This window comes from Zea mays, chromosome 8 (assembly GCF_902167145.1).
Source record: "Zea mays cultivar B73 chromosome 8, Zm-B73-REFERENCE-NAM-5.0, whole genome shotgun sequence".
NCBI classification, from domain to species: Eukaryota; Viridiplantae; Streptophyta; class Magnoliopsida; order Poales; family Poaceae; genus Zea; species Zea mays.
Window position 1 is genome coordinate 55,393,428 of NC_050103.1, and position 144,179 is coordinate 55,537,606.

Here is a 144,179-nt window from a genome sequence, read left to right on the forward strand (position 1 = left end):
CCACGTCGCCGGCGCAAATGACCGAGGGACAGCGCGGCCACAGTGTCCCGGACCAATCCGCGGTGTGATCTTTTCACCGGCGAGCTCAATCCACAGACCTAAAGCACGAATCATGGCGAGCAGCACCAATCACGACGAAGGGTCACCGGCGGCGAGATACTCTGAACCTGCTGATATTTGTGTGCACTATACCATCGTGACTGTTCATCAGAACGACTGACAGAGCAGGTTTGGGGTCAATTTGCTCGATATTTTATGTGGTGACCCAACCATCACCATGTACCAAAGTTGAAGCTTAATAAACCAGCTTTAACTTTGTTACATTGTGCACCCACAAAAAGTCACAGGATCTTACTCAAAATCGAGCCCTAAGTTCATCCAATCTCACTGTCACTGAAAGTTCAGACTTAAGGTGACCTCACAGCCCGACTTTGGATCAGCTTTTCTCAAAATCTTTCATGGCACCAAGGCTTAATCCCTATAGCAAAGTTGTTCTCCTATGGTAGCTCTACAACTTTGCTTTATTGACTTTGAGCAAAAACTTTAAGAATCCTGAGATGCAGGACTCCAAAGTCAGCCTTGTTCTACTGTTTTCAGACTTAACCATTGGAGCACTAGGGTGGCCTTTTGCAAATAAGCCCAAAACTCATGGTTTTTTTGCAAATCTTCAAATATGTGAACTATATGACTTAAGGTACCCTAACTCCATGGTTTTTGCACTTAGGTCCAAAAGTGGGCAACATTTGCATATAACACCCTAGGGTTTCAGTCCAGGGTTTTCCAAGGGTCTATTTAGGGTTTCTAGCACCTCTAGGGTTTGGATGCCACTTAAGTCTATTAATGGTGACATTTTATGATCATTACTAACAAGTTTTGAAAATTTAACTAATTTGGGTTTTGTTGACACCCTAAGCTCAGTTTAGGGTTAAGCACCCTACCCTAGGGTTTCACTCATGACATGTCACATCAATACAACTTTGTTTCGAATTTTTGCCTAGTGAATGCACTCTAGGTGTGACAAACACGTGATATGCCAATGCTTATGATGTTATGCTCAAGTTTTAGTGGCAGTAACACCAGGGGTGTTACAATAGTCGTATCCCAGCTCAAAGGTTGCCCAACTTCACTGTTATACAACATTCAGTGTCTGTATTATTTGACAACCAGACTTCAGACCCATTTAACTCCTAATTTTGTACAATACCAAGGCTTAAGCACTTAATCAAATTTGTACTCATATAGTAGCTCTACAAGTTTGATGTGTTGACACGAGGCAAATTCTTTGTATTTTTAGAACTACAGAGCCCCAAAGTGAGCCCTATTCACTGGTTTTCAGACTTAGTCACATGAGAGGTGTAGAGTGGCTTTTTGCAAATAAACCCAAATCTCATGGTTTGATTTGCAAATCCTCAAATATGTAAACCATATGATTTGAGGTACTCTAATACCTTGGTTTTTGCACTTAGATCCAAAAGTGTGCAAAATTTACATATAACCCCCTAGGGTTTCAACTCAGGGTTTTCCGGGGGTCTTTTTAGGATTTTTGACACTTCTAGGGTTTCAGTGCCACTTAAGTCCATTAAATGTGATATCTTATGATTATTTCTCATGAGTTTTGAAGTTTTCTCTCATTTAGGCTTTATTGACTCTCCTAAGCCTAGTTTAGGGTTAAGTACCCTACCCTAGGGTTTCACCCATGACCAGTCACATCAATACAACTTGTTTGAAATTTTTGCCTAGTGAATGCACTCTAAGTGTAACAAACACATGATATGCTAATGTTCATGATGTTATGCTCAAGTTTTAGTGACAGTAACACCAGGGGTGTTACATGTTCCAAGATCATTTGTCTGTTGGTGTGCATCCTTTTGTGCCTGTTCGTCAGCTGTTTCATTTCTAGTGACGTTTCGATTTGCCAACACTTACTAGTATGAGGAGGTGAGTTGATATGCTTTCTGTATTATCAGAGCTTGTGCATGTAATAGCTTCTCCAAGTCAACTATCGAGGGTGATGTTGTGGTTAATGTCATATGGTTATCGGTAGTCTGCTCAGGTGCTATAAATTCTGCTAAATCAACTTGTTGGAGTCTAGCTACCACTTGAGATGTTGCTTGTAGAAACTATGCATGCGCCTTCTTGAACTGTTCCATCCAAGACTTAGCTGGAGGAGTTCCCAACAGAATATATTCTTTGCACATAGTGACATCACTTGTAGTTGACATTCCAAGGTCTGACATCTGTATGGATATAGTAAGGAAAGAAGGGACGAAAAGATTGAGCTAGGACAGACTATAAAGAGTAGAGGAACCCAACTCTCTAAGGTTTAACCTAGTAACTGATGTCAATGTGGACAGAAGTCACAGAATACACCAACAATCATTACAAAGAAGCAAATCAAACACGGTCACAAAGACAGCTAACAGGAACTCAAGCACACTAGCATAACACAACTCAATGCTACTTGATCAACCAAAAAGAGAACATTTCCTAAAGAGAACCGTTTAACATAGTTTTTTTAAAGGAGAGACAAGGTTGGGAATAAGAAAGAGAGATTATAAAATCAAGGAATCAAATCGGAAATAACAAGGAGTTAGACAAGACATATTTGTTCATGGACAAGAGTGAAATAGCATCACCATAAACTAGTGAAGCAAGGATAAATGATACAACCAAATATTATGAATTGAGTTAGGAGGAAAGTTTTATCAAGGAGACAAAATAGAGAGCCATTATCACGGATAGAAGTAGAGGGACAAAGGGTTCAATATATCGAGGCAGATATTGTCCAAGGAATGACAATATAATGGCAAGAAAACAAGGGTAGAAGAAATCAAGGGTTATATAGCAATATTACGGATTATAAAACAACTACAATATAACATCGTCCTTACCGATCTAGTCCAAAACTTAACACTATAGAACTATCATATCAACCTACCCAACAAAACTAGTAATAGATCTTGGGGATCCATAACAAAACTTTTTGCGGGGTAAGGGTAAGATAGAGAACTGGGCATCTTCAAAATAGTTTCAAAGAATTCCTTCTGGCAAGTTTTGCTTTAAGTTTCGCTATCTTAGCTTGATCATCTTGCAGTGTTTCTGAGCAGGACTTTCTGTTAGACCAAAAATCAGACTAGAAGAGCTGAAGATAAAAGAGACAAGTTGTGATATAAAATAGTTTCATGGAGCAAATTAGACCATGTTTTGAAAGACTAACTGGGCTTTCCATTTCTAACTAATATAGCGACCTATGGTCACATTGCTTTGATACCACACTTGTCACACCCGGTTCTAGGGGCAAAACCGAATGCATAGCATATGTGTGCCAGGATCTATTTCCACACATATGTTGACGTCACAAGTGTAATATATCAAAAGAACAATGCATAAAACCGTAAATAAAGATTATATTAACATATTACACTTCGAACAGACATGAAGTCTTAACCTTTATTCATCAAAGTAAAGTGAAACATGGACATCCTTCCACAGGAAGATGACCGGGGGTATCACTAGACTAGCATCCATGGAGTTCAGCATCATATCTTCATCTGCAAACTTCTGATCAAAAATTAAGCAAGGGTGAGCCCACTTATGGTTGGGGCTCAGCAAGTGGGGTGAAAATGCATGGTAACAAGGTAAGGCTAAAGTTTAATGCGGTTAGCATTTTAGTTGGTCAACATTTTATTATCAACACCTGATTACTAAGTATAAGTATATACCAAACCCAATTAAGCATAATTCATAATCAGCATAAGTTCATAACCACTTGAACCATAAAGGACCATGATTTATTTTCATCTTCAAGTTCAATTATCATGTGAGGGTCCAGGCTGCTCAAAACCATGAGCACGGCTGATATATCAGTTTTACACTCTGCAGAGGTGGTACAACTTTACCCACAAGCCGTGTATCCCCTCTAGCCTGGGTCGGCCAAACCCGTAAACACTTCCGAGGTGAATGGCTAGGTATCCACTATGAGGCTTTCATAGAATACACTTAATACAAAGCAACCTGCTAAGGTTTCTAAGTCGGTGTGGAGGCCCTCTAGGTGAGGTACCTTAGCCAAGAATACGTCCCCATGTTAACGTGAGCTGCCACCACTGCCGCTCCCCCTCTTGCCTATATTTCAGGTAAGGTTGCTAGGCACTCAACATACAAAGCTAATTACCAAAGCCAGAGCCATGATAGCACTCGTGGTTGCACTGTTTTCCTGGGAGGTCACTCCATGTTCCAATTATCACAATATGATCTTGCTTAATCATCGGATTAACAACAATAATGTAAACTTACCATTTGGAACATTAATATCATCAGTAGGAGTACCAGCATAAAGTTAAAGTTGTAGCAATAGTATAACTACTTGATTAGATCGAAACCCAGGTTAACAAGGAATAAGGTTGGAAAGGTTAGGTGTATCTGAATAGGTAACCCATCAAATTATGCATATATATCCAAGAATAAACTTTATTAAATGTATTGTTTGGGATCAAACAGAGTATGCAGAGGGAGAAGTCCACTTCCCTTGCTTATAGAAAACTTGAGATTCTTCCTCTGAATAGATCCTGATTCTCAACTACGGGATCAATCACTGAACATCACATAAACAAACAAGAAAAAAACAAACACCACTCAATAACATACAACATTCACCATAGACCAGACTAAAAGAAAGCATAGCAAAAAGAGCATTTGCTTTCCAAAGACATCACAAGCAATGGTTATAACATAAAGGCGCTCTTTTGAAAAAGGTTTGGTTCATATTTTATAAAACAAGACCTAATCTTTAATATATCTTAATTATAAATATACAAATATTAGGTTCACCACTTTAATCTTTTATAAAAGCATATGTGGTATGTCTAAGATTATGAGTTCATAAGATAAAACATGTTATAATGTTATTAAACCTTTTTTTAACCTTTTCGAAAAGATATATGTTGTACATCTAAGTTTAATGAGTTATGAAACAAATTATTAAACATTAATTGATGAGAAGCTAATATATAAATCTAAACATGTTTTATGTGGAAAGATAATGGAACAAATAATTATCTTTATTTTTATTAAAAACACATGACTGTTATTTTTATTAAGAAAGATATATTCCAGGCCACTATGTAAACTAACATTTTAATTATAAAAAATATGAAAATGAATTTATTTATTTGATCCTTTAGGAAAAACTATGTGATTTATATAACATGGACTAAATTCCATGAAATAATTAATCATGCCATATATCTAGTTATTAACAAAATGACTATAGGTTTGATTAATAAATTATAAGAATGGATAATTAATCTATTAATTTTCTTTAGTTTTAAATTAGGAACAAATGATCTAATTTGTTAAAAAGGAAACTATGTTCAACAATATTTAAATTTTCATTTTAGTTATGTGGATGAATTAAGCTATATTAATATTATTAGAAATTATTATCTAACGTACACATATTTAAATATAAAATACTTCAGTATAAAATCTAAATCAACTTTTATGGAAAAAGATTTACAATTATATTTTAATGTTATTGAAAAACATATGGTCTCCATTTTATTTTAAATTTCTACTTAAGAAAGCCATACTTAAACACCTATAATGAACATTGTTAAATTATGAAAACATGATATCTATTGAAAAAGTCGTTTTAATATTTCTTTTGTAACAACCGTAATTCTAGTGAAAATACGTGAACTATTGGAAATACTAATTAAAAATACTTATCACATAAGTGTGAAACTAACAAAACATTTCTATATTATTTGGGTTCCAAAATATACATTTTACAATAAAACTGTAACAGAAACCAAAACATAATTAAAGGTAGACTATGAGGGGTAGCTAGTAAATTTGTATTTTTGTGCACAGATATCATTATAAACAACTATCTATTACAAAAACATGAGGGCTATAATTAATTTGAAAACTATAGATTATAACAAACATAATACAGATTAATTTACAAAAACATGTAAATTGGTGCAACTATAAAATTAAGATGATTAGCGCACTAACATAAAGCTAACAAAATAATTTTTAATTTATTTGGATCTCAAATATACATTTTAAAATAGAAAAATTATCGCAAGGACATATACGCTATTATTTGTAGAAGCTAGGGAGTAGCAAGTAATTTGGCATCATCTTCTACCTTGTTCGCAACAGTGGAGAAGGCAGAGGGCGGCTTCGACGAATGATGATGAACGACAATGGTTTAGTGCACTGCAGCAGGGGATCGTTGGCGAGCTGGGCGAGCTCCAGTGGGGTCGTCGACGGCGAACTCGCTACGCGAGCCTGGTCGCGACGAGGAGGAACGGTGACGGTTGCACGGCGCCACGTGTAAAATACTCCGACGAGGGATTTCGGCACGTCGACTACACGTGGAGCGACGGCACGGGCGAAACACGACGTCAACGGCGAGCTGAGCGACGTCAGTGTGGATACCGAACGCGGGCAGAGGGTGCAAGGACTCCGGTGAGGCTCGACAAAGAAAGGGACTGCTGCCACGAGGAGGAATGGAAGAGCCAGCACCAAAGCAAGTAGCAACACGGAGGAGAGCGAGCAGAGAGCAGTCGGGTGCAGCGCAGCAAAGCAACATCGAGCGACGCGAGCAGTAGCAAGCAGAGAAGGTGTGGCGGCTGAGGAGCGCAGGAGCAAGCAGGAGCGAGCAGCCAAGAGAGGGAAAGGTGGGCTCGCAGCGGTGAAGAGGAGAAGAACGACACTAGCTTTATAGGCGAGGGGGGAGAGTGGTTTGCGGCCAGATTCAATACTCCATTAACGCGGATTGAAGAACAACGTTACCTACTCGAAGAAACAACCGTGGCCACTAATGACAGTCGCTTGATGGGGAGAAACTAATGCGACGCGAACTGTGCGGGCTCGGCTGGCAGCGGCTACTCGAGTTCTGGCGGCTTCTGTGTTTCTACATTCTGTTTCTTGCTGCTGGTTTGAGAAGATAATCCTTACAAATGGGCCCAACATGGAATAGACAGAGGATGAGGGAGAGAGGCTCACTTGATGGACCCACATAGAAGTGAGTGGAAAAAAATGTGGAAATGGGCTAGCCAGCTGGTTTGGCTGGGGCTTGCTGGGATGCTCGGCGCGCACACACATAGACTATTGTCGCACGAACGTTCCATTTTTTTTCTTTAACCAAAAAAAATGCGTGCGTGTAAGGGTTTTGCTTTTATGTTTTTTTGAATTACTTTTTTTTAAATATTCAGAATATACATATAAACAAATATATATATATATATATTCAAAAACATAATAATCTCAAATTGTTATTAACAAATTGATGCATACTAAAAAATATATTACCAATTTTCTATTATTTTATAAAATGATTTTCACACCAACTTAGATCAAAAAATTGGATACATGAAACAAAATTTATGTCTCGGCATGAATGCAACAAACACTTGACAAAATTTTATTTATTCAAGAAATTATTCCATAACTTATTTTTATAACTATTTTCATAAAATATTTTCTTTTCTACTGGAAAGTAATAATATAAACTGAGTTATTTTCAATTGACGGATTAGGGTGTTACAAAATCTACCCTCCTAAAAAGAATCTCAGCCTCGAGATTAGGGAAGGCTAGCAAGAAAGCAAAGGTGATACATGGTTATTCGTAGGTTCTTGGTTCACACCAGACTCTTCCAAACCTACGGAACTTATTGTTTCTTCGCTCCACAATGAATGCTAATCACGCGATCTTCATCATCGTACTTATAAATTGGTTGGTCTTCTGGATTATTGCTTGGGTCATGCTTTGCAACCTTTTTCTTTAGTGGGTCATGCTTGGCGATAATATGTTCTTCATTTTTGCAGTAGTAGCAAGCACCTCTTGCTTTGAGTTCTTTGCTAGTCAACTTTGCTTGACCAACAGGGGATGAGGGATGATTGGGTGTCTGTATCTCATATAGCTGAGTCTGGCTTGATTCTTCTGTTTGGGTATCCATGTGTTTCGGGGCTTTTGCTTGTGGTTGAGGTGGACTACTCATGTATCCAAACATTTTTCTATTCCTTTTGTTGTTCTTCACGATGTTGGTAGTAGTTTCTATGCATTTTTGTTCATATTTCATGTCTGGAGTCTGAGATAGCTTTATCTCGAAGGTGTCCGGTAGTGAACTCTTCTTAGGACAGTTACGAAGGTAATGATCTTCACGTCCACATAGATAGCAAGCTTTTCTCGAAGTTATTTCTTGACTTTTTCCATGTTTCTCTTTTTGTTTCTTGGACCTGATGCGACGACGAGGCTGAAACTATGTGCAGGTGATAGTCCATCCATCAATGTAACACTCATGTGCTTCTTTTTGGAGCTGGGCATCATTGTGATGTTTCCTTTTTGGAATACCTGGCAATTCATCGACTGACAATGCATTAGGTATTCGAGAATCTGCTATTAGTTGTTCTTAGGGAGACCATTGTCTTTTTATGCCAGAAAACAAAATCCGGTTCTTCTGTTTTGTAGTTTCACTTTGGTTTGTACTGATCCGGCGATAAGGAATTCCATAGTACTCACAACAACATGTTCCAAGATCATTTGTCTGTTTGTGTGCATCCTTTTGTGTCTGTTCGTCAGCTGTTTCATTTCTAGTGACGTTTCGACTTGCCAACACTTGCTGGTATGAGGAGGTGAGTTGAGATGCTTTTTGTATTATCAGAGCTTGTGCATGTAATAGCTTCTCTAAGTCAACTATCGATGGTGATGTTGTGGTTAATGTCATATGGTTATCGGTAGTCTGCTCAGGTGTTATAAATTCTGCTAAATCAACTTGTTGGAGTCTAGCTACCACTTGAGATGTTGCTTGCAGAAACTGTGAATGCGCCTTCTTGAACTGTTCCATCCGAGACTTAGCTAGAGGAGTTGCCAACACAATGTATTCTTTGCACTTAGTGACATCACTTGTAGTTGACATTCCAAGGTCTGACATCTGTATGGATATAGTAAGGAAAGAAGGGACGAAAAGATTGAGCTAGGACAAACTATAAAGAGTAGAGAGAACCCAACTATCTAAGGTTTAACCTAGTAACTGATGTCAATGTGGACAGAAGTCACAGAATACACCAACAATCATTACAAAGAAGCAAATCAAACACGGTCACAAAGACAGCTAACATGAACTCAAGCACACTAGCATAACACAACTCGATGCTACTTGATCAACCAAAAAGAGAACATTTCCTAAAGAGAACCGTTTAACATAGTTTTTTTAAATGAGAGTCAAGGTTGGGAATAAGAAAGAGAAATTATAAAATCAAGGAATCAAATCAGGAATAACAAGGAGTTAGACAAGACATATTTGTTCATGGACAAGAGTGAAATAGGATCACCATAAACTAGTGAAGCAAGGATAAATGATACAACCAAATATTATGAATTGAATTAGGAGGAAAGTTTTATCAAGGAGAGAAAATAGAGAGCCATTATCACCGATAGAAGTAGAGGGACAAAGGGTTCAATATACGTAGAACTAACATGTATTACCATCCTAAACCATAATTGAAGATTTTTTATTAGCCATATACGTAGAACTAACATGAGATGATCAAAACAAAATGCATGCCCTAACAACCTTGATGAACCCGCTGTTGATACAATTTTATTTCAGATATTGTGGTTTGTTGGATAAAACTTTTTATGCTTGCATATTGGTATTTCAATGTTACCTTATGTGGAGAACGATAGACAATACATGTTTTAATAAACTTATTGGTACAAGAGCTCTACATTTTTTTGTCTGGAATCAATTATTATGTGGAATTGTAAAAACTTCACACGTGCATGGACGCACGCAAACTACTTGTGATTCTTACGGCTTGAGGTGTCATCATGGTCTAAGGTTGATGAAAACAACTAACGAAAATTGGAGAAATGAGATGGTTAATATGTTCCCAAGTCTTCCTTACACATTTTGAGCCATAGGGTAACATGTCACTACACATTTACGCGAGTACACATGATATGCCCAGCTGGCAGTTGCTCACGGTATTGACGCCACACAGTACCCTGATAAAAACTTGCAGAATGGTTTTCCTGTAATAAGTCTAATAAACATCAAAAACAAAATAAGTACTGGCTACCAACTAAATCACAATACCAAATTTTCACCGGTCAAGATTTGTTGTGTGCATGGATTGATGCCCGTGCAACATGATGAGGTGCTGGAACTCTCTCGTTAACTAGAATTTGTTCTGGAAAGTCCACTCGTATTGATTTGAACTGATAGTGCTGCAGGTGTCAAATGAAGGAATAAGTAAACTAAAAATATAAGTTGTACATTAACAATTAAAGGTCACTTGTCATAGAGGTCATTCAATTATAAACATAACTGACGCATAAAATCAAGGCAACCAGTAAATATCAATCATTTCAAAACCCATGAACTTCTTGATCTGGTTATAACATAATGTTTCATTGTACCACATTAAGGTGTTAATTAATGGAAACAAATCTAAATTACTCTCTGCAATGTCCAAATAACCCCTAAACTATCATATGGATCAATTTACTCCAACCATTTCAGTTCAATAGTTGGTCCAATAACCTCGTAACAAAATTTGTATTTCTCTCTCCAGATACAAATTGAGTCTGAATTTAAAATGCGAGATGATGGCAGGTATCATATGTTATGTTAAAAAATACATTATGACCTACTCATCATTTTCTTTTATATGATTTTGTATCTCTAGTATTTAATTTATTATTAAATATTCCAACGAAATATGGATGAAAATTTTATGATATATTTTTAACATGAACGATGTAACCTCACAAAATCAGCTTTGTAAGCGTAAATTAGACTGACTGAAATAGTTGGGTTAATAAATCGAACCAAATGTTAGTACAATAGGTTATTAGAGATGGCAACGACTGCTATGCAAGCAGTGCTTCTGTGCAAGCGTGCAAGCAAACCATCTGATCCATTAGATCGTGATCCAACCGTAAGTCACGTTTAACACTTAAACACTTCCACCACCAGCTCAATAATCTTTATAAAAAAACCCCTAACAAATCATGGTTGTATCTGTGATTGGATCGTAATCTAATGGATCAGATGGTTTGCTTGCATGCTTGCACAGAAGCACTGCTTGTATAGCAATCGTTGCCATTAGGGATAGGTAAACCAAACGTTAATTCCAAGGATTATGTAGACAATGATTACTTAACAAGATTAGGTTTCACATTTTTATAAGCTTTTTTCAGATGCAATTCTATGCACAGTAAAGAGAAGACCAAATGGACGAGTGCACTTGCTACCTATAATACGTATTTTCGAGGTTCCTATGCTATGGTATCCAGGTTCCCGTCAGGGAAGGGATAGGGTGCCGTGTTTTCCACAGAACAGTCCTTTAATTAATGCTTTTAATGGTGATTGCAGAAACATATACTAACAATTCATCATTGTGTTTGATATGATCTAATGGGACAACTCTTACCATTGCTTTCCTATATTGATCTGTACTAGGTCACGAGATGATTAGAGGTATTAACATACCAACCGTTACCACAAAAGCTTTTGCATTAGAGATTGCAGATGTAAGGGCATTATTTGATAATACAAGTAACATCCATAAATTAAGATTAATGAATTTAGTAATTTATATCCTGTAAACAAGGATGCATGAGTGAGATGGTGCAATGGAAAATGTACGTAAATAATATAATGTGCTATGGCATTAGCGATATGCTACCTGAGGTGATGGTGTGATTGGAGGTAGAATTCATGATACCAAAGGTTTACCTTGTCTTTACATGATGCATCAAGGATTCGGTAGTATGGTTCAAATAATACCACTTGATCACCGTCTTTAATCTGACAGATAAACCTAAATTAGCATGTATTGCATCCAGTACAAAAGATACTAAGATATATTTATCAAAATGTATTTGCTAAGGCATAATCTGCAAACCCACAAAGATTACAACACAACAAATTAGTAGACATATATCTTAGTTATATCTTTAGACCGGATAGAACTTGATCCACATTGCAAATGTTATATTTAACGTTAATAGTGTTTCAGTTATAGATACACCATAGTTTTTAAGGTAGTAAGCTAAGGCAACTGACCCCTTTTTATCTTTTAAGGGGTAAAGCATAAAATGAGGTGGCACCTTAAATATATTTAGAAATAGAAAAAATATTGATATTTGAGAAAGCGTTTAGGCCAAAAACATTATCAAAAACATTAATAAAGAAAAGATAAAGAAAAACAGCCCAGCCAGCCTAAGTCAGCCCAGCTGGCCCATTAGAATTATGTTAAGCCCACTTAGGTGTGTTTGGTTGAGGAGTGGAGAAGAATGGAGTGGCTCCATTCTTTTTTTTTGGATGTTTGGTTTCTAACAAAATCAGTGGAATGGCTCCTATAGTCTCCATATAGAAATTTACTATAGATAGTTGGAATGCTCTCGCTCTACAAAAACGACCAGATGTGAGCGCTCTCTCGGATATGAGCACTCTCCTCCCTCTCCTACCCTCTACAATCATATGACTATCCAACCAAACAGAGAACAGAGCGATTCCGCTCTATTCTACTCTTTAACCAAACAAAAAATTGAGTGGTAGTTCTGTTTGCCAAACGCGGAATAGAATGACTTTATTCTCAAAAACTGGAATGGAGTCATTCCATTCTAGTTGACTCTCCAACCAAACGCACGCTTAATCCCTCTCCCCTAGCCCTCTCCCTCTCTCTCAAGCGCACCAGCGGCTCCCTTTCTCTCTAGCCGCACCAGCCACCTCCCTTTCACTCCCAGCTTCTCCCTCTCTCTCTCTCCATCCGCACCAGCCACCTCCCTTTCTCATCCTGCTTCTCCCTCTCTCTCCAGCCGCTTCTCACTCTCCCTCACCAGCCACCACCACCGCGCCGCCGCAACACCCTTCGCCACGCTGCAGCTCCCACCTGCCTTAGGCTCCAGAGCAAGGCGAGGAGGACGCCTTACGTCCTCGACTCGCCTTACTGCCTAGGCGACGCCTTGAAAACCTTGAGATAGACCAACTCTACTGCTACCATAGACTCAATTTGTGGATGGTAATCATGGTCATAGACCACTCTTGCTCCTCTCCTTCCACCTCATAAAAAATATTTAACATTTAAAAAATGAAACAAATTTAGGAGATGTGAGGACTAGTCTGCTCAGAATGTGGAGGATTTGGTGTCTATAGCTACGTATATTAAGTTTGATTACAAGATGACTGCAGCTGTATTGACCTGAATAGCAAGATGACTACAGATTTATAGATTTTTTTTCTAAAAATGAACTATAGTTAGTCCAATATCTTTATGCTGCTGCTGTCTCAATTTCAGAGATGTGAAGCCAATCTTTATTCCCGCTCTTCAGAAGCCTGCCATTCCTCCTAGAGGTTTTGTCCCAATCATTTAACACTAACAAGTTGCTGATATATTCTTGTCATGTGATGAGAAAAATGCAATAATTCCTCATCTGTTTTTAAACCGTGATAGCAAAAACTGTTGTATGACTAGTGTGTTATAGATGCTTTCTTATGCAAGCATTATCATAGGAAGAAAGGGGGCCACACAGCTAGGAGTTGGGCCCAGGTGCGCAGCTAGAAGATAAGGGTCGGGAGACTTTTTAGCTGTTCAGTTAAAGAGATAGATTAGGTCTCGTCTTAGTAACCAGGTTCCCGGATCGATGGGATCGAGGAACGGGAACGTGGTACACGGTACGCTACTAAAACTAGGTTTTAACACTACGGAGACGAGATTGTTCCCACGTTCTCAGAACGGAACGAAGATAATTGTTATCCTGTTGGGTGGTGCGGCAATCCCAGTCCACAAGGGAATTTGCCTTTAGTTTGTATTAGGTATTGAAGGAATAAAGATCTCCAGGCTAGGAGATTACCTTCGATCGTCCTGGCTGATCATCACAGCTAGGCCGGTGACGATGATTGCCCTTCCCCCTACGCCTTGCGATCTCTCTCCTGTTCCTCTCATCCACTTGTCTCTCCCCTGCGTACTCCTAAGCGAAGAAGTAGACTACATCATAGTGACTATTCAGAGATTGTAACGCCCTAGTCAAAACAGATCAGATCCACTACACATTATGAGTGAACCACAATTCGATCAGCCCACTTAAACTTTCATCCTCTGTTCACGTAAAAAGGTAATTATTACTAAGAGACATGACTCTAGATTCTAGAAGTCTTATATGCTAGTTTAACCCACTCTCTCCAAACATTGTGGGACTAAACCCTGCACAATCTCACATAAACACATCACAAGGTTCATCATAGGCCTAAACCATCTTAATGCCAGTCCAACACATCCGCAACCAGGCAAACTATGAGACGTGACGCCAAGTAGCTAAGGAAACTGCCACCCTCAAATAGTGAATCCTCGATTTGATCGCCTTCTCCCAAGCTGTTGTGCAAGTCGCCACCAAGGCTCGGGCCCACTATATCACTTCTCTTACACATTTGTCCTCACTTCATATAAAAAGTTCAACCTAAAGGTGCTACATTTGGAACAAGGAATATATGCTGACCCTAGACTTACTTACGGGCCCCTTTGGAATACGGGAATTTTTTGTTTCCTATGTTTTTCCTGTGAAAATTAACTGATTCCTGTGAAATTCCTACATTCCAAAGGGGGCCTAAAAGGTGTTACCAAAACCCACCATACATGGACCCCACAAATACAACCATATATAAACTAACTAGACTACTAATGAGCTAGTGTGTTACAACATTTTGTCTTCGTCTCATTTTCATGAAGTCAAAATCATATATGCCTTTCGTTCTAAAAGTTTCACATACACCATTCTCAATAATGGTCAATCAAAAACCAACTAATTCACCAAAAACTCCTGATTTTAGGAACCAAAGTTATATCATTTTTGTCTAACCACTAAACATAATAGCAAAACCAAGACTAAATATAAAATAATGATACTAATAAACAAGGAACATAGTACACATTTTTACTATGTGAACATTCATTGGAGTTTTGAGGCCTTACTGCATCATTATGTAGCCCATACACTGACAGTATAAAATATGACCGTTCCAAGTCACATATTAAATAATACCTGGAAAAGCAACAAAATTTTAATAATGTTACAAAATGGAAGAAACAAAATATATTGATACTTTTGGTAGGCGCGGTGTAAAGGAATAAAATCTACATACATGACACAACCTTACTCATCTACATGATTATATCGTACTTTAGCTTATGAGAACTAGGTCACGAAACAAATAGAAACACGTTTATAGAAAAATATTACACTCTGCATATGTTTTTCCTACTCGACTTTCTAGCCCAATATCGACGCTAAAAGTAAAACCATTCTTAACTACTATTTCACATAGGGGAACATATTAGGTGCACATAGGTCTTTGGTGCACATATTAAATCGTGCACATCGAGCTTAGATCCAACGTCCTCCTCCACAACTACCCATTCATGCATAGAGCAGGATGCAAGTGGAAGGTAATAGTGTAGGGTGGTTTTTACAAAATATACAGAGCACCAAGGAACGTTATATCTAAGATGGATGAGCACGATTTAATATGTGCACCATACGCACCAAAGGCTCATGTGCACCTGATATGTTCCATTCACATAGACTCATTAGTACACTATCTCTACATCTAAAACGCGTGAAATGTCTAGATCTACCAAAGTAGGACCAAAATCCTCGAAAGCAGTTGACGCTAGATTTTGAGCCTCGACGCATTAGTCGGTTGGCAGTGACAGCTTCAGTAAGGAATCTAACAGTGCTCAAGGGAAGAGATCCATCAACACCTGTCCGCTTGAGGCACTAGATCTGATGGAAGCCTAGGAGAGGTACATGCTAAGACCTTACTAGGCAAAAAACACTTGGCCCAAGTGCCATGTGCACAACTGCCAAGTCGTACATGCATTCTAATCCCTTCCAGACTATTTGCCCACCACCTAATCGGATGTTTAGTCATGACAACTAATCAGGCGACTTGATTTCTAGTTCATCTTGCGCAGTGCCTCAAGATCAATTAGCCTGACTAATCGTGATTAGTCTGATGACTTGAAAACATCATGATTAACATAACTCAAAATTAGTTATCATATCTTTGAACTACCTTCATCTTCCTAATAATTAGCACCGGTTTAATGATATTTAATAAAATAAATAAATGCCTAAATGAATAGTAATCAGAATGACCAAAAAAATGCCTAAATGAATTCAGTGGCAGCTTCATTGGGATTTCAATGGCATGCTAAAGAGAGTGTGTCGCCAAACTCAACACCCTTTCTTCATGGAGCTAATGATCATTGGGGCTTGGGCTATCTAGAAGCCACGCACTCATCTTTGAAGCAAAAATGCCCTCACTCTCGTCTTCGAAAAGATCTTTCCTTGCTGAGGCTTTTCTTCAAGCTCATAGAATGAAGTCTTCTAAGAAAGATGCTTTCTGCTCCCTCGTTCAGTCCTTCAGCTAGCCTCTCTTCACTTCTCTCCTGGAATTTTTAAGTTTGTTCTGTGTCTTTTATTATTATTATTATTATTATTATTATTATTATTATTATTATTATTATTATATATATATATATATATATATATATATATATATATATATATATCGACACACACACAAATATATACCACAGCAAGGGTCTTATGAACAGGAGAAAATATATATACACACACAAATATAGACCCTTGCTGTTTTCCCCTCAAAAGATCAGGAGGACCAAAAAAAGCACAGTATGATAAAACAGGCACAGATAGCTCACTAGATAACTTACAGCGGAGCAACATTGTCATGTCTTATGAACAGAATTACTTTTCCCAAAACAGCAACGGCTTTGTTCAAACCCACTGATAGAGTGCTTATGGTGGCTTTCTTGTGCGATGATTTCACTTCAATATAATAAAGGTATGAAGCATGAGAATAGAAAAAAAATGATAAGAAAAATATAGAATTACAGTATATGAAGTGTGTTAGTATGACTATTACATTTGACTCCACTCAAGGATGACACAAATGATGCTAATCTTTTGGATCGTAATTGTCCCTGTGGAAGAATTTTATCATCTGTCAGTGCTTTTCTCATATAAGGAATATAACTTTAAAACCAAAATGTCGTGTTCATTTATTCAATGCATTCTCTCATCAAAATACCTATCCAGCAAATGCAAACTAAAAAGAAAACTGCTTCAGCATGCCTGCCACAAATCACAGGTAAGATGTATCATAGTGACTCAGAAACCGTCCTAGCCAACAGAGAAATGACTATATGATATATACCTGTTACTCACCATTACAAGGTAATGTGGAACTTTTAAGGAAAATACAAAACAAAAAACATTAATGCCATTTTAGCATTTTGCATAAATGTGGTTAGTGTTATGATGTATAGACGTTATGTATTTTCCCTCTACTTGGAGTGCCTCTTTTCACACGTGTAACATTGTATAGGAGCCCCTTTGGGCCTGGGAATACATGGATCGGCCCATCTGCAACATGGTATCAAGCTAGAGGTTCGTACCTCCTACCATCTATCCAAACATGCCGCAGGAGCCCCTTCTGCGTCAGCAACCGGCGCAGCTCCGATTCAGCACACTACGCACCTCCGTTTGCTCACACACCTCCATGTCCGTATTTTTTTTGCTTTTTGACCCTTTTTGCGAAAGATTTTCACAACTACGCCCTTTCTGGTTTGAATTCAAGAAATAGACCCTTACCTCCGTGCCATCATTACTGGCGCCGAGGTTACACCTCGGCGCCAATATAAATGGCGTCGAGATCTAGCTCTGGTATGTCGAACTGGCGCCTACGTGGCAGGAGGCCGGCCCCGTGGTCATTGGCGCCGACCTCCTTTCCCAGAAACGACCGCTCAGCCTCAACATGTCACTACCTGTTGCATGCAGTACACAGTCCTAGTGATCCCTGACTCCAAGCCGGCTGCTGCTGGTGCATGCCGCCGATGGGGCAAACTGGCACGCATGCATCAAAGGTGCTTAGCACATTGGATTATGCAGAGGCGTGCTCTCGGTACCTGGCGACCACCAGAGCTGTGCACCACGGTCCCCGGCTCCATGAAAAATGCAAGTGGGTACTAGGGAGAACTTGTAACCTCGCCGAGAATCCAACAAGCAGAGAGTGACACATCCTACATGCCAATGGGCAATGGCAGGTGACTCAGAGGATCGAGAAAAACTAGGCGGCCATTTCCTTCTCGGTGCATGCTGATGGTGAGAACGCACTGAACCCTGACATGGCTCACCTACCAAGTTGGTACTGCTTAGTCGGCAACCATTTCGTTCCCGGTGCACGCTGTTGCAATACTGCTTGTTTCAGGACAAGAATAGGAGTGCACGGAAAAAATAATAAAAATAATGAAGCAGTGTATGCATGAGGCATGAAACCCCCTGAGCCAGCCAATTTTCGGACGAAATCTCGTGGCGTTGACTGCCCAAATCCCACAAGGAAACACCCACAATAGTAGCTTTTGAGAAGTGTTGTCGTACGTAGTGTGCTTGGACTCTGACTCATGCTCAAATATGAGCGGACACCTTGATCCATGGAGAGGTTGTTTCCGTTTTTTATGAGGACGCGCAAGCAGACTCAATGAGTCTAGCCCCCGAGCCTCCGAAGGAATAGTGAGTTTGTTCGGAGGGTCCCTCATACAGAGCTAGTACTTGGTTTTTGTCTTATTTCATTTTGCAATCTCATTTTTGACCTCGTTTTGTGATGTCGGTCCCAGAGTCTCTTCTTTGTCACGGAGAACCGATCAGGACACTGTTTTGACTTTACATCGTCATCCCTTCCACGTCTCGTTCACTTAGAGACGGAGGGTTTTGGACTGCGCTTCCACTTTGCCTTGACAATACAAAGTGGGAAGTCCGGTGAGTTCAAACGGGTACATTTGAATGGTAGCCCGGTCCCTTTCGGAGGAATCTGATGGATCAACTGGTGATCGACCATCAGAGCTCCCAACTTCCATTCCCATATAGTTCTTGGGGCCATTCAATCGGCCCTGAGGGCACCAGTGTCATTCTATCGAGGAAACAACCATGGGTCGGAAGTCAGGACTCAAAACACAGGTAGGGATGCCCTTTCGCTTTTCTCGAAGTCCGGGTCTAGGCCTCTAGTGCCCATCTGTCCCATCCCTCACTCTAGTGATGCCTCAGGGCGGCTGTCAAAACCCTTATCATTGGGGCCAGTCTTCGAACCATTGGGATGTTATTGGGTCGTAGAGATGTTTATGACCACGAACAGGGGCGGATCCAATAGTGGGGCAAAGTAGGCCATGGCCCCACCTCAATTTCTTATCTCCTTATATATACACGTTGAATATACTGTAAAAACTAGCAAGTATATGAGGCCAAAACTACACTGAACATGCCACTTCCATCGTTCTAGTCTACCGTCCAACTTCACAGTCTGCTAATACAATCTCCAGCAATGTCCTTTATATCCATTCTCTATATTCATCCTTTACGATCCCCTATAAAATATTCCCTCTTGTATAACTAATCTCTCTCCTGCAGCGTCCACTAAATTTCATCCTCTATAAATAAATACCTATATTAGACACATTTTACTTCAATTTTCCATACATATGTATTTGTCATACTCTCAAATGTATCTCAAATGTATTATACATATTTTAGTTTTGCTAAATTTGTTGATTAAAGTGTTAAAATGAATAGAGGAGAGAAACTATATATATGAAGGATCCAACAGTGTGTAAGTAGAGGGACTCTAACTCTCATCAAGAGGATGACACTATGAGTTGGGGCAATTTTCTGTTTATTTCCTCAAACACTACACAATGTCATACCCTTAGAGGGGTTGGGGACACATATTTATAGCCCTAGGGGCTGCACTACCACACCTTCTCACACACACTACACAACAGGATTGTCCTCTAGATGCTAAAGAGACTACAGAGGACAGTCAAAAGCGACTGTTGTCCTCTAGATGCTAAAGCGACTACAGAGGACAGTCAAAAAGCGATTGCTGTCCTCTAGATGCTAAAGAGACTACAGAGGACAGTCAAGCTGTCCTCTAGATGCTAAAGGACTACAGAGGACAGTCAAAAGCAGGCTGTCCTCTAGATGCTCAAGACTCAAGACTTATTCCATCATTCTCCCCCTAAGTCTTGGGCGTCGTCTTGTGAGAAAGTTGGGTCATTCCGGACCTGGAGCAAAGCTCAACAAACTTGATCTTCCCAAGGGGCTTGGTGAGCCGGTCTGCAAGCTGATCCTTGGTGTTGATGTAGCGCGCCTTGATGCTCCCTTCTGCCAAGCAGTCTCGGATGAAGTGGTATCTCAGCCGGATGTGCTTGCTCCGTTCATGAAACACGGGGTTCTTGGCCAATGCCAGAGCGGACTGGCTGTCCACCCTGAGTTCCACCGCTCCAGTGTTTCTCCCGAAGAGATCACCGAGCAGTCGAGCCAGCCAGAGCGCCTGAGTCGAAGCAGTGGACGCCGCTATGTACTCGGCCTCGCAGCTGGACATGGCCACCACCTGCTGCTTGACGGACTGCCAGCTAATGAGGCACTTGCCGAGGAAGAAGAGGATCCCGCTTGTGCTCTTGCTAGTGTCGATGTCGCCGGTGTGGTCGCTGTCGCTGTACCCGACAAGGTGTGCCTTCCCAGGGCACCTCGGGTAGTAGAGACAGTGGTCGAGAGTCCCCGCAACATAGCGGATGATCCTCTTCACAGCCTGCTCATGCTCCGTCGTCGGTCGCTGCAGAAACCGACTAACGTAGCCGACGGAGTATGCCAAGTCAGGTCGTGTGTGGACGAGGTAGCGAAGGCTCCCCACAAGACGCCGGTACTGTGTAGCATCCACCTCCTCCGTCGTGTTGTCGCGACTCAGCTTCAGCCTCTCCTCGTGTTGTCGCGACTCAGCTTCAGCCTCTCCTCCATCGGAGTGAGAGCTGGGTTGCAGTCGGTGAGCCCAGCCAGCTCAACAATGCGCTTGGCGTAGGCGGTCTGGCGAAGTGTGATCCCGGAGTCTCCCTGGTGCACCTCAATCCCCAGGTAGGAGAGATGCCCCAGGTCACTCATTTGGAAGGTGGCCTTCATCTCTTCCTTGAACGCTGCCACCTCTGCATCCTTGGCGCCGGTGATCACCAAGTCGTCGACGTAGACACCCACCAGCAGGGCACTTCCTCCATTGCCCCGCCGATAGATGGTCGCCTCGTGCGGGCTTGGCGTGAAACCCATTCCTTTGAGCGTGGAATCCAGCTTGGCATTCCACGCCCTCGGTGCCTGTCGCAGGCCATAGAGAGCCTTGCGCAGGTGCAACACCTTGCCTTCCTTGCCAGGGATCGCAAAACCTGGCGGCTGGTGTACGTAGACCTCCTCCTTTAAGTCGCCGTTAAGAAACGCCGACTTGACATCCATGTGATGAACATGCCAGCCCTCCAGGGCTGCCAGCGCGAGGAGTCGCACGGATTCCATCCGTGCTACAGGGGCGAAGGCATCGTCGAAGTCGATCCCCTCCTGCTGCAAGAAATCGCGTGCCACCAAGCGAGCCTTATGCTTGACGATGGCGCCGGCTTCATCCCTCTTCAGTTTGAACACCCATTTAAGGGTGATCGCGCGATGACCATGAGGGAGGTCAGCGAGCTCCCAGGTGCGGTTCGTCTCGACCGCGTCCATCTCCGACTGCATCGCGGCACGCCAAGCCGCATGTTTCTCGGCCTCCGCGAAAGACCGAGGCTCACCATCGTCGCATGCAAGATGCAACTCTCCTGCCAGAATGCGAGATGCAGGGCCTGGCACCGACGGGTCGATGAGAAGGCCCTCCACCCTTCGATACCGCAACGGCTCGCCGTCGTAGCACGCGTCGACGCGCTCCTCGTCGCGGGACAGAGGGGTCACGAGCTCCACTGGGTCGTGCTCGACACGAGCTGGTGTCGGAGAGGACGTTCCCGGAGAGGGTACCGTCGGTGCTGGAGTACGTGGTGGCGAAGAGCTCGCTGTAGCCGGAGTCGTGGCTGGAGTGCGTGGTGGTGAAGAGCTCGTTGTAGCAGGAGCTGGAGAGTGTGGCGCTGGAGTCGGTGGAGACTTGGGGGCTGGGGTAGACCTGCTCGGAGAAGAGTTGCCTACTCCCCCAGCTCCCTCAAAGTGGACGTACTCGATGGTGAAGTCGTACGTCGGAGTCGTGTCGTCGTCCACCGCCTTGTCCCACGCCCAACCTCGCCCTTCGTCGAACACTACGTCGCGCGCCGTGCGCACACGCTGTGTTCTTGGGTCAAGGATGCGGTAGGCCTTCGAGCCCTCCGCGTAGCCAATGAACACCCCCGGGGTGCTCCTATCGTCGAGCTTGCCGATGTGGCCAAGCTCCTTGGTGAACGCGAGGCAGCCGAAGACCCGTAGGTGAGAGACCGCCGGCTTGCGCCCATGCCAAGCCTCGTACGGTGTCATCCCGTTGAGAGCCTTGGTGGGCGAGCGGTTGAGGATGTAAACCGCTGTCACCACCGCCTCTCCCCAGAAGACAGCTGGCATTCCTCTCTGCTTGAGGAGAGCCCGAGCCATCCCCACAACCGTCTGGTTGCGCCGCTCGACGACGCCGTTCTTCTGCGGGCTGTACGGCGCGGAGTAGTGGCGCTGAACGCCCTCATCCGCGCAGTACGACGCGAACTCAGCCGCCGTGAATTCGCCGCCGTTGTCGGTGCGCAGCACGCGCAGCTTGCGGTCGCACTCCGCCTCCGCAGCGACCTGCACACGCCTGATGGCGTTCGCAGCCTCTCCCTTGCTGCCAAGGATCATCACCCACATGTAGCGGGAGAGATCGTCGACGAGCAGCAAGAAGTAGCGTTGTCCTCTTGGTGTGGCTGGTGTCACCGGGCCACACAAGTCCCCATGCACGAGCTCGAGCCTCTCCTTGGCTCGGAAGCTCGACTGCTGGGGGAAGGGGAGCCGTCTCTGCTTTGTCAACACACAGACATCGCAGAATTGCTCCACATGGTCAAGACACGGCAGGCCTCGTACCATCTCCTTGGCGCTGAGCCGCTTCAGGGCTTCGAAGTTAAGGTGCCCGAAGCGCTCGTGCCACTGCCATGCCCCGTCGTCTCGACGAGCAGCAAGGCAGCAAGGTTGTGCCACCTTCACATTGAGGATGTAAAGCCGATTTGCACTCCTGCGTACCTTGGCAAGAAGGCGACGAGAGGGATCCCAGATCCTCATGACTCCGTGCTCGACCTCCACGCGCGAACCGTTCTCATCCAACTATCCCAAGCTGATGATAGAGTTTCTCAACGCGGGGATGTAGTAGACTCCGGTGAGCAGCCTGTGCTCACCAGACGTGGCGGTGAAGACGACTGAGCCGGCGCCCTTGATCTCTACACCGGAGGCGTCCCCAAACTTGACGGAGCCTCGGACGCTAGAGTCAAGCTCGGTGAAGAACTCCCGTCGGCCGGTCATGTGATGAGTGGCGCCGGTGTCGAGGCACCATCCTTCGATCATGTCCTTGTTGGAGCCGTCGCCGAGGAAAGCGCGTGCTTTCGACTCATCAAGGTGGAGGAGTGTCGCTGCGGTCGGTGCCGCTGGAGATGCCTCGATGCTTGCATGTGCCAGGAGCAGGGCCTCCTCCTCCGCCTCCGCCTGTGCGACGTTGGCCTGGCCACGTCGTGGCTGTCGACAATCCCTGGCCCAGTGGCCAAGCTTGCCGCAGTTGTGGCAGCCGTCATCTCGTGTCGGCTTCTTGTTGCCGACGGCGCCGCCTTGGGCACCTCCACGTGCACCACCCTCAACATGTCCTCGCGCCCCGGCCTGGGCGCCTCCACGCGCCTTGCGCGGCTTGCCGCGTTTGCGGCCTCGTGTCGAGGAGGACTCCCCCTTCTTCTTATCACCCTGGCAGGCCTCCCACTGCTCCCGAGTGAGATGTAGCTTCCCGCCGATAGTGATAGGCCCAGAGAGAGTCTGTGGTTCGTCGCCGTCAACCACCTTGAGGCGACCAATCGCCTCTTCGATCGTCATCGTGGAGAGGTCTAGCAGAGACTCGATCGAGCGAGCAATCTGTCTGTACTTCTCGGGGATACAACAGAAGAGCTTCTCAACAGCTCTCTCCTCATCGTAGGTGTCGTCGCCGAACTGCACCATCTTCTGCAACAGAGTGTTGAGGCGGAGAGCAAAGTCATCAACATCCTCACCTGGCTTGAAGGCCAGGTTCTCCCACTCCTTGCGAAGTGCCTGCAGTGTGGTCTTGCGGGCACGATCGCTGCCGATGCGGGTCGCAGCGATGGCGTCCCAGGCCTCCTTGGCAGTCCGCTTCTGTGAAAGCGAAAACTGCATCTCGGGCGGGACTGCAGCAATGAGGGCATCCAGCGCCCGCCGATCCTCGTGGTAGTCGACGTCGTCGTAACGAACTGCTTCCCACATGTGGCGAACCTGGAGTCGTACCCTCATCACCGCGGCCCACTCGACGTAGTTGGTCTTGGTGAGGGTAGGCCACCCACCGCCGGGACCGATGTCCCTCACAATGGCCTGGGCCATGCGGCGACCATGGTACCGATCCGGGGAGGGAGAATCGCGCCGCCTTTAGAGGCCGCAATCTCCGTCGACTCGGTCGCCGCCGCCGGGAGCACCGTCGGCGCGTCTACGCCCGTCTGGGCTGCCGCCGCGTGCGCCCCCGCCTGGAGCGCCGTCGGCGCGTCGGCGCCTATCCGGGCTGCCGCCACGCGCGCCCCCATACGGATGCGCGGCTGCCCACTGTGCCGCCTGCTCTCGCGCTGCTTCCCTCGCCAGCCTGAGCTCTTCGTCGGTGTTGTCGTCGACAGAAGCAGAGCTGCCAGCTCTACTGCCGCGCAGAACCTCGAGCTCTGTTGCCGCCGCACGTGCAGCATCCGCCGCCTCCGCTGCTTCTACTTCCGCTCTCGCCGCTGCCAGTTACGCCGCCGCCAACCGTGCTGCCCTCGCCGTTGTCGCTGCAGCCGCTGCTGCTGCTCGCTCGCGTTCTTGTGCCGCGGCGACCTCGGCCTCCTGCTGGCGCCGCGCACTCGAAGTGACCGAGCGTAGGGACATGGTGGGCTAGTGAGGGGTTGCTGCGTGTGGAAGAGGCTGTCTCAGACGAAAGGCTGCTCGTCTGAGCAGGGGAGGAAGGAACAGTTGGAGCTCTTGCTGCCGACTGAGTGTGGGGAGAGACGCGGGAAGGAGATGAGCACGAGATGTTTAGGCTGCAGGATAGTTTGGCTCTGATACCAATTGTAAGTAGAGGGACTCTAACTCTCATCAAGAGGATGACACTGAGTTGGGGCAATTTTCTGTTTATTTCCTCAAACACTACACAATGCCATACCCTTAGAGGGGTTGGGGACACATATTTATAGCCCTAGGGGCTGCACTACCACACCTTCTCACACACACTACACAACAGGATTGTCCTCTAGATGCTAAAGAGACTACAGAGGACAGTCAAAAGCGACTGTTGTCCTCTAGATGCTAAAGCGACTACAGAGGACAGTCAAGCTGTCCTCTAAATGCTAAAGGACTACAGAGGACAGTCAAAAGCAGGTTGTCCTCTAGATGCTCAAGACTCAAGACTTATTCCATCACCGTGTCCCCTAAATTTAGAGGACACTGTTGACGTGTAGAGTACGAGTATCTCTCCTAAAATTTAGGATATAAAACGTCATAGCACATCTGTTGGAGAAAGTCTAAAACAACCTACTCTTAGTGTGTCACCCTACTCAATCGACCATTGTGCAAACAAGAGTTTTAACAATTAAAATATTAGAAGAATACCTAATCTAGATGAAATAGTTTTAAATCTAAAATTAAAAAGACAAATTGATGAGTATGATAAAAATGTTCAAGATGAAGCGAGAAAGGTGTACATTCAAATTCTATCTTTTATCGTACGGTCACTAGTTTCTATATGCAATATTACATGTGCCTTACGGTCTTGTCTAGTTGTTTTGCGATTTTGTTTGGCCCCACGTAAATTTATGTCCTGCGTCCGCCACTGACCACGAATCCCTGCTTGCCTTGTTGGCGTCCGATCTTCTGAGATGATTCTTTATGTGTAGTTTTGCTTCCTGAGAAATAATTGGTTTTGTCGTGGGGCCGGTTTCAAGGCACCTACGATGTTTGTGAAAGGAGGCGTGCGATCCAACCAAAATAGTTTATCAATCCAAAATGTTTTGATGGGGTGCGACTCTTTAGCTTACCAAGGCCACTTGTTTCATCATTACGCGACGCTTTTCCTTTCCATTCCTTCTTTATAACTTGGAATTCCTCCTTTGTTCGCACACTTCCTCCTGTAGTAGCATCCTTCTCGCTTCTCCCTTTCTCTGAGCCCTCGTCTTCCTACAAAAGAGAGTTTCGACCCTTCCATGGAAAACTTCTCGATCAGAAATGGAGTCTTGGTATCGTTTCGATGTTACTGTCGATCGAATCGAGTCTTTGGTGCGGCATGATCATATCCCCGCGAGGACGAAGAAAAGGGAGTGGGTCGCGTCAGGACACGAGGAATCGAGGAGACGTCGCAACCCCCGGTGGGGTATGTCATCTCCATGTCCTTCCATGAGCGTGGTCTGGTCGCAGTTTGCTCCATTACTACGGAGTGGAGCTCCAACATCTAAACCCAAACAGGATCCAGCATATCTCCACCTTCGTTGACCTCCACCACCTGCGCCCGTGGACGCGCCAATTCAGCTCGTCGCCGGCCAAATCACCGACGCCCCCAAATTCGTCGAACCGACCCGAAGCTCCGCAACCTCGTCCCCAAGGCGCTACCGCAGCAGGTAAGCCGCGATTTCTCATCGTCGTTCGCTTACTGTTCCGGCGAGGGAGAGAGGAGCGCGGGTTGAAGACCTCAAAAACCCAAGGGTCTTTCTGCTATGTCAGTAACCCGTAGAAACAGTAGACCAGGGGCTCTTTTGTAAGGCACCAGGGAAAAGAAACCCAGGGACCCGAGCGCAAAGCAGCGTTTCTTTTCAGTTAAATGAAATACCTTTTTAAATCTGCAGTAGGCTTCGAAAATTCATAACTAAATGAATACTGATCCAAAATTCATAAAACTAATTTTGTTAAACTTTGTGTACCGAGATCCTTCAACTAAAAATATGAAAACACCTTTGTACAGCAGCAAATGTTAGGGTTTTGATTTACCCCTTAAACCTTAAAAATAAGAAAACTGGTAGGAAAACATTTAGACCAGGCTTGAGAAAATTCATGAAGGTACCTGACCAGTAGTTACAATGTTTAAAAATGTTAAGCACCCCAGTACCTAAGATTAAGCAAATTTTATGCCCTAGGATTTGTTTTTACCGAAACTTTGAAGAAATAGAAAAGGGCACTAAAAATAGGAACCAGGGAACAATATTATTTTTCCTAGCATGATTAAGTGGTAAAGTTCATGAGAAAAATATATGGAACCCTAGTCCAGTACTAATCTAGAATTTATGATTTTATTTTGGTATTGAGCATTTGAGTAAGATAATGATTAAAAATATTACGACATATGCAATAGAGATAAGGAAAAATTAGTAGACCCTTGACTAGTACAAAAATTAGTAGACCCTTGACCAGTACAAAAATAGTAATCACCCCAGAATATCACAGTAAGTGGGTTAAACAAATAAACCTAGGAAATTGCCAATACTTCAAAAACTTAAAAAGAAAGACTAAAAGTGGGAAACTGTAAGCAACCCTATTTTTCCCTAAGTAATTATGATGTGTACTATAAGGGAAAAATATAACCCCACCCCCTGCCCCATGAGAAAGATTATATATTCTAAGAAATCGTAAAACCCATCCCCTATAAGTAGAAATAACCAACTTAAGGAATGATTGCACTTGCGCAAAGAAGAAACTAGAAAAAATAGGAAATCTGTTGTTTGACATTTTTTCAAATAGAGTGGTAGTAGAAAGCACCCACTAAGCCCCCAAACTTTAGAAAATCATCGTTAATTAACCATTAGGTATCTTTGGCTAAAATCTGGCGTAGGAGTATAATGTTATTACCCATAAACACCAACAAAAATAAGTTATAGGGCAGAAGCCATTTCTACACAAGGGTTGTAGTTTAAAGTGGCCTCTCTGCCCTAGATTTTGTTATTTTTGTACAGAGAAAACCACTCCCATTTTAGGCCTCAATTTTTGAGACAGGCTTGTGTAAGTCAATAAGAACCCACTGTAATTTTTATAGGATTTTTGAAAATTTCTAAAACAGGAGCGTAGTTCAAGCTACCCTATAAAAGACCTTAAAAATTAAAAAGGGGAAGAAATCCTTGAAACCTAGTATGCACTTTAGACATGTAGAAATGAATATAATTATGTTGCATTCATACTCATACATTTGCATTCATTAGATTGCAATCTCGCGGACGGAGTACGTCTTGATCCAAGAGCCAGAGGCACAGCAAGAAGCTCGAGAACCAGCTCCCGAACTCGTCGCCGAAGAATCTCCCGCTGCACCCGCATTTGAAGGCAACCCCGGTTTTATGCATAATCATTATATATATGCTATTTTACTGCACTTAATGTTTGTAGGCTTGTACCGTGCACTTAAGTGTAGGAGTTGCTTGAAACCCTAGCTGCATGAACTCAGAATTCCTTTTTGAGATGGATACTAGTATGATAGGTCAAGTAGCTACTTTGCTAATTAGGGATCTCGGTAGAAGTCGAGTGATTTCTCTAGCACTCGCGCGAGGTCAGGCATAGATTGTATTCATCTTGATAACGGGATCTATGATGGTCCATGGACACGGATCCAGGGGATGCCTTGTCTATGAGACGGTATTGGAATTAAGGATTAATGTGCGGATACCTGAGTCAAGCGTTTGAACGTACTAGACACATGTCGGGAAATATGGTAACCGATAAGCCTAGTACCTGATTGAACCTGCCCGCGGACTTTACTCCTCACTGGACCTGAGACAGAGTCTCCCATGCTAGCTATGATGGGTACAAGTGCCGCCGTTGCACGGTGGCAGCCGGGGACAATTACAGCATTGTACGCCAAGGTCGTGAGCCCTGTTCTATTGCCAGAGAATCGATGGGGACGGTTGATATGTGTGGGGACGGAGTGCCCCTACATGTTGTGTGTTTAGGTTTACCTTGCAAGGTTAAAACTCGATTTGAATCGTCTGCTTCTCGTAGCTAATGAGACTGCTTGACCCCTTGTACTGCATCGAGTAAAAAGTGAAATGAGGATTCTTGAGATAACATGTTGATTGTACAAAATGATTGTTACCATGTATGCTTAGAAAGGAGCAAACCTAGCTTAATTAAATATGCTAGAACTGGAAAAGCTAAAACTGTGTTTAGACTCAGCTTGTGCTTTTGGCAAACCAACCCCCTCAGCCAAACAGCTTCATGGTCTAAAGGTAGAGTAGACTCCTCACACCGGGTAAGTCTAGCTGAGTATTAGTATACTCAGCCTTGCTTGTGGCATTATTTTTACAGGTACACTGCAGGACATGGTTGATGGTGTGACTTGGCCCTCCACCCTGCCACCGGGTTGAACGGTCGAGTGGGATGCCGCCTTGCCCTATTCCTCAGTACCGATGTTATCGATTATCCGTTGCATTATTAAGAACTTGTTATCTTTTATAAAACTCTGATTTATGTAATAACTCAAGTACTTTAAATTTGTGGTTTCATGTTTATTGTATTCTCTCTGAGTCCCACCATCGTGTGAGCTAATGGTACTCAATCCTTAGTAAGTGGCTCTATCGGACAAGATCCGAAGAACTGATGGGTTATTCCGATTTAAGTGTGTTGTTGTCTTTAAGGTGCGACTCGGGCACTTAAGCTGGAATAATCTGGGTGGTTCTGCCACACCCTCGCTGTGCCCCGTGACACCGAGAATCCCTGCGTTGCACCAGTCTCCCTTGCCAGCACTGTCGAAACCACCATCGTCGATGCCTCCTTCGCTCAGTCTGCTCTTCTCGTACTGAGCCAAGGTAGGAGATAATAATACCCCTACGATCTACGTTTAATAGCGTAGTTATCCCTGTGTCGTTTTTTAATTTATAAAATAATTATTTGGAGTGCAAATAATTTTATTATTTTTTTCTTGAACGCGCAGGAGAGCTGCGCATCATTATATTAAGAGAAGAAAAGGGTCCAAAGTGGACCAAAGTACAAAGCCCAAAAGGCAGAACAAACAGACCCACCAACCTCCTGTTGTGCACAGTGCCCCAACCTCCAACAAAAGGAGGCAAACAGCAAACGTGCCAATAGAGTGCAATTCATATGTAGTCGTCAAATTAAGAAATTAAGAAGAATTATAGCATTATGTTTCTATAACAAAGAAAATAAAAGATAATTATTTATAAAGACATATGTATACAAAATTGCAAATTTACTAGCTACCCCTCCTAGTATATCTTTATTTATGTGTAGATCCATGTTATAGTTTATTATAAAATGTACATTTGGAATCCAAATAAATTAGAAATGGTTTTGTTAGTTTCATAATTATGTGATAAGCATTTTAATTAGTGTTTCCAACAGTTCACTTATTTCCATAGTTTAATTTGAATTACGGTTGTTATACAAGAAAATTAAAATGGTCTTTTCAATAGATATCAGGTTTCCATAATATAGCAATGTTCATTATTGATGTAAGTATAGCCTTCTTAAATAGAAATTTAAAAGAATATGTAGACCATATGTTTCTCAATAAAAATAAAAGATAAATATTTGTCTAATTATATTTAGCCTTATATTCAAGTTTTTATGAATGATGATATATTATGTCTCACAATGTTTAAAGGTGCTATAGAGCTTTTTCTAAAATAAGTGTTAAAATGGATAAATTAGTGTTCTTGCTTTTATAAACTAAAACGATAGTTTATATAATGTCGAACATACTTTTCTTATCAATGAAACAGATCATTTGTTCCTAAGTTAAAATGACTTAATTAGTTTTCTAGGCATGATTAATTCGTCCATCAAATTTAGTCCATATTATTTATATATATCACTTAGTTTTTCCTAAGGGATAAAATAAAGTAACTAGTGTTTAAGTTCTTTTTATAACTAAAATGTTACTTCATATATTGACTTTGAATATAGCTTTCTTAATACTAATATAGACCATGTGTTTTCTTAATAAAAAATAAAGATAATTATTTGTTTCATTATCTTTTCACATAAAACATGTTTAGGCTTATATATTAGCTTATCATCAATTAATGTTTAATAATGTGTTTCATAACTCATTAACCATAGATGTATAACACATATCTTTTCTAAAAGGTTAAAAAGGTTTAACAAGGTTATAATGTCTTTTATCTTATGAACTCTTACTCTTAGTCATACCACATATGGCTTTTATAAATTATTAAAAAGGTAAACCTAATATTTGTATATTTATAATTAAGATATTTTCAAGATTAGGTCTTGTTTTATAAACTATTAATCAAAAATGCTCTTGATTTATAATCTTAGTCATACCACATATGGCATGTTATGTTTTTGAAAAGCAAATGCTCTTTTCATTGAGCTTTCTTTTTAACTTGTTTGTTGTCAATTTTTATGTTATTGAGTTGTGTTTGTTTCTTCCTGTTTGTTTGTGTGATGTTTAGAGATTGATCCAGTAGTTGAGAATCAAGATCTATTCCGTGGAACAATCTCAAGTTTTCTTTAAGCAAGGCAAGTGGTCTTCTCCCCCTGCATATTCTGTTTGAACCTATTCAACACATGATAACTAAGTTTACATTCATGATATGCATAATTTGATGGGTTACCTATTCAAATACATCTAACATTTCCAACCTTATTCCTTGATCAAACCTGGGTATTGTACTTTAATAGCTATGGTATTGCTACAACTTTAACTCTATGCGGGTACTCCTGCTGATGATATTAATGTTACAAATGGTAAGTTTACATTATTATTGTTAATTCGATGATTAAACAAAATCATATGATTTAATTGGAACATGAAGTGACCACCCAGAAAAACAGTGCTACCATGAGGGTGGTATGGTACACTCTTGGCTAAATAACTAGAGAAGTCTTATGTTGGGTGCTGGTCTTGGTCGACCGGAATGGGGCATCTGCCATGCTCTTATATTTCCAGCTCAGGTAGATTGGATACGAGCATAGTTCCCATGTTTTACCCTGCAGACTGGAGTATAAGGTTAGGTTACGTCAGATGACTCTATGCAGTGACCATTTCCAACATCTGCATAGTGAGGACTATAGGGAAAAGCCTTGTAGTGAGACCCTAGCCACTCACCTCGGAAGTGAATACGGGACTTACAAACTCGGGCTAGAAGGGAATCTCGGCTCATGGGTAAAGTTGTGCCACCTCTGCAGAGTGTAAAGCTGATATATCAGCCGTGCTCACGGTTACGAGCGGCCTGAACCCTCACATGATAATTGAACTTGAAGATGGAAATAAATCGTGAACGGTTTTGTTTAAGTGGTATACTTAAGTAGTTCGCTCAAGTGGTTGAGCTTCATGATGATGATATTTTGGTTCAAGTGGTTCTAAGCTTTATGTTGATGATATATATGCTGATGAATATTGCATATGCTTAATATAGGCTTGGTATATACTTATACTTAGTAATCAGGTGTTGATAATAAAATGTTGACCAACTAAAATGCTAACCACATTAAAACTTTAGTCTTACCTTGTTAACCTTGCATTTTCACCCCACTTGCTGAGCCCCAACCATAAGTAAGCTCACCCTTGCTTAATTTTGATCAGAAGTTTGCAGATGAAGATTATGATGGTGAACTTGATGGATGCTAGTCTAGTGATTCCTCCGGTCATCTTCCTGTGGAAGGATGCCCATGTTCTGTTGTATTTTGATGAATAAAGGTTAAGACATTAAGTCTGTTCGAAGTGTAATATGTTACTATAATCTTAATTTACGCTTTTATGCATTAGTTTTTGATATATTACACTTGTGACGTCAACATATGTGTGTAAATAGATCCTGGCACACATATGTTATGCATTCGGTTTTGTCTTTAAAACCGGGTGTGACAGCAGGCTATGAAAAGGATCATCTGCTATGTTGCGGGGCCTCGAGATACTACTCGAGGTGTCCTAGGGAGGCATACCTTGTCGAGTACAGCGACAGTGACCATGTCGACGACATCGACACCAGCAAGAGCACGGACGAGATTCTTTTCTTCCTCGGTAAGTGTCTCCTTAGCTAGCAGTCAGTCAAACAGCAAGTGGTGACTATGTCCAGTTGCGAATCCGAGTACAAAGAGACCTCGCCGTTTCGACTCAGGCGCTCTGGCTTGCTTGACTGCTTGGTGATCTCCTCTAAGGAGACACTAGAGCGGTGGAACTCAGGTGGATAGCCAGTCTGCTTTGGCCCTGGCAAAAAATTGTCTTCCATTAACCAAGCAAGCATATCCGGGTAAGGTACCACTTCATCCGAGACTGCTTGGCAGAAGGGAGCATCAAGGCGCTCTACATCAGCACCAAGGATCAGCTTGCGGACATGCTCACCAAGCCCCTTGGGAAGATTAAGTTCATTGAGCTTTGCTCCAGTTCAGGGGTCGTCCTTTTGTGGAGGACATCTTTAGTACAAGCATCTTTAGGACAGCATCTCTAAGACAGCACCTTTAATACAACATGCATCTTAAAGGACAGCACCTTTAGTACAGCATGCATCTTAAAGGACAGCATCTTAGACTAGAGCATCTTAGCATATGCTTGGTTGCCCGGCCAGCTATAAATATGTAAACCCAACCCCTCAAGTTGGCATGACATTGTGTGAGTGTATGAGAAATAAACCAGAAAAATTGTCAGAACTCGTAGTGTCATCATCTCGATGAGAGTAAGAGTTCTGCTACTTACATGACGCTCCACCATGTGCCTTCACGCTCCACCATGTGCCTTCAGTGGTTCTTTTAGCTGATTTCTTTACTAAGGCATAAACCTGGGGCACATCATAGATTCCTACTGTCCAAACTCAATGTTATAGTTATAGATCCACCATGAGTCTGAAGAAGGGTGTTAAGATGTATAGATGTTATATATTTTTCCTCTACTTGGAGGGTTAAAGGGCTGCTTTGCCCATGTGTAACATTGTATATATGACTATGAGCCCTTTGGGCCTAGGAATACATCAGTTGGCCCAATTCTAACAGTTAATTTGACAACCGACAAACCTCATGAACATATTAAGTTTCCATTATCAACAAATATGCACAACCATTCTGTGAATGTGATACAATACAAGACATGTTATGTTCAACTGGGCAGTCTACATAACATAGTTACATACAGGGAGAATTTCTATCTAGTAAAACTTACCTTCATTGCATTATCAAGCTTATCAAGGAGACTGATGATCTTCTGAACTTCTGTATTAGCACCAAGCCCGGGATCTTTTAAAGCTGCAACTTCAAAACCACGAAGGGCCCTTTCATAATTCTCTAAATATTTGTCTGCCTAAGAGGAACATGGTGAAATCACAAGCAAATAATTATTGCACTTAGTAGGTTTGGGTGACTAAGAAAATGTTATTTTTCAAAAAAACTAATAAATAACCGTGTCTATCTTGTTTTCAATTCCAAAATCCTTTTCGCATGTTCAGTGGCAAACAACACTAATTTGACATGCCAACGGGTAGCATGGCCAAAGGTATTTAAAATATCCTAGGTAACAAGGCAACACTAGTTTATTACCCTTTTTAAATAAACTCCATTTTGGTTTGTGATCAATCCTTCCTCTTGATCGCAAAAGCAAGTGATGAACCCATCATGGTGAGGTCAACACCGTGAGCGGATCCTCTGCCGTTACTTGTCGGAACATAGTCGTGGCCGCGTCACTGTGTGCGGGTCCGGCCGGCTCCGGCCCCCCACGGCAGTGGGAGAAAGTTACGGCAAAGGATCTCGTTGCGTCAACCACTCTCCTCACTATCCACTCCGCATGACCACTTGCTCTGTGCTTGCTGTTTGCCCCTTCTCAAGAGAATCTGGCCGGCAGGTAACACTAGTTTATTACACTTTTATTTCAAAATAATATTATGCAATCAAGAGGAGGAATGGATCAATCACTAGCTTCATGCTTGCCCCATCTTATGAAAATTTTGGTTACTGTTGTTGCAAAAGCTCAACCTACAGGTTCTAACACTACAGATTGATGATGATTGTTTCAACGATTGGTGGGAAAGGGTTCTTGATTGACAATCAAACCTAAAGATGACTCAACCCTATTATAATACGTCAGCAGCATTTACGGTGTCAAAAATGGGAACCGAGTTCAAGAAGTGTGCCAAGATCTCGTTGGTGATGCTAGGCATGCTCGTCGTATGAATGGACCAAGGACCGGAAAGCCCAGCATGTGAGAGCCTTTTGGCCATACTAGACCAACTAGCAGAGACATGATCAGTTTTGTTGGAAGCTTTCTTCTACCGGGCAGTACAGCAACAAATCAGCCTATGATTCAATGTTTATTGGTTCTATTAGGTTCTCACCCTGGAAAAGGATTTGGAAATCTTGGGCTCCTCCTAAGTGCAAGTCCTTCAGTTGGTTGGCCATCTATGGTCGTTGCTGGACTGCGGATCGCTTGGCCAAAAGAGGGCTTCCACATCAGGTTGCTTGTCCTCTTTGTGATCAACATATGGAAAATATCAGCCATAAAGTTTCCTGTGTTTTTGCCAGGGAAATCTAGACTCCTGTACTTCATAGACTCATTGCGGTTGTGAGGCCTCCCACTGCTACTATCTTCTTTAATTCCTGGTGGACCCGTGCAGCCAGATCATTGCCCAAAATGGAGAGAAGGTTTTAATTCCCTAGTGATCCTAATGGTTTGAGAGCTTTGGAAGTGTAACTAACCTCAGGATTGACAATTGATGATTAGTCCCTAAGGACTATATAATATATATATATATATATATATATATATATATATATATATATATATATATATATATATATAGGCAGTAGACCTGGGCCTTAACACCCCTCCTCGAACTCAATGTGGAAATGGAGGATCTGAAGCATTGAGTTTGATCAAGTGGAACCGATGTTGTGCTCTTGTTTGCGCCTTGGTGAAGAAATCTGTCAATTGAGATTCTGAGGGCACATATTGAAGATCAATAGTCTTCTGCTGACAATGAGACCGAGTAAATGATGCATCGACACCAATGTGTCTAGTAAGTTCATGCCTCACTGGATCATGAGAAATCTGTATAGCACTCAAGTTATAACATAACAGAGGTGTAGGAGTGTCACAACATACACCAAGATCAGCCAATAGCCAGCGGAGCCAAATAATTTCAGCAGTGGTAGTAGCAAGAGCACGAAGTTCGGCTTCAGCACTAGAACGAGATATGGCCGCGTGCTTCTTGGATTTCCAAGCAATAGGAGAGGATCCAAGAAGAATACAGTAACCTGTAGTAGAACAACGATCAACAGGATCACTTGCCCAAGTGGCATCAGAATACGCATGTAGCCGAAGTGGGCTACCAAAAGCATAGAGTAAACATCTGGATCGTGTCCCACGTAAATATCGAAGCACACGAAGCAAATGACCATAATGAACTGAAGTTGGTGTGGATACAAATTGGCTCAACATATGAACAGCATGAGCAATATCAGGCCTGGTGTCCCATCATATGAACATCATGAGCAACAGATAAACAAGACTACCCACAATATGACGATATCGAGTGGGGTCTGCTAGTGGTGTCCCATCCTTCGAACGAAGTTTTAAATGAATATCCATTGGTGTTGCAGCTGTGCGAGTATCAGTAATTCCAGAGCGATCAAGAAGATCTTGTATATACTTGGACTGAGACAGGTAAAAACCTTTTGGAGTCTGATGAACTTCAATGCCCAAGAAATAGCTAAGTGGACCCAAATCAGACATCTGAAATTCTTTACTAAGATGCTGCTTGACATGAGAAATATGTTCTGAGTTATCACCTGTAATGAGCATATCATCCACATATAATAGAAGTAAAGTGCGGCCTTTTGGAGAGACATGAACAAACAATGCAGGATCATGTTCACTAGAATAAAAACCAGCAACTGTGATGACAAAGATGAATCTCTCAAACCAAGCACGAGGAGCTTGTTTCAGCCCATACAATGTGCGACGGAGACGACAAACGTGCCCTGCTGGAGTATCAACCCCCGGAGGAGGATGCATATAAACTTCTTCATGTAGATCACCATTGAGAAAAGCATTCTTGACATCCATCTGGGAGATAGTCCAAGAAGATGAGGCTACAACTGCAATCAAGGTTCGAACAGTAGTCATATGCGCACCAGGTGCAAAAGTCTCATCATAATCAAGTCCTTGAGTCTGTTGGAAACCACGAGCCACAAGACGAGCTTTATACCTTTCAATGGAACCATCGGATTTTGTCTTAACTTTGAAGACCCATTTACATGTCATAGGAACAACATGTGAGGGTAAAGGAACAATATCCCATGTACCAGTGCGTTCAAGAGCAACCAATTCATCAATCATAGCTAGCTGCCACTCAAGAATCCCAGAAGCTTCCTGATAAGTAGTGGGTTCAACAATTGCCACAGCAGTTCGTGGGAAACCATACCGATCTGGAGGTTCAATAGTACCACGATCACGAAGACGATATCCCTGATTAAAAACATCATTAGACTCAGAGTTGTTAGTACAAGAATCAGGTACAAGATCAGTATCAGGACCAGCCATAGGGATAGAGCGGGAACGACGAATGTAGGTTTGGATGATAGGTGGTTTGGAAGAGTAAGAGATGGATGACATGGAGGTGGAAGGTGGTGTTATGGGAATGAGAACATCAGATGTGGATGTAGAAGATGATGGTTCAGATGCAGGAATGGAAGGAAGACACATGAAAGAAGTAGATTCTGTGGGATAATAGGTGGAGTGAGTAGACTGGTTCTGAAAGAAGGGGAGATTTTCATTGAAACTCACATCTCTAGAAATCCGAATACGACGAGTAGATGGATCATAACAACAATAGCCTTTGTGTTCAGGACTGTATCCAAGGAATACACACTCTATAGATTGAGCAGTCAATTTAGTCCGATCACGTGGTGGTAACAAGACATAGCATATACATCCAAACACACAAAGATGATCATATCGTGGAGAAGTCCCAAAAAGAACTTCACCCGGTGATTTACCAGAAAGTTTAGATGAAGGTTGTCTATTAATGAGATACAGGGCAGTGGAAACAGCTTCACTCCAAAAGTGTGAAGGCATAAAAGAAGATATCAAAAGAGTACGAGCACTGTCAATAATATGACGGTGTTTGCGTTCAGCAACACCATTTTGGGCATGAGCACCAGGACAAGAAAGTTGAGCTAGAGTACCCTCTATGGTCAATATCTGGCGAAAATTATCAGATAGGAATTCACCACCAGAATCTGAACGAAAAATTTTAATAGTAGCAGAAAACTGGATGTGAACCATGCGAGTGAAGGACTTGTAAATAGAAGGCAATTACGAGCGGCGTTTCATGAAGTAAATCCAAGTATAACGAGAATGATCATTAATAAAAATGACATAATATTTATGACCACCTTTAGAAACAAACGGAGTTGGACCCAAACATCAGAGTGAATTAGATCAAAAGGTTTAGCAGAATGAGAATTACTAGTAAAATATGGAAGTTGTATTTGTTTTCCAAGACTACAACCTTTACAATGAAAACTAGACTCAACATGAGTAGAGCCTAAACATCCTGACTTTATTAGAGTAGACAGACGGGATCCACATAAGTGACCCAGACGATGATGCCACTGGGCGAATGACGTCGTGGGGACCCGAAGCAGCGAGCACATGAGGTGTAGTGGTAGGGGATGAAAGAAGACGCAAAGTGTCCAAGATGTAGAGGTGAGGCGAAGATTTACGGCGACGGCTTGTCCCAATCACATCCCCTGTTTTGCGATCATGTACAAAACAAGATGAGTCATCAAATCCAACAAAACAATTGTGATCGGTAATTTGACCAACTAATAGTAGATCCATGGATAACTGAGGTACAAAAAATATATTTGGGACAGTAAAAGTTGAATCAGAAAGAGAACCCTTGTGGGTGACATGACATAATGTACCATCAGCAGTCTGAACAGAAGTACCCTCGGTGACAGGTGTAGTAGACGCCAGCCGTGACTGATCAGATGTCACATGAAAGGAAGCTCCAGAATCAAGAACCCAAGATGATGTCAAAGCACCAGCAGATGAAGTAGCAGCAACCGCAACTGAGCCTCTAGGAGATGGTCCTGTACCACGACCACGAGTAGCACGACGGACACGAAAATCAGCCAGCTTCTCTGGAAACTTAGCAAAGCAGTTCTCAGACCGATGAGTGGTCTTTTGCAGTGTTCACAAGGCTGAAAGGAGGTGTTCCTAGACCTCTGAGCAGCAGCCAACACACTGTGAGAACTCACACCAGTAATAGAGGACATAGACTTCAGACGAGTCTCTTCAGCAAGCAATTCGGACAATGCCTGAGCCATGGTGAGAGTATCCGAACTGTGAAGCAGCCTTGCACGAAGGGAATCAAATTCAGGTTGAACTCCCATAACAAATTTGTAGGTAAAGAACTTCTCAATGAACTTGTGGGCTGGACAAGGCACAGCTGTACAAGCGGGCACCATGGAGGTCAATGCACTCATAAGACGATCAAAGGCGGAATAATATTCATCAATGGAGATATCATGTTGCTCAATCACATGAGTCTGCTGCATAAGGGTATGTAGAAGAGCACCACTATCCTGAACAAATCCATCCTTCAGATGTGACCAGATAGCCTTAGCAATGGTAAATTTGGACAGACTCATAATCATAGTTGGTTTAGTGTTGTTGACCATTGCAGCCATTACCTTGCCATCATTGATCTGCCAAGTCTTGATTGCAGCAGCATTGCTTCTATCAGCTGCTAAAACTGGAGAATCTTCAGTCAAATGAAATAGTAACATGTGACCTCTTAATGCAGTTTGGACACAAAAAGCCCATTCTGGATAATTCTGTCCATCAAGCACAATATTGACAACAATAGCGTTGGCCGACATATTGAAGAGCAATAAAACACTGAAGATTAACAGATCTGAAAAAAGACTGGCTTGATGGTACCGAGAGTCCGAGACCGTGCGAAGTCACCGTACAGCAGCAGATCTGGCCGGGGCTGCAACAGCAGATCTGGCCAGGGTTGTAGAACCTGTGGTACGTGACGCACAGTGCGCAAAGAGGGCACGCAGACCGGGCAGGGGCAGACGACGCTGCAGACGGTGCACAGGCCTGTTGTGCGACGGATGGTGCGCAGGAGTCCGCGACGGATCCGCGCAGGAGCCTGCGGGGACGGCGCGCAGGAGACTGCTGCGACAGCAACGGCGCAGCTGACGATAACGGATGACGGGGCAAAGAACCGCACAGAGTGGCGGGGCGACGGCGCAGGGTGGATCCACGCAGGAGATGGATCCGCGATGGTGCAGGAGCCGGCGACCGGCGCAGATGGATGGCGCGGAGCGGCAGGGCGGAGATCCACGCAGGAGACGACGCAGGGTGGATCCGCGCAGGAGATGGATCCGCGACGGATCCGCGCCGCTGCCTACGGGGACGGCGGCACCGTAGAAGCCTGCGGGAACGGCGGCAGAGGGTGGCCGCGACGGCGCAGATGAATGGCGCAGAGTAGCGGGGCGGAGATCCACGCAGGAGATGGACGTCTGCGGCGGATCCGCGCCGCTACCTGCGGGCGGTAGAGGGTGGCTGCGACGGCAACTGAGGATGGGGGTGGCCGCGACGGCAGCTGAGGATGAGTGAGGCCGCGACGGCGGCAGAGGATGGGGGAGGCCACGACGGCGGCTGAGGATGGGGGAGGCCGCGACGGCGGCTAAAAAAATAGGGAAACCGTAATCGTAACCTGCTTTGTTACCATGTAACTAACCTCAGGATTGACAATTCATGATTAGTCCCTAAGGACTATATAATATATATAGGCAGTAGACCTAGGCCTAATGGGCCTTAACAAGAAGCATAGGAATGGCATTGTTTTTCAGGGTGTTAGTCCAGATGTCCAAAGTGTTGTGTCTGAAGTGATTACTGAAGGGCATTTGTGGTGCCTAGCTAGGGCTTCGGCCCTACAGGACCTGGCCCTTAACGCTGGACCACTTGGGGTCGATCCGGGGCCCAATAGTGTATAAGAGTGTATTGTAATTCCCCCTGAGGGTGGCTAATCCATCAGGGGGGGCTTTTTCTTTCTTAATGAAATGACGTGCAGTTCTCCTGCGTGGTTCGAAAAAAACTAGCACAGACATGATTGCCTTCTCGGCCTATGTGTTGTTAAAGAGAGAGAGCAAGGCTCCTGTATGGACATGTATGAACCCAACAAACTCTTCCTAATAAGCAATGTGTCCACTCTACGCTACCCTGCTCTGTTCTTCTCACCATCACCCTCTATCGTAGCTCACATCTAACAATTGGTATTTGTTGAGTGGTATTGAAACCTAACACTTGAATGGGCTTGGTACTCATATATATATATATATATATCATGTTACATGGGGTGGGCTTGTAGACCCATTATAGGTACATACAGGTACAATCTACCACCCATAGTCGAAAGTCTAGCCATGACAGACATTAAGGCTCGACCGAAACTCCGAAAACAAGGGAAGACCCTTAGTGAAAATATCAGCAAACTGCGAGCTCGTCGGGACGTGATGAACACGGACGTCCCCGACAGCAATGCACTCACGGATGAAGCGAAAGTCGATCTTGACATGCTCCATGCGTTGGTGTTGGACGAAGTTGACAAAGAGGTAGACGGCGTTGACGTTGTCACAGTAGACAAGTGTGCTCCTGATGAGAGTTGTGGAGCTCCTAGAGGAGCTGGTGTTGCCAGCTCGCCACAGCCACGCCATTAGCGATAGCCTGGTACTCCGTCGCAGCACTAGAGTGAGAGACCACGGGCTGACACTTGGAAGACCAAGAGTTGAGGTTGGCTCCAAGAAACACTGCATAATGGGAAGTGGACCGACGGATGTCTGGGCACCGGACCCAATTAGCATCGCTGTAGACGACCAGCTCAAATGTGGAGCGCCGAAGATGGAGCCCGTCGTGAACAGTACCATGGAAGTACCAGAAGGAGCCGCTTGACCGCGCTCAAGTGCGGCTTCCAGGATCATGCATGTAGAGACACACTTGTTGGGGACAACACATGCGATGTCGGGCCGTGGTGAGATACTAAAGAGCGCCAGCAAGACTATGGCAGGCAGTGGGGTCGATGACAAGGAAACGTCGCTAGAGACCTTGGCTTGTGTGTCCACCGATGTTTTGCAAGGCTTGCAATCCAGCATGCCAGTGTGCTCAAGGATATCCAGAGTATACTGACGTTGCTAAAGAAACAAGCCATCTGGGTGACGCTCAACAGTGATCCCTAGAAAATGAAGGGAGCCCAAATCCTTTATGGCAAACTCGTGCTACGAGAAAGACGTAGTGAGCACAATGTCATCAACATGCAGGAGGAGGTACATGGTATCACTGTCACGCTAGTAGATGAACACGGTGGTGTCCGACTTAGCCTCAGTAAAGCCCAGGGAGAGCAGATAGGTGCCAAACTGGCTATACCAAGCACGAAAGGCACGCTTCAAATCATAGAGGGGTTCGTTGAGCTTATAGACATGTCAGGGTGAGTAGAGTCAACAAAACAGGCAAGCTGGCAACAATAGACTATCTCAGTTAGAGTCTTATGGCGGAAGGCATTCTTGGCGTCCAGATGATGGACTGGTCAAGAACAAGAGAGGGTCAGTGTTAGAACAACTCAAATAGTAGCAGGCTTCACCACTAGGCTAAACGTCACATCATAGTCAACCCCAGGGCGTTGAGTGAAACCTCGAAGAACCCACCGAGCCTTGTACCGATCAAGAGAGCCATCAACCTTCTGCTTATGCGTCTAGACCCACTTGCTAGTCACCACATTACTGCCTAGGGGACAGGCACCAAAATCATAGGTGTGATTGGCAAAGAGAGTCTACTACTCTTCCACCATAGTGCAACGCCAGTGAGGATCGGCCATGGCACTATGCACAGAAGACGGCACAGGTGAGACCGGTGTGGAGGAGGTCGGAGTGAGGACAAGACGATCAATCGACCAAAGAACCCCAGTGGCCTCGCAAGTCACCATTGGGAGCATGTGGCAAGGGTCACGAAGAGGGGGGTGATACACCGTCGGCTCAGTCTGGGATCGAGGCAGTGCACCTATCTGTGCACGTCGCTGATAGACATGCACAGGGTTGGTGTAACGAGGAGTCCATGCCGGGGAGGGCACAGGTAGGGCTCCTAGTGGCACAGACAAGGTTGAAGAAGTCGGGGAAGAAAGAGACGTCAATATTGCTGCCAGCAATCTAACAGAGACCGATGGTGGGGCACACGGTCCAACTGGGAGGTAGGGCTGCTCGGAGGGAGCCTAGGGGCGTAGAAGCCACGAAAGGCACTGGTGCCATAGGCCCTATTTGTTTCCACCTTTCCTAGGCATGATTCTTGCGGTCGCTGATTCCTCACGTCGCCAAATTCTTGTCAATTCTCCGATTCTCAATTACTAGTTAAATTTTCGATTCTAGACAATGGTGCAATGGGGAGAAGCGAGTTTATCACAGGGTGTTTGGTGGAATTATATGATTCTCACCACCGTCGAATAAGCGGAAACAAACAAGGCCATAGGCAGGAGTGGTGTGGGTCTGACCAAAGAGTGCCACTAAGTCAGGATTACGAAGAAAATCCAACTTCGAAAAAGAGTCGGTGGTGGAATGGGAGGGAGTCGAGAAGGAGAAATCCGCCTCGGCGAAGATGATATGACAGGAGACCAAGAGACCATGAGTAGTGACCTTTGTGATCAAAATAGTAACCGAGGAAGATACAACGGGCGGAGTGAGGAACAAAGCTTATGGGGAGCAGTGGCAGAAAGGTTGGGGTAGCACGCATACCTAAAAATATGAAGATGGATCGTAGGAAGAAGTGGTGCCAAAGAGAGCAATGTAGAGTGTGGGGGCGCGAGTCGTCGTAGTTGGAAGATAATTAAGGAGGTAGGTGGCGGCGTGGAGGCTCTCAGCCTAGTAGCGAGCAGGAACAGATGTCTAAAATAGTAGCGAGCGCATAACGTTGTTAGTGGTGCCTTAATGATAAAAACTAAGTGGAAACCCAAGCGAAGAAGTGTAGAAGAGTCGCAAAAGTATCAGACTTCGAACGCAAGAGAAATGTCCGCGAATAATGAGAGCAATCATCAAGAATCACCCGATAATATTTATAACCCGAAACACTGGCAACAGGAGGTCCCTAAATCACATTGTGTATTTGTATGAAATCAAAATTGTGCACATCTTGAGAGATGCTAAAGAAAGTAAGTCACACATGATGACCTAGCTAACAGGTACGACATAAATGCTCAAGGGTGCCCCAGTACAAGAAATGATTGGACCATTACACAGCTCGGACAACACGGCAAGGTTGCAATGACCGAGCCAACGATGCTAAGTACTAGATGTAGTGGAAGTAGTTAGTGCTAGCGGCTACAGCAAGGACGAAGTTGATGATGTAGCAGAAGCGGGATGTGGAAAAATGGAAGCAGGTGGCCGTGGGGTGCAAAGGGCCCAGAGCTATCATAGCGGACGAGAAGGCTCGAGTAGCGAGATCCTTCATGGGCAAGTCAAAAGGATCAAACTCAATAGAACAAGAATTATCGGTGATATATCAACAAACAGATAATAGATTTTTGAATGATATGTGGGGCGACGAGAACATTGCGAAGATGAAAGCACCTGGAAAGAACCAGATCACCAACAGAGGTGACCGAGAGAATGTTCCTGTTGCTCACAATGATAGATGGAGTGACCTTGCCACATGGAGTTGCGGCCGATGGAGATGCCACATGGAGATGCGGTCGGTCCACAAGTTGTAGATAGATGGCCAAAGAGCGTCCCCGACCACCCCCACCACCATGGTCACCCTTCTGCTGATGGCGACAACCACCCCATCCTAGTGCGAAGGGATTGTAGTGCTCGTTGAAGCCGCAGAGAAGGTTGAGGGGCGTGCGATCAAAGACGGGCTCCCAGAGGCCATAGAGGCCACCATGCCCTTCATCTGGTGGCAGTACTCGGTGGCGGAGAGGTCCCCTTGACAAATGTTCGAAAGGCAACATCGAGGTGGAGAGCGCGAGCCTCACGGTTGCTGAGGAACCGCTCCTCAATGGCAACCTAGGCTTGACTAGCAGTACCACCACGCTCTCGAATGACATCCTGCAGTTCAACAGTGATGGTCCCGAGGATACACGAAAGGACCACATTATCCATCCGCTACCAAGAGGAAATAATGAGCCTATAGCAGCAGCAATTGTCTATCTAACATGCAGCTCTCATGCGTTTTCATGATAAAATAAACTAACAAATTCTAATTGTTTGTTCCAAAGCCACTGGATTTGTCTAGAACACTCACTGTGGCCCAATTATAGTAGAGGTCTGGATTTAAATTCATAGTTTTATCCTTCTCCTGCACATAAAATAAATATAAGATAAATAGTAGAAATGATGCACAGAAAAATGACAGAAATCTACAAATAAGAGATTATATGCCACACGTGTTGATAAGTTTAACCAGAGACAACCAAAAAGTATGAAATGCCAACTTACAGCATTTTGATATGCTTTCACTGAATGATGAAGCTTAGTGTGATCCCAGGCTCCTCCCACAAAGAAGCTAGTGAGATAAGCATTGCCCATATTATCTGAAGTTAAAAGGGCATAGTAACAGCCTTTGTTAAAGAATATTTTCTTAAGTCGCTCATTAAATCACACTCCCAGTTGTACTGCTGTGAGCCAAATGAATTTTGGCGAAGTTAATAAATGTGAGAAAATATTGCATGTTTGAACTCAAATGGTTGCCTTTGCATGTGCATGGATCCCAATAGGGCATTGGTTTTGGATATGCGTCCATACAACTTGAAAATAGGCCAAAACAAGTAGGAATCCCGTCAAGCAAGAAAATGAACCAATCAACAAGTATTAATCCCATCATGCAAGATTCAAGGTAGATAATACAGCCAAACCATACAATTAATGCATCTATTTTCCAGTGTAATGTTAAAAAGTATGTGGTACAAGAATACTACAGACTGCAAACATAGTTATGGATTTCTATATAAGTATGAACTATGTACAGAACAAAACTTCTACTGCTGCATTTAAGTAAAAGAACTCTTACACCAAGAATTGCCATCTCTAATATCCAGCATAATAGCTTCTTTTGCATGCTTAATGCTCTCTTCTACTAAAAGCGCCTGGTCTACACTACCTGAAAAAGGAGAACACAAAATAGGAAACAACTAACTCAGAAATCTTCAACAACAACAACAGTCTTTTAGTCCCAAGCATGTTGGGGCAGACTAGAATTTGAACCCAACAGATAGATAATTTCCATTCGCACCTATTTATGCCTTCTCTTGCTTCTCTCTGCATTACTATCGTTTCTTAGGATCCTACTAGGCACTGGTGCCTCTAGATGTCTTTGCTGGACATATGCAAACAATCAGTTTAGATAATATTTTATTCAATTGATGGTACTCCTAGCCTATCATGTATATCATTGTTTCGTACTTGATCCCTTCTTTTATGGATAAAAATCCAACGCAACATCCATATTTCCGCAAAACTTATCCGTGGAACAGCGAAAGGGGGAGTCGAACCCAGGACCTAAGGAGTACTAATCAGACCACCTAACCAATTCAGCTAGAGGCAAGGGTTCGGGGGTTTTCTCGATCTGTGTGAGAAGATCTTATTTTTAATACAATACTCGGGGGGTTGTCTTACCCCTTGCAGGTCGAGTTTTTTTATCCGTGGAACATGACATATTTTTCTAGGCCAACATTTTCACCATTCATCATAGCATGTCTAATTGTCGTCTTACCAAACTTGTCTTTTACCTTCTATGGTACTTGGCCTCTTGTCATGTAGAACACCTTTGATTGACGCCATTCCTCCATGCTTTAATTCTATGGCTAACATCTTCATCAATATCTCTATCTCTCAGTAGCATTGATCCTCAATGTTGAAAAGTATCCTTTATGGTTACTACTTGACCTTCCAAAACTAACATCTCCTTCCTCATATGTAGTGTTGAAATCATGTCTCATGTATTCAGTTTTAATTCTACATAGTCACAAAAGGGTTTCTAGCTAAATTGGTTAGGTGGTCTGAGTAGCACTCCTCGTGTCTTGGGTTCGACTCCCCGTGGGAGCGAATTTTCAGGCTGTGGTTAAAATAATCCCCTTGTCTATCCCACGCCAAAACATAGGTCTAAGGCCTGGCCCCAGTCGCGGTCATTCTCACATGGGCTACGGTGTCGCTGTGTATGGGCAGGGAAGGGGTTCGGGGATTTTCTCAACCTATGCAAGAAGGTCTTCTTAATGCAACGCATGGGGACTGTCTTACCCCGTAGGTCGAGTTTTTTTAATTCTACATAGTCCTAAAACCTTTAGACCCTAGAGCCTCCTACAACAACTCTGGTTTTCTAGTTACCCATGTCTGTCTTTCATCAATTAGCACTACACTGTGAACAAAAAAGCATACACTAAGGGAAATCCTTTATGTCCCCTGTGACTATGTCCCCTGTGACCACATCCATCACCAAGGCAAAAAGGTAAGGGTTCAAAGCTGACCTTGATGTAAGTGCAAAATGGTGTGTTTCTAATAAAACCTTAGGTGCAGAATTAACATTAGACATTGGAGAGCTATTATTGATACAGCAGCTCAGCGCTAAAGTATAAATGGGAACTTCTTTCTGCAGCAGTGCCCTCCAAATCGCTGATGGACATATTGGGCAACAGGGAGACAAAATATAAACTGAAACTCATGTGCTACATAAAGATTTTCAATATTGTTCAGGTTAAAACTCTGTCCAAAAGTAAGTCAAACTCAATTCAACCAGAAAAATAAGCTATGGCACTTAGGAAGACATTTTTTATAACTTTGCCAAATCTCCATCAATTCAATTTGGCAGATTTTTATTATGGCAATTGAAGTGCTGAAGCATGTCTGCATTTGCATACTATTATCAAGCTCATTCAACCCCAAGCTCAAAGCATATTGAAGCTTGGCCTGGTCATTAACGCAAGCATACAATTGAAGCTGAGTTAGTGCACAAAAAGTATGCGACCTACACATTTGCATAGGTCACTTAAACGATGTCTCATCTGTTAAGGCCCATTAGGCCTAGGCATATTGCCTATATATATCATATAGTCCTTAGGTACTAATTATCTGTTGTTAATCCCAAGGTTAGTAACATGGTAACAGAGGAGGTTACGATTATGGTTTCTCAAACTTTCTAGCCACCATCGCGGCCTTTCCTGCCGTCGCGACCCTCCCCCGGCCGCCGTCATGGCCTTCCCTCCGGGCCGCCCTCGCGGCCCTCCCCGTTCACTGTCGGTCGCGTCGCGGCCATCTTGGGCTGCCATTTGCGCCGTCCACCGCCGGTCGCGTCACGGCCCTTCTCCGCCGTCGTCCGCTGCCGTTGCGGACCCCCTGCGCCTTCCTCGCCCGAGCCATCCGCTTCGTCCGCCGTCGACCCTTCTCCGCCGCCGTCCGTGGCCACCTCTAGCCGCCTAGATCCGCTACCTTCACCAGGGAGCCTGCCTGATGGAATAAGTCTTGAGCATCTAGAAGACAACAGTCGCTTTTGACTGTCCTCTGTAGTCCTTTAGCATCTAGAGAACAACTTGACTGTCCTCTGTAGTCTCTTTAGCATCTAGAGGACAGCAGTCGCTTTTTGAATGTCCTCTGTAGTCGCTTTAGCATCTAGAGGACAACAGTCGCTTTTGACTGTCCTCTGTAGTCTCTTTAGCATCTAGAGGACAATCCTGTTGTGTAGTGTGTGTGAGAAGGTGTGGTAGTGCAGCCTCTAGGGCTATAAATATGGGTCTCCAACCCTTAGATGGGTATGGCATTGTGTAGTGTTTAAGGAAATAAACAGAAAATTGCCCCAACTCATAGTGTCATCCTCTTGATGAGAGTTAGAGTCCCTCTACTTACAATTGGTATCAAAGCCAAACTATCCTGCAGCCTAAACATCTCGTGCTCATCTCCTTCCCGCGCCTCTCCCCACACTTAGTCGGCAGCAAGAGCTCCAACTGTTCCTTCCTCCCCTGCTCAGACGAGCAGCCTTTCGTCTGAGACAGCCTCTTCCACACGCAGCGACCCCTCACTAGCCCACCATGTCCCTACGCTCGGCCACTTCGAGTGTGCGGCGCCAGCAGGAGGCCGAGGTCGCCGCGGCACAAGAACGCGAGCGAGCAGCAGCAGCGGCTGCAGCGACAACGGCGAGGGCAGCACGGTTGGCGCCGGCGGAACTGGCAGCGGCGAGAGCGGAAGTAGAAGCAGCGGAGGCGGCGGATGCTGCACGTGCGGCGGCAACAGAGCTCGAGGTTCTGCGCGGCAGTAGAGCTGGCAGCTCTGCTTCTGTCGACGACAACACCGACGAAGAGCTCAGGCTGGCGAGGGAAGCAGCGCGAGAGCAGGTGGCACAGTGGGCAGCCGCGCATCCCCATGGGGGCGCGCGTGGCGGCAGCCCGGATAGGCGCCGACGCGCTGACGGCGCTCCAGGCGGGGGCGCACGCGCCGGCAGTCCAGACGGGCATAGACGCGCCGGCGGTGCTCCCGGCGGCGGCGACCGAGTCGACGGAGATTGCGGCCTCTACAGGCGGCGCGGTTCTCCCTCCCCGGATCGGTACCATGGTCGCCGCATGGCCCAGGCCATTGTCAGGGACATCGGTCCCGGCGGTGGGTGGCCTACCCTCACCAAGACCAACTACGTCGAGTGGGCCGCGGTGATGAGGGTACGGCTCCAGGTTCGCCACATGTGGGAAGCAGTTCGTTACGACGACGTCGACTACCACGAGGATCGGCGGGCGCTGGATGCCCTCATTGCTGCAGTCCCGCCCGAGATGCAGTTTTCGCTTTCCCAGAAGCGGACTGCCAAGGAGGCCTGGGACGCCATCGCTGCGACCCGCATCGGCAGCGATCGTGCTCGCAAGACCACATTGCAGGCAATTCGCAAGGAGTGGGAGAACCTGGCCTTCAAGCCAGGTGAGGATGTTGATGACTTTGCTCTCCGCCTCAACACTGTTGCAGAAGATGGTGCAGTTCGGCGACGACACCTACGATGAGGAGAGAGCTGTTGAGAAGCTCTTCCGTTGCATCCCCGAGAAGTACAGGCAGATTGCTCGCTCGATCGAGTCTATGCTAGACCTCTCCACGATGACGATCGAAGAGGCGATTGGTCGCCTCAAGGTGGTCGACGGCGACGAACCACAGGCTCTCTCTGGGCCTATCACTATCGGCGGGAAGCTACATCTCACTCGGGAGCAGTGGGAGGCCTGCCAGGGTGACAAGAAGAAGGGGGAGTCCTCCTCGACACGAGGCCGCAAACGCGGCAAGCCGCGCAAGGCGCGTGGAGGCGCCCAGGCCGGGGCGCGAGGACATGCTGAGGGTAGGGCTGACAATGGGCTATAAATTTTGCACTATAAGATTTAAAGATCGAAGCGGATTAGGATCGGGCTCTATTTTTAGTCATTTTTGAACTATAATTTATTTAGGGCCTTGACATTTTGTGAAGAACTATTTGGATCACAATCCATTACCACCCCTAGCTGAGGGTGGTGCACGTGGAGGTGCCCAAGGCGGCGCCGTCGGCAACAAGAAGCCGGCACGAGACGACGGCTGCCACAACTGCGGCAAGCTTGGCCACTGGGCCAGGGATTGTCGGCAGCCACGACGTGGCCAGGCCAACGTCGCACAGGCGGAGGCGGAGGAGGAAGCCCTGCTCCTGGCACATGCAAGCATCGAGCCATCTCCAGCGGCACTCCACCTTGATGAGTCGAAAGCACGCGCTTTCCTCGGCGACGGCTCCAACAAGGACATGATCGAAGGGTGGTGCCTCGACACCGGCGCCACTCATCACATGACCGGCCGACGGGAGTTCTTCACCGAGCTTGACTCTAGCGCCCGAGGCTCCGTCAAGTTTGGTGACGCCTCCGGCGTAGAGATCAAGGGCACCGGCTCAGTCGTCTTCACCGTCGCGTCTGGTGAGCACAGGCTGCTCACCGGAGTCTACTACATCCCCGCGTTGAGGAACTCTATCATCAGCTTGGGACAGCTGGATGAGAACGGTTCGTGCGTGGAGGTCGAGCACGGAGTCATGAGGATCTGGGATCCCTCTCGTCGCCTTCTTGCCAAGGTACACCGGAGTCCAAATCGGCTATACATCCTCAATGTGAAGGTGGCACAACCTTGCTGCCTTGCTGCTCGTCGAGACGATGGGGCATGGCAGTGGCACGAGCGCTTCGGGCACCTTAACTTCGAGGCCCTGAAGCGGCTTAGTGCCAAGGAGATGGTACGAGGCCTGCCGTGCCTTGACCATGTGGAGCAATTCTACGATGTCTGCGTGTTGATAAAGCAGAGACGGCTCCCCTTTCCCCAGCAGTCGAGCTTCCGAGCCAAGGAGAGGCTCGAGCTCGTGCATGGGGACTTGTGTGGCCCGGTGACACCAGCCACACCAGGAGGACGATGCTACTTCTTGCTGCTCGTCGACGATCTCTCCCGCTACATGTGGGTGATGATCCTTGGCAGCAAGGGAGAGGCTGCGAACGCCATCAGGCGTGTGCAGGTCGCTGCGGAGGTGGAGTGCGGCCGCAAGCTGCGCGTGCTGCGCACCGACAACGGCGGCGAATTCATGGCGGCTGAGTTCGCGTCGTACTGCGCGGATGAGGGCGTTCAGCGCCACTACTCTGCGCCATACAGCCCGCAGCAGAACGGCGTCGTCGAGCGGCGCAACCAGACGGTTGTGGGGATGGCTCGGGCTCTCCTCAAGCAGAGAGGAATGCCAGCTGTCTTCTGGGGAGAGGCGGTGGTGACAGCGGTTTACATCCTCAACCGCTCGCCCACCAAGGCTCTCAACGGGATGACACCGTACGAGGCTTGGCATGGGCGCAAGCCGGCGGTCTCTCACCTACGGGTCTTCGGCTGCCTCGCATTCACCAAGGAGCTTGGCCACATCAGCAAGCTCGACGATAGGAGCACCCCAGGGGTGTTCATTGGCTACGCGGAGGGCTCGAAGGCCTACCGCATCCTTAACCCAAGAACACAGCGTGTGCGCACAGCGCGCGACGTAGTGTTCGATGAAGGGCGAGGATGGGCGTGGGACAAGGCGGTGGACGACGGCACGACTCCGACGTACGACTTCACCATCGAGTACGTCCACTTTGAGGGAGCTGGGGGAGTAGGCAACTCTTCTCCGAGCAGGTCTACCCCAGCCCCCAAGTCTCCACCGACTCTAGCGCCAAACTCTCCAGCTCCTGCTACAACGAGCTCTTCACCACCACGCACTCCAGCCACGACTCTGGCTACAGCGAGCTCTTCGCCACCACGCACTCCAGCACCGACGGTACCCTCTCCGGGAACGTCCTCTCCGACACCAGCTCGTGTTGAGCACGACCCAGTGGAGCTCGTGACCCCTCTGTCCCGCGACGAGGAGCGCGTCGACGCGTGCTACGACGGTGAGCCGTTGCGGTATCGAAGGGTGGAGGGCCTTCTCATCGACCCGTCGGTGTCAGGCCCTGCGTCTCGCATTCTGGCAGGAGAGTTGCATCTTGCATGCGACGATGGTGAGCCTCGGTCTTTCGCGGAGGCCGAGAAACATGCGGCTTGGCGTGCCGCGATGCAGTCGGAGATGGACGCGGTTGAGACGAACCGCACTTGGGAGCTCGCTGATCTCCCTCATGGTCATCGCGCGATCACCCTTAAGTGGGTGTTCAAACTGAAGAGGGATGAAGCAGGCGCCATCGTCAAGCATAAGGCTCGCTTGGTGGCACGCGGTTTCTTGCAGCAGGAGGGGATCGACTTCGACGATGCCTTCGCCCCTGTAGCACGGATGGAATCCGTGCGACTCCTCCTCGCGCTGGCAGCCCTGGAGGGCTGGCATGTTCATCACATGGATGTCAAGTCGGCATTTCTTAACGGCGACTTAAAGGAGGTCTATGTACACCAGCCGCCAGGTTTTGCGATCCCTGGCAAGGAGGGCAAGGTGTTGCGCCTGCGCAAGGCTCTCTACGGCTTGCGACAGGCACCAAGAGCATGGAATGCCAAGCTGGATTCCACGCTCAAGAGGATGGGCTTCATGCCAAGCCCGCACGAGGCGGCCATCTATCGGCGGGGCAATGGAGATAATGCCCTGTTGGTGGGTGTCTACGTCGACGACTTGGTGATCACCGGCGCCAAGGATGCAGAGGTGGCAGCGTTCAAGGAAGAGATGAAGGCCACCTTCCAAATGAGTAACCTGGGGCATCTCTCCTACCTGGGGATTGAGGTGCACCAGGGAGACTCCGGGATCACACTTCGCCAGACCGCCTACGCCAAGCGCATTGTTGAGCTGGCTGGGCTCACCGACTGCAACCCAACTCTCACTCCGATGGAGGAGAGCCTGAAGCTGAGTCGCGACAGCACGACGGAGGAGGTGGATGCTACACAGTACCGGCGTCTTGTGGGGAGCCTTCGCTACCTCGTCCACACACGGCAGACTTGGCATACTCCGTCGGCTACGTTAGTCGGTTCTTGCAGCGACCGACGACGGAGCATGAGCAGGCTGTGAAGAGGATCATCCGCTATGTTGCGGGGACTCTCGACCACGGTCTCTACTACCCGAGGTGCCCTGGGGAGGCACACCTTGTCGGGTACAGCGACAGCGACCATGCCGGTGACATCGACACTAGCAAGAGCACAAGCGGGATCCTCTTCTTCCTCGGCAAGTGCCTCATTAGCTGGCAGTCGATCAAGCAGCAGGTGGTGGCCATGTCCAGCTGCGAGGCCGAGTATATAGCGGCGTCCACTGCTTCGACTCAGGCGCTCTGGCTAGCTCGACTGCTCGGTGATCTCCTCGGGAGAGACACTGGAGCGGTGGAACTCAGGGTGGACAGCCAGTCCGCTCTGGCATTGGCCAAGAACCCCGTGTTCCATGAACGGAGCAAGCACATCCGGCTGAGATACCACTTCATCCGAGACTGCTTGGCAGAAGGGAGCATCAAGGCGCGTTACATCAACAACAAGGATCAGCTTGCAGACCTGCTCACCAAGCCCCTTGGGAAGATCAAGTTTGTTGAGCTTTGCTCCAGGTCCGGGATGGCCCAACTTTCTCACAAGACGACGCCCAAGACTTAGGGGGAGAATGATGGAATAAGTCTTTAGCATCTAGAGGACAACAGTCGCTTTTGATTGTCCTCTGTAGTCCTTTAGCATCTAGAGGACAGCTTGACTGTCCTCTGTAGTCTCTTTAGCATCTAGAGGACAGCAGTCGCTTTTTGACTGTCCTCTGTAGTCGCTTTAGCATATAGAGGACAACAGTCACTTTTGACTGTCCTCTGTAGTCTCTTTAGCATCTAGAGGACAATCCTGTTGTGTAGTGTGTGTGAGAAGGTGTGGTAGTGCAGCCTCTAGGGCTATAAATATGGGTCTCCAACCCTTAGATGGGTATGGCATTGTGTAGTGTTTGAGGAAATAAACAGAAAATTGCCCCAACTCATAGTGTCATCCTCTTGATGAGAGTTAGAGTCCCTCTACTTACACTGTCGACGTCGTCCCCTACGCCCAGATCCCCTGCACCACCTCTACCATGGAGCCTGTCGTCCCCTGCGCCCAGATCCCCTGCACCAACGTGGTCACCTCCGACCGCCCAGATCTGTTTCGCCGACGCGGCCACCTCCGTACGCCCAGATCCCCTGCACCATCTCCACCAGAGAGGGTCGGCCATCACCGTCCGTCAGCATCCTCGCACAGCCCAGAATACGCCTGCCACTTGTGCCGATCTGCTGGGAGTTCACACAGTTTTGTTCAGGATACACGTTTCATCTGCGGCACATGCCAGGAAATTTGTGGTCTGTTTGGTTGGGCTGTGGCTCTGAAAAAAGTTGTTGTGAGTTATGAGCTGTGAAAAAAGCTGCTGTAGGTTGTAAGCTGTTAAAAAGCTAAAAACCGTTTGGTGGAAACCACTAAAAGTCGTTAAAAATTCTTCGATATATGTTTTTATAGTTCTATTCGAAAAACCACTAAAAGCAGGTCCAGAGGTGCTTTTAGATTTGCACTACGAGAAAGTCGGCTTTTAGAAAAAGCTGCTTCCTGGATCCAGCCCTTTGGTTGGCTTTTGGCTTTTAGGGGGCAAAAGCCAAAGCCAAAAGTCAAACCAAACACACCCTTGGTACCATCAAGTCAGTCTTTCTCAGATCTGTTATTCTTCAGTATTCTCTTGCTCTTCAATATGTCGGCCAACGCTATTGTTGTCAATATTGTGCTTGATGGGCAGAATTACCCAGAATGGGCTTTTTGTGTTCAGACCGCATTAAGAGGTCACGGTTTACTGTTTCATTTGACTAAAGATTCACCAGTCTTAGCAGCCGATAGAAGCAATGTTGCTGCAATCAAGACTTGGTAGATCAATGGTGGCAAAGTAATGGCTGCAATGGTCAATAGCATTAAACCAACTATGATTATGAGTCTGTCCAAATTCACCACCGCTAAGGCTATCTGGTCACATCTGAAGGACCGGTTTGTTCAGGACAGCGGTGCTCTTTTACATACCCTTATGCAATAGACTCATGTCATTGAGCAACATGACATGTCCATTGATGAATACTATTTAGCCTTTGATCGTCTTATGAGTGCATTGACCTCCATGGTGCCTGCTTGTACAGTTGTGCCTTGCCCAGCTCACAAGTTCATTGAGAAGTTTTTTACCTACAGATTTGTTATATGAGTTCGATCTGAATTTGATTCTCTTCGTGCAAGGCCGCTTCACAGTTCTGATACTCTCATCATGGCTCAGGCGTTGTCTGAATTACTTGCTGAAGAGACTCGTCTTAAGTTTATGTCTTCTATTACTGATGTGAGTTCTCACAATGTGTTGGCTGCTGCTCAGAAGTCCAGAAACACCTTGTTTCAGTCTTGTGAACATTGCAAAACGACCACTCATCGGTCTGAGAACTACTTTGCTAAATTTCCAGAGAAGCTGGCCGATTTTCGTGTCCGTCGTGCTACTCGTGGTCGTGGTACAGGACCATCTCCTAGAGGCTCAGTTGCGGTTGCTGCTACTTCATCTGCTGGTGATTCGTCATCATCTTGGGTTCTTGATTCTGGAGCTTCATTTCATGTGACATCTGATCAGTCACGGCTGGCGTCTACTACACCTGTCACCGAGGGTACTTATGTTCAGACTGCTGATGGTACATATCATGTCACCCACAAGGGTTCTCTTTCTAATCCAAATTTTTACTGTCCCAAATATATTTTTTGTACCTGAGTTATCCATGGATCTACTATCAGTTGGTCAAATTACCGATCACAATTGTTTTTTGGATATGATGACTCATCTTGTTTTGTACAGGATCGCAAAACAGGGGATGTGATTGGGACTGACCGTCGCCGTAAATCTTCGCCTCGCCACTACATCTTGGACACTTCGCGTCTTCCTTCAAACCATACCACTACACCTCATGTGCTTGCTGCTTCGGGCCCCACGACGTCGTTCGCCCGTGGTATCATCGTCTTGGTCACTTATGTGGATCTCGTCTGTCTACTCTAATAAAGTCAGGATGTTTAGGCCCTACACATGTTGAGTCTAGTTTTCATTGTAAAGGTTGTCATCTTGGAAAACAAATACAACTTCCATATTTTACTAGTAATTCCCATTCTGCTAAACCTTTTGATCTAATTCACTCTGATGTTTGGGGTCCAGCTCCGATTGTTTCTAAAGGTGGTCATAAATATTATGTCATTTTCATTGATGATCATTTCCGTTATACTTGGATTTAATTCATGTAACGCCGCTCGGAATTGCCTTCTATTTACAAGTCCTTCATTCGCATGGTTAACACCCAGTTTTCTGCTACTATTAAAAAATTTCGTTCAAATTCTGGTGGTGAATTTTTATCTGATAATTTCCGCCATATATTGACCAAACAGGGTACTCTAGCTCAACTTTCTTGTCCTGGTGGTCATGCCCAAAATGGTGTTGCTGAACGCAAACTGATATTGTCAGCAGAAGACTATTGATCTTCAATATGTGCCTTCAGAATCTCAATTGGCAGATTTCTTCACCAAAGCGCAAACAAGAGCACAATATCAGTTTCACTTGATCAAACTCAAAGCTTCAGATCCTCCATTTCCACATTGAGTTTGAGGAGGGTTGTTAAGGCCCATTAGGCCCAGGCCTACTGCCTATATATATCATATAGTCCTTAGGGACTAATTATCTGTTGTTAATCCCAAGGTTAGTAACATCATCAATCAATATCAACAATATATAATTCATAAAAGTCATTAAAGGGGTTACTGAAATGTTTGTATTCATAGAAGGGTGCCTTTCTGTGGGAAATCCTAACCCTAACAACGGGTTGGGAGATGTATTAATAGATTGTGTTAGATGGGCCAAGCCCATTACAGGGGTGAGATACAGGGCTGAGATGGTAAATACACGGGGTGTGCATGTGCAGGCACACCTGCTGGGCGGCGTAGGCGATGTCGGGCCTAGAGAAGGTGAGATACTGGAGCGCGTCGGTCAGGCTCCGAAAAGACATTGCATCGGCGATCGAGGGCCCATCGTCCTCAGAGAGCTTCGCTTGAGTGTCGACAGGCGTGGAGCAGGGTTTGCAGTCGGACATGCCCGTGGTGAAGGGGCCCTAGGTCCTTCATCGCGATCTCCCGCTGAAGGACGATGATCGTGCGCTAAAGAAGGTCGACGGTGGATGCCATGCGCACAATATCATCGACGTAGAGCAGGAGGTAGACATTGTCGTCGCCGCACCGGTAGATGAAGAGTGACGTGTCCAACTTGGCTTCAACGAACCGATGGAGGCCAAGTAGGAGGCGAAGCGACTGTACCATGCCCGCGGCGCCTGTTTGAGGTCGTATAGGGAGCGGTTCAGCCGGCAGACCAGATCCGGACGAGCGGCGTCGGCGAAGCCAGTGGGCTGGCTGCAGTAGACAGTCTCCGTCAGAGTGCCGTGAAGGAAGGCATTCTTGACGTCGAGCTGATGGATCACCCAGTCCCGGGAGAGGACGACGCGAACGGTGGCGAACTTGACGATGGGGCTAAAGGTCTCGTCGTAGTCCACTCCGGGGCACTGGGTGAAGCCCTGAAGGACCCAACGGACCTTGTAGCGGTCGAGGGAGCCGTCCGAGGTCAGCTTGTGGCGAAAGAGCCACTTCCCAGTGACCATGTTGGTGCCTGGTGGACACGGCACCAAGTCCCAGGTGTGGCTGGCCAGCAGGGCATCCAGAGGGGTGGTGGTCGTATCAGTGGCAGAATCAACCAGTCGACGGGGCAAAGAACATCGGCGGCACACCGAGTCACCATCGGGTGCACGTGCCCGGGGTCACGATGGATGGCGTCCGGGTGGTACACAGGCGGCTTAGAGCGGGCCGTCGGGACGTCGGGGGCCACGGGCGTGGCCGGCTCGCCGTGGTGATAGACAACAGTGGGTTCGGGAAAGCGAGTCGTGCTCGTCGACGGGCTCGGGACCGTGGGTGCCGAGGGAGTGGCGCGCTCGCGACGATAGTAGACGAGGGTGGGGTCGGCGAAGCGAGCCGCGCTCGTCGACAAGGTCGCGTGTGGCGTGGGAGGAGTCGACAGGGCCGCGCGTGGCGCAGGCGTGGTCAACAAGGCCGCGCAAGGCGCAAGCAGGGACGGCGGGGCCACGCGTAGCGCTAGCATGGTCGGCTGGGCCGCGTGTGGTGCAGGCAGGGTCGACGGGGCCGCGCGAGGCGTAGGGAGAGGCGCGAGCAGAGGCGTCGAGGTCGCACGTGGTGCAGGCAAAGGTGCAAGTCGGGGTGCCTGGGGTGGAGGGATAACCGGATCGGGCTCAAGTAGGTAGTCAAGATCGGTGGGCGAGGAGGAGCCAGCAAGCGGAAACACATCTTCGTCAAAGCCGATGTGACGAGAGATGATGATGCGGTGTGAGGCGAGGTCAAGGCGGTGATACCCCTTATGTTCAGGAGAGTAGCCTAGGAAGAGGCAGTGAGTGGAGCGAGGAGATAGTTTGTGGGGAGCGGTGGCGGAAGTGTTAGGATAGCAGGCACACCCGAACACGCGAAAGTGGTCGTAGGAGGGGGTTGTGCCGCATAGGGCGAAGTGGGGAGTGGGGTGGTTCACCGCCTTCGATGGAAGACGATTGAGGAGGTGTGGCGATGTGTAGGGCCTCTGCCCAGTAGCTGGCAGGGAGAGACGCCTGGAAGAGGAGGCAGCGGATCATATTAGTGGTGGTGTGAATCATGCGTTCGGCCCGGTCATTCTAGGCAGAGGTGTAGGGGCACGATAGACGCAACTGGACGTCGTTGGTGAGAACGAAAGAACGGGAGGCGTGGTTGTCGAACTCGCGGCCATTGTCACACTGCAGGGCACGGATCGGACGACGGAACTGTGTGGAGACCCAGGCGAAGAAGTGTGTGAGGGTGGTGAACGTATCAGACTTCAGCCGAAGAGAAAACGTCCAAAGAAAATGGGGGATATCGAAATTGCTTATGTTAGCACCCAGCCGCACTAAGCACATAGACATCTGGTGTCACTTTTGCGAGATCACCAACAAAAGGGGATATCGAAATTGCTTATGTTAGCACCCACAACCAATTAGTCGATATCTTCACCAAGCCCCTGGATGAAAAGACTTTTAGCAAGCTTAGGAATGAACTAAACATCTTATATTCTCGGAACTTTGATTAAAATCTTGCACACATTGCTCATTTATATACCTTTAATCATGTCTCTTTCATTTGGTACAAATGCATATTTCTTATTCTTCTTGTGCCAAGGCTAAGACTAATGTGCTTCCAAGTGTATTACTATCCTTAGTCTTAAATTGAAAGGGAATTGGAGAAATCGAAAAATGCAAGGCTTCCACTATGACTCTGTCGGTATCATTTCTCCTTTGTCCTACTCATAAACTTTCATTCATATCCTTTTTCCAAATGGGGAGAAATTAAAAGCCTCTAGTTCTCTTCGTTTTTGGCGCTTAATGCCAAAGAAGGAGAGAGTAATAGGCCCAAAACAAAAGGATCGCACCACCACCCTGTTTTCTAAAAACTTTTTTCCAATTTCAAATCATTTGCACAAAAAAACCTTCTTGACATCTAAGGTGAGAATTTCTTCAGGGGGAGCTTTTATTTAGCCAAAGGAAAGCATTTGTAACAGAGGGAGAATTTTCAAAAACTTGAAAATGTTTTTCAAATCATATTCTTATACCATTGGCTAATTGCAAAAGAATTTTAAAGACTTTTTCAAAAGATGTGCAAAAACTAGCTGAGTGGTGCAAATGTGGTCCGAAATGTTAAATATATCAAATCAAACATATATACATAGAAATGCTTTCAAAGTAACTTATGCACATCTGTCAAAATACAAACTAGTTACATTTCTACACTTTGTATTTGCTTTGGTTTGTGTTGGCTTCAATCACCAAAAAGGAGGAGATTGAAAGGGAAATTGCCACAACATTTCCTATAATCGGTTTTGGTGTTTGACGACCATCACAAACCTTATGGACTAACTAATTTGCCAGTTGATCGTTTGTCAGGTGGATAAGTTCATCTACAACTATTCTAAGTCGATTATCCGGAATACCGTAGATTATTCCGGACAGGAGAAGCTTTTTGGAAAAACACCTACGTGTGGACCGTCCAGGCCCTTGCGGCGGACCGTCAACGACACCAGGGTGAGCCTCGGACAGGAACACTGCAAAAACACTAGTTAACACTACGGACCGTCCGAAGGAGAAGCGAGCACCGACCAGGACCAAGCACGGACCGTCCGGCCTCAGGCGCGTACCATCCGACCGTTGAAAAGCCAGAAAACCCGAAGGTAACGGGTTCGGTAAAATGCATTTTTCGCGTCCTCACGGACCGTCCGGGGTGCACGGCCGGACCGTCCGCGACTGCTTTATCTGACATCTGACGACGCATTAAATGCACTATAGTCGTTGATATAGTCGTTACTGCTGACCGTTGCGATTTCAGCTGTTGATGTCCAGGGGCGGAACGTCCGGACCAGGGGCGCTACACTCATTCACATTCAATACAAAAGCTAGCAATCCATTTCAAGACACATTCAAAGCTTCCAATCTCTACAAGTCTCACAATTAAGACAAGTGATCATTAGTGCTTAGTGACTAGAGAGAGTGATCCATGTTTCATTTGTTGCTCTTGTTGCTTGGTTTTCATCATCGTGCTTTCTTCTTCACCTTCTAAACCTTTCAAGTGTTTTGTAAAGCAAGCAAGAGACCTAATCGCGTGGTGATCCTTGCGGGGTCTTAGTGACCCGTGTGATTGAGAAGAAGCACTCGACCGGTCTAAGTGACCGATTGAGAGAGGGAAAGGGTTGAAATAGACCCGACCTTTGTGGCCTCCTCAACGGGGAGTAGGTTCTTTGGAACCGAACCTCGGGAAACAAATAGTCGTGTCCACTTGTGTTGATCTTCACCTTTCGATTTGTTTCTCCTCTCTCCTCTTTCTCCAAAGTTCTCTTGCTCATATTGGTTTGAGTTGGCTCCCAGAGTTATCCGCATTAATTGAGCAACTCATAGCAAGAGGAACTATCTTCTGCACTCCGAATCCACTATTATATATTTCTAACCCTAACACCGGGTGAAGTGCGTATTCAAAGTTTATAATTTTCAGGTTTTGCCTATTCACCCCCCCTCTAGACGACTTTCAAGATGCTCGAGGCAACCTTGGTGGCGGTTGACCTCGGCACACAAGGGCACAACCTCGCTCTATCGGACGGCCATTAGCAACCGCGTCGGCCTGCTGTCTCCAAGTGCGAGCATGGTGTGTGTCCCGCGGGCGACGGACTTCAACTCTACGGCAACGGCGGTAGGGAAGGCGTTCGCCTCGTCATTGGCAAGGGCGCACTGCTTAGCGCCACCACATTCTGCTATTAGCCGCCACGAGGGCGCCTCCGATGGTCATGGTTGCGACCTACTCCAGATGGCCATCCATGTGCTCCCCTTTCGTCCATGGGATCCAGGTGACTGCACACGTGCAAATCCATTGCGGGAGGGTGTCTCCCTTATCTTAAGGGGTCAAAAATAAAGAGTCTCAGTCACATTCAAATTCGGAATAATAAAATAAACTGAGATGTAAAAGGCTTATTTTTAGGTGTTAGGTTTGTGTCTAAAGGAGTTATCATTAGGTTGCAGCTCGAGGACGACTTGCTTGTCTAGGAGGGTGTAGCGTCAGGGCCCAAGAGGGGCCGCTACAGTATAGTAGATGCGAACTGTGATTGAACAGATGTCACACGAAAGAAAGTTCCAAAGTCAAGAACCTAAGACCAGGATGAAGCACCAGCAGATGAAGCAGCAGCAACAACAACTAAGCCCCTAGAAGATTGTCTCATACCACGTCCTCGAGGAGCACGACATGCTCAAAAATCAGCAACTTAGCAAAGCAGTTTTCGAAGTTGTGAGTAGTCTATTTGCAATGCTCACAAGGCTGAAAAGGGGGCATCTTGGTTTCTAAACTGTGAGAACCCACATCGATAGTAGAAGACAGATTTAAAACGGGTTTCTTCAGCAAGTAATTCAGACAACGCCCTAGCCATTGTGGGAGTGTCAGAACTGTGAAGCAACTATGCACGAAGTGAATCAAATTCAAATTGAACTCCCATAACAAATCTATAGGTGAAGAACTTCTCAATGAACTGATGAGCTGGGTATGGAACATCAGTACAAGCAGGCACCATGGAGGTCAATGTACCCACCAGACGATCAAAAGCTAGACGACCAAAAGTTGAGTAATACTCATCAATAGACATATCATATTGCTCAATGGCATGACTTTGCTGCATAAGAGTGTATAAAAAAAGGTCCAGGTCTATTTTGGACCTTTTCTTCTCCTTGATATAATGATGTGCAGCTCTCATGTGCGTTCGAGAGAGTGTATAAAAAAGCACCACTATCTAGAACAAAATGTTCCTTCAAATGAGACTAAATAGCCTTAGCAGTTGTGAATTTTGACGAACTCATTATCATGGATAGTTTGGTGCTACACTGCTATTAACCATTACAACCATAACTTTACCATCATTAATTTGTCAGGTTTTGAGGGCTATAGCATTGTTCTAATCATCAGCAAGAACTAGTGGAGCGTCAGTAAGATGAAAGAGTAAACTATGACCTCTTAGTGCAGTCTGAATACAAAACGCTCATTTGAGATAGTTCTGACCATCAAGCACAATGTTGACAACAATAGCATTGACTGACATATTGAATGCGAGAAAGATCAACAAAATTGGGAGTTACACTGGAGTAACGAAGAATATTGTAGAGAAGTCGTGTACCAACTTGCAATGGAGCAATGGAAGAACAGCAATGCTAAAGACTTCGTCGACCGTGAGAGGGAACTACGAGAAATGGCGTCGCGCACGTTCACAAGTGTGGATGCAATCAAACAAAGGAGGCACGCGGCCAAATGGAGAAGCAACACACCCACATTCAGCAATACATGCAGATGGACGTCTGACTGAGGATCACCGCGCCCACACGCGGTCATACGAGAAGCGTCGCACGATGGGGCAGCGGACTTTTGCGATGAAGAAACCCATGCGGTCAGACGACAGTCGTGCGGTGGGGTAGACTTCCCGTGCTCAGACGACTGTCGTGCGCTCAGAGGAGTGGGCGCTCGCAACGGAGGAGCGCAGTCCTAGACTCCCGCGAAGCAGAGGCGTCGAATCCGCCTACGGTCAAAGCGATGACGGTAGGGGTAGGCAATGAATAACGGTCGCGGCGGCGGCCGTGGAACAGCCGCAACGACGGCAAAAAAATAGGCTGAAATGGCGGGCGGCGAAAAAACAGGCCAAAATTTTTGGATGGAATTAGGGAAAGATCTTGATCATAACCTGCTCTGTTATCATGTTACTAACCTTGGAATTGATGATAATCTATGCATAGGGACTGTAATATCTATAGAGGCCAGCATGCCTTAGCAGTACGATGGGCCTAATGGGCCTTAACACCTCTTAAGCTCAAATGGAACAATTGCATCCTTTGAAATGTATTGTTTCATTGAGAACTAGAAGTTGCTTGAGCTTAGGTAGAAAACAAAACAGAAATACAAGCATGATTAATTCATCACTATGTTTAAGATTTGACATAAAAAATTAGTAATAAGATATAGATACCACGGAGAGAATGACCTGTGCAAAATTTATTAGAAAGGGAACTATATATATAGGGACACACTCACCTTGAGCCATACTTCTTTCAAGCATGGAGATCTGGCACAGTATTTTCTTATCTGAACCCTGCCAGACAAAAATATGCTGGATAATTCAGAAATATTGAAAAAACATACTTAGAAGTTGGAACTACTTATAGGTTAACAGTTACCTTGCTTAGTGCTAATGAAAAACAATTCTTTGCTGCAGATAGATCCCCCTTCTTCCAAATGCAGTTACCCAAACATAACCATGCATCTACAAGAGATGGGTTCAACTTTACCTAATACATATAGTAGCAACAGAAAATGTTTAAATTCTTATCCAAGTAATTCAATACAAAGAGTTGCTTAGTCTTTGATACATACTGCTTTGGATAAATGATCTTCAGCCTCCTTATGATAATCAGGAAAGACATCCAGTATTTTTCCCCTCAAAAATTCATAAACACCACGCAGTTGTCGAGACTTCTTTTGTTCTGAAAGTACAAGAAAAAAGAATGATTTAAGAACATGGTGTTAGACTGTGTGTGTGGGCCGGCACCACAGTTGGGCTGCCGACCCATTAGGGTTAGGGTTCTATGTCTATATATGTAACCACCACCTCTATGCAATATCAATCAAGAATTCCATTCTCCTACATGGTATCAGATTAGGGTTTCCTTCCTCCCACCCCCACAGCCGCCACCCCATCTCTGCCCTAGGTCCGACCACCGGCTTCCGCGCCACCGCCCCGGGAGGCTCATCCTCCCCTCCGGGGGCGGCTCCTCTCCAGCACCTGCTGGTCACACACCTGCAGCACCGCTCGGCAAGCCACCACCGCGCAGGTCGGTCTCGTCGTGGCCGGCCTCGAGCCCTCAAGTGCTGCACTCCCTCCACTCTCCAGTCCTCCCAGGGTGCTGAGCAGCAACAACTACTACGTGCGTCCGACGCACCCGCTCTGCTCCACCGTCGGATCTGCAGCCCCCTCGTCCACGTCGCCGGATCCGTCCGCGCATGGGTCGGCGCACGCCCTCCCAGCCCCAACCACTGGTCTCCTCCAGCCGCGTGTCTCCCCCTTGCCGGTTGCGCCCACCGACGCTCGACCTCCCCGCCGGTGGCCCTCTTCCTCAGGCCAAGCTCGCATCCATGGCCGTGGTGCTCGTCGCGTCCAGGCCGCCACCAGCGCTCGACCTCCCCCATGGGTGGACGCACTGCATAGGGCCAAGCGCCTCCGCATCGAGGCCGGCAAGCCCAACGCCGGCCACCCCTCCCCTTCTCCGCTGGTGGCTACCCTTCCAGCCTGAGCGTGCTCCTCGCACGGCCGCGTGTCTGGGGTTGCGCCTCCCGACCCCGCGCCTCGGTCCGCGCACGCTCGGCCACGTGCGGCACCTCCTGTCCAAACCGTGGGGCCCTGCGCACTTCCTCTCCGCCCTGCGCCCACCGGCGAGCCCGCTGGAGATTCCCCGACTGCCAGGCTGCCAACTCACCCTCCTCCGGACTGTGCGTGAGATCGACGCCCACGCGCCAGCCACCACGCACCTGTGCAGCCAGGCGGGCACAACCGTCAGCCGCGTGCAGGTTGGCAGCCCCCCTACACGCCATCCTCACTAGTGTCGGCCACCTCTTTCACGACGTGGTTGCCCTACGCGCCTCTCCCCTGCACCGGCATCTCCGCCTGTGCAGCCCCTCGTCATCACGCTGGCCACCTCCTAACTGCCTGCGCTGTCACCCAACAGCGCCAACTTTTCGAGCTTAGCCACCGGCGTCAAACCCGGGGCAAGGTATGGCGTAGGCCCCTACCCGGCTGGTTCCGCCCCATTGCCCTCCCCCTTTGTCGTCGCCTTCATTGGATCCATCTCTGTCGTGGCCTTCCCGGTCGGATCCATCGCTTCCGCGACTTTCTCGGTTGGATCCATCGTCTCCTTGGTTGGATTGTCGTATTCCTGGCAAGATCAGCCGCTGTCGTGGCCTTCCCAGTCGGATCCGCCGCTACCCCTTCTTTCCTGCCGCGGGCGCGGCCACCTTGACCGGCGCAGAGGCATGCGCTGCCGCCACACTCCTTGGCGTGGCTCCTCAACGTCCGGACGATCGAAGAAGCAAGAAGGTCGGCCTGCTGGTGCTCTTTTGTTGTGTTGCCCTGTCGACCCCTCCCGAAGAACAGGCTACTGTTGCGTGTCTCCCGACCACGACCACGACCACCTCGACTTCGGCTACCTCGGCATCTAGGGGCTGTCGTCTTCTCGGAGTCCACAACAGTCTCTACTCTAGCCGCAACATTCGCACCCTCACGACGCTGCGACTGCTGGGGGATATCAACCCGTCGGCTCCTACCTTCGGCTTCTACTCCAGTCTCATCGTGTGCGGTGCCCCCGTTGCGACTGCGGCGGGATATTAGACTGTGTGGGTGGGTGGGCCAACACCACTGTTGGGTTGCCGGCCCAATAGGGTTAGGGTTCTGTGTCTATATATGTAACCACCACCTCTATGCAATATCAATCAAGAGTTCCATTCTCCTACACATGGCATGAGATAATTAGACAAAGCACAAACCATCATAGACTCATAAGCCAGCATCAAGAACAATTGTTCAAGCATATAGAAGTTGTTAGGAGTTAGGCACAGCGAAACAGTGGGATGTGGTATTGTTCAAACTAATGCCTTCGTTTTCTCTTCTCACACATACATGCAACTGGAGGCTATTCGAAGCTAGCACAACACTATTGGTAGCTTTCTAACTACCATCAATCTACATACAGTTCAAGGTTATCTGAAGCTAATAGTCAATTTCTATTTTACCACTTCCTTTTTGCTAAACTCTATAGATTTGTCCCTCAATTCACAGCTCATGGTGCATGAACATTTCAGTAGCTTTTAGTAGTATCAAGGAACTCTTAACTAGCAAAACTCAATTTGCTATTGACTTGCATCTTTCCAACTCATACAGTCATACTTGAGTCCAGTTTCACTTCTTCCTTTTTTTGTTCAAATTTCGTTACTTTGGACTTTGCTAGAAGCTTCAAGGATCAACTAGTGTAAGCATTCACTAATCAATTTTTTTTCATTTCAAGAAAATAAAATTAATTCCAACAGGATCAGAAAGAAAAAAAGTAATCCTGAAAAAGTTTGACTTACATCCAACTCAGAAATAGAAATATTTTTTTTCTAAAACGCGCAGGAGAACTGTGCATTTATTATGTATATTAAGAGGATAGAAATAGAGATCTAAAAGCAGACCGAACATCCAGGGAAGACCACCTTACAGTGGCCAAAAACGGAAATACACAAAAAGATCCATCTAGAAAGAAAAACTACTACTACCAGAGGCCAGCAAACAGACTAACTTCAAACTGCGCCTGCAAGACCCCACCAATGAACGTCGTCTTTGATGTTTTGAATAATCTGATTGCCGCCAGGATTACCCCCCTCAAACACGCATTCATTTCGTTGTTTCCATAGCCACCATGCCACCAGCACGACAAGAGAATTGACCCCCTTGTGTTGCACAACCGAGATCTTTCTAGATTAGCCCACCAAACTTGGAAAACCAAATCAGAATTTGAAGGAGAAAACTGTTGCAAATTAACCATGGATAGAATCCTAAACCACACTTCTCTCGAGAAGACACAAGGAATCAGAAGGTGTTGCATTGTTTCATCGTCTTGATCACAAAGGGGGCATTGAACCGGATGATTCAAACCCCTTTTCACTAAGTGATCTGCTGTCCAACACCTATCTTGAGCTGCAAGCCAGAGAAAGAACTTGCATCTTGGTGGAGCCCAGGTCCTCCAAATATGATCAGCCGGCGCGAAACCAGCAGCCCCCACCATAAATCGATCATAGGCCGACTTGGAAGAATAAGAACCCGAAGAGGATGGTGTCCAAATGTGTTGATCTGGAGTATCAGGTAGCAAGTTGATCTCCTGAACAAGATCCCAGATTTGGAAAAATTCCGAGAAGGCACTAGGGGAAAAATTCCCCCTACCCTAATATCAAGAACCCAGCTGCCTCCCATAACAGCTTCATGGACAGTCCGCGTCCTCACTGCTTTTCTATTAACAGCAGCAAACAAACTAGGAGCCAGCTCTGCAATTCTCCTACCATCTAGCCAGCTCTGAAATAGAAATATTAAAGCTAGCATTTGCATGTACGGAAAGATAATAATGCTACCGTTTATTGAAACAGTCAAGGATGACAGCACAATACAACACCATTGCCTATGTTCAGCAAACATAGGAATAACATTAGTTTTGTTCCTCTTCTATGTTGTGAACACTGAACACCCATTTTTTCTGTAACATGCTAGTTCAGCAAACAAAGGAAAAACATTAGTTTTGCTCCTCTTCTATGTTGTGATCACCCATTTTTTCTGTAACATGCCAGGTTCCTGGTTAATCATCAAGTTTTAACATAAAAACAGAGCTTATGTTCAGAAAACAATGGAACAAATTGGCTTTATTTTGCTTACTCACATCATATAAATATGTAGCTTCTCCACCCATGCACAAGATGAAGTCCGCAATAACCACTAGGCAAACGTCCAACACAACTATACAGATGTTCATAGAAACATAGAACAGCCACCAATCTCAAAAGACCCAGGGGGCAAGCCTTGACCATCAAATCCAGCACACACTGCAATGCTAATCCTAATCTAACATTTCCAAATGACGAATTAGCATTTCCAAATTCCATTTTATTGGACTAGCATCATCGAGTTGCGGACAAACCAACAGAGATGGTAACATGTGTGGCTACCACCAAGTGGTGAGTGCTAGTAATCGAATTAGTGGTTGGCAATCCACCCCGGCTTCTGCGTCAGTGTTCTACTAACTAAACCAGTTGCAAGAAGACAATGGATAGTGGCAGTTGGGAAGATAGCAGACGACGCGTACCGGACGGGAAGGCGTCGAGGAGCGCGAGGGCGGCGTCGGCGCGGGCGCGGAGTGCGGCGACTTTCTCGGAAGGGTCCCGGGGGAAAAAGGTGTCACGGAGGCGGTACAGCTCTTCCGCCGCGTTCGCAGCGTCAGCCAAAGGCGTCCTGTCCCCTTCCTCCGCCTCGGACGGGGCCGGGGCGGAGCTCGTGCACGCGCCAGTTAGCAGATTCTGGGTAGACATGGATCTGAGAAAGGACTGGGGCAGTCGAGACGGCCAGACGGGGAAGGGGAGCTTACAAAATGGGACGGCCAACATCGCCGTTTTCACTTTTTCTCTACTCCATGGGCGTAGCTAAGGGCTGGCATACCTAGGGATGGCAGTTGGACCCGTGGGTATGGATACCTGCGGGTTTCGTACCCACCGGATATGGATACGGGTACAAAAACTCACCCGTGGGTCCTATCAGGTCGGATACCCGAAATACATCGGGTCGGGTATGGGTAAAATACTTTACCCACGGGTATCCAGTGGATACCCAAAATATCAATATACCTCTTTAAATATGCTACATCCACTAAAAATATGCTACATTCACTAGAAAAACTCACTCGCATGTGTTGTTGATTAATGAATATTAATTTGTGTTGTGTTAACAGTCAACTGTAATGTAATCGAGACCAATGAGACATTGACAATGTTATAACTGTCAACTGTCATGAACTCATTAAGCTTTTATTCTCTGTACTCAAATTTAAATTTATTGGATGTGATAATTATGAGTTGAAATATTGTATCGACGTGAAGCCAAATATAGTCATTCTCGTGTTGCATTGGTGCTTAGATGTAAACTAAAATATTTTATGCATTTATTATAACACTAACCGAATGTTATTTAGTCTACAATAACATATCCACTGGATACCCGATACCCGGTGGATACCCGATGGGCATGGGTATGGGTACAGTTTCTCGCCCGATTGGCTTGGTGGGTATGGATATTTGTAGAAGTCTCGGGTACAATTTCGGGTCGGGTATTATTATACCCGAACAAAACCCGACCCGCTGCCATCCCTAGGCATACCCCCACAACTCAACGTATACACAATATATATATATACTGATAAATATCTGTGCCCTGTAACCAGAAAAAATAGTGTACCAATAACATATGTAGGGTTAAATGTTGTGTTGTTAATCAAATGTCTTCATAACTTTGTACCGGTCATAGGCATATTTTAAAGATAATATTGGTAGTGAATTACACAACCAATATTAAATTTTATCATTTGTGAAATATGAGTTGACCGAAGTTAGGATAGTGTTGATCATTTGCTTTTGATTGTTGTATAAAACTAAAAACAAGGCAATACAGTGTTAAATATTAGGGATCTTCGTCCTTAAAGTATTATCTCTCCGGGAGAATAGCTTTAGGACGAAGATAGAGATGAACACTTCAGAATCTTTACTACTATTAAGGCTGTAAGGGGTAGGCTGTCTCCTTGCGTTCTGCCTTTTTTTCATTTCCTGTTTTGCCCTCCTGCCCGCACACCTCACCTGCCTGCGTCGCCTCCTCCCCTGTCCTCCGCGCGCGTTGGGCGGGCAGCTAACTCCCCCACCAAACCCTAATCACTCCGCGCGCACGCCATGGTGGAGACTCGCCGGAGCTCCGTCGCCGCCGCCGGGAAGCGCACGTCTCCATCGTCATCCTCTTCGTCCGTACCTTCCCGAAGCGCCCCAAGGTGAGAGCGCACCCCGCGGATCGAAGAATCTCGCGTCGCCGTTTCCTGATTTGACCTGTCGTCTAACCGATCTGAACTGTGGCCCTGACCAGGCGGAGTCCTCGGAGTCACCGACGGCGTCCGTCTTGCCGTGATGCGCGCGGCCAACCTCACAATGCTCCCTCGCCCTCATCCATCTCGTCGTGATGCGCGCAACGCGCCTCGCGACACGCCCCCACGCGTGCTCCGCCTCGCCGCATCCCACTGCTCCACGCTGCCATCGCCACCCACAAGGCGTGTGACCTCGGCCCCGACAACCGCATCGGCAGTGCAAGACCGAGACACCTCTCGTTGGAAGGTTCCATGGTGAGTGCTGATCTGATCTGACGAAGGAGGTGGAGGACACGGAGATGGCGGCGTGGAAGGCGCCTGCAGCGTCATGTTTCCCGACGACGACGCGGTGTTAGATCCCTTGACCTAAAGCAACCCGCCATCGCGCCTCCCCAACACAGCCTGCTCCTCTGGCCTGACCTGACAACTTCGGAGGCAATCTTCCCCCTGCGCCAAACGCATCTGGATCCAGGTATCTGTTGGGGGCCTTCGGCTTCCTAAGGTCCTCAAAAAACATGATTTAACAATGTTTCTGGAGTAAAGTACATTAACAGGTATCTTCGGACTTGGATCAGAGCCACGGTAGGACGAAGCACAAGGAATACGAAGGTTGGCGCAGAGCCGAAGCTGTGTGTAGAAGAGCTTCGGGAGGACGGCGGGAAAGGAAACCGACTTAAAGATGAAAAACCAGATTAGACCTCGAAGAATTATCATAGAGTTATTGATAAATGTAAAGGCATTAATGTAATTTTGCATGGGCTGCGACCCGTGCCTATAAATAGGTGAACAGTATCCCCGTACTGTTCACGCTGATTTGGCATTGACTTTTGCGTCGCACTTGTACTTTTACCTTCTCACGAGCTGAAGGTACATTTGTAATTTGATATCATTTCTATTCCGTCATCATAATAAAATAGAAATGGGTTGTCAATAATACATAACTGTTTATGTTAACTTATATGTTTCGTATGATTCCTTTCTCATTATTATATTTTATGCTGATGAAGGTATGTCCTTCATAACCTTCGTCCGAAAATCATTATATCCTTAGGGAAATAATGCTTCGAAAGACGAAGGATATTAACATTTAACATTTTGTGTTGCCTTGTTCTTAATTCATAGCATTTGAGAACAAGTCCCCAACATTGGCGCCCACCTCCAGTGAACTCACTTCCATTTTTTGAGTCTTGAACACTTTCGGCAAGCATCACCTTCGTCATGCCGCCGAAAAAAGCTTCAGCGACAGGGGCTGGTACTTTACAGCCGCTGGATCCCAATCAGGATGTCCTTTCTCTTAGAGAGGCCCGAAGCCAGAAGAGGAAGGCTGTTAGTCCAACACCTCCGGAGGATGACCTGGATCAGGAGATCCAAAATCTAGAGATCCTTCAGCAACAGGGCAACGCAAGAAGGAGAAGATGGCTCGTCTAGCTGATCTTCAGAGACAGATAGACGAAGCTTTCGAAGAGGTCCGTCATCTTGTTCAAGATGATCAAAGCCGAAGGCCTCCACGCAGAGAGCTTCATCAGGAAGGCTTCCACAATGAGGACGACTGGTATGAAGATTTCCATCATGGAAACTTTGCTTTTGATGATGCTTCTCCTCTCTCAACAGAATTGCAGGCTACACCATGGCCCCAGTCCTACAAGCCACCACAGCTCCCCATGTATGACGGTCATACAGACCCCAAGCAATTCCTGATGAGCTACGAAGCAACGATATCTTCGTATGGTGGCAATACGGCAGTCATGGCAAAATCTTTTGTCATGGCCGTCAGGAGCGTTGCTCAGACTTGGTACTCTTCTCTTCGGCCAGGGACAATCACTTCTTGGCAGAAATTGAAGGATATGCTGATAACTAGCTTTCAAGGGTTTCAGACGAAGCCAGTCACCGCTCAGGCTCTCTTCCAGTGTACCCAGGACCATGAAGAGTACCTTCAGGCGTATGTCCGAAGGTTTCTGCGCCTGAGGGCATAAGCGCCAACAGTGCCCAATGAAATTGTCATTGAGGCCATGATTAAGGGGCTTCGGCCGGGACCATCAACGCAGTACTTTGCTAGGAAGCCACCACAAACGTTGGAGAAGCTGCTCCAGAAGATGGACGAATACATTCGAGCTGACAATGACTTCCGCCAAAGAAGGGAGGAAGCATTCAGGTTCTCTGAAATGACCAGGGGCTTCGGAGGAAGATTTCACCCGAGGCATGTTAGGTCAATCCATAACTCTGCTCAAACTGATGATCGAGGGAGCCAGCAGCAAAGACCACAACACTCTTCACAAGCTTCGGCCCAACAGCAGAGTTCTTTTCGGCCGCCAGCGCCAAGGGGCAGAGGCGCCAGGGGCTTCGGGGGAAGGTTTGGAGACCAGCCAAGAAAAATATATTGCCTATTCTGTGGTGAAGACAAGGGCCATACTACCAGGATGTGCCATGTTACCATCCAGAAGCAGAAGGAAATAGCGGAAGCAGCAGCGCAACAGAGTCAGCCGTAGCAGGTCATGCATACTGCTTCGTATCACTCACCTTATATTCCAGAATATGTAGGCAACCACCCTGCAGCTTCTGTTGCTTCGGCGAGCCAATCCCAAGCATCCTGGCAGCAACCTCCACCGCCACCGCCGATCCAGCAAGGACAACAGCCAGAAGGGAGTCAGCACAATCATCTTCAGAGGGATTTCAGAGAGGAGTCCGAAGCTCGCACAGTCAACAACACTGTGCCAGAGTCGAAGCACATTTATTGACAAATATCCTACTTCAACAGCAGTTCTTTTGCATTTTCTACATTCACTATTTCCCTTTTGTCAATAAGAAACAATTATGAAGAGTTTAAATGTCTTTTGTTGAATTTCAATTCCTTGTAATACTTTCGTCTTTTACCATAATAAAAATATGTTTTTTCCATAGGCTTGAGTTGCCGAAGCATATGAACTTATACTGATTTGGAGGACCTTTGAATTATCAAAAAATTGATCTAACGGACACAGTACAAATTGTTCGAAACAGTAAAAAGTCGTTCCTAAGGGAGCGCAGTGTAAGTTTTCTAAACCTACAGCGAAAAATAAACGCTGATTCCACTGAAAGTAAAAGGCGAAGAAGCTCCTAAGGGAGGCTTACAGCGAAAAATAAACGCTGATTCCGCTGAAAGTAAAAGGCGAAGAAGCTCTTAAGGGAGGCTTACAGCGAAAAATAAACGCTGATTCCGCTGAAAGTAAAAGGCGAAGAAGCTCCTAAGGGAGGCTTACAGCGACAAGTCAGCGCTGATATATAAAGTGTGTGTGCTTTATTACAGGGATATGTATCTGCGGCACAAAAATCATTTTGCATAACATAACATCATCACATCATTTTTGCATAACATAAGCATCATACAGCATACTGCATCTGGAACAAGAAGGGGATACAATGTTAATCTTCGGAACATATTTTGGAAAAGAGAAAATCGTGCTAAGGCACAAGACGAATCCAAATGAAGAGTAGCTTCGGAGAATAGTTCACGAAGCTTGGATGTTTTTATCAGAGAAGTAAACAAATTCTTGTGATATAGAAAAGATTTTCTTCACGAAGCATGAAAAGAAGGGAAGGTGTTTTTTCGCCGAAGGCTCAAAAAATGGTATGTATGCAAAGTTTCATGCATCGTAAAGAATTAAATTATAAATAGACTATATGTTACATTCATAGTTACAATATATTACACATCTTATGTTCCAAATGTTTCTACAATAACGATTTAATTCTCCTTGAGAACTATCTCTGCAGCTTCGTTCAAAAGTTGGTTGACAACTTTATCCATAATGGCTTCAGCCATTTTTCTAATTTCATCGTCCCCCTTCGGGTGGGGGCCCGGAGATGCCTCAGCAGGTTCTGAGGGAAGAAAAGATACGGCTATATTACTATTACAAACCGAGAACAGAGTTTGGAATTAAAAATTACAGCATGATAAAAACCACTAATTAATACCTATGTGCCCTTCGGGCTCTGTACTTTTCTCGGCAGCTTCCGCTACTTTCCTAGCATCATGAATGCCTTTTTCACTCTTTTGAATAATTTCTTGCGCCATTTCTCGGCCGCCGTTGTCCCAGATATCAGTAAAGAATTTTCCGCCAACCATGCTTGCTTCGGCCGAGGGGTCTTTGATGTCTTCGGAGGACAAGGCAGCTTCGGACTGAGCTAAGGATTTTACATGCTCACAACCTATTCTCTCCAAAACAGTAGCAACTCCTCTAGCACCCGAAAAAGCGCAGATGTCCCCGCGGCTATTCAGAATTTCTTCGAAGGCTTCTGCTTCGTGACTGATCCATTCCATTGGACCTTCAGGATTGCCTCTTGAAAAATTCTCTTCACTAGAGAATGCGCCAACGCTGGCGAAGCTAGATTTTATCTTTTTGACGCACTCTATGGATTTAACATAACATTTCCTCTGGGACGCACGAAGCTCTTTAACACTCATCTCCAAATGATTGGCCAGTTGATCACTAAGCTCGCGTTTTGTTTCTTCAAGTATACGCTCTTCTTTAGCTCTAGCTAGCTGTTTCTGAAGATCTTTAATTTCACGTCTTTGGGTTTCGGCCTGGGCCTTTGAAGCAGCTTCGTCCTTTTTACCTTGTCTACCAATGTAAGCAGAATTTTATCTTTTTCAAGAGCTTCATTTCTCAGTCTAATAACTTCTGATCGTAGATTGTTGAACGCAATTTCGTAGCTCTCGTCTTCGGCACTCTTTTGTGCTCTCAATGCGTTGCTTAGAATTAAACCCTATATGAAAAAGAGTTCATATAAGAATAAAAGAATGAGTTACGAATTATAAAATTTTCAAATTCCCATACCTTCAGGCTATTGTACGCAAGACTATCCGCAAGATCTTCTTTCGTCATAGCACATAAGTCAGCTTCGAGCTTCGGAAACCCCATACTTCTAGCCATCTCCCGGCACAGACGGACAATTCTTTGTTGTCTGGGAGGCAGTATAGGAAATCTTCTTCGTTTGTCCCATTGAACACTAGTGCCCCCTTCGGATATTTCAATTCTTTGGCATAGTGGTTAGCTTCAAAAACTTCTTCTTCCGATAACTTCTTCCCCGAAGCATGTCGCACGATATAATCGTATATTTTGGAAGATGCTTCGGGGGCAGCGGTATCAATTTCTTCGACCAAAGTTGGCTCTGACATTTTCACTTCTTCGGTGGCCTTTGCAATTTTTGCTTCTTCTGCTTCCCAAGGTATTACCTTGGTCGGTTCTGAAGGCCCGGTTTCAATTCCAGTCTGTTGCTTCGGAGCTTTAGCAACGGATACTTCAACAAGCGCCTCAGAAGTTTCAGTAGTCTTCTTTGGGGTTGTGCTTGGAAGTTTAATTGTTTCCAAAACATCCAATACGTTAACCATTCTCTTTCTTTTTGGGGTCACTGTTGGCCCCTTTTTAACTTTTGTTACTTCAATTTCTACTGAAGGACTTAAAATTTCTGATATTTTTGTTCCCTCAGTTGATGCTTTTGCTTTTTCCATCTTTTCTGTCGATGGCGCTTCGGCCAACTCTTTGGTTTCTGGTAACAAAGTCTGTGGTTCCTCCAATTCTTTTGTTGTTGGCGCTTCGGCTAGCTCTGTGGCTCCTGGCAGCAGAGTTGATTCCTTAGCTTCGGGAGCCGAAGATGTTGCGCTGCCGAATTCAGGCACTGTGGCTAGTTCAATGTAGCGTGGCCGGTGTGTGAGAACTTTCACCCTTTTTCTCTTCGGTGTTGGCTCGCTAGGAGCAGCTGAAGCGGTTTCTTTTGCAGAAGCTGTACCTTTCCTTTTCTGCCCCCGCACTGGATAATGGTAGTCGGGGTACACGAACCCAATTGCATCAAATACTCGGTTCAGTCTTTTCTTTCTTCGACCTCCGAAGGCTGCTGACAATGCAGTATCTTCAGCCTTCGAATATATCCCAAGCAATTCATCGCTTACAGTCTCAATGCTCTTTAACCAATCATCATCTGGTTCAACGAACTTGTCCCCATACTTGAATGTATACTTCAGCCTGACTAGCCCACCTTCGTCAGTATCTTTAACAGTTTCTTTTGGCATTTCCCAATTATCCGCAAGAGGCCATACTCTGAAGGCAATGTTTTCTTGTATTAAATCTCTGGTTCCAATAAAAGAGCAGACTACGCTGAAGGCCCGTTGGCATTCTTCGGCTGCTTCATCCATTTCTATCTTCGGTTTCCGAAGTCCGAAGCGCTGCCAGATGGGGCACATGATGACATCCTTAATATCCTCTCGAGCCTTCAAATCATTTTTAACATAGAACCACTCTTTCATCCATTCCCGGGCCATCTCTTGCGAAACGTGGGCACGGGGCAGCTTGATCCAGAGCGAGCGCCGAAGTTGTAGCAACCAAAGTTGTTATGGTATTGCTCTTTACCCCAGGGCTTCGTTTCGTATAACAATTCATGTATATTGCAAAAGTTTTTTGCACTTGGCTCTAGACCCTGACTCTTCGCAGCCCGGACGAAGATTCCCATTCTTATTATTGCTTCAGGGGTAAGTTGATGGAGGTAAACCTGATATATTTTCAGAATTTCTACCACGAATCTGCTTAAAGGGAATCGTAGCCCAGCTTTTAAAAAGCTTTGGAAGATAACAACTTCATCATCTTCGGGAGTCGGCACAGTTTTTTCTCCGGCATCTGCTCTCACAATGGACATATCTCGAAAGTATCTCCCCTTCATGTTCTCAAGGTGACTTTGCCCAATAGTTGATTTTCCGAAGACTGAATGGCTTGGTCGCCATGGCCGATCTTCGGAATCTTCACCACCGCTGTCTGCATCGTAACTGTCACTTTCACCAGTATCTTCGGATAAACCTTCTAAAATCTCCCTTGTAATCTTCTCTGTATTCGTCTTCGCCATTGACTCAAGAAAACCCAGATGCATCTCTTCAGAAAGGCTCAGCTTCATTTCGGCAGCAACCTTCTTCTTCTCAAACATTCCTTCGGAATTCTTGCCTCTCGCTTCCGAAGCTTAAAACTAGGGAGGCAACCAAATATTCGTAGGCAGAAAATTATCTGAGCAGATAAAACGGATGGCAAGAGAGCGTGTCAAATAAATTGTGGCGAGCCCCTATTTATAAACCCATTATGTTGGAGACTGGAGGGTCCCAGTTGCCAATGACTGTTGCTATTCTAGCAAGAGGAAGGTGTTTTTTCGGACCTTCGGCTCATAGCCTTCGTCCATTTCGCAATCTAAATCTATTATTCTAACAAATTAATATTGTGAGGGGCTACTGTTGGGGGCCTTCGGCTTCCGAAGGTCCTCAAAAAACATGATTTAACAATGTTTCTGGAGTAAAGTACATTAACATGTATCTTCGGACTTGGATCAGAGCCACGGTAGGACGAAGCACAAGGAATACGAAGGTTGGCGCAGAGCCGAAGCTGTGTGTAGAAGAGCTTCGGGAGGACGGCGGGAAAGGAAACCGACTTAAAGATGAAAAACCAGATTAGACCTCGAAGAATTATCATAGAGTTATTGATAAATGTAAAGGCATTAATGTAATTTTGCATGGGCTGCGACCCGTGCCTATAAATAGGTGAACAGTATCCCCGTACTGTTCACGCTGATTTGGCATTGACTTTTGCGTCGCACTTGTACTTTTACCTTCTCACGAGCTGAAGGTACATTTGTAATTTGATATCATTTCTATTCCGTCATCATAATAAAATAGAAATGGGTTGTCAATAATACATAACTGTTTATGTTAACTTATATGTTTCGTATGATTCCTTTCTCATTATTATATTTTATGCTGATGAAGGTATGTCCTTCATAACCTTCGTCCGAAAATCATTATATCCTTAGGGAAATAATGCTTCGAAGGACGAAGGATATTAACATTTAACATTTTGTGTTGCCTTGTTCTTAATTCATAGCATTTGAGAACAAGTCCCCAACAGTATCCTTCGACCACAGCTCTTCTCCTGTCATCGTCCTCATGCAGGTGTGCCCCCCCCACGAGCATAGGGTGGAGATCTATCTTGGCTCAGGTTGATTCCCTTTTCTCTTGGTTAGATGGATTCTCTTTTTAATAGAAATCCCAATGTGTTTGATTAGATGGATTCTTTTGTTGGTGCAGATTGTGTGGAATGTTTCCTATACTTTGCTTTGCTTCCTGTTTCTTCTGGGATTCAAATAAACCACGGTGCCCCTTGAGTTTGGATTAAATTTGCAGGTAGTGATGGAGAATAAATAGTGCCAACTGCATTATTCCCCGTATAGTGCTGGGAAGTACAATTCTCACACTGTTGTACCCACCTAAATTTACATGGTTCACTACCAGGTCACGTATGTCATGCAAGTTTTTGCTCTCTATTAGTCCAAATTCACTTATCAATCTGTTAGCATGGAATAATTCATGGGATCAATGATCCATATAATTTATGGTATTCCCTCCATTGCTTTGAACTGAAGTATGGGAGGGAGCTGTGCTAGATTGGACAGTTCCCTTATGTTTATGATCTTTGTCTCCCACTTTGGTCCATTTCTGTTTTAAAGGTCTAAATTCATGCTTCTTTATATTATGCAGATTCCTTCCAAGGCTCTGTGCAGCTGTTCATCCATTTCTCCCTTTGATGTCGGTGTTTGTCCCTGCTATGTGTGTTGGATCACCATTGACATATATGTGGAAGTAGGTTCTCTGCTGAAAGAATACATACCTGTAACAAACTGGGGATTAGACCGGCATACAGTGCTGGTACCCCACCTTGGTCGACAATCTTAAGGCATGTTGCAAGCGCATTCATTCTGGTTGCTTTTACTTGCATCTGTAGCTGCCTACGGACCACTTCAAATGGGTATGTAGCAGCTTCAGCACAGCAACCTGCAATGGCCCCATAGAGTAAAGTCCTCACATTACCCAGTTCAAGTTGATCCAATGCATTTGTCTCTTGTTTTTGTTGCTTCATCATCGATACCCTTTTCTTTCCTTCAGGAGAATGCAGATAAGCCATCTTCAGTATGTCATACACTCCATAGAATACATCGCCAGAGAGTGCCATGCTGATAAGAGAAGGCACCAATCCCTTATACAACGAGAAGAATCCTTCAGTTTGGATCATGTGGCGGGCAACACCAATGACCCCACCTAAAGCTTCACCACCAGGAGCAACCATCTTTGTCCTGATCTGAAACCAACAGCTCAAATCAAGTAATAGTCAGTGAAAAGATGACAACAAAGTAAAAGATTAAAGAAATATGTGGTACAAATTCTTTAAAAAAACCTACTGTATCCATAGGTATGCACATGATCGTTGCACAAAGCTATAATTATCTGCTCTGCCAAGAATTATCTGAAGGGTGGGTATATAATTAGCAAACTATAATTACTGCATTGTCTCCTAAATACAGATAGGATATGTAATGCAATGTTACCAATACATATTGTAGTATATTGTTTACTATGCACAAAGCTTGTCTATTTTAGTGCACAATCACCATGCCCAAATCCACAAATTATTTCCATTCGATAGGCTTACTGTGCTGTATTCATGACCTGACTGTTTTATCTAACTGTGGTTTGATTAGCTGCTCCTGCCAAGAAGGGTGATGCCAAGACCAGGCCTTGAAGGTTGTCAAGGCTGTGAAGTCTGGGCCAGGAAAGAAGAAGACCAAGAAGATTCGCACATCCGTGACATTTCACCGCCCCAAGACCCTGAAGAAGGCTAGGGACCCCAAGTACCCAAGAATCAGCACTACCAGAAGGAACAACCTTGATCAGTACCAAATTCTCAAGTATCCCCTCACCACAGAATCAGCGATGAAGAAGATTGAAGATAACAACACTCTGGTCTTCATTGTCGACCTCAAGGCAGACAAGAAGATCAAGGCTGCTGTCAAGAAGATGTATGACATTCAGGCCAAGAAGGTCAACACCCTGATCAGGTTAGCATTTGGTCCAATGTTATTTTCTTGTGTATAATCTATTATGTTGTGCAACTATGAGTTAATTCTTAACTGTGTCTGTCCAGGCCTGATGGAAAGAAGAAGGCTTACGTGAAGCTTCCATGTAAGCACCCTTCGGATTTCCCCTCCCTCCCTTCTATGTCTCTTTCACCAGCTGGATCCAACCGTCCATTCCACACTCCCCTGGCCCCTCACCCTCGCTGGTGTCTAGGCATGGGCGTCGCCTATGAGACGACTAAGAGTGGTGTCGGCGTCGCCTCCATGGGCGTCATGCGCCTCAAGCTTGTCATGAAGTCCATCGTCCTCATCGTCATGGCCAGAGTCCTCGGCATCTATGACCTCATCATCGCCGCCATCATCTCTGCCGGGATCAACCCCAAGGCCAAGCCCAAGCCCTACTTCTTAGACGGCTACGCACACCTCTCCTTCGAACTCGCATGCAGCCTTGCTGGCCTCGTTGCCGGCATGGCCATCAGCATCGTCAGAGACACCAGAGTCAGGTATTGTACTACTCTGATTGCAGTGTGTATGCTTGAACATATATGAATAAGCAAAGCTGCAACATTTTTTCATCAGAAAATAAGCAAGCCAAACTGATCTAGAATACACTGTTTTTGAGAAATTAAGCAGCAACAAAGAAGTCTATGTGCCCCTTCTTCAATAGCAAGGTATTGTTGTGCATTGGGTTAGATGATATGTTTATGTGATCGTTACAGTGTTAGGTCTTGAGGTTATGGCTAAATAGTCAATCATCAAAATGGCAGTTACCTCACAACTTTGTAAGAAAAACAGGTTATGTGATCTTAGGTAACTTCTGAAATTTTGTTGCTTAGTGTAGCAGATTGCGAGGGTTACCTTACCTTTTTCTGTCTATCTCGGTAACAAAAGACTGTCAGTCTACAGACACTGAAAAAAGCACACTCCTTTTAAACCAAAGGACCATGATCACAAGAGGGCATCTTCTGCTTTCTTGCCATACTGCTGCCCGTCTCAGAGATCAATTTAAGCTGAACCTTAGTGTCCGGTTCTGTTTCATGGCAAAGACCAGTTTCCAGCCTTGAAGTCTTTATAGAATGTGGACTTCCTTGAAACAACGAAGAACACTGCACGCAAAGTGATGGTATTATTCTCCATCGGATACTAAAAATGCTGCATGAACTATATACATAGAGTATGTAAGGGTGAAGGGACAGACCAGGAATTACAGGAACAATACAGTCTTTATCCTGCAGCACCTCCTACCTATAAATTTCTTTGTGCTAGATATTTTGCAATTTGGCAACACTAAAGATTTTGTATTTATTCAGTCTAGATTTGTCTTTGTAGCTTTATTGGCAGCACTGTTCATCGATTCAAGTTGTTAATTAAATCAATCAGGGTCCATCTCAAAAGTTTCATGGTGAAAATCATACACTTTGTGACATGTGTTATGTCCCTATCTTGTTTCAGTGACTGCATCTATGTCCTGTGCTGCTCACCTATGTTCTGGCGTCCCTAGGTGGCGAGAAGGTGACGAGGCATGTCCAGCACGGTGAAGCATGTCGTCGATGCACAACAGTCTGGCACGGGCGAGAAAGACGCTCCGTTCGTTGTGGATGGCATCGAGATGGCCAATGTACGCGGGCCTAAATCCAATACTGCTCTTCTTCACCTATGTCCTGTGCTTTGCATTTCATTTCATCTCACAGCTTTTCCTCTTCTTTGTGCTTTGATCTGTTGACATGCACATGTTCTCATCGTTTATTCATCTTGCTTGCAGATCACATCACTTATTTATCTGATGACATTGTATTTTTTTGTTTGTTTCCATCTTGTATTAGATTGAATGGAATGGAGGCTCGGATACTATGGATGAAATTCTTGTTAGGATACAACAACTGGAAGAAGCAGTAGTAAAGCGTGAGCGAGCTATGGCGTACACGTTCAACCATCAGGTTTATACTTACTAATTCGGATGTTGTAACTCATTTCGTTGTAGAAATCCACTAAGATTCAAATTAAAATAAAATTCAAATTTTCATTTAAAATCTGCACGCATGACTTAACTTTAAAACCAATCATAATTTGTTCAAGAGAATAGCAGGATTGTGAGTGCACCTAACAGAACGATGTACTTTACCCTTTGGCAGTGGAGAGCAAGGTCTGCCACAAGTCTAGGAAACTTCAGCTATGAAGTCGGTAAGGGTGGCTGGGGCTGGAGCTGGATGGACCGCTGGATCGTAGCACGCCCATGGGAGTCGCGATCCATGGTCCACCCTGAGAACCCGAAGAAAGCACAGGCGAAGAAAGAGAACACCACAAACCCATTAGCTCTCAAGCTACAAGGCTCCATTACCCTAAGCAACAATATCAATGACCGGAAAACCCTGAAAAAGAAGCCATTGCCTTCAGCTTCTCTTACTGATCAGAAGAAGCCATCACCGTCGCCTTCTTCCGATCAGAAGAAACCAGTACCGAAGGAGCAGAGAGCAAAGGCAGCTGGCACTCCTCCAAAACCAAAGGCCAAATATATGAAGGGGAGTCAAGAGAAAAAGCCACAACCACAACAGAGAGTGTCTCCTCCGCTGAGCCAAGTGAGGTCTACTTTCTTGTGCACTATCATGTCATCAATCTGATCCACTTGTATTTGATATTTGTGTAGTTTCACATATCGAGAACTACACTGAAACATAATTTCTAACTCTTTCATGTTTGTCTTGACACGTGATATAAGCATACGCTCCTTCAAGTTGGTTTTATTTTGCACAAAATCGGACGTCATTCCATTTGGCTTATTGAGAGCCCTGAAGCAAGATTCTGGTATTTCAACTTCTGGACCAATCAGCTCAGTCTCTTGTTTGTGAGCAAAATAACCTTCAGTTGGCACATCTTCCATCATTACAAGATTATCAGAATATGCATACTCATGGAATATACCTTTAGTCCTTTGCCTTTTCCAACAAGTTGGGTTAACACTTGAGATATCATCATTTAATTGGGAAGGGCCATTGTCTAACCACTTATAACTGCTATTTTCAGGATAATGCATTTGCTTATACCCTAACTTGTAATCAATACTGGCAACATTGTCATCCAGGCGACATGAATTAGTGATCCTTCCAAAAAAACAGACTATGCAAAACAAATGTCATATTAATAATCTAGAAACAGCTTTGAGATGGGTTTTATCTATTGATGAGGAACCTGTTAAGAAATGTTTGATTCGCCTGTAGCTGCAAGGAATGCTAACTTTTTTTTTGGTTCGTCTCTGCGGAGGACGCCATTGTCAGTTGTAGCATGAAAATGTTGGTGCATGATAGCAGCAATGTTTTTTTTGTCTTCCTCTCGTTTGATTGTGATGGTGTCTACTGAACCAAAACAAAATACATTAGGTAACATTATCCTATGCTGCAGGAAGCAAAGGCGTACGCTCAAGAGAATGGTCTCTTCTTCATGGAAACTTCTGCCAAAATAGCTACCAATGTGAACGACGTGTTCTATGAGATTGGTGAGTAACTAGCATTTAAACACACAGACAGTGTGCTGCTGCTCAATCAATTACCCACTGTCACTATTACATCCTCATTTCAGCGAAGAAACTGCTTCAAGGGCAGCAGGTTCAGAACCCACAAGGCGGGATGGTTCTCAACCAGAGACCACCTGAGAGGATGTCTGTTAAATAGCAGGTAGGTTACTGACTGCACTTGTTTGTGAATACTTGGAGTGACCACAACTAAGTCACACAATGAAACTTTACTTTCCAGAGTGTAACCTGGTAACTGGTAACCATTCATAATATTTCGTTTTTACATTTTTGATATCAATATCCATTAATATGTTTCCCCGTTTTGTTTGTAAATCAGCCGGACTTCTGATAGAATGAACTGAAAGACTTCTTTAACAAAAGTGGAGCTGAGGGGAGCAAGAGTGCTGAAAGTAGTCCAATGTTTTTAGATGTTCTCGAATGTTATCTGAAATATGAGGTTTATCTCTTGCTTGATCAACAATAGAAGCAAAACATCATCCTATTGTATTTCATTCTGGTTGTGTTTTCTACAGGAGGAATCCAATGGGAAGCGGTGCATATCGACCAAGCGCGGTGGCATGGAGGACAACCCGAGAATGGTGGAAAGAAGCAGGGGAAGGACAACGCAACGAAGCCCCCCTAGATGCCCAAGGACTACATCCATGTCTGGGCAAGGCGTGGCGAGCAAGGCATGGCGCGGCGATGGACTGTCACAACCTCATGGAGAGGGTACATTTCCCTAAGGCTCTGTTGCACTATTATTTCTTTGCATCATCATCCTTGCTGGATACAGAGATTCGTGTGTTGAGTTTTTTCCTTGCTTCTTATGTATAATTCATGTGAGACGGGAGAAGATCAGCTAGCAGATGAAGCCGCTACAGGATCTCGTGCCGAGTTGCAACAAGGTAACCGAGAAGACACTCTCACTCACTCACTCAATTAACATCAGGCACTTGTTGTCACTCGAGTAGTTTGGTGTGCTGCTTAGGTTTGAATTTAGAGTAAAATGTTTCTCATTTTGGGTGGTGGGCAAGGCAGTGATGCTCGATGAAATCATAAACTATATCAACTATGTCAGGTGCAGCTGAAGGCTCACACTTCAGTCGCCTCAATCCTCGGCATGCAGAGTAGATTTATTTTCATGTGAGTGCTACAATTAAAATAGCCGCTCTTGTTCTATGACAAAAATCAAGGGTCTTATTTTCATGAGCTGCAATTGTTAGTGCTCAGTACACTCGAACCATATCAACTATATGGGGGAAAGAATGTTACTAATTTGTGACGAAGTAGCATCTTTGGTGAAGAATTTCATGATGAAACATCGCAGGCAGATAGTAATGGAAGGTTGACATTCATTTGCAGATAAGGACGTGCCAAGAATGGAGGAACAAAACCATGAAGACTACAACTGAGAGCCATAGTTGGCCGAGTCGTTTAAGCAGAACATGCATTTTTAACACAGAAGGTAATATGTCTTAGTGGCATAATACACAAATCTTAAAAGTTCTTTAATGGCATAATCAAGACAATCACAATAAGCTAGATAAGGTTTTAAACCTGAACTGAAGTCATGCAGTTGACGACAGTTCCAAATTTGTTCCCCACAGCCAAACCAAGAACCAAGTCCTCACACAGAGAAGAATCAGGCACGGGCTTCAGGCCAAGCTCCTGCTACACCAGTATCTGCCATCATTACTCTGCATAACAGCACACAGAAATGTGAGTTATATGTATTCTACAAAGCTCTCCAGGAAGAAAGCATTGTATTTTTGCTTGTTTGCATACCCGTTAACGAGGGAGATGCATATTTGTCACAGTTGTACTATGGCGACCTGCTATAGCTGCGTCCACGAGCCGGTGAAGGAGTACAGCGCCTTGGAGAGCGATAACGAGGGCTATAGCTCCTGCAAGCAAAGTAATAATTTAAGTCCGCCTTGGAGATGCATATTTGTCACAGATGGATTACAGACGCCTTCGTTCATAAGGCGGATCTCGCCGCAAACCCACCCTGCCTCCTAGACTTCCCATGTTTTAGTAAGATTTAAGAGTTTTGACTAGATAATTGTTGCCAGCCTAATCATTTTGAGTTACTTATGTGGGGAAAATGCATACAAGTCTCCAGTATTCAGTCAATTCTTTGTTGCTCATGGTTCTCAATTCAATTCCGATGTACTGTGAGTTTCACCAGCCTGCGTCTTGGACACATGAAACTTTATGCATGTTATTCGAGTACCCTTCTGCAGCTCCAGTTTGCTTTAGCCAAACATAATTGATTTGCATAAAATTTGGAATAATTGGATCTATTAAAAAATTATCAAGCAGTTGTTCTGGTTATCCTCATTTGGGTGCTACACCAGTGATCTTGTTTATACCGCTTTCACATGTAATAAACCATAGATCCTGCCTTCCGTAGAGGCTGAGGTTGATGAAATCCTTGTTTTCCAAAAAAAGAAGAGCTTTAGCAAGAGTTAACCTTTACTGACACTTGTTCTTTTATTATTGCAGCTTCAACCCATTGCATTCATTCATTTGGTTTGAGCTCTTTGGTTAACCAACAAATCGAGATGTTGACCTGCTGGACTTGATCACGCCTCGCCCGAGCCTAGCCTCGGACAAGGGCAACCGACCCCGGAGGATCTCCGCCTCGCCCGAGGCCCCCCTCCAGCGGCGAACATATTTCTGGCTCGCCCGAGGCCCTGTCTTCGCCAAGAAGCAACCTTGACCAAATCGTCGCACCGACCGACCAAATCGCAGGAGCATTTAATACAAAGGTGGCCTGACACCTTTATCCTGACGCGCGCCCCTCAGCCGATAGAGACGAAGTGACCGCCGTCACTTTGCCGCTCCACTGACCGGTCTGACAGAAAGACAGCGCCGCCTGCGCCGCTCCAACTGCGGTGCCACTTGACAGAGTGAGGCTGACAGGCAGTCAGGCCCGGCCGCAGGCACCATAGGAAGCTCCGCTCCGCCCGACCCAGGGCTCGGACTCGGGCTAAGCCCCGGAAGACGGCGAACTCCGCTCCGCCCGACCCAGGGCTCGGACTCGGGCTAAGCCCCGGAAGACGGCGAACTCCGCTCCGCCCGACCCAGGGCTCGGACTTGGGCTCAGCCCTAGAAGACGACGAATTCCGCTCTGCCCGACCCAGGGCTCGGACTCGGGCTAAGCCCCGGAAGACGGCGAACTCCGCTCCGCCCGACCTAGGGCTCGGACTCAGGCTAAGCCCCGGAAGACGGCGAACTCCGCTCCGCCCGACCCAGGGCTCGGACTTGGGCTCAGCCCTAGAAGACGACGAATTCCGCTCTGCCCGACCCAGGGCTCGGACTCGGGCTAAGCCCCGGAAGACGGCGAACTCCACTCCGCCCGACCCAGGGCTCGGACTCGGGCTAAGCCCCGGAAGACGGCGAACTCCGCTCCGCCCGACCCAGGGCTCGGACTTGGGCTCAGCCCCAGAAGACGACGAATTCCGCTCCGCCCGACCAACTCTGCCCCGGCCTCAGCCAACGGCCTCCGCCTCGCCCGACCTAGGGGCTCGGACTCGACCTCGGTCGCGGAAGACAGACTCGACCTCGACCTCGGAGAAGCCCCCACATCGCCCAACCTAGGGCGCGGGCCGACCACATCAACGGGAAGCGCCATCATTACCCTACTCCAAGCTGACTCAGGCTACGGGGAACAAGACCGGCGTCCCATCTGGCTCGCTCCGCCAGATAGGCAATGATGGCGCCCCGCACGCTCCCTGATGATGGCGGCTCACGGCCCCCTTACGGAAGCAAGAGGACGTCAGCAAGGACTCGACAGCCCTGACAGCTGTCCCTCCGCCAGGCTCCAGCGCTCCTCCGACGGCCATGACATCACACAAACCAGGCACCAAAATCTCTCCGGCCACCACGATGGCGTGTACTTAGGGCGTTAGCTCTCCTCCGCTAGACACGTAGCACTCTGCTACACCCCCCATTGTACACCTGGATCCTCTCCTTACGCCTATAAAAGGAAGGACCAGGGCCCTCTTAGAGAGGGTTGGCCGCGCGGGGACGAGGACGAGACAGGCGCTCGTTTGAAGCCGCTCGCTCCCTCTCCCGCGTGGGCGCTTGTAACCCCCTACTGCAAGCGCACCCGACCTGGGCGCGGGACGAACACGAAGGCCGCGGGATTCCCACCTCTCTCACGCCTGTCTCCGGCCGCCTCACTTCCCCCCTTCGCGCTCGGCCTCGCGTCGACCCATCTGGGCTGGGGCACGCGGCGACATTCACTCGTCGGCTTAGGGACCCCTCGGTCTCGAAACGCCGACAGTTGGCGCGCCAGGTAGGGGCCTGCTGCGTGTTGACGAACAGCTTCCCGTCAAGCTCCAGATGGGCAGTCTCCAGCAACCTCTCCGGCCCGGGACGGTGCTCCGTTTCGGGAGCCTTGAGTTCATGTCCCTCGACGACAGCTACGACATGATACTCTTTCCACTGCCGGGCAACAGCGACAATGGCGGCTGACAGCCCGCCCGCCGGCGGCGGAATCGACGACGTCTTCCCCACGTGGTGGAAGAACAACCTTCGAGCTCGCCCCGTCCTCTTCCCCGCCGACGGAAGAGGAGGCGGGGCAACCAAGGCCAAGCAGGAGGCAGCGCCTCGTCGACTGTCGAGCGAGTCGACAACGCCAGCACCCCAACGGGGGGCGCGCCGGGCATCGACCTCGCGCTTGAGACGAAGACGAGCGCTGCCTCCCCGCGACACGCCAATCCCGAGCAAACGGACGACGCCAGCACGCTCGCGGAAGGCTTGCTAGGTGTCACCCTCGTACCTGAGACGACGGTGCAGTCAGTCCCCGACGTGACTTCATCACCGCCCGTCGACCAAGAGGTACCGACCGATTCCCATCCCACGCCTTTCGGATTCAGCCTCGATCCGCCTAGCGGCTTCGCTCTGGCGGACGCTCTCGTAGAGGCGAGTCCGAACCCTCTGGGGTTTCGTATGCGGTCACCTTGGGACCGGCTGACGGACGTCTCGACCTACGGGCCCTCTGGGGCCGAGGAAGACGACGGGCCCAGCTTTTGTTGGGATTTCTCCGGACTTGGCAACCCCAGTGCCATGCGGGACTTTATGACCGCATGCGACTACTGCCTTTCCAACTGTTCCGACGGTAGCCGCAGCCTCGGCGACGAGGACTGCGGCCCAAGCCACGAATGTTTCCACGTCGATCTAGGGGGTCCCTCCGAAGGCAACCATCTCGGCATGCCGGAGGACGGTGATCTCCCTAGGCCGGTGCCTCGCGTTGACATCCCACGGGAGCTAGCTGTGGTCCCCGTTCCAGCGGGGGGTCACGACCCACAGCTCGAGCAAATCCACGGGGTGCAAGCCAGGCTCGACGAGGGAGCAGGAGCGCTTGAGCCAATCCGCCGAGACGTCGGGCAGGCATGGGCGGGCCAACCTCCGGCCGGAGAAATGCGTCATCTACCCCAGGGCTTCCAGCACCGCATCGCCGACGATGTCAGGGTCAGGCCGCCGCCTGCATCTAGTGGGGTCGGCCAGAACCTGGCAGCAGCAGCAATGCTCCTCCGCGCGATGCCGGAGCCATCAACCACCGAGGGACGGCGAATCCAGGGAGAGCTCAAGAATCTCCTGGAAGGCGCCGCGGTCCGGCGGGTCGAGAGCTCCGCCTCCCGAAGGCAGGGGTACCCCTCGGAACATCATGCCGCGACTTCCCGATTCATGCGGGAAGCCTCGGTCTACACCGGGCGCACGCGCAACATAGCGCCTGCGGCCCCGGGTCGCCTCGGCAACGAGCACCATCACCGCGATCGTCGGGCCCACCTCGACGAGAGGGTGCGCCGAGGCTACCACCCCAGGCGTGGGGGACGCTACGACAGCGGGGAGGATCGGAGTCCCTCGCCCGAACCACCCGGTCCACAGGCCTTCAGTTGGGCCATACGACGGGCGCCGTTCCCGACCCGGTTCCGACCCCCGACTACTATCACGAAGTACTCGGGGGAGACGAGACCGGAACTGTGGCTCGCGGACTACCGTCTGGCCTGCCAACTGGGTGGAACGGACGATGACAACCTCATCATCCGCAACCTCCCCCTGTTCCTCTCCGACACCGCTCGCGCCTGGTTGGAGCACCTGCCTCCGGGGCAGATCTCCAACTGGGAGGACCTAGTCCAAGCTTTCGCCGGAAATTTCCAGGGCACGTACGTGCGCCCCGGGAATTCCTGGGACCTTCGAAGCTGCCGACAGCAGCCGGGAGAGTCTCTCCGAGACTACATCCGGCGATTCTCAAAGCAGCGCACCGAGCTGCCCAACATCACCGACTCGGATGTCATCGGCGCGTTCCTCGCCGGCACCACCTGCCGCGACCTGGTGAGCAAGCTGGGTCGCAAGACCCCCACTAGGGCGAGCGAGCTGATGGACATGGCCACCAAGTTCGCCTCTGGCCAGGAGGCGGTCGAGGCTATCTTCCGGAAGGACAAGCAGCCCCAGGGCCGCCCTTCGGAAGATGCCCCCGAGGCGTCAACTCAGCGCGGCGCCAAGAAGAAGGGCAAGAAGAAGTCGCAAGCGAAACGCGACGCCGCCAACGCGGACCTTGTCGCCGCCGCCGAGTACAAGAACCCTCGGAAACCCCCGGAGGTGCCAACCTCTTTGACAAGATGCTCAAGGAGCCATGCCCCTACCACTAGGGGCCCGTCAAGCACACCCTTGAGGAGTGCGTCATGCTTCGGCGCCACTTCCACAGGGTCGGGCTACCCGCGGAGGGTGGCAGGGCCCACGACGACGACAAGAAGGAAGATCACCAGGCAGGAGAGTTCCCCGAGGTCCACGACTGCTTCATGATCTACGGTGGGCAAGCGGCGAACGCCTCGGCTCGGCACCGCATGCAAGAGCGCCGGGAGGTCTGTTCGGTGAAGGTGGCGGCGCCAGTCTACCTAGACTGGTCCGACAAGCCCATCACCTTCAACCAAGCCGACCACCCCGACCATGTGCCGAGCCCGGGGAAATACCCGCTCGTCGTCGACCCCATCATCGGCGACGTCAGGCTCACCAAGGTCCTCATGGACGGAGGCAGCAGCCTCAACATCATCTACGCCGAGACCCTCGGGCTTCTGCGTATTGATCTGTCCTCGGTCCGGGCAGGCGCTGCGCCTTTCCATGGGATCATTCCCGGGAAGCGCGTCTAGCCCCTCGGACAACTCGACCTTCCCGTCTGCTTCGGAACACCCTCCAACTTCCGAAGGGAGACCCTGACGTTCGAGGTGGTCGGGTTCCGAGGAACCTACCACGCGGTACTGGGGAGGCCATGCTACGTGAAGTTCATGGCCGTCCCCAACTACACCTACCTGAAGCTCAAGATGCCGGGCCCCAACGGGGTCATCACCGTCGGCCCCACGTACAAACACGCGTTTGAATGCGACGTGGAGTGCGTGGAGTACGCCGAGGCCCTCATCGCCGACCTGGAGAGCCTCTCTAAGGAGGTGCCAGGCGTGAAGCGTCATGCCGGCAACTTCGAGCCAGCGGAGACGGTTAGGTCCGTCCCCCTCGACCCCAGCAGCGACGCCTCCAAGCAAGTCCGGATCGGCTCCAAGCTCGATCCCAAATAGGAAGCAGTGCTCGTCGACTTTCTCCGCGCGAACGCCGACGTCTTTGCGTGGAGTCCCTCGGACATGCCCGGCATACCGAGGGATGTCGCCGAGCACTCACTGGACATCCGAGCCGGAGCCCGACCCGTCAAGCAGCCTCTGCGCCGATTCGACGAAGAAAAGCGCAGAGCCATAGGCGAGGAGATCCACAAGCTAATGGAGGCAGGGTTCATCAAAGAGGTATTCCATCCCGAATGGCTTGCCAACCCTGTGCTTGTGAGAAAGAAAGGAGGGAAATGGTGGATGTGTGTGGACTACACTGGTCTGAACAAAGCATGTCCGAAGGTTCCCTACCCTCTGCCTCGCATCGATCAAATCGTGGATTCCACTGCTGGGTGCAAAACCCTGTCTTTCCTCGATGCCTACTCAGGGTATCACCAAATCAGGATGAAAGAGTCCGACTAGCTCGCGACTTCTTTCATCACACCCTTCGGCATGTACTGCTATGTTACCATGCCGTTCGGCTTGAGGAATGCGTGCGCGACGTACCAGCGGTGCATGAACCATGTGTTCGGCGAACACATTGGCCGCACGGTCGAGGCCTACGTCGATGACATCATAGTCAAGACAAGGAAAGCCTCCGACGTCCTTTCCGACCTTGAAGTGACATTCCGATGTCTCAAGGCGAAAGGCGTCAAGCTCAATCCCGAAAAGTGTGTCTTCGGGGTGCCCCGAGGCATGCTCTTGGGGTTCATCGCCTCCGAGCGGGGCATCGAAGCCAACCCGGAGAAGATCGCAGCCATCACCAGCATGGGGCCCATCAAGGACTTGAAAGGCGTACAGAGAGTCATGGGATGTCTTGCGGCCCTCAGCCTTTTTCATCCCGCACCTCGGCAAAAGGGGGCCTGCCTCTGTACCGCCTCGGGGCGAATAACGTTTCCCCCGGGAGCCTGCTCCCGAGACCTGCATCAACCCTCCGTCAAAGTCGACGACACTCCCGAGCCCGAGGCACCCTCGGCCCAGCCCGAGGTACCTTCGGCTCAGTCCGAGGCATCATCGGCACGGCAAGAGGCACCCTCAGCTCGGCCCGAGGCACCCTCGGCACCCGAGGGCGAGGCACTGCGCGTCGAGGAGGAGCGAAGCGGGGTCACTCCTAATCGAAGCTGACAGACCTCGTACCTACAATATCTCCACCAAGGAGAGCTACCCCTCGACCGAGCCAAAGCTCGGCGTTTGGCGCGGCGCGCCAAGTCGTTCGTCTTGCTGAGGGATGGGGAGGAGCTCCACCACCGCACCCCGAGCCCTTGTTGGAGACACCCGGGGGCTACACGCACCCCTGGGAAGGGCCGCTTGTCATCGCCCAAGTTCTGAAGCCCGGAACAAACGAACTGGCCGACAGTCAAGGCGAGGTCTGCACCAACACTTCGAACATCTAACAGCTACGTCGCCTCTACCCTTAAGATGCTTTCAAGTTGTTCGCTTACCTTGCCCCCACGCAAGTTTTAGTCATCAAGGAAGGGTCAGCCCTGCCTCGGCAGAGCCCGACCCTCCCTCGGGGGCTAAAAAGGGGGGAACCCCTCTGTGTCAAAATTTTCAATCGAAAAGGCTTTTGCGTTCCCCCGGCTATGTCGGAAGCAGGACCCCAAGGAGCGAACGCGGGTGCATGTAAGTGGCAAGGCTGACTGAGCCGAGGGACTCCTACGCCTCTGGGTTACGGACACCTCGCTCGTCACCCGCCACGAAAAGTGACCCCTACTTGGGGAAGCCACCCTGCTACTGACAGGCGGGGCCGGACATGCAAAATGAAAGGGAAAAGAACACGACTTTATGCAACGGTAATAAAGTGTTCAGGCCTCAGTGGCCGCAGAAAGACACACGTGCATCCAACAGAAACTGCTCCGACAGAGTTAGGCGTCGCCACGGGGAGGAGCCGCGCCTTCGGCTTCGTCCCCGCCCTCGGCAAAGTCCATCCCGGTTTCGGACGACGGCGCAGGCGGGAGGATCTCTGCCGCGAAGGTGGTCGCCAGCACTGCGCTCGGACCCGCGGCGGCCGCATCGAGCCTCTGGACTTCTGCCAGGGCGGCTTCATCTTCATCAGGAAGGCAATACCCCTCGCTGACCCGCTCCAGGTCCACGACGTAGTGGGAAGCGAGCACGGCGAAGGCCCGCCTGACGCCGTGGTTTAGCGCCTCGCAGAGTCTGCCGCGCACATGATCGCCCAAGGCCTGCAGGCGACTTTGAGGGGAGCTTCCTGAGGGGACGTCGCCGGAGCCAAGGACCCGGCAGAAGTCCGAGACGGCCTCGGACATGGCCGCGTGGTCGGCCTCCCTCTGCTCGGCCGCCCCGGCGAGCGCCTCGGCGAGCGCCTTGGCGGACTCATCAAGGGCGGACTCGAGCTCTGCGAACAGCCAGAACGAAAGATCTCAAACACAAGCGGAGGAAACAAGCTAAAACGAAAACCGAAATGGGCCAAGGCGTACCTCCGGCTCGGGCACGCTGCTCCGAGGCTGCAACCTGGGCTACGGCTAGGTCGGCTGCAAGGGCTCCAGCCCGGCTCTCGGCCTCGGCAGCCCGGCCCCGAGAGTGGTCCCGCTCATCGACGATCCGGTCGAGCTTCGACTGCTGTCGTTGCACTTCTGCGCGCGCCGCTGCCGCCTCCACGCGAGCCGCTGCCGCCTCGGCTCTCAGATCGGTGCAGAGCAACCGAAGGTCCGCCGCCTCAGCGCCCTGCTGAGAGAGGCGCGCAGTAGCCCCGGCGAGCGAGGTCCTCAGGGATTGCAGCGAGCCCCAGACGTCGACCTCGTGGCGGATGAACGATGACTTGGCGGCGCTCAGATCCGTCAGATCCTGAGGGAAGGAAGCGGGGCGTCACGAAAGACGCCTTGGTCACAAAAAAGAAAAGGTATGCCTGAAACCGTTACCTGGAGGATTTTGGGGACGTCCCTGCAGAAAACCTCCAGTGACGACCGGAGCAACCCCACCGTTGCTTCGGCACACTCGCGGAGCTCGTCCCAGGACTGCTCCTCCCGCTCATCGTCGAGAACGAAGAAGGGATCCGAGGCCCCGCGGGTCCGGAACCGGAGCAACTGGCGCCGACCCTCGGAGCTCCGCCGCGCGGCGACAAGGCTGCCGCTCGGCGAAATGGATCGCGTCTCCATGCCCCCCTCCTCCGAGGCACCAAGCGCCAACGCCTCGGCCGTCTCAGCGTCGGCAGCGACAGATCGCTCCCCGACTGGGATGGCAGCGGCTTCAGTAGCAACAGGTGCCAGCACCGTCAACACGTCCAGTGGGGCCGGGGCCACGTCCGCGTCAGTCGCCTCCCCTAGCACGATGGCCACCTCGGCAGAAGAGCCGGCCTCGGGAACTCGCTCCACGGCGACTGGTGCCGCCTGAGCCCCCTGCTGTGGAGCGCCTTGCGAGAAGGTCAGCTGAACGGCAAGGCTCGGAGCGGCGCCGGCTGCTGAAGCCGACGCCGTCTTAAGGGCCTTTCGGGGAGCCAGATCGGTTAGGCCATGGCTTCGCTTGCTGAGGAGGAAAGAAAAATCACGGTCAGGACATACGAATGAAAAGCTAGGACGAAGACGTTCCGAGATACTTACCCGCTCCGGGCCATGATCAACCGTGCCTAAGGGGAGGTCTCTCGGATCTCGACCCCCGAAGTCGCCGCCGAGGTCCGCTTTGCCGGCAGCTTCGGCACCACCCTTGCTTTGGGCGCTTTGGACGCCCGGGAGGCGGACTGCCCAGGCACCGCCACAGCGACCTGAGGGTCGCTCTCCTGTGCTGCCGGCGTGGGCGACGGCTCTCGGGGAACAGACGCCTCGGCCTGGCTCCCCGGGGTCGCCTCAACTCCCCCAGCCGAGGGGTCAAGTACCCTCTCGATCTGCCCCCGCTCTTCGGGCCGGGACCTCGGCGTCCCGACTCCGGGGACCGACGGCATCAGCCCACTCGGGGGCTGGCTTGACGGCTCCTGGCCTGACCTCAAGCCTGGGCTGAAGCCGAGGCGGGCAGCCAGGTCGTCTTCCTCGTCATCATCTTCATCATCGTCGTCGTCATCAGGCGTTTCCGGCAACGGCTCCCTCGGGAGCCCCTCCCTCTCCTGCCGACGACGGAGCTTTTCCAAGGCGTCTCGAGCCCGCATCCGCTCGCGGGCCCGAGCCTTCTCCGCGTCCTTCTTTTTCTTCTTCTCCTCCGTGGCAACCCGCCGTGCTGCTCGGTCCACCGCATCCTGCGGGACCCGTGGCAGGGAAGGCTTGTGCCACCCTACCTCCTGAAGACGGATGGAAATCCCGACCATAAGAACCTGGGGCAACCCGATGCAAGAGGAAGGAAGGAGCGGACACTCACTAGAGTCACGCACCCTTGGTCAGGGCGCATCAAAGGCTGGGAGAAGGCGCTGGGGTCCAGTTTCCCCAACGCGACGGCCACCCGCCCGTGAAGAACATCGAAGGGAAGAGGATCCGAGGACATTCGCGAGCCCTCCAAGTCAGCCTCCAGTGTCATCTCCCAGAGCGGCAACCGTCGCTCCGCCAAGGGAAGCACCCTTCGGCGGTGGATGGCGGCAATCACTCCCACGGCGGTGAGTCCCCCTTTCCGCAATGCCTCCAAGGCCTTGAGAAGGGGTTTGAGGTTCTTCTGCCTTTCGTGCGGGGTCCCGTGGCGCCAAGCATCGGCGGCGACGGTGACTACTCGCTGGGAAAACGGCGGGAGCAACTCGCCGTCATTCCGGAGGTAGAACCACCGGCGCTGCCACCCTTTGTTCGAGGACGCAAGGATGGCAGGAATATACACCGACGCCCACGACTGCCTCAGCTGAAGGATGCAGCCGCCGGCCCGCACTGCCGCGCGGACCTTTCTCTCCCCCGTCGGCGAAGCGAAAAGCTCCGCAAAAAAGAGATGAGTCCACAAGTCCCAGTGAGGGGCGATCCCCAAGTACCCCTCGCACACCGCTACGAAGATGGCAGCCTGCGAGATGGAGTTGGGGCTGAGGTTGTGCAACTCCACCCTGTAGTGGTGCAGGATCGCCCACATAAAGCGGCTCGCCGGCACACCAAATCCCCGCTCGTGGAAGGAGACGAAGCTCACGATGTACCCCGGCGGTGGGGACGGAGCGGCTCCGCTCACGGGGGGAATCCATTTCGACCGCCTCTCATCAGAGAGAGGGCGAAGTAAACCCTCAGCAACAAGATCCTCCAGGTCACCCGCCGTCACTGTGGAGAAAGGCCATGGGTCGCGCGGCGAGATGATGGCCACCCGGTCGGCCATCACCGAGCAGAAGGGGTGGCGGCGCAAAGGACAGGGTGGGCGGTTTCCTTTTCTCTGGCTAAGTCTCTCAGGTTGCGGAAACCTAAGAGGGAGGCAGGAAGCGGAGCAAAGAACCATCGCCAGACCCTCCCCCGAGTATATAAAGACCAAGGCGAGACCGGTTCAACGTTCCGCACGGACCGGCCGCGGGATTCAAAAACACGAAGCGAAACAGTCGTTCCTCGAACGGCTCGCGCACGCGCAACGGCCGCCCCGCGAACCACTCGCCCCGTCGCATTAACTCCGCGGTGGGACAGGCGGCGCCTCTGGCAGGGGAAGCGAGCGACGCTTCGCCTTCGCCAAAATGACCGCGTCTAAAAAGGTACGCCGCGTCGTTCGACCTCGTATCCTTTTCCTTTTTTCCTCTTTCTCTCTCTTGCAACAGGGACCGGGAAAGGGGGATACCCCGAAAAGGATCCTTCCCCGTGAAGGAACCAGGCTCCGAGCCTCCCTACTGATCAGGGGTTCGAAGGCTGGCCCCTCGGAAGGGTTCAACAGCCGCCTCAGAGCACGTGGGCTCCACACCCACTACTGGTCAGGGGTTCGAAGGCCGGCCCCTCGGAAGGGTTCAACGGCCACCTCAGGCTACTCGAGCTCCGCGCCCACTACTGATCAGGGGTTCGAAGGCTGGCCCCCGAAGGGTTCACATCCGCCTCAGACACAGAGCGAGGGATGACCATGGGTACGTTCGATACATAACCAAGGCTCGGGCTGCGCTCCCGAGGTACCCTAGGACATTTCCGAGACCAGCGGGAACGATCTTGTAACGGAATCCCATCAGAGGGAGGCATCGAGCCCTCGGACCCCGTCGCCAGGGGACCGGGTCCGGCAGATCACCCGCAGGTACTTTTGGGCGCGCCTCTGGGCCTCTAGCCGACCCCTAACGAATGGGGCACGGACGTCCGCTCGGATCACCCGCCTGCAGCTCACCGGAGACACCATGTTCGGCGCCCACCGAGGGCAACATGGCGCTCTTCCCCCCTCCTCCTTGCGGAAAGGCGACGCAGGGGAGTATGTAAAAAAGTCGAGTCTGTCCCTGATCGCCCTCTCGCCCCGTGCAGAGGCTCGGGGGCTGCTCTCGCAAACCCGGCTCCGGCCAAACCGTTGACAGCGTCAACATACCAGCCCGAGAACTTGGGAACCGACCGTACACCCGGGCTACGGCCAGCTCGCATGAGGGAACGACCAGACCAGCCGAAGAATTGCGCGAGGCATTAAGACCTCAGAGGAGTCAAACCACTCCTCCGAGGCCTCGGGGGCTACACCCGGCGGGTGCGCTCGCGCGCACCCACCGGAACAAAACGCAACTGAGAAAGGCTGGTCCTCTTGCAAAAAAGTGCGACGAAAGCCTCGAAGCGAGTGCTAACACTCCCTTCGAGGCTCGGGGGCTACTGTCGGGGACCATAATTAGGGGTACCCTCAAGGCTCCTAATTCTCAGCTGGTAACCCCCATCAGCATAAAGCTGCAAAGGCATGATGGGTGCGATTAAGTCAGGAATCAGTCCATTTGAGGGACTTGATCACGCCTCGCCCGAGTCTAGCCTCGGACAAGGGCAGCCGACCCCGGAGGATCTCTGCCTCGCCCGAGGCCCCCCTCCAGCGGCGAACATATTTCCGGCTCGCCCGAGGCCCTGTCTTCGCCAAGAAGCAACCTTGACCAAATCGCCGCACCGACCGACCAAATCGCAGGAGCATTTAATACAAAGGTGGCCTGACACCTTTATCCTGACGCGTGCCCCTCAGCCGACAGAGCCGAAGTGACCGCCGTCACTTCGCCGCTCCACTGACCGGTCTGACAGAAAGACAGCGCCGCCTGCGCCGCTCCAACTGCGGTGCCACTTGACAGAGTGAGGCTGACAGGCAGTCAGGCCCGGCCGCAGGCACCATAGGAAGCTCCGCTCCGCCCGACCTAGGGCTCGGACTCGGGCTAAGCCCCGGAAGACGGCGAACTCCGCTCCGCCCAACCCAGGGCTCGGACTCGGGCTAAGCCCCGAAAGACGGCGAACTCCGCTCCGCCCGACCCAGGGCTCGGACTTGGGCTCAGCCCCAGAAGACGACGAATTCCGCTTCGCCCGACCCAGGGCTCGGACTCGGGCAAAGCCCCGGAAGACGGCGAACTCCGCTCCGCCCGACCCAGGGCTCGGACTTGGGCTCAGTCCCAGAAGATGACGAATTCCGCTCCGCCCGACCAACTCCGCCCCGGCCTCAGCCAACGGCCTCCGCCTCGCCCGACCTAGGGGCTCGGACTCGACCTCGGCCGCGGAAGACGGACTCGACCTCGACCTCGGAGAAGCCCCCACATCGCCCAACCTAGGGCGCGGGCCAGCCACATCAACGGGAAGCGCCATCATTACCCTACTCCAAGCTGACTCAGGCTACGGGGAACAAGACCAGCATCCCATCTGGCTCGCTCCGCTAGATAGGCAATGATGGCGCCCCACACGCTCCTTGACGATGGCGGCTCACGGCCCCCTTACGGAAGCAAGAGGACGTCAGCAAGGACTCGACAGCCCCGACAGCTGTCCCTCCGCCAGGCTCCAGCGTTCCTCCGACGGCCACGACATCACACAAACCAGGCACCAAAATCTCTCCGCCCGCCACGATGGCGTGTACTTAGGGCGCTAGCTCTCCTCCGCTAGACACGTAGCACTCTGCTACACCCCCATTGTACACCTGTATCCTCTCCTTACGCCTATAAAAGGAAGGACCAGGGCCCTCTTAGAGAGGGTTGGCCGCGCGGGGACAAGGACGAGACAGGTGCTCGCTTGAAGCCGCTCGCTCCCTCTCCCGCGTGGGCGCTTGTAACCCCCTACTGCAAGCGCACCCGACCTAGGCGCGGGACGAACACGAAGGCCACGGGATTCCCACCTCTCTCACGCCTGTCTCCGGCCGCCTCACTTCCCCCCTTCGCGCTCGGCCTCGCGTCGACCCATCTAGGCTGGGGCACGCGGCGACATTCACTCGTCGGCTTAGGGACCCCCCGGTCTCGAAACGCCGACAGCTATCGTAATCTCTTTCTAAAAAATGTAATGTTGTCAAGTCCAATGTCAGCTGGCCAACTCCATGATGGACTATGACCCTTCATATGATTCTGAAATTGGGGCAGGGTTTGGTGAGCGTTGGAATCATTGAACAGTCTGCCCACTTTACAAAAGGATGTGTGTAAATTCTTAATTTACCCTCACTTTTTTTCTCTTTCGGGTGGATCTTGGAACCTCAAATTACCTTGGCTTGGATGTATTACTAAACGGCTTAACACCAAGAGACATCTTTTAGGGATAGTGGTTTATAGGGTCAGTGGCTAAAAATATCTCGAGAACTAAAATAGATGCAGTGACCATCATCGGGTTTATTTTATTGAAATACGATGCTCAAAACTATTATGTTGTCACTAATTGTATGTATGAAATTATTTTGTCATTGCTTTTCTGACAATGTTAGTTGAATGGGCAGAGCATCCATGGCTACAATACTCTAAAAATACGCCAAACATTTTCTCTTGGTGATACTGTCGTGTCATGTGTATAAATTTTATGCTTTGTTTGATTTGCGGTACCACATAGATAACGATTCCATGTGTTTCCTTGTAGCATCGCAGGGGCATAAACCTATTTGTACATAATTATAGTGGTATTATAGGTCTCTGACTTGTTCATGCAATTATTTTCAACTTTTTACGCTCTTGACGTGACATTAGAATTGTTGTTCCTTTTCATTCTGGATGGAAGAGAAGTATGTTCCTTGTTTGACTTCCGTTTTGGTTTTTTTTGTTCTTCAATTTATCTTTGCCTTTTCCCTGTATTGTTGCATCTTACATAAACACCTATGTCTCAAGTTTTTGGAGATGTACAATGACTCACTTGATGCTTTGTTTTTAGGTGCCCCTACATTTAAGGGGCGAAAGCAAATCGAGAACCGCAGAGTAGTTGAGTTGGGTGGAAAGGTAATCTCTCATTTTCTTAACCTCCACCTGTTCTGGCTTGAAACTCTGTCATCTCAGTGTTTATGTCATCTGAAAAACAGTCCGTTAAGAAGCATCGCACACCATTAAGTGTTGCGAAGCCAACTCTGAAGAATCAGAAGAAATGAGAACAGAAGAAAATGGAAGAGGTACGCTACTCTGCCTATCCGGTACACTTTTTGTAACCTGTTTTCAAGGACATAAACAAGGAGTGACACATGAGAACTCTATGCAGGAAAAACTACTTGGGATCTTTAGGAAGAGGGACAAGGACACCAAACCTCACAAGGCAAGGCCAGAGGACCGAGTGCTTAGGGCCACAGAAGGGCGCTTTAGGAACGGTATACTGAACGTCAAGCATCTTCTGGCGCCACCGTAACCATCAGGCAAGGACATGTCGGAACCGAAGATGAGGAAGGACAAGCACAAGGGGAAGGGTAAGCAGAAGGGGGGCAGAAGGAAGAGACGTTGAAGAAAGCACACTTCTGTAACCTAGCTTGCTATTAAGAATTTAAGATAGATGATTGATGAAACGTTTAAATGACACCTTTTTGTGTCCGTCCTGAAATTAAGACGTTTCCTTGCTCTGCTGGAATCTTTGAAGTGATCCTTGAAACGATGTAATTCTCCAGGATGCGGTTCAGGAAGAGAGGCTTATTTGGTTCAGTTTTATATGCCCTTCAATCCCTGGGCATATTTGTATTTGTATTGTCATCTTGGATATGATCAAAGCTATGGGTATTTGTCGACGGATGAAATGTTGCCATCCCTAAAATGTTAGATTGATTTCATTCTGCAAAAGGAATACATTTCCATTGTCCAGCTGCAAGAATTTTACATCGCAATCGATTGTTGCATGTCCAGTGATTGTCAGTACAAGATTACAATGGACTTTCAATTTTACACATAAAATTTAAGAATTGAATTGAATTAGTATCGGAACTTAAATATTTTTAGACCTTTTAGGAATTATCATTGTCTATTACCACCCCTAACACAAGGGACTATTCGTGTAATAAACAAATAAATAAATCGGATTCCCAAATAAAATGGCCTCCATGTATCTAGCATGGACTCGTGGCTCAGTAAAGCTGACATTTTCAATCCGAGGTAACAGTAATAATCGGTGTATTAAACGGTAAATAGGTAAGTGCCTATGCGTTGCAACAGAAATATATAATACTATGATAACTTATGTACAAATGTGCGTTATACTGTTAAGAGGAGCCGTCTGTTAGCCCTATATTTGCAAAAGAACATGGAAAATCATGATATCAATGTGCAACACGCACATTTTCTTTGTACTTGCAATGTTTGGAGCAACCTTTCTGATGTATTCTTCTCGCTTTTTCAAGGGTAAGAGTTTAATGTGTTTGACAAGCTTGCAAGAATCGAGCTTGCATTGGGAGCACTTGGCATGTTCTATTTCAAACAGTGCCTGTAGATAATTACTAAGAAGCTTTATTACATATATGTGAATTAACTTGCAATTTTCTTTGATTTTATATAGCTGAAAATAGTCCTAACTATTCAATGGCACCTAATAAATTGTTCATTTATGTGGATAACAGAAAGAAGACTCAACTGTCACAGGGTCCTACCACTGGTTCTTAATCTGTATTCCTGGAAACAAGCTAGACCACAGAATAAATCTTCAAAATATTTTGGTGACTTTCCAAGCCTTCCAATGAACCAAGTAAAACAATATTATTGTGACCAAATATTATTTGTTTATAATAAAAACAGGATTTACTTCGAAGCACAAGGAGTTGTTACTTGCAAAGTCCTTGACAAAGTTTGCACAGAGATTCGTCGTCAGTGGTCCAGCCCTGAGTGTACTGTCTCTCATGCCATTACACAACACACATCTCCATTCAGAAGTATCAGAATCCACGGATTGTTATTCTATATTTTTATTAGCACTTTGATAAAATATAATGATAAGACATATTGAGATGCAGAAGCACTATGATAAAATATATTGATATAAAAACACTAATTGTTATTCTATATTTTTATTAGCACTTTACATAAATAACAAAAACATAAAGCATGTGCATGTAACGAATCAAATACAACTTTAACTTCTTATCTACATGTTTAGAAATGATGACGTGCTTAAGCTTTGAGTCCTTCCTCTTCAAGGCTTCCTCTCTATTTCTTTTAGCAACTTCATGGTGTTTTAGCATCCATGAGGGAAGTCCTTTTTTCTGTTGGATGTCTGTCCACTGGACCCAGCAACGAACAAAAGCAAGCTTTTCAAATTCAGGGTTCTTCACACTTAAAACATCCATTTTGGATTTCTCAAATTCAGCTTCAACATCATCACCAGCAAAAGCCTGACGTATGAAAAAAAACAGCTTGCGATCCTGTTGCTACTCAAACAACGTGCAAAACAAAATAAGAAAAAAATGAATAGACCTACAAATAGGGACTATAGACCATAGTTAAGGAAAACATCTGGTAATTTAGATTTATTGGTAATGCCATTGGCATTGCTCTGACCATTATTAATTTCATGCCCCGACCACGTACAAGGAAAGCTCTGCAGCTCTCAACATCAAGCAGACCAGGCCAGGCCAGCACCAGCCACAGCAATGGCGTCCATGACGGCAGCTATAGACGTGAAGCCGGCGCCGGCCGCTAGCGGCCCGTAGCTGAAGCTGCTGGTGGACAGGCGTTCGCGGCGCGTGCTGTACGCGGAGGCCCGCAAAGACGCGATGGACTTCCTGATCGGCCTGTTGCGCATGCCCGCGGGCCTCGCGGCGCGCGCACTGGCCAAGCGCGTGCGTGGTGAGCCCGCGCCGGGCTCCCTGGGCTCGCTCCACGAGGGCGCGCTGGCCCTAGACGACGCCTTCTTCGTCTCCAGCTCGCCAAACCGCGACGCACTGCTCAGCCCCTCGACGCTGCCCTCCGCCGCGCTCACGCTGCTGCTCGGCGAGAGCGCGGTCCCGCCGGCGCCGGCGCCTCTCCCGCCTCAGCGGTTCTTCTGGTGCAATGCGTACGCGCCGTCGCCATGCACCGGCTGAGCAGCTCGTCGGCGCGGTTGGTCCCCGCAGCATCCAGCTCCTGCACGGTGCTGATGAGATCGTCGACCGCCTCCAGGAACGCGTCCGCGTCGGCAGAGTCCGCCCAAATCAGCCGGTCCATGGCCACGAACTGCGAGATCTGGCGGTCCAGCGCACGCAAGGTCCGCTCCATCGATGTGAGGAGGTCGGCGGGAGGAGGTCGGAGCAGGACGAGTCGTCGGCGAGCGCGGAGGCGAGGCCGAGGAGGCGACGCGGCGCGGCGCCGCCCCTGGCGATGAGGAAGACGGAGGGGTACATGGACGCGAGCAGCGCCGCCGCCTCGTTGTACGTCTGGCTGGAGAACGCGAGCGGCGGGAGGGGGATCAGTCCGGCAGCCTGCGGATGCGGGGGAGGTGATGTTGGAGGTCGCGGCGGACCTCCGGGCCAGGGACGCCGAGGCCGAGCGCGCCAGGAGCTCCCTGACCACCGAGCTCCGCGCCGAGCGTGCCCTGGAGGCACGGCTCCACCCGGGGCGGACCCTGGCGTCGCTCGACGAGCTCCACCTCTCCGGCCTGAACCCGACGAGCTCCACCTCTCCACCGCCGCGACTTCAACTTCAGCTTCCTGGATGAGCTTCACCTCTCCACCGTCGCGACTTCAACTTCACGGATCTGAAGGCGGAGCCGGCGAGCTCGTTCCTGGACGCGAGGAGCCCACGGTGGGGCGGGCTCGACAAATTCCTGCGCGCCAAGTACCTGTCGATGCGGGGAGAGGGGAACACGAGGCAGGTGCAGGCGGGGGCACAGGCTGTGAACGCTGACGCTATTGTCTTAATAGAGTAGTATAGATATGTTCCCGTTGCAACGCACAGGCACTTACCTAGTATAAAGGCATAAGTTAACAAAATGCATGTTCCTCTTTCATTTCACCTTAACCCGAAGGTTATATGGAAGATGAAAATGACAAACAAAAGATTTGTACATCTTTTTATCATAATAGAAAATGTGAATAATAAAAGATAAATCTGACTTATCTGTGTATCCAAGACTCCAAGTCAAATATCATTTCTTATAATATAATAAATGTTTGCTTGCATACCTTCGGCTTCACACAAATGAAAGTTTGAAGATGTTGGTCACTTGTTCTCAAATGCTATGAATCAAGAACAAGGCAACACAATTGTTAATAATTAAGGACATTCGTCCTCTGGACATTATTTCCTCTCGGATATAATGATTTTCAGACGAAGGTTATGAAGGACACACCTTCATCATTTTATGATATAATGTAAATATAAATATGAATATAAACAAGAAAATGAAGGAATACAGAGGAATCAAGATAATATCCATTATGTATTCATGATTCATTTATCTTCATCAAACATGAATAAATATTAACAATATTCATATTATAATGATACATTCGGCTTGCCAGAAGGTGAGAGAGCGAGAATGGCTCGAGAGCGATTACAATCCAGTTTGAACAGTACGAGGGTAATGTTCATCTATTTATAGGCACGAGACGCAGCCCGGCTAAGATTACATCCATGCCCCCAAACACTCGTTTACAAGTAATTAAAACTAATAAGGTCTATCTAGTCATTTTTCCTTCTTTGCTTGGTCTGAGCCAAAGCTATTGAGCTTCGGCATCTTGCACTGTCGCCAAAGCTATTGAGCTTCGTCTTGAGGAGCTGAGCCGAGGCTTAAGGTAGCTTTGGCAAGCTATTGTATCATTTTGCCAAAGGTGTTTTTGCCTTGAGGACCTTCGGCGGAGAAGAAGACCCCCAATAGTAGCCCCTTCGCGGTGCTAGATCGTTTTTCATAACGAGCTCGATCCGCGAAAAACACGAAGGCTTCGGAATGCTGAAGGTCCGAAAAACACCTTGCCTTAGCTCGTTGCCGAGAAATGATTAAAATATTTTGCGCCTCGGGCGGTCCACCGCTCAGCCAGTGTAAGCGGTTTGGCGGTTCGCCTTCTTCCCCTACAGCACTATATAAACAACCGGGTTGGTGAAGAGTTACCACAACATTCATTATCATCGCACTGTTGTGCTGTTTAAAAATTTTTAACCATAGCCGAAGCTTTCTGCATTGCATTTTCAAACAAGCGCTTCATCACTTGAGATTAGCTTCGTCTTAAAGAGCTTGAACACTAAAATGGCCAGGGTAAGATCTAATGCTAGGGTGTCTCGTGAGGGAGACGAGAGTGAAGCGACCGAAACAACACCAATATCAGAAGTGATGAGACGATCAGGTCTTGTTGCGTCAGAGGAGGCTATTGCCGAAGGTGCCTCCAATGCTGAAGCTGAACAGATTGTGGCTGAAGGCGAAAGTGATAACGAAAGTGAAGAAGACAACAGTATTCTGAGCCCAATGAAACCTAGCCACATTGAATTTGGGAAATCTACTGTGACAGCAGATGCCATGGTTATGATGAAATAGCTGGCCTATTTTGGGGAAGCCGAGAGCAAGCTTGTCCGCTTTGCTGGGGCGAAGGTGGTTCCGCAGCCAAGAGAGGACGAAGTTGTTGTTTTTAAGAGCTTCTTCAAGGCAGGGCTTCGGTTCCCTCTACATGACATGATAGGAGAAGTTTTAAAGAATTTTGAGATATACCTTCATCAGTTAACACCCAATGTAATCGTTAGACTCAGTGTTTACATATGGGCTCTTCGAAGCCAGGGTATGAGTGCTAATGCCGAAGCTTTCTGTCGGGTGCATGAGCTGCACTACCAGACGAAGGACAGAGCGAATGGTCTTCATAAGAACTTTGGCTGCTACAACTTTGCATATCGAAAAGATACGAAGGCCCTGGTAATTGGCTATCGCACTAAGTGGCCGACCGGTTGGACAAGTGAATGGTTCTACATAAAAGCGGACGAGAAGAAAAGGGAGAAATTGATGACTATGGTCATGAGTCCAATGAAATTAAGCTTCGAGATGACAAGGCCCTTGTGCCACATGCAACTTGGCTCCCCATGCCAGCTGCCCGAGGTGGAATTCAGAGTGGTAGCTGCCGAAGTCAGCACTAGAGATCTAGTACAAGAGTACTTGGCAAATAGAACATTTCCGACCTCTAGTGGCTGGGAATACCTAAGAAAAAGGAGGGGGAAAGTACGAACTTGTTTGGCTCCCTTATCTATTCAAATTTGAGAAACAGTTCAAGAAACCATGCAAAGAGTGGCTAGAAATGATCGAAACCATGTGTAACGAAATTCTTGACAACTATACCAAGAAGGAAGACCAATTAATGACTGTTGCCTTTGGCACCCAGCCGAAACGAAGGCTGAACCGGGTGATGGATGCATTAAACTTCGAATACCCGGATTACGAGAAGCTTGACAAAGGGGCCGAAGGGGTGAAAAGAAAAAGGATTATCAGCATCCTAAATAGGCAAGTTGCTCGGTTAATAAAAGAAGATAATTTTTTTTGAAGAAAACAAAAACAGCACCAGAGCCAAAGGCAACAAAAAAGCGAAAGCTTGACACAATGCCCTCTTCTGAGCCGAAGATAAGTGAGACAAGAGAAGAAGCTCATTCGACGCCCTCTGCCGCCGAAGTAGTAGAAATTCTGAAGGTAATGACTGTATCCCCGCCCTTCAAGCTGATAAGTCCTCTGGGATCAGAACTGACAAAATTTTTACAGAGGAAAGAACAACCTTCGGCTATAGAGGAGAAAGTTAAAGAGCAAAAGAAACGGCGAATTGTAAATGTAATGCAAGCAATTGAACAAACACCGCCCTCAGCTTCGGCGGTTAAAACAACGATTCCTGCGGATGCCGAAGCTGAAGCTGAAGATGCTGCCAAAGCCAAAGATGCTGGTGAAGCCGAAGCGACAATGTCAGATATTGATAGGCTTGTGTCATATATGGTTGCAGATGTGACTGCAGAGACAAATGTAGCTATAGAAGAAATCATGGCCACAGTGCCAGATGAAGGAAAAGAAATTGATAATACTCCTTCAGACGAGAGGGATTTTGATCTTCGGCACTTGGGCAGTCAGGAACTGTCCGAGGAAGACAAGTTGGAGTTGAAAGAATTTGCAATATCTTGCGATTACCAGTCAGGGTCTTTGCTCTTCGACGGTGTTGATGAGGAAATTTTAGGATGTATTCGCGATCACGCCAGGGCGAAGATAATCGGCACTCTGTCTAAGAGTGTTGGATTCCTAAAGCTGGAGGCCGACATCTGCAGGTACCGACGGCAACACATTGTCGGTAGCCTGTTTTATTCCAATTTCAAGGTGAGATCTTCGTCTAGATTTTTGTTACCTTCATGATGGATTGAGTGCTTTAACTTTAATTTGTTTTGCAGAGCATGTTGTTAAGCAAGGCGCTGAAAATGAAGCAGGATACTAAGGACAGAATACATGAAGTCATAGTTAAAGGCTTAGAAGATAAAATAAAGGAATTTGATGCTTCTTTAAAAGAAAAGGACATCTTGCTGCAAACAGCCGAAGGTTCCCTTGCAGAAGTACGATCTCAGAATGCCAAATTGAGCGAGGAACTGGACGAAGCTTGAAAATTTTTGGATGAAAGCTCGCGGCACTTTAACCGTGAAACAAAGGAGCTCGAAGCAAAGGTCAAAGTCGAAACCGAAAGAAATTCGAAGCTACATGAAGCTTTTGAGAACCTTCAGAATAAGTGTGTTGGCTTTGCCACCCTGTGTGCTAATCGGTTGAAGGGGATATTCAACTCGGTTGGAGCTGCTTCTGAAGAGATTAACCCTTCGACCGAAGACATCCCCGGGGCCTTTGATCATATTGAAAATGAAGTTGAAGCCCTTGATGAAGTTATCACTGGGCACAAGGATTTCTGTGCCCTGGTAGCGTCTCGCGGCATAGCTGCTGCATTCATGGAGGCTAGATGCACTCACGCTAAGGCGATTAACAAGCCAACTTTCAATCTTTCAGTCAGATATAGTTGATATCCCAGTCGAAGCTCGAAGCATAGGAAACAGAATTATTACCCAAATTTGGGCTAAGGGCGGGCGTGAGCTGGCTGGGGATGAAGCTTGAAAACTGCTCAATTCAGTATGAAACTTTTACCTGTCTTTTTACCTTGGTTTTCGTTTATTAAATTTCCGATTACCTTATACCTTCATCTATCTGAAGGATGGTGGCATCGAAGGTTGTTGAGCCGAAGCTTGTTCCGAAGGGCTGAAGACTCTTAGAACTTCCTTTTGTACCTATTTGTAGAAAACTTAGGATTTCTTGCAAAAGATTGTAAATGAACAAAATATTGTACTTATTTGTGAATACCTTGTAATATAATTTCACCTTTTCGCTCCTGTATAAACTGTTTTGTTATGGATGAAACCATCGCTTGTAATCTTTTTGAGCCGGAGGCAAAAAACACCTTCCCTTCTTTTCGTTTACATCGAAGCATTTTTTCATTAGAGACGAAGTACCTTCCCTTCTTTTCTCTGATACGAAGGATCTTCGTATACAATGAAGCATTTTGTCACTGGGGACAGATATCTTCTGTCTTTCCTGTTAATGTTTGTGCTTTATGTCATCATGATGATCCTACGAATGTCTAATGAATGTTTGTATGAATGCAAAAATGATGTGATGAATTGTGCAAATGTATGCCAGAAACATACCCAGACTCTGCATCCCCTTAAGAACGACTTTGGAGTCTCTTGACCTTTTACTTAGGTGGTATTTCAGCTCTGCATCCCCTTTGGAGCTTCTTCACCTTTTACTGAGGTGGTATCTTGGCTCTGCATTCCCTTAAGAACGACTTTTGAGCTTTGAAACTTACTTTGCGCTCCCTTAGGAATGACTTTGTAGCTTCTTCGCCTCTTAGGTGACATTTTAGCTCTGCATCCCCTTAGGGATGACTTTTGAGCTTCTCCCTGTCCTTTTTGCACTCGATGGTGTGGATCATGATGTTACATTTTACATATGGGGGAATTTGGCCCTTGTATTGCATAGGCCTAAACAAAGAATGAAAATTACAACCTATGGCCCCGTTAAAAACCTTTCTCCCCTCTTGAAAGGAAAAGAGTGCAATAGGAAAAAAGAAAATTACATTATTTACACATAATATCTTCGAAGCTCATCTGCATTCCAAGATCTTGGAATGTCATTGTCGTCCATGTCTTTAAATCTGTAAGAGTCAGGTCTTGACGAAGATACAACCAGAAAGGGACCTTCCCACTTAAGCTAAACCTTCCCCACTGTATTAGGGTTGGACACCCTTCGAAGCACCAAATGACCTTGCTTTATATTTTTCAATCTTACTTTTTTGTCACACCATTTGACTATTTTGGCCTGGTATTTATTAATGTGCTCTATGGCTTGAAGTCTGGTTCCTTCTATGGTATCCTTTGTTACTTGGCAGCCACCTTCGGCCTCTGTCGAAGCTAAAGTTCTTATTGAACCCATTCTTGCTTCTTCCGGTGTAGTTGCTTCGTCACCGAACAGAAGCTTGAACGGAGTAAATCCTGTCGACCTTGATACAACAGTGTTGTGGTTCCAGACCACTTTTATTAATTCATCTGGCCACTTTCCCTTGGGCTGATTGAAGATTGACTTCATTATTTCTTTTATTATAATTCCATTTGCCCTTTCTACTAATCCATTTGACTCCGGATGCCTCACTGGTGCGAAGTGTATTTTTGTACCAATTTGGCTACAAATGGTTTTGAAAGTTTTGGCATCAAACTGAGTTCCATTATCAACGGTGATAGCCTTCGGCACGCCAAAGCGACAAACCATGTTTTGCCAGAAGTATTTCTGTATTGTGGCCGAAGTTATTGTAGCCAAAGGCTTTGCTTCAATCCATTTAGAAAAATATTCCACCGCCACCACAGCATACTTCAAGTTGCCTTGTGCTGGTGGGAGTGGTCCTAACAGATCCAAACCCCATCTTTGCAGTGGCCAAGTTGGTTGTATTAGTTGGGTCAAAGACGAAGGTTGCTTCTGGTCTCTTGTGCATCTTTGGCAATTTTCACATTTTTGAACTAATTCTGCTGCATCCGAAGCTGCCTTTGGCTAATGAAAACCTTGTCTAAAAACCTTCCCCAGCAGGGGCCTAGACCCAATGTGGGCCCCACATAGATCTGCATGTATCTCCTTCATTAATTCTTGCCATTCGGTTCTGGACAAACACTTGAGCAATGGGGAGCAAACTCCATGCTTGTATAACTCCCCTTCTATTATTACATATGGTCTTGTCCTTGCTTCCATTCTTTTATTATAAACTTCGTCATCCGAAAGACAGTTACCCTGGAGGAAAGATACAATCTCAGTCCTCCAATCTTCACTATGTACCGGTGAAATTGTGAGCACCGCTCTTTCCATGAGCTCAACTGAAGGTGTTTTTATTGTTTCAAAAAATACTTCCGAAGGTAGCGGGAGCCCCCATGCCGCCGATTTGGCTAATAAGTCTGCATGCTCATTTTCTCCCCTTGGGATATTCTTTACAGAGAAACCTTCAAAAGAGGCTTCCAACCTTCTGACTGCATCTAGATATTTTTCAAGCTTCGGGTCTCTTGTCTTGCTGCTTTTGTCCACATGACCCGATATAACTTGTGAATCAGTCTTGAGAATCACCCTTCTTATACCCATTGCCTTAAGTTTCCGAAGCCCTAAGAGGAGGGCTTCGTACTCTGCAATATTATTTGTGCAACTGAAGTCCAATCTTACTGCATAACAGGTTCTGACTTTGGATGGTGCAACTAGAATGACAGCTGCCCCTGCACCGAAGGTTCCCCAAGACCCATCACAAAATACCGTCCAAGCTTCGGCATCATTTATTCTTTCTTCATCTTGAGCCCCTGGTGTCCAATCAGCAATGAAGTCTGCTAACGCCTGAGATTGAATCGAAGACCTATGTACATAATCAATGGTGAATTCATTGAGTTCTGCGGCCCATTTTCCGACCCTTCCTGTAGCTTCTCTGTTCCTCATTATGTCCTTCAGGGATTGTGATGAAGGCACTATTATGTGATATGCTTAGAAGTAGTGTCGAAGCTTCCTAGAGGCCATCAATACAACATACAGTACCTTCTCCAATTCTGTGTAATTCTTCTTTGATGGGCTGAGTACTTCGGAGATGAAGTATACCGGTGCTTGCTTTTTTATTTGGCCATCTTGTTTCTCTTGTACAAGTGCCGCACTAAACGCAGCATGGGAAGCAACAACATATAGAAGTAATGGGGTCCTTGATGATGGTGGGGTTAGAGTTGTTAATTCTATCAAGTACTGTTTCAGCTCCTTGAAGACTTTCTACTGGGCTGGACCCCATTGGAAGACTTTGGCTTATTTCAATATTTCAAAGAAAGGTAGGTTCCTCTCTGCTGATGTTGAAATGAATCTGTTCAATGATGCCAGCCTTCCTGCTAACCTTTGAGCCCCCTTTTTTGAATTTGGCGGTTGCATCCGAAGGATAGCTTCGATTTTGCTTGGGTTAGCTTCAATACCCTTTGTCGATATCAGGCAGCCAAGAAACTTGCCCTTCTTCACTCCGAAGACACATTTTTCTAGATTTAACTTAAGACCAGCTTGTTTGAAATTGGCAAATGTCTCTTGCAAATCAGCAACATGGTTCTCTTGTTTTGTGCTCTTTACTATGATATCATCGACATATGTTAGCACATTTCTATCAATTTGGGAGTGAAGAACTTTGGCAGTCATTCTGCTGAAACTTCCTCCAGCATTCTTGAGCCCCTCAGGCATCCGAAGATAACAATTGGTGCCGCTAGGAGTTATGAAGCTTGTCTTTGGCTTGTCATCCTTTTTCATTAAGATTTGATGATAGCCTGAGTAGCAATCCAATAAGCTCATGAGTTCCGAAGTAGCTACTTCATCTACAAGGGAATCTATTCTTGGCAATGGGAATTCATCATTCGGATATGCCTTGTTGAGATCTATAAAGTCAATACACATTTGAAAGGGAAATGTGCCTTTGGGCCATTTCTAAGTATTTTGGTGATTGAGTGCAAACACAAGTGCTTAAATGTGAAAATATGCCCAAGGATGAACAAAGTGCAAATCACAAGATAAGGTATGTTTCTAAGCCTTAGTACATTGGTTTTGTGTACTAATATATTTGTCTAAGTGTTAGAAACAGATAGAAGAAGAGAAGAGAAGACTTGGCTGTGTACAGCCAAGGGGCTGCTTCGGTCTGGGGCACCGGACTGTCCGGTGGTGCACCGGACAGTGTCCGGTGCACCAGGCTGCCTCGGCCGAAGAGGCCGCTCTCGGGTTTTTCTCCGGCGACTTCGGCTAAAATTCACCGGACTGTCCGGTGTGCACCGGACTGTCCGGTGAGCCAACGGTCGGCCGGGCCAACGGTCGGCCGCGCGATCGGCGCGCGACACGTGGCCGAGCCAACGGTCGGAAAGATACACCGGACTGTCCGGTGTGCATCGGACATGTCCGGTGCGCCAACGGTGCGCAGATCTGACTCTGACAGCAACGGTCGGATGCGTTGTTTAAGGAAACAAATCGGGCACCAGACAGTGTCCGGTGTGCACCGGACTGTCCGGTGCGCCCGACGACAGAAGGCAAGGATAGCCTTCCAGATGTGTTCTCAACGGCTCCTAGCTGCCTTGGGGCTATAAAAGGGACCCCTAGGCGCATGGAGGAGCACACCAAGCATTCCTACAACTCTTCTAAGCACCAAGACATCAATCTCACGCATTCGTTTCATTGTGATAGCATATAGAGCTCTTGTGGAGTTGTGAACTCTTTGTGTTGCGTTGCGAGCTCTTGTTGCGACTTGTGTGCGTGGTGTTGCTCTGATTTTCGAGTCTTGTGTGCGTTGCTCATTCCCACCTTACTCCGTATTTCTTTGTGAACTCAATTGTAAGGGTGAGAGACTCCAAGTTGTGGAGATTCCTCGCAAACGGGAAAAGATCAAAGGAAAGAAAAACACCGTGGTATTCAAGTTGATCATTGGATCACTTGAGAGGAGTTGAGTGCAACTCTCGTCCGTTGGGACGCCACAACGTGGAGTAGGCAAGTTTTGTACTTGGCCGAACCACGGGATAACCACCGTGTCAACTCTGTGATTGCTTTCTTGTGGTTATCGTGTTTTGAGTTCTCTCTAGCCACTTGGCCATACTTGTACTAACCATTAACAAGTTTTTGTGGCTTAAGTTTAAGTTTTTACAGGATCACCTATTCACCCCCCCCTCTAGGTGCTCTCAATTGGTATCAGAGCCGTTCTCTTCAAAAAAGGGACTAACCGCCCGAAGAGATGGATCCTAAGGGGAAGGGAATTGTGATCAACGACAAGGAGAAGGAGTCCTTCGTCAACGAGCCAAGGGATGACAAGTCAAATGACTCGGGCTCGGGCCACAAGCGAAGAGATGGGAAGAAGAAGACAAGACGCATCAAGGAGATCGTCTACTACGACAGCGATGAGTCCTCTTCTTCCCAAAAGGACGACGACCACGACAAACAAAGGAAACCGGTTAATTCTAACTTTTCTTTTGACTACTCTCGTATTCCGCAAAGTTCAAACTCACATTTGCTTTCTATTCCACTCGGCAAGCCCCCACACTTTGATGGGGAGGACTACGGATTTTGGAGCCACAAAATGCGTAGTCACCTATTCTCTCTCCATCCTAGCATATGGGAGATTGTAGATAGTGGAATGCACTTTAATAATTCGGATAGTCCTATACTCATTAATGAGCAAATCCATAAGAATGCACAAGCTACTACTGTTCTTCTAGCCTCATTGTGCAGGGATGAATATAATAAAGTGAGTGGCTTGGATAACGCCAAGCAAATCTGGGATACCCTCAAGATCTCTCATGAGGGAAATGACGCTACCTTGCTCACCAAAATGGAGTTGGTGGAGGGCGAGCTTGGACGGTTCGCGATGATAAGGGGCGAGGAGCCAACTCAAACATACAACCGGCTCAAGACCCTTGTCAACAAGATAAGGAGCTATGGAAGCACGCGATGGACGGACCACGACGTCGTCCGCCTAATGCTAAGGTCCTTTACTGTTCTTGATCCTCATTTGGTGAATAATATTCGTGAGAATCCCAGGTACACCAAAATGTCGCCCGAAGAAATTCTTGGAAAATTTGTAAGCGGGCGGATGATGATCAAGGAGGCAAGGTACGTTGATGACGCGTTGAACGGTCCAATCCACGAGCCTCAACCCATTGCTCTCAAGGCATCGAGGAGCAAGGAGGCACTACCAAGCAAGGTGGCGCAAATTGAGGCGGCCGGGCTTAATGATGAAGAAATGGCTCTCATCATTAAGCGCTTCAAGACGGTGCTAAAGGGTCGCAATGGACAGCCGAGCAAGACTAAGACCAAGGGGAAGCGATCATGCTTCAAATGCGGTAAGCTTGGTCATTTTATTGCTAACTGTCCTGATAATGAAAGTGACCAGGAAAAGGGAAACAAGAGGGAAAAGAAGAAGCATTATAAGAAGGCAAAAGGCGAGGCGCATCTAGGCAAGGAGTGGGACTCGGATTGCTCCTCGTCCGACTCCGACAATGAAGGACTCGCCGCCACCGCCTTCAACAAATCAACCCTCTTCCCCAACGAGCGTCACACATGCCTTAAGGCAAGGGAGAAGAAGGTATGTACTCGCAACTCTACCTATGCTTCTTCAAGTGAGGACGAATCTAGTGATGAGGATGAAGTAGATTATTCATGTTTGTTCAAGGGCTTAGATAGATCTAAGATAGACAAAATTAATGAATTAATTGATGCCTTGAATGAAAAGAATATACTTTTAGAAAAGCAAGAGGATTTGTTGTATGAAGAACATGATAAGTTTGTAGAGGCTCAAAAATCTCTTGCATTAGAAATTAAGAGGAATGAAATGCTTGCTTGTGAAGTGTCAACATGCCATGATTCTATTTCTAACTTAAAGAGCATAAACGATGATTTAAATACTAAACTAGTAGAAGCAAATAAATCCAACTCTTGTGTTGAACATGTTGAAATTTGCACTAGGTGTAAGGATGTTGATATTAATGCCTGTAGTGAACACTTAGTTTCCATTTCAAAATTGAGTGATGAAGTGGCTAGTCTTAATGCTCAACTTAAGACTAGCAAAAGTGATTTTGAAAAACTAAAATTTGCTAGGGATGCCTACACGGTTGGTAGACACCCCTCAATTAAGGATGGACTTGGCTTCAAGAGGGAAGCCAAGAACTTAACAAGCCATAAGGCTCCCATTCCCGCCAAGGAGAAAGGGAAGGCCCCTATGGCTACTAGTGCTAAAAGGAACCATGCCTTTTTGTATCATGATAAACGACAAACTAGAAATAGAAGTTATGATGCTTTTGATTCATATGTTTATGATTCTCATGCCATGTTTGCTCCTAGTTCCTCTTATGTGTATGATAGAAATGTTACTAGGAGAAATGTTGTTCCTAAAAGAAATGCTATTCATCATGTGCCTAGAAGGAATGTTATTCATGCTCCTAGGAAAATAGCAAATGAACCTTCTACAATTTATTGTGCTTTGAATGCTTCATTTGCAATTTGTAGAAAGGATAGAAAAGTAATTGCTAGGAAGTTAGGGGCAAAATGCAAAGGTGATAAAACTTGCATTTGGGTCCCTAAGGAAATTGTGACTAACCTTGTAGGACCCAACAAGAGTTGGGTACCTAAGTCCCAAGCCTAAATTTGCCTTGCAGGTTTATGCATCCGGGGGTTCAAGCTGGATTATCGACAGCGGATGCACAAACCATATGACGGGGGAGAAGAAGATGTTCACCTCCTACGTCAAGAATAAAGATTCCCAAGATTCAATTGTATTCGGTGATGGGAATCAAGGCAAGGTAAAAGGTTTAGGTAAAATTGCAATTTCTAATGAGCACTCCATATCTAATGTATTTTTAGTAGAGAGTCTTGGATATAATTTGCTATCTGTTAGTCAATTATGTCATATGGGGTATAACTGTCTATTTACAAATGTAGATGTGTCTGTCTTTAGAAGAAGTGATGGTTCACTAGCTTTTAAGGGTGTATTAGACGGCAAACTTTATTTAGTTGATTTTGCAAAAGAAGAGGCCGGTCTAGATGCATGCTTAATAGCTAAGACTAGCATGGGCTGGCTGTGGCATCGCCGCTTAGCACATGTGGGGATGAAGAACCTCCACAAGCTTCTAAAGGGAGAACATGTGATAGGTCTAACCAATGTTCATTTCGAAAAAGATAGACCTTGTGCAGCTTGTCAAGCAGGGAAACAGGTGGGAGGAGCACATCACAGCAAGAATGTGATGACCACTTCAAGACCCCTGGAGCTGCTGCATATGGACCTCTTCGGACCCGTCGCCTATCTGAGCATAGGAGGAAGTAAGTATGGTTTAGTTATTGTTGATGACTTTTCCCGCTTCACTTGGGTGTTCTTTTTGCAGGATAAGTCTGAAACCCAAGGGACCCTCAAGCGCTTCCTCAGGAGGGCTCAAAATGAGTTTGAGCTCAAGGTGAAGAAGATAAGGAGCGACAACGGGTCCGAGTTCAAGAACCTTCAAGTGGAGGAGTTCCTTGAAGAGGAAGGGATCAAGCACGAGTTCTCCGCTCCCTACACACCACAGCAAAATGGTGTGGTAGAGAGGAAGAACAGGACGCTCATCGACATGGCGAGGACGATGCTAGGAGAGTTCAAGACCCCCGAGTGCTTTTGGACGGAAGCCGTTAACACTGCTTGCCACGCCAACAACAGGGTCTACCTTCATCGCCTTCTCAAGAAGACGTCGTATGAGCTACTAACCGGTAACAAACCCAATGTATCGTACTTTCGTGTATTTGGGAGTAAATGCTACATTCTAGTGAAGAAGGGTAGAAATTCTAAGTTTGCTCCCAAAGCTGTAGAAGGGTTTTTATTAGGTTATGACTCAAATACAAAGGCGTATAGAGTCTTCAACAAATCATCGGGTTTGGTTGAAGTCTCTAGCGACGTTGTATTTGATGAGACTAATGGCTCTCCAAGAGAGCAAGTTGTTGATTGTGATGATGTAGATGAAGAAGATGTTCCGACGGCTGCTATACGAACCATGGCAATTGGAGAAGTGCGGCCACAGGAACAAGATGAACGAGATCAACCTTCTTCCTCAACTATGGTGCATCCCCCAACCGAAGATGACGAACAGGTACCTCAAGTGGAGGCGCTCGATCAAGGGGGAGCACAAGATAATCATGTGATGGAGGAAGGAGTGCAACCGGCACCTCCAACCCAAGTTCGAGCGATGATTCAAAGGAATCATCCCGTCGACCAAATTCTGGGTGACATTAGCAAGGGAGTAACTACTCGATCTCGATTAGTTAATTTTTGTGAGCATTACTCTTTTGTCTCTTCTATTGAGCCTTTCAGGGTAGAGGAGGCCTTGCTAGATCCGGACTGGGTGTTGGCCATGCAAGAGGAGTTAAACAACTTCAAGCGCAATGAAGTTTGGACACTGGTGCCTCGTCCGAAGCAAAATGTTGTGGGAACCAAGTGGGTGTTCCGCAACAAACAGGACGAGCACGGGGTGGTGACGAGGAACAAGGCTCGACTTGTGGCAAAAGGTTATGCCCAAGTCGCAGGTTTGGATTTCGAGGAGACTTTTGCTCCTGTGGCTAGGCTAGAGTCAATTCGAATCTTGCTAGCATATGCCGCTCACCATTCTTTCAGGTTGTACCAAATGGATGTGAAGAGCGCTTTCCTCAACGGGCCAATCAAGGAGGAGGTGTACGTGGAGCAACCCCCTGGCTTTGAGGATGAACGGTACCCCGACCATGTGTGTAAGCTCTCTAAGGCGCTCTATGGACTTAAGCAAGCCCCAAGAGCATGGTATGAATGCCTTAGAGATTTCTTAATTGTTAATGCTTTCAAGGTTGGGAAAGCCGATCCAACTCTTTTTACAAAGACATGCGATGGTGATTTGTTTGTGTGCCAAATTTATGTCGATGACATAATATTTGGTTCTACTAACCAAAAGTCTTGTGAAGAGTTTAGCAGGGTGATGACGCAGAAATTCGAGATGTCGATGATGGGCGAGTTGAACTACTTCCTTGGGTTCCAAGTGAAGCAACTCAAGGACGGCACCTTCATCTCCCAAACGAAGTACACGCAAGATCTGCTAAAGCGGTTTGGGATGAAGGACGCCAAGCCCGCAAAGACTCCGATGGGGACCGACGGACACACCGACCTCAACAAAGGAGTCTCGAAGGAGGATTGAAAGGGAAAAGGTGGACTTGGACCATGAAAGACTTCCACTGCACTCCGATGAGAGGGTAACTAATTCCAAGTTCATCTCATGAAATCTTATTGCCATTTGCTCTTAATTGAAGACTTTGGTGAGGCAATGGGGTTAAGAGGCCAAGATTGATCCCGTTTTGGTGCTTGATGCCAAAGGGGGAGAAAATAAAGGCCAAAGCAAGAAATGGATCAGCTACCACTTGAGAGATTTTGAAAATAGTAGGATAGAGTTTTTGTTTTGTCAAAAGCTTTTATTGTCTCTTATTGTCTCTATTGTCAAAAGTTGGCTTCTTGTGGGGAGAAGTATTGATTATGGGAAATAGGGGGAGTTTTTGAAAATCTTTGATCAATCTCTTTTGGAATGACTCTCTTTATGCTTCAACATGTGTGTTTGACTTAGAGATAGAGATTTGAGTTTGATTTGCAAAAACAAACCAAGTGGTGGCAAAGGATGATCCATATATGCCAAAATTGAATCAAAACCAATTTGAGTTTTTGTTTGAAGTGATTTTGCACTTGTTCTAGTTGCTTTATGTTGTGTTGGCATAAATCACCAAAAAGGGGGAGATTGAAAGGGAAATGTGCCTTTGGGCCATTTCTAAGTATTTTGGTGATTGAGTGCAAACACAAGTGCTTAAATGTGAAAATATGCCCAAGGATGAACAAAGTGCAAATCACAAGATAAGGTATGTTTCTAAGCCTTAGTACATTGGTTTTGTGTACTAATATATTTGTCTAAGTGTTAGAAACAGATAGAAGAAGAGAAGAGAAGACTTGGCTGTGTACAGCCAAGGGGCTGCTTCGGTCTGGGGCACCGGACTGTCCGGTGGTGCACCGGACAGTGTCCGGTGCACCAGGCTGCCTCGGCCGAAGAGGCCGCTCTCGGGTTTTTCTCCGGCGACTTCGGCTAAAATTCACCGGACTGTCCGGTGTGCACCGGACTGTCCGGTGAGCCAACGGTCGGCCGGGCCAACGGTCGGCCGCGCGATCGGCGCGCGACACGTGGCCGAGCCAACGGTCGGAAAGATACACCGGACTGTCCGGTGTGCACCGGACATGTCCGGTGCGCCAACGGTGCGCAGATCTGACTCTGACAGCAACGGTCGGATGCGTTGTTTAAGGAAACAAATCGGGCACCGGACAGTGTCCGGTGTGCACCGGACTGTCCGGTGCGCCCGACGACAGAAGGCAAGGATAGCCTTCCAGATGTGTTCTCAACGGCTCCTAGCTGCCTTGGGGCTATAAAAGGGACCCCTAGGCGCATGGAGGAGCACACCAAGCATTCCTACAACTCTTCTAAGCACCAAGACATCAATCTCACGCATTCGTTTCATTGTGATAGCATATAGAGCTCTTGTGGAGTTGTGAACTCTTTGTGTTGCGTTGCGAGCTCTTGTTGCGACTTGTGTGCGTGGTGTTGCTCTGATTTTCGAGTCTTGTGTGCGTTGCTCATTCCCACCTTACTCCGTATTTCTTTGTGAACTCAATTGTAAGGGTGAGAGACTCCAAGTTGTGGAGATTCCTCGCAAACGGGAAAAGATCAAAGGAAAGAAAAACACCGTGGTATTCAAGTTGATCATTGGATCACTTGAGAGGAGTTGAGTGCAACTCTCGTCCGTTGGGACGCCACAACGTGGAGTAGGCAAGTTTTGTACTTGGCCGAACCACGGGATAACCACCGTGTCAACTCTGTGATTGCTTTCTTGTGGTTATCGTGTTTTGAGTTCTCTCTAGCCACTTGGCCATACTTGTACTAACCATTAACAAGTTTTTGTGGCTTAAGTTTAAGTTTTTACAGGATCACCTATTCACCCCCCCTCTAGGTGCTCTCAACATTCTCCATTTTCTGTTAGCTTTCTTTACCATGACAGTGTTGGCCAGCCACTCTGGGTATGTTACTTCTCTAATAACGTCGGCACTTAGAAGTCTCTTCACTTCATTTCGTGCACCTTCAGCTTTATCATCGGACATTTTCCGAAGCCTCTGCTTTCTTGGTCTGAAGGATGGGTCCACATTGAGTGAGTGTTCAATGATGTCTCTATTGACGCCACAGAGATCATTGGCTGTCCAAGCAAAAACATCTTTGTTGTTAAACAAAAATCTTAGCAAGGTCTTTTCTTGTTCATCAGATAGTTGAGATCCCGACAACACTTTTTGCTCGGCTATGTCTTCACACAAAAGCATAAGCTTTGGTTGATCTGTGGAAGCAACCTTTTCTATTTTATGCTTATACTGCTGATAAACTTCGCCTTCATCTATATTATGAATAGCCTTCGAATCCGTCCAACTTCCTTCGGCTCTCCTGGCAGCTTCTTGACTCCCATGTACAGTAATGGGCCCTTGTTCCGAAGGTATCTTCATGCAAAAGTATGCTGGGTGGAGTATTGCTTCGAAGGCATTGAGTGTCCCTCGACCAATGATTGCAATGTATGGATACTCCATATCAATAATATCAAAGACAATCTGCTCTGTCCTTGTGTTGTTAACGTAGCCGAAGGTTGTGACACCCCAGTGTCACCTAGGGTTCTTCCCTAAGCTAATCCAACCTATTATCACATGTAAATTCAGTAAAAGGGTGAACATCAAAAGAAAATTCAGAATAAAGGTTTATAATGAATCTTCTTAAACTCTCCTTAATCTTGTTATGAACTTTGAGAGAGAAAGAACCTCAAACCCTAATAAACCCTAAGTAAGCCAAGTTAAGCATAAAGGGTAATTGGGAGAAGTCATGAGGGAAAATGCAAAATTTTAGATATGATCAAATTACAAAGTTTTAGTTCACCAAATAACTAACAAATCATAGTAAGAGAGTTTGGCCTTTTGGTCTTTTTAAAATTCCCAAATCAGCCCTTAAACCAGGAACCCTTGGAGAAATTCAGATTTCTGAATTTCTGAAATTCAGACCTCTTTTCAAAGATTGACTGCGTTCTCTGTTTTTCGAAACTCAAAACCAGAAGATCCAAATATCAAAGTTGTGCCAAATTCCTTTGAACACGTCCTGGAAAAGTTTGAACTCAAACCAAATTCATTTGACACGGTTTTGGCGCAGTTTGACCTCGGGACCAGACATTCTGACACTAGCACCTTGGTGACGCTACAACTCCCTGTCCCTAGCCTAAAACCGCGCGACGTCCATACACAAAAGGCAAAGCAAGGTCAGGTGAACAAATCCTTCACAGCGATCTTGCCCAAATTCGCGAAGATTTGCACCCAACCAGCGCTTGAACATGGGCAGAGGCAACGGGCACACGTGTTCGACCGTGGCTGACACCTCCGGTTCACGCCCGTTCGCGCACCGCGCCTCCCAGTTCACGCCCGCGCGCGCTCGCCGGTCCACGGCCGCCCGTGCACCGCGCCGTGCCTATAAAGCCGCCCCAAGCCTCGGCCATTCCTCCCCGCGCGCTCTCAAGACTTGCCCAAGTCAGAGATCACCGGAAATCGCCCCGAGCACGCCGCGCCACCGCCCGCCAAGCTTTCAGAGCCTCGGCCACCGTGGCCAGCCCACTCCAGCCACCCCCAAGTCGCGCCAGTGCTTCGGCTAGCTCCGCCAGTGGCCCGTGAAGCTTTCCAAGCCCTCGGACCCGGCAGAACTTCACCGGAAGCCCGAGATCACCCTCGCCGGACTTCGGTCGCCCGCCTGCACGCGTGGACCAAGCTCTCCGGTGAGCCATTCTTCAATTCCTCACGCACACCCCTTCCTTGATCCCTAGTGAAGCTCTCTGACTAGTTTGATTGGTCAATTGTGCCCTGGATAGGCCAGACTCCTCGCCGCCACCGAGCTCCCCCGCCTGCGCACGCGGACCGGCCAACTCCGACCATCCCCGACGGTGACCCGCACATCGCCGTGACCGTCAGAACCTCCCCTACACCCTCGGCCACCTCACCAGAGCAATCTCGCCGCCGGTAAGCCCCTCCGCCCTTTCTTCCACCGCGGGTACTGTTTAATTTGGGGGAAGGACCTCGGGTTAGGATTAGAAGAACCCAGGGGGTTTTCTGCAATGTCAGTGACTCATTTGAATTGTAGCCCAGAGATTGATCTGTGAGGAAAACTCAAAACAACTGCCAGGGACCCCGTTGCACAGTAGTTTTCCCATTTAATCATTTCTCTTTAACCTTTTTAATAAATAGAGAACTTAGAAAATTCATAACTTGATGAATTCTTAACCAAAAGTTGTCAAACTAATTTTGCTAGATCCTGAATATTATGAACTATCATTTAAAAATAATGAACCCTATGCTTTCTGTTCTAATTTTTAGAGTTTAAAATTAAAAACAGAAACTAACCAAACCCAGTTTAATTAAGGAAAATTAGTTTTGCTTCTATGCTGAACTTGAGAAAATTTGTAGATGTTCAAACCTCATTTAAGCAATGTTTAAAAATAGTAAGAACCCCAATATTGAAAAATTTAGTGTAATTATCCATTTAAAGCCATTTCTGCCCAAAACTTAGGAAAATCAGAAAGGCATTGGAAATTAATAAACAATGAGTGATAACCTAGGAAAAATAAAGGGATCTCTAGTCCAGAACAGTTTTAAAGTAAAATGTTTTATTTAGCATTACTCCAACTAGAAATCAATTAATAGAATTACAAAACTAGACCCAAAGTTGATAATAAAAATCCAGTGGACTTGTAACCACCAGAACCCCACTGCAAAAATAATGAACACCCCAGCCCATCATTTTAAGTAGGGTAAATAAATCTAACATGATAATAAGGCATTTTTCAAATAAATCATGAATAACCCATAATAATGCAATAATGGGCAACCAAAATTTTGCTAAGTCAATGATGAGATAAGCCACCAGAGAAAAATGCAAACCCATTAAAAAGATGCAAAATAATACCTATTGCTAATATTTTATAAGAAAGGTCATTTAATCCAATTAATGCATACCACCCCTTCCCTTAAGCAAAAAGATGCCAAACTTCAGAATGATTGCTCTTGCGCAAAATAGAAGCTAAGAAAAACTAGAAGTTTGTTGTTTGATATTTTTCAAATATAGTGGTAGTAGAAAGGACCCCTTTGGCTAAAAACTTTAGAAAATCCTAGTAAAATAACTAATAAGAATTAATAGCTAGAATTTTGTGCCAAGTCAGGTTATAACATCTAAATGCCAGCAAAAATAAGTCTTAGAGAATTACCTGCTGTTAAATAATAGTTGTAGTTCAAATCACCCCTTCTGCCCTAAAATTTGGTAATTTTGTCCAGAGAAAACTATTCACTTTTTTGAACCCCAAATTTTGAGACAGAGAATTATACACCAGTAATAAGCCACTGTAATTTTTACAGAATTTTTGGAATTTTATTAAGGCAACTTGTAGTTCAAACCCACTCCAAAAACTTAAAGAGAATAAAAGAAAAAGAAGGGAGAAATAAATCTCACTCTAATAAGTCCAACTTGAATTCTTGTCAATTTCTCACTAAGACTTTAAAAGGAATTCAGTGGAACCCCAAAAATAAACCTACCACTTACCTTAGCTAAGTTTGATCCAATTTACCAAGTATACCACCCGAAAGTCTTACATAAGTAAGGTTTAACTTTATCTAACTCAAGTAGATCATACACCGTCAAAAGTTGAAATTTCTAAAGCATTTATCATATCATGCATGTATCTTACGCATTGCATTCATTACATTGTAATCTCGCTGACGGAGAGTACGTGCTCATCCCCGAGCAAGGATCTGTCCAAGAGGAGGACCAGGAGCAAGCTTCCGAGGCTGCTATCGAGGATCTCCCCGCAGCCCCAGCTATTGAAGGCAAGCCCCAGTTTATATGCATAATCGTATTATTATGTGCTACTTTACTATACTTAATGCTTATAGGATTGTAATGTGCACTTAAGTGTAGGAGTTGCTTGAAACCTCTAGTTGCATGAACTTAGGATTCCATTTTGAGATGAATACTAGTATGCTAGGTCGAGTAGCTGCTTGCTAATCAGGATCTCGGTAGAAGTCGAGTGATTTTTCTAGCACTCGCGCGAGGTCAGGAATTGATTGTATTCATCTTGATAACGAGATCTATGTTAGTCTATGGACTTGGATCCAGGGAGGATGCCTTGACCATGAGACGGGAAAAAGGAATTAAGGATTAATGTGTGGATACCTGAGTCAAGCTTTTGAACGTACTAAGCACATGCCGGAAAAATAGTAACCGGTAAACCTAGTACCTGAGTGAAGCCGGGCGCAGACTTTATCCCTCATGCGACCTGAGACTGGGTCTCCCATGCTAGCTATGGTGGGTACAAGTGCGGTCACTGCACGGCGGCAGCCGGGGTCAGTGGAGCATTGTATGCAAAGGCGGTGAGGCCTGGACGCGAACGGGGAATCGATGGGGACGGTTGTCATGTGAGGGGTCGGAGTACCCTGACATGCCGTGTGTTTAGGTTTACCTTGCAAGGATAAAACTCGATTCGAATCGTCTGCTTCTCGCAGCTAATGAGACTGCTTGACCCCTTGTACTACATCGAGTAAGAAGTGAAATGAGGTTACATGAGACAATTTGTTGATTGAACTAAATGCTTGTTACCATGTATGCTTAGAAGGAGCAAACCTAGCTAAGATAATGATGCTAGAAATTGAAGAGCTAAAAAAATGGATTTTAGAAACAGCTAGTGCTTTTGGCAAACCAAACCCCTCAGCCAAACAGCTGCATAGTCTAGAGGTAGAGAAGTAGACTCCTCACACCGGTTAAGTCTAGCTGAGTATTAGTATACTCAGTGTTGGGGGCCTTCGGCTTCCGAAGGTCCTCAAAAATGTGATTTGACAATGTTTTCTAAGTATGCAAGCAGGTATCTTCGGAATCAGGTTGCGGATATACAGAAGCATGGTCAAGACGAAGCTTGACTGAAATGGAAGACGATCATGACGAAGGATGAAACGATCACGAAGCTATGTGCAGAGGAGCTTCGGCATGACAGCAGAAAGGGGAAACCGACTTAAAGATGAAAAGCCAAATCAGCCCTCGAAGAATTACTATAGAGTTATTGATAAAAGTAAAGGGCATTAATGTAATTTTATACGGGCTGCGTCCCGTGCCTATAAATAGATGAACAGTATTCCTGTACTGTTCACACTGACTTGGCATTGGCATCACGCTTGTACCCTTACTTTCCTTCAAGCTGAAGGTACATTTGTAATTTGTCATCATTTATATAAGAAAAATGAATAGAAATAAATCAATAATAATGTAAAGTAGTCATGTTATTTTTCCGTATTTTATACATAAATCTCTTCTTATCTTTTATAATGATTATGAAGGTATAACCTTCATAGCCTTCGTCCGAAATTCATTATGCCCAAGGGGAAATAATGTTTCGAAGGACGAAGGGCTTTAATATTTAACATTATGTGTTACCTTGTTCTTGATTCATAGCATTTGAGAACAAGTCCCCAACATTGGCGCCCACCTCCGGTGAACTCACTTCCATTTCTTGAGCTTTGAACACCTTCGGCAAGCATCACCTTCGTCATGTCGCCGAAAAAAGCTTCAGCGACAGGGGCTGCTACTCTGCAGCCATTGGACCCCAATCAGGACGTCCTTTCTCTTAGGGAGGCCCGATGCCATAAGAGGAAAGCTGCTAGTCCAACGCCTCCGGAAGGTGACTTGGATCAGGAGATCCAAAACCTGGAGATCCTTCAGCAACAGGTGCAATGAAAGAAGGAGAAGATGGCTCGTTTAGCTGACCTTCAGAGACAGATAGATGAAGCTTCCGAAGAGGTTCGTCATCTTCTTCAAGATGACCAGAACCGAAGGCCTCTGCGCAGAGAGCTTCATCAGGAAGGCTTCTACAATGAGGACGACTGGTATGAAGATTTCCATCATGGAAATTTTGCTTTCGATGATGCTTCTCCATTATCAACAGAATTGCAGGCTACACCATGGCCTCAGTCTTACAAGCCACCCCAACTCCCCATGTACGACGGTCATACAGACCCGAAGCAATTCTTGATGAGCTATGAAGCAACCATATCTTCGTATGGTGGCAATACTGCAGTCATGGCAAAGTCTTTTGTCATGGCCGTCAAGAGTGTCGCTCAGACCTGGTACTCCTCTCTCCGGCCAGGGACAATCACCTCTTGGCAGAAGCTGAAGGATATGTTGATAACCAGCTTCCAAGGATTTCAGACAAAGCCAGTTACTGCTCAAGCTTTAATCCAGTGTACTCAGGACCACGAAGAATACCTCCAGGCGTATGTCCGAAGGTTTCTGCGTCTGAGGGCACAAGCGCCAATAGTGCCCAATGAAATTGTCATTGAGGCCATGATTAAGGGGCTTCAGCCGGGACCTTCAGCGCAATACTTTGCCAGGAAGCCACCACAAACTTTGGAGAAGCTGCTTCAGAAGATGGACGAGTACATCAAGGCCGACAATGACTTCCGCCAAAGAAGGGAGGAGGCATTTAGGTTCTCTGAAATGACCAGGGGCTTCGGAGGAAGATTTCATACGAGGCATGTCAGGTCAATTCATAACTCCACTCAAAGTGATGATAGAGGGAGCCAACAACAAAGGCCACAATACTCTTCGCAAGCTTCGGGACAACAACAAAGCTCTGTTCGGCCGCCAGCGCCAAGGGGCAGAGGCGCCAGGGGCTTCGGGGGAAGATTTGGGGATCAGCCAAGAAGAATTTACTGTCTATTCTGTGGTGAAGACAAGGGCCATACCACCAGGATGTGCCATGTCACCATCCAGAAGCAAAAGGAGATAGCAGAAACTGCAGCACAACAGAGTCAGCCGAAGCAGGTCATGCACACTGCTTCATACCATTCGCCTTACATCCCATAATATGTAGGCAATCACTCTGCAGCTTCTGTTGCTTCGGCAAGTCAACCCCAAGCATCTTGGCAACAGCCTCCACCGCCACCACCAACGCAGCGAGGACAGCAGCCAGAAGGGAGTCAGCACACTCACCTTTAGAGGGACTTCAGAGAGGAGTCCGAAGCTCGCACAGTCAATAGCACTGTGCCAGAGTCGAAGCACATTTACTGATAAATATCCTACCTCGACAGCAGTTTTTTCGCATTTTTACATTCAGTATTAGTTTTTTGTTAATAAGGAACAATTATGGGAAGTCTAAGTGTCTTTTATCTTTTTTCAATTTCTTGTAACAGTTTCGTCTTTTACCATAATAAAAATATGTCTTCTCCATAGGCTTGAGTTGGCAAAGCATACGAATTTATGGTGCCATGAAGGACCTTTGTATTATCAAAAATTTGTTCTAAGGGACACAGTGCAATTTATTCGAAGCAGTAAAAAGTCGTTCCTAAGGGAACGCAGTGTAAGTTTTCTGAGCCTACAACGAAAAGTCAGCGCTGATTCTGCCGAAAGTAAAAGGCGAAGAAGCTCCTAAGGGAGGCTTACAGCGAAAAGTCAACGCTGATTCCGCTGAAAGTAAAAGGCGAAGAAGCTCCTAAGGGAGGCTTACAGCGAAAAGTCAACGCTGATTCCGCTGAAAGTAAAAGGCAAAGAAGCTCCTAAGGGAGGCTTGCAGCGAAAAGTCAACGCTGATTCCGCTGAAAGTAAAAGGCGAAGAAGCTCCTAAGGGAGGCTTACAGCGAAAAGTCAGCGCTGATAAAAAACAATGTGTGCTTTATCGCAGGGATGTGTGTATTTTCGGCACAAATATCATTTTGCATAACATAACATCATCACATCATTTTGCATAACATAAGCATCATACAACATATTGCATGTGGAACAAGAAGGGGATACAGTATCGATGTTCGGAGAATGTTTTGAAAAAGAGAAAATCGTGCTAAGGCACAAGATAAATTGAGAAGAAGTGTAGCTTCGTTAGAGAGGCAACATAAAACTTTTTTATAGCTTCGGAGAATGTTTCACAAAGCTTGGATATTCTTCACCAGAGAAGTATGGAAATTCTTGTGATATATAAAAGATTTTCTTCACGAAGCATGAAAAGAAGGGAAGGTGTTTTTTCGCCGAAGGCTCAAAAATGGTATGTATGCAAAATTTCATGCATCGTAAAAAATTGAACTATAAATAGATTATATATTACATTCAAAGTTACAATGTATTACACATGTTATATTCCAAACATTTTTACAATAGCATCTAATCCTCCTTAAGAACTATTTCTGCGGCTTCGTTCAATAGCTGATCGACAACCTTGTCCATGATGGTTTCGACCATTTTTCTAATTTCATCGTCCCCCTTCGGGTGGGGGCCCAGAGATGCCTCAGCATGTTTTGAGGGAGGAGAAGATACGGCTATATTACTATTACAAACCGCGAACAAAGTCTGGAATAAAAAATTACAACAGAATAAAAACCACTAGTTAATACCAATTTGCCCTTCGGGCTCTGCGCCTTTCTCAGCAGCCTCTGCTATCTTTCTAGCATCATGGATGCCTTTTTCGCTTCTTTGAATGATCTCTTGAACCATTTCTCGGCCGCCATTGTCCCAAATGTCGGTGAAAAATTTTCCACCAACCAGGCTTGATTCGGCCGAGGGGTCCTTTATGTCTTCGGAGGACAAGGCGGTTTTGGTCTGCGCTAAAGATTTCACATGATTACAACCTTTTCTTTCCAACACCGTAGCAATCCCCCTGGCGCCTGAAAAAGCGCATATGTCTCCGCGACTATTCAAGATTTCTTCGAAGGCCTCAGCTTCGTGACTGATCCATTCAATAGGGCCTTCTGGATTTCCCCTTATGAAATTCTCTTCACTAGAGAACGCGCCGACGCTGGCGAAGCTGGATTTTATCTTCTTAACACACTCTATGGATTTGTCATAGTATCTTTTATGGGAAGCACGAAGCTCTTCAACATTTACTTCCAAATGATTTGCCCATTGATCACTAAGTTCTCGTTTTGTTTCTTCTAGTATGTGTTCTTCTTTAGCCCTGGCCAGTTGTTTCTGAAGATCCTGAATTTCGCGTTTTTGGGCTTCAGCTTGAGCCTTAGAGGTAGCTTCGTCTTCCTTTATTTTATCCACTAGTGTAAGCAGAATTTTATCTTTTTCCAAAGCTTCGTTCCTCAGCTTGATAACCTCTGCTCGTAGGTTGTTGAAAGCAATATTATAACTTTCATCTTCAGCATTCTTTTGCGCTCTCAAAGCGTTGCTTAGTATTAAACCCTATATGAAAAAAGAATTACTATAAGAATAAAAGAATGATTCAAAAATTGTAAATTTCCAAATATACAATTTTCACACCTTCAGACTATTATATGCAAGGCTATCCGCAAGATCGTCCTTCATCATAGCGCAGAGTCCAGCTTCAAGCTTCGGAAACCCCATGCTTCTAGCCATCTCCCGACAGACAGATAATTCTTTATTGTCAGGGAGGCAGTATAGGAAGTCATCTTCGTCTGTCCCATTGAACACTAGTGCCCCCTTCGGATATTTTAATTCTCTGGCATAGTGATTAGCTTCATAAATCTCTTCTTCAGATAATTTCTTCCCCGAAGCATGTCGCACAATGTAATCGCGTATGGTGGAAGGTGCTTCGGGGGCGGCAATGTTAATTTCTTCAACCAAAAGTGGCTCTGACATTTTTTCGGCTGCCCTTGTAACCTTTGTTTCTTCGGTTTCCAAAGGTTGTTCCTTGGTGGGTTCTGAAGGCCCAGCTTCAACTTCAAGTTGTTGCTTCGAAGCTTCAGCAACAAAGGCTTCAGTAGACACTTCAGAAGTTTCAACAGTTTTCTTTGGAGTTATGCTTGGAGATTTAATTGTCTCCAAAACATCTAACACGTTAACCATCCTTTTTCTTTTCGAGGTCACTATTGGACCCTTCTGGCTTTTTCCCGTCTCAATCTTTGCTGAATGACTTAAAACTTCTGATGTTTTTGCTTCTTCAGTCCTTGGTTCTTCCATCCTTTCTGTTGCTGGCACTTCGGCCAACTCTTTGATTTCTGGCAGCAGAGTTGATTTTTAGCTTCGGTGGCCGAAGAGGTCTCACCGGCGAACTCAGGCACTGTGGCCAGTTCAATATAGCGTGGCCGGTGTGTGAGAACCTTTACCCTTTTCCTCTTCGGCGTCGGCTCACTACGAGCAGCTGAAGTAGTCTCCTTCGCAGAGGAAGTATTCTTTCTTTTTTGACCCCGCACTGGATAATGGTAGTCGGGGTAGACGAACCCAATTGCGTCAAATACTCGGTTCAGCCTCTTCTTCTTTCGGCCTCCGAAGGCTGCTGACAATGCAGTATCTTCAGCCTTTGAATATACCCCAAGCAGTTCATCACTTACAGTTTCAATGCTTTTTAGCCAGTCATCATCTGGCTCAACGAATTTATCTCCGAACTTAAATGTGTATTTCAGTCTGACTAGTCCACCTTCGTCAGTCTCTTTAATGGTCTCCTGCGGCATTTCCCATTTTTCCACAAGTGGCCATACTCTGAAGGCAATGTGTTCTTGGACCAAATCCCTCGTCCCAATAAAAGAGCAAACAACACCGAAGGCTCTCTGACATTCTTCGGCTGCTTCATTCATTTCCACCTTTGGCCTCCGCAGGCCGAAGCGTTGCCAGATGGGACGCATAATGATTTTCTTTATATCTTCTCATGATTTCAAGTCATTCTTCACATAAAACTATTCCGTCATCCAGTCGCCAGGCCACCTCTTTCGAAAAGTCGGCACGGGGCAGCTTGACCTAGACCGGGAGCCGAAGCTGTAGCAGCCAAAATTGTTGTGATACTGTTCCTTACCCTAGGGTTTTGTTTCGTACAATAATTCATGTATGTTGCAGAAGCTTTTTGCATCAGGTTCCAAGCCTTGGCTTCTCGCGGCCCACACGAAGATATTCATCCTTATGATTGCTTCGGGGGTAAGTTGGTGAAGGTAGATTTCAAATATCTTCAGCACCTCTACAACAAAGCTGCTTAAGGGAAATCGTAGTCCAGCTTTCAAGAAGCTTCGGAATACCACGACTTCATTTTCCTCAGGAGTTGGACAAGTCTTTTCTCCTTCATCAGCCCTCACAACGGATAAGTCCCGGAAATATCTGCCCCTCATGTTGACAAGATGATTTTCTTTAATACTTGATTTGCCAAAAACCGCATGGCTTGGTCGCCAAGGTCGATCTTCGGAGTCTTCACCACCACTATCCACATCATAGCTGTCACTGTCACCAGTATCTTCAAATAAACCCTCCAAAATTTCTTTAGTAATCTTCTCTGTATTAGTCTTCGACATCGATTGAAGAAAACCCAGATGCATCTCCTCAGAAAGGCTTAGCTTCGAATCACCAACAACTTTCTTATCTTCAGACATCCTTGCAAACGCTGAGAAAGTGCTCTTTAAACCGAAGCTTTAAAATCTAAAAGGCCAAGCAAGTGTTGTTGCGTGTAGGCTAAAAGTTGGGTGAGTAAAAGCAGTTGGCAAGAGAGCGTACCAAATAAACTCGGGATGAGCTCTTATTTATACGCCTAGAGCGTTGAAACTGGAGGGCCCCGCTTGTCAAAGACTGTTGCTATTCTAGCAAAGATAAGGTGTTTTTTCGGACCTTCGGCTTAAGGCCTTCGTCCATATCGCAATATGAATTTATCATTACAGCAAATTAATATTGCGAGGGGCTACTGTTGGGGGCCTTCGGCTTCCGAAGGTCCTCAAAAACGTGATTTGACAATGTTTTCTAAGTATGCAAGCAGGTATCTTCGGAATCAGGTTGCGGATATACAGAAGCATGGTCAATACGAAGTTTGACTGAAATGGAAGACGATCATGACGAAGGATGAAACGATCACGAAGCTATGTGCAGAGGAGCTTCGACATGACAGCAGAAAGGGGAAACCGACTTAAAGATGAAAAGCCAAATCAGCCCTCGAAGAATTACTATAGAGTTATTGATAAAAGTAAAGGGCATTAATGTAATTTTATACGGGCTGCGTCCCGTGCCTATAAATAGATGAACAATATTCCTGTACTGTTCACGCTGACTTGGCATTGGCATCACGCTTGTACCCTTACTTTCCTTCAAGCTGAAGGTACATTTGTAATTTGTCATCATTTATATAAGAAAAATGAATAGAAATAAATCAATAATAATGTTTAAAGTAGTCATGCTATTTTTCCGTATTTTATACATAAATCTCTTCTTATCTTTTATAATGATTATGAAGGTATAACCTTCATAACCTTCGTCCGAAATTCATTATGACCAAGGAGAAATAATGTTTCGAAGGACGAAGGGCTTTAATATTTAACATTATGTGTTGCCTTGTCCTTGATTCATAGCATTTGAGAACAAGTCCCCAACACTCAGCCTTGCTTGTGGCATCATTTTTGCAGGTACCATTCAGGAAATGGATGATGGTGTGACTTGGCCTACCACCCTGCCACCGGGTTGGACGGTCGAGTGGGATGTTGCTCCGACAGGAGAGGAGCATGAGGAGTAGTGGGCTAGGACTTGCCCATCTCCTCGATACCGACGACATCGATTATCCACTGCATTTTATTTTGTGAACTCTTATTTGCTACTCCAAAACTCCGATCTATGTAATAATTCAGCACTTAATTTGAGGTTTCCTGTTTTATTGTATTTCTTCTGTGACTCACCTTCGAGTGAGATTGTGGAATTTGATCCTGGTTAAGTGGCTCTATCAGACTAGATCTGAAGGACTGACGGGTTATTCCGATTTTAGTGTGTTACGGCCCCTGAGGCGTGACATGGGCACTTAAGCTGGAATAATTCGGGTGGTTCTGCCACAGCTGGTATCGGAGCAAATTCCACCACAGAGAAGGACAATAAACCATGAATACCAATTTTCAAAATTTAAAAATTGCCTAGAAACTGATACGGATCGTCAGGACTAGACCACTAGACCTAGGACGAAAGGCCTTAGGCATAGAGGGAGAAATATGTGGCTAATTAATTAGGCCCCATGGGCCAGTACTTAGATTTTTAAGGATGCCCTAAGAGCACCCTATTAATTGGAGAGGAAACGTTACTTCTAGCATGCATGCATTATAAACACAAAAAGGAATTAAAACTTGAGCTAACCCACTTCCTTTAAAAACCATCCGGACTCTCTTTTTCTTTTTCCTTCCACCATAATCTTTACCTTTCCGCAGATGAATTCACCCACCCCCGCCAGTGGAGGAGACACTCGTTTCAGTTCTGACTTCCTTTCTCGCGATGGCTTTCCTTCCATCTTGTGGGAAGTGCTTAACTCTGCCTTTTACCCTACGCCCCCTTGTACACGGTGCAGTTGTATGAGGAGCATCGGGTACCTCGTTGTCGGGTCTGGCTGACTTTGGAAGCTCATCCCCTTCAGCCGGGTTGGCGTTCTCTTGATTCCGAGACAATTGGACTCAGGATGGATGACACCGTTGAAGCGGCAGCCATGAAGACTCTGACGACTTTCTGTGGCTACCATCCCCTAGAAATGGTGATGCACCCCTTGGGACTCTTCCCTGCTGAGAAGAAGGATGACCCCATGTGGTGTAACCGCGTGAGCCATGTGAAGGATGTGTGGGCAATGTATCCTGACTTGGTTGGGAGGGTCACTGTTCAGTGCATGAGTGCGCTGTACCGCCTTCAGGCCCTTCAGAGTGATGCTATGGCACTCCTTGCTAACACCGCTCAAACCGCCAAGCTCACTCTCGACAGTCGGGAAGATTTTGTGGTCGATTTATCCGCCGAGCTGGTAGAGAAGGATCTACAAGTGGAAAGGCTGAGCCAGCGCATTACCACCTTGGAGCAGCAGGTGGAGATCCGAGACAACACTATTGATGTCTTGGAGAACCAGCTTCATGATGTGCAGAGGGAACTCGAAGAGGCAAATGACCACCTGGACATGCACCACTTGGAGATGGAGGCCAACGAAGTCGGAAGCGAGGGAGAAGAGGCTCCCGAGGAGTTAGGACCAGCCCCTGGTGCTAATGGGACTACCTCCGCGATGCCTCCTTCACCCGTATCCAGTGTCGCTTCCACCGCTCAGGGTTAAGCAGTCACTTCGACACTTTTAGGCGGATAGAAACCTATGCGAGCTTAGTTAATGTCGGATTTTGGACTAGGCTTATGGGTACTCTCCCCTGATTGATGTAACCCTGTGAACTTTTGAAATCTGTGGGATGTTTGTCACCATGTTATCTTCATTTCGAACCTAATATTATGATTATGGCATTTTTCCTTCCATATGAGATGATATCTTGTCGTTCGAAACAATGAGTTGGGATAACAATGGCGCCAATCTCTGTTTTCAGATGGCAGCTAGGCAGCGTCGCGGGCATAACGAGCAGGTTCCCCCGCCACCTCCTCCAGCTCCCACAGTGCAGGAGCTGATGGCCGAGTAGAACGAGATTCTGCGACAGCTCTTGCAGCGCCAGCCCCACCCTCAGCAGCATGGTGGAGGCCAGCATCAGCGACCCCCGGCAGCGGCAACCTACCAGGAGTTTCTGAGTACGCAGCCGCCCTTGTTCACCAAGGCAGAGGATCCGTTGGACGCCGACGTGTGGCTCCACGTCGTTGAGTCCAAGTTTCCCGTCCTCATGGGAGACTGTCCTGATGAAGCCAAGGCTCGCTTCGCCGCGCAGCAGCTTCGTGGCCCTGCTCGGACTTGGTGGGACCACTTCCGTGCTATGCTTCCCGCTGATCGTGAAGTGCCTTGGGAGGAATTCAAGACTGCCTTCAGAGGACACCACATCCCAGCTGGCATTCTTGATCGCAAGCTGAATGAGTTTCTGGCCCTTAATCAAGGAACCCGCACGGTACTGCAGTATGCGCAAGCCTTCAACGACCTATGCCAGTATACAGGGTACCATGCTAATTCTGATGAGAAGAAGAGAGATCGCTTTCGCAGGGGTCTTAATACCAAGCTGCGGGAATGACTCAACACTGTTCGGGCTGATAGCTTCAATGAGTTGGTCAACCTGGCCATCTCCCAGGAAGATTGCATTGTAGCTCACCGGGCAGAGAAGAAGAGAAAGGTACCAATGGCAGCACCATCCGCTCAGGCCCAGAGGTTCCAGATTGTTTCTCACAATCAGAGCAGGGGTTTCCAGCAGCAGGCAGGCAGATGGGTGATCAGGCCACCTCAGCAGCAGCAGCCGGCACCCAACCGCTTTCCAGCTCCCGCTCCAAGGAACAATCAGCCTCCGCAGCAGCAGCAGTTCTGCCAGGGCAATGGGAACAAGTGTTTCACTTGTGGCAATGTGGGCCATTATGCCAAGAATTGTCCCAGGAACCAGCAGAGGCAGATGCCAGCACCAAATCAAGACAAGGGAAGAAAGCATAAGGTACAAGTCAGGCAAGGGAAGCTAAACTTCACTACTCTGGAGGAAGTACCTGAGGGAGCTCCTATCATGACCGGTATCTTTTCAGTTTATAATCAACCTGCTTTAATTCTGTTTGATTCTGGTGTGTCTCATAGTTTCATTAGCCAAAAATTCAGTGCTAAATGTGAACTTCCATTCTCTCATTCAAAAGGGTCATTTATGATAGTCACACCTCGGGGTAAAATTTCAACTAATCAATTAAACCAAAGTGTGCCTATTCAACTGGGAAGCCACATTGTCAAAACCACCCTTCTTGTGTTGGGTTTGGAAAATGTGGACATTATTCTGGGAGCTAATTGGATGACCTTGCACCAAGTTGTGCTTGATGTAGCCAGCCGTACCGTGGAAGTTTATTCTCCGTTCTGCGGGAACTTCGCCTTAATTCTGCCCAGTCAAGGTTCTACTCAGTCATGTGCTTTCTCTATGACGGAGTTACCTCTGAAGAAGATCCCAGTGGTCTGCGATTATGCGGATGTCTTTCCTGATGAATTGCCAGGAATGCCACCAGACCGGGATATTGAATTTGCCATCGAGTTGCAACCGGGAACGACACCAATTTCCAAGAGGCCCTACCGAATGCCACCCGCTGAGTTGGCAGAATTGAAGAAGCAATTGCAGGAGTTGCTGGATAAGGGATTTATTCGCCCAAGTACTTCGCCTTGGGGATGTTCAGCACTGTTTGTGAAGAAGAAGGATGAAAGCTTGAGGCTGTGTATAGATTACTGCCCTCTTAATGCGGTAACTATCAAAAACAAGTATCCGTTGCCTCGTATTGATGTTCTTTTTGACCAGTTGGTCGGGGCCAAGGTGTTTTCCAAAATAGACCTTCGCTCCGGCTACCATCAGATCAAGATACGAGCAAGCGATATTCTGAAGACGACATTCTCAACGAGATATGGGCTATATGAATTCTTGGTGATGTCATTTGGGCTGACAAATGCACCAGCATATTTCATGTATCTGATGAATTCTGTTTTCATGCCTGAATTGGACAAATTCGTAGTGGTTTTCATCGATGATATTTTGGTGTACTCGAAGAACGAAGAAGAACATGTCGGGCATTTGCATGTAGTGCTTCAACGTCTGCGAGAGCACCACCTTTATGCCAAGTTGTCCAAATGTGATTTTTGGCTAAAGGAAATCAAATGCTTGGGTCACACTATCTCTCAGGCAAGAATAGTTGTTGATCCTGATAAAGTGCAAGAGGTGATGAACTGGAAGCCACCAACGACTGTCCGTCAGATTTGGAGTTTTCTAGGATTAACTGGTTATTACCGAAGATTTATTCTGGATTTCTCTCGAATTGCGAAGCCTATAACTGAGTTGCTGAAGAAAGAAGCCAAATTTGTTTGGAGTTAGAAGTGCGAAGATGCCTTCCATGCATTAAGGCAGCATCTGACCACAGCACCAGTGTTAGCGCAACCCGATAACAGCAAGCCTTTTGATGTATATTGCGATGCCTCTGGAACTGGACTAGGTTGTGTCTTAATGCAAGACAACCGAGTCATTGCTTATGCCTCAAGAGCACTCAGGCCTCATGAGCAAAATTATCCCACTCATGACCTCGAGTTGGCAGCAGTGGTTCATGCATTAAAAATGTGGAGGCACTATTTAATGGGAACCCACTGCAACATCTTCGCTGATCATAAGAGCCTTAAGTACATCTTTACTCAGGCTGATCTCAACATGAGGCAGAGAAGATGGCTAGAGCTGATCAAGGATTATGACCTGGAGGTACATTATCACCCAGGAAAAGCCAATGTGGTAGCAGATGCCTTGAGTCGGAAGTTGCAATGCAATTGTATTCTGATGGATTCTCGCATCAACACCTTGTGTGATGAGTTGAGCAAGATGCAAATAGAAATGATTCCTTCTGGTGCTCTGTCTCACATTTCTGTCGAGCCAGCTTTGCAAGACCAGATCATCATGGCCCAGCTCAGTGACAAGGGAGTACAGATTATCAAGAAGAATCTCCGTCAGAAGGTTGAGAAGTATAATTGTTTCCGTCAAGATGAAAAGGGTGTGTTATGGTTCAAAAGCAGATTGGTAATTCCTAAAAACCAGGACCTCAAGAGGAAAATCTTGGATGAGGCTCATCTCTCCAAATTCTCTATGCATCCGGGAAGCACCAAAATGTACCATGACCTGAAGCCTTTGTATTGGTGGACCAGAATGAAAAGGGAGATAACCCGGTATGTATCGGAATGTGACACCTGTCAGAGGGTAAAGGCAAGCCACTTGAAATCAGCTGGAGCTTTGCAACCCCTATCTATACCTTCGTGGAATGGGATGACATCAGCATGGATTTCATCGCGGGTCTGCCCAACACCTCTTGTCATCATGATTCGATTTGGGTTATTGTGGACCGACTGACGAAAGTGGCACATTTTCTTCCTGTGCACACCACTGATAAGGCTCAAAAGTATGCAGAGTTGTACATTGACCGGATCGTGTGTTTGCACGGATTACCTTGGACCATTGTTTCTGACCGAGGAGCCCAATTTGTTGCCAGATTTTGGAAACAACTGCAGGAGTCTTTGGGAACCAAGCTAATCAGAAGTTCAGCTTACCACCCATAGACTGATGGTCAGACGGAAAGGGTAAACCAAATTCTGGAGGATATGCTGAGAGCTTGTGCAATCGATTGTGGCAAGACCTAGGATAAGCACCTCTCCTTGGCAGAGTTTGCTTATAACAACAGTTATCAATCTAGCCTAAGGATGGCACCTTTCGAAGCTCTCTATGGAAGAAGGTGTCGGACACCGCTCAATTGGTCTCAACCTGGAGAAAGAGAAGTTTTTGGACCTGACTTAGTGACTGATGTCGAAAGGAAGGTCAAACTAATCAGGAAGAATCTAGAAGCTGCTCAGGCCAGGCAGAAGAGTTACCATGATAAAAGAAGGAAACCTCTCCCGTTCAAGGTGGGAGATTTCATGTACCTCAAGGTATCACCCACCAAGGGAGTGCAGAGGTTTGGGATCAAAGGCAAGCTAGCCCCTCGTTACATTGGACCTTATGAGATCATAAAAGCATGTGGACCCGTGGCATACAAGCCGAAGTTACCTTCAAAAATGTCTGCCATTCACAGTGTGTTCCATGTATCTCAGCTGAAGAAGTGTGTTCGATTGCCGACCGAGATCATAGCAGAGCCAGAATTGGAGATAGAGCCAGATCTATCGTACCAAGAGTACCCCTCCAAGATTCTGGATTGCAAAGAAAGATCAACTCGGGCTAGATCGATCAAGATGTACAAGGTCCAGTGGAGTAATCACTCAGAGGAAGAAGCTACTTGGGAGACTGAGGAATTCTTGAGATCCAACTTCCCCGATTTCCTACCTAAGGAAACTGGTACGTAATCACACCCAACCCCTCCTCCTGCCCTTCGAATCTAAATTTCAGAAATATGATCTTAAATCAGAATGAAGTAATCATGAAGCAAATTTAAAAAAGGACTTCCTTCTGAAGTCGCAAAGAGAATGACATTCGAAGAGCAGTTTGCTCTAATAATAACAATAATCACCCACTTCCTATCAGTCTCACCCTTCGCTTCACCCCGGGAGGACTCTGGCCCGAATCTCGGGACGAGATTCCTTTAAGGGGGGAAGGCTGTGACACCCCAGTGTCACCTAGGGTTCTTCCCTAAGCTAATCCAACCTATTATCACATGTAAATTCAGTAAAAGGGTGAACATCAAAAGAAAATTCAGAATAAAGGTTTATAATGAATCTTCTTAAACTCTCCTTAATCTTGTTATGAACTTTGAGAGAGAAAGAACCTCAAACCCTAACCCTAAGTAAGCCAAGTTAAGCATAAAGGGTAATTGGGAGAAGTCATGAGGGAAAATGCAAAATTTTAGATATGATCAAATTACAAAGTTTTAGTTCACCAAATAACTAACAAATCATAGTAAGAGAGTTTGGCCTTTTGGTCTTTTTAAAATTCCCAAATCAGCCCTTAAACCAGGAACCCTTGGAGAAATTCAGATTTCTCAATTTCTGAAATTCAGACCTCTTTTCAAAGATCGACTGCGTTCTCTGTTTTTCGAAACTCAAAACCAGAAGATCCAAATATCAAAGTTGTGCCAAATTCCCTTGAACACGTCCTGGAAAAGTTTGAACTCAAACTAAATTCATTTGACACGGTTTTGGCGCAGTTTGACCTCGGGACCAGACATTCTGACACTGGCACCTTGGTGACGCTACAACTCCCTGTCCCTAGCCTAAAACCGCGCGACGTCCATACACAAAAGACAAAGCAAGGTCAGGTGAACAAATCCATCACAACGATCTTGCCCAAATTTGCGAAGATTTGCACCCAACCAGCGCTTGAACATGGGCAGAGGCAACGGGCACATGTGTTCGACCGTGGCTGACACCTCCGGTTCACGCCCGTTCGCGCACCACGCCTCCAAGTGCACGCTCGCGCGCGCTCGCCGGTCCACGGCCGCCCGTGCACCGCGTCGTGCCTATAAAGCCGCCCAAGCTTCAGCCATTCCTCCCCGCGCGCTCTCAAGACTTGCCCAAGTCAGAGATCACCGGAAATCGCCCCGAGCACGCCGCGCCACCGCCCGCCAAGCTTTCAGAGCCTCGGCCGCCGTGGCCAGCCCACTCCAGCCACCCCCAAGTCGCGCCAGTGCTTCGGCTAGCTCCGCCAGTGGCCCATGAAGCTTTCGAAGCCCTCGGACCCGGCAGAACTTCACTGGAAGCCCGAGATCACCCTCGTCGGACTTCGGTCGCCCGCCTGCACGCGTGGACCAAGCTCTCCGGTGAGCCATTCTTCAATTACTCACGTACACCCCTTCCTTGATCCCTGGTGAAGCTCTCTGACCAGTTTGATTGGTCAATTGTGCCCTGGATAGGCCGGACTCCTCGCCGCCGCCGAGCTCCCTCGCCTGCGCACGTGGACTGGCCAACTCCGACCATCCCCGACGGCGACCCGCACATCGCCGTGACCGTCAGAACCTCCCCTACACCCTCGGCCACCTCACCGGAGCAATCTCGCCGCCGGTAAGCCCCTCCGCCCTTTCTTTCACCGCGGGTACTGTTTAATTTGGGGGAAGGACCTCGGGTTAGGATTAGAAGAACCCGGGGGGTTTTCTGCAATGTCAGTGACTCATTTGATTAGTAGCCCAGGGACTGATCTGTGAGGAAAACTCAAAAAAACCGCCAGGGACCCCGTTGCAAAGTAGTTTTCCCATTTAATCATTTCTGTTTAACCTTTTTAATAAACAGAGAACTTAGAAAATTCATAACTTGATGAATTCTTAACCAAAAGTTATCAAACTAATTTTGCTAGATCTTGAATATTATGAACTATCATTTAAAAATAATGAACCCTATGCTTTCTGTTCTAATTTTTAGAGTTTAAAATTAAAAACAGAAACTAACCAAACCCTGTTTAATTAAGGAAAATTAGTTTTGCTTCTGTGCTGAACTTGAGAAAATTTGTAGATGTTCAAACCTCATTTAAGCACTGTTTAAAAATAGTAAGAACCCCAGTATTGAAAAATTTAGTGTAATTATCCATTTAAAGCCATTTCTGCCCAAAACTTAGGAAAATCAGAAAGGCATTGGAAATTAATGAACAGTGAATGAAATTATTTTTCCTAGTTTACTTAAGTAACAGATAACCTAGGAAAAATAAAGGGACCTCTAGTCCAGATCAGTTTTAAAGTAAAATGTTTTATTTAGCATTACTCCAACTAAAAATCAATTAATAGAATTACAAAACTAGACCCAAAGTTGATAATAAAAATCCAGTGGACTTGTAACCACTAGAACCCCACTGCAAAAATAATAAACACCCCAGCCCATCATTTTAAGTAGGGTAAATAAATCTAACATGATAATAAGGCATTTTCCAAATAAATCATGAATAACCCATAATAATGCAATAATGGGCAACCAAAATTTTGCTAAGTCAATGATGAGATAAGCCACCAGAGAAAAATCCAAATCCATTAAAAAGATGCAAAATAATACCTATTGCTAATATTTTATAAGAAAGGCCATTTAATCCAATTAATGCATACCACCCCTTCCCTTAAGCAAAAAGATGCCAAACTTCAGAATAATTGCTCTTGCGCAAAATAGAAGCTAAGAAAAACCAGAAGTCTGTTGTTTGATATTTTTCAAATATAGTGGTAGTAGAAAGCACCCCTTTGGCTAGAAACTTTAGAAAATCCTAGTAAAATAACTAATAAGAACTAATGGCTAGAATTTTGTGCCAAGTCAGGTTATAACATCTAAATGCCAGCAAAAATAAGTCTTAGAGAATTACCTGTTGTTAAATAATAGTTGTAGTTCAAATCACCCCTTCTGCCCTAAAATTTGGTAATTTTGTCCAGAGAAAACTATTCACTTTTTGAACCCCAAATTTTGCGACAGAGAATTATACACCAGTAATAAGCTACTGTAATTTTTACAGAATTTTTGGAATTTTATTAAGGCAACTTGTAGTTCAAACCCACTCCAAAAACTTAAAGAGAATAAAAGAAAAAGAAGGGAGAAATAAATCTCACTCTAATAAGTCCAACTTGAATTCTTGTCAATTTCTCACTAAGACTTTAAAAGGAATTCAGTGGAACCCAAAAATAAACCTACCACTTACCTTAGCTAAGTTTGATCCAATTTACCAAGTATACCACCCGAAAGTCTTACATAAGTAAGGTTTAACTTTATCTAACTCAAGTAGATCATACACCGTCAAAAGTTGAAATTTCTAAAGCACATATCATATCATGCATGTATCTTACACATTGCATTCATTAGATTGTAATCTCGCTGACGGAGAGTACGTGCTCATCCCCGAGCAAGGATCTGTCCAAGAGGAGGACCAGGAGCAAGCTTCCGAGGCTGCTATCGAGGATCTCCCCGCAGCCCCAGCTATTGAAGGCAAGCCTCAGTTTATATGCATAACCGTATTATTATATGCTACATTACTACACTTAATGCTTGTAGGATTGTAATGTGCACTTAAGTGTAGGAGTTGCTTGAAACCTCTAGTTGCATGAACTTAGGATTCCTTTTTGAGATGAATACTAGTATGCTAGGTCGAGTAGCTGCTTGCTAATCAGGATCTCGGTAGAAGTCGAGTGATTTTTCTAGCACTCGCGCGAGGTCAGGAATTGATTGTATTCATCTTGATAACGGGATCTATGTTAGTCTATGGACTTGGATCCAGGGAGGATGCCTTGACCATGAGACGGGAAAAAGGAATTAAGGATTAATGTGTGGATACCCGAGTCAAGCTTTTGAACATACTAAGCACATGCCGGGAAAAAATGGTAACCGGTAAACCTAGTACCTGAGTGAAGCCAGGCAGACTTTATCCCTCATGCGACCTGAGACTGGGTCTCCCATGCTAGCTATGGTGGGTACAAGTGCGGTCACTGCACGGCGGCAGCCGGAGTCAGTGGAGCATTGTATGCCAAGGCGGTGAGGCCTGGACGCGAACGGGGAATCGATGGCGACGGTTGTCATGTGCGGGGTCGGAGTACCCTGACATGCCGTGTGTTTAGGTTTACCTTGCAAGGATAAAACTCGATTCGAATCGTCTGCTTCTCGCAGCTAATGTGACTGCTTGACCCCTTGTACTACATCGAGTAAGAAGTGAAATGAGGTTACATGAGACAATTTGTTGATTGAACTAAATGCTTGTTACCATGTATGCTTAGAAGGAGCAAACCTAGC

At 46.9% G+C, this 144,179-nt stretch overlaps 4 protein-coding genes, 2 long non-coding RNA genes and 1 pseudogene across 22 annotated transcripts; 4 read left to right on the top strand and 3 right to left on the bottom strand.

Annotated features, from left to right (window-relative positions):
* Nucleotides 1-9,845: 9,845 nt before the first annotated feature.
* LOC100194074 (uncharacterized) lies at nt 9,846-69,400 on the bottom strand. Of its 17 annotated transcripts, none has more exons than XR_556690.3 (15): nt 69,022-69,400; nt 64,517-64,626; nt 64,321-64,431; nt 64,178-64,235; nt 46,113-46,202; nt 45,542-45,636; nt 45,348-45,401; nt 34,215-34,352; nt 16,971-17,028; nt 16,759-16,873; nt 14,992-15,061; nt 13,877-13,993; nt 11,707-11,828; nt 10,124-10,243; nt 9,846-10,048 (listed from the first exon to the last, which is right to left on the bottom strand). XR_556690.3 is itself a non-coding variant. In NM_001359383.1 (15 exons), the coding sequence occupies exons 1-14, from the start codon at nt 69,242-69,244 to the stop codon at nt 10,127-10,129; spliced, it is 1,428 nt and encodes a 475-aa protein (NP_001346312.1). In that variant the 5' UTR covers nt 69,245-69,306; the 3' UTR covers nt 9,879-10,048; nt 10,124-10,126. The 17 variants fall into 17 exon arrangements, 13 of the variants coding, with proteins under 13 accessions (XP_008654423.1, XP_035817188.1, XP_008654419.1 ...); XR_004851738.1 differs by having other exon boundaries at nt 11,757-11,828; nt 13,877-14,010; XR_004851739.1 differs by having other exon boundaries at nt 13,877-14,010.
* A 9,991-nt stretch (nt 69,401-79,391) lies between these two features.
* Nucleotides 79,392-80,097, bottom strand: LOC109941533 (probable mitochondrial adenine nucleotide transporter BTL3). The gene is made up of 2 exons (XM_020542602.2): nt 80,074-80,097; nt 79,392-79,973 (listed from the first exon to the last, which is right to left on the bottom strand). The coding sequence occupies exons 1-2, from the start codon at nt 80,092-80,094 to the stop codon at nt 79,455-79,457; spliced, it is 540 nt and encodes a 179-aa protein (XP_020398191.1). The 5' UTR covers nt 80,095-80,097; the 3' UTR covers nt 79,392-79,454.
* A 269-nt stretch (nt 80,098-80,366) lies between these two features.
* On the top strand, nt 80,367-82,249 carry LOC103635211 (uncharacterized; the record flags this gene model as incomplete). Its single annotated transcript, XM_023300875.1, is given in 4 exon segments — nt 80,367-80,400; nt 80,403-80,730; nt 80,817-81,251; nt 82,201-82,249. Coding segments are annotated over 4 exon segments (846 nt in total), but the record flags the coding sequence as incomplete, so codon positions are not given.
* A 21-nt stretch (nt 82,250-82,270) lies between these two features.
* Nucleotides 82,271-83,366, top strand: LOC103636941 (protein IQ-DOMAIN 1). Its single transcript, XM_008659239.2, has 3 exons — nt 82,271-82,366; nt 82,572-82,685; nt 82,881-83,366. Exons 1-3 carry the CDS (start codon nt 82,271-82,273, stop codon nt 83,364-83,366), a joined length of 696 nt encoding a protein of 231 aa, XP_008657461.2.
* A 2,196-nt stretch (nt 83,367-85,562) lies between these two features.
* On the bottom strand, nt 85,563-86,162 carry LOC103635209 (uncharacterized). The gene is made up of 2 exons (XR_557223.4): nt 86,042-86,162; nt 85,563-85,953 (listed from the first exon to the last, which is right to left on the bottom strand). It is a non-coding gene; the product is annotated as an uncharacterized lncRNA (long non-coding RNA).
* Nucleotides 86,163-100,899: 14,737 nt separating this feature from the next.
* LOC103635207 (uncharacterized) lies at nt 100,900-101,767 on the top strand. The gene is made up of 3 exons (XR_557222.4): nt 100,900-101,059; nt 101,140-101,226; nt 101,313-101,767. It is a non-coding gene; the product is annotated as an uncharacterized lncRNA (long non-coding RNA).
* A 1,907-nt stretch (nt 101,768-103,674) lies between these two features.
* On the top strand, nt 103,675-104,106 carry LOC103636940 (uncharacterized; annotated as a pseudogene).
* Nucleotides 104,107-144,179: the final 40,073 nt, after the last annotated feature.

Excerpts from the sequence above, each read along its gene's own strand:
- LOC100194074 (XM_008656197.3), bottom strand. The coding sequence starts at position 69,319 with ATGTTGGCCGTCCCATTTTGTAAGCTCCCCTTCCCCGTCTGGCCGTCT. Across the intron at positions 34,353-45,347 it reads TCTACTATAATTGGGCCACA|GCAGACAAATATTTAGAGAA; the intron begins GTGAGTGTTCTA and ends TGTTCCTCTTAG. Across the intron at positions 10,244-11,706 it reads CAATCACACCATCACCTCAG|CACTATCAGTTCAAATCAAT; the intron begins GTAGCATATCGC and ends TGACACCTGCAG.
- LOC109941533 (XM_020542602.2), bottom strand. The coding sequence starts at position 80,094 with ATGTGCATACCTATGGATACA. Across the intron at positions 79,974-80,073 it reads TGTGCATACCTATGGATACA|ATCAGGACAAAGATGGTTGC; the intron begins GTAGGTTTTTTT and ends TGTTGGTTTCAG.
- LOC103636941 (XM_008659239.2), top strand. The coding sequence starts at position 82,271 with ATGTCCAGCACGGTGAAGCATGTCGTCGATGCACAACAGTCTGGCACG. Across the intron at positions 82,367-82,571 it reads ATGGCATCGAGATGGCCAAT|ATTGAATGGAATGGAGGCTC; the intron begins GTACGCGGGCCT and ends ATCTTGTATTAG. Across the intron at positions 82,686-82,880 it reads CGTACACGTTCAACCATCAG|TGGAGAGCAAGGTCTGCCAC; the intron begins GTTTATACTTAC and ends ACCCTTTGGCAG.